Source organism: Chaetodon auriga, chromosome 13, assembly GCF_051107435.1.
Source record: "Chaetodon auriga isolate fChaAug3 chromosome 13, fChaAug3.hap1, whole genome shotgun sequence".
NCBI lineage: Eukaryota > Metazoa > Chordata > Actinopteri > Chaetodontiformes > Chaetodontidae > Chaetodon > Chaetodon auriga.
In genome coordinates this window covers 9,639,010-9,783,188 of record NC_135086.1, presented here as the reverse complement: position 1 = coordinate 9,783,188, position 144,179 = coordinate 9,639,010, and the positions used below count along the sequence as shown (strand labels likewise).

Below are 144,179 nucleotides of genomic sequence, written 5' to 3'. Positions count from 1 at the left end.
TGCAAACATCAGCAGATCCACAAACGCTCGCCGAACACACGCGCGCACACACAGGCTGTCTGGCAGTTATTCAGTGCACTATTGATTCACTTTCCATCTATAATTCATGATACAACACACACCTCAGGTGAAGTGGAGACACACACACACACACACAGACTGGCAGTTTCTGAGAAGTAGGAGGACGAGTAACATAACACCACTCACTGTGTATAAACTTAGACACACACACAAATACACACATGCACAAGTCTAGCCGGCAGCTAGCAGGAGTTCATTCATCTCAACCTTGTCTTCACCTCTCCATCACTCCCTCGTTCCTCCTCCTCTGTGTCTCCTCTTTTTCTTCACTCTCTCTGCACATCGCTAAAACTTAGCCGAGGTGTCACACTTCCCGACTCTCCTCTCGCTCGGAGAGCTCATGGAGTGTCCCCAGCGAAAGCAGGTTCGCTCTCCGCGAAGGCACTCCACTGAGATACCACAGAAATCTGCCGATTAGATGATGATATTCGAGGAAAGATTAAACCAAATGTTAGAACAGTTTGTCCAGTCGTTGTCAAGATTCCTCTGGAGCAAACTGACGCTAACAGGCGCAAAGTATCACAGGAGGGAAGAGGCAGAGGGAAAGGCAGACAATTAAAAACTAACTGACTGAAATGATACATAAATTCACTCCTAGTTATGGATATTATTGTTAATTTCTCCTGATGAAACAAAGTGAAACCTGCAGGGATTACGTTCTTCTTCAGAGCCTCAGTGAGAGCCAAGAACAACCCCCCCCCCACACACACACATATACATATGTACACGGTGTCTCACTGGCAATATAATGTGATACTTCCTCTTGTGATACTTCACTGATAGAGGGCTGGATATCAACACTCAATACTCTCTGATCTGTTCCCAAACAGTTGAGTACTGCATTATATTTTACTCCACACACACAGACACACACACACAGATCATCATTGTGTGTAGACCTACAGTGAAGTGTGCACGCAGACAAAGACCCCAGAGAGACCCCTGACCTACAGACTGAAACACAGTTTATCACTGTGCATTCTAATATTTCTAATGATAATGTTCTTTGTATAAATCAACAAATTAACCCATGATCTTTATATAAACATGCTAAGATCATCATCCTACTGGGGAGTGAGAATAACCTTTCAGGTGTGACCAATTAACAGGTGTTTAAGACGCCTCGCGTTCATTACTGCGCGCAGTAATGCCCTCCTTGGCCTCACGCTTGAAATCACATCACTCTTTATTATCTCCTCCAGGGTCCATTGCTTCAGAGCTAACGGCGTTCAAGGCTTCAATTGCTTTCTGCCATGCAAACTGTTTCATGTTGTTGGTAATGACAGAGCTCAGGCTTCCAAATAATACCTGTTTTCTTCTGCCAGGTTGAGGTGTTTGAAGGCATTTGTAGTGAGTGAAATGATTGAGACGCATCAGAGAAAACGCGCTAACAAACGTGCGTACACAGATATCTACAACTAAATATACAAAAAGATTTATGCATTTGGCCCTTCAGCCTCCAATGGTACATGCAAGTACTGACCAATACTACTTAGTAATCAGTAATAATTACAACACTAATCATATCAATATGCCCCCCCCCCCCCCCCCAAAAAAAAAAAACGTGGCGCAACATGTTTTCCCACATGCCTATACTCCGACACATCACAGCCCACTAAGCTGCACAGTAACACTCCTATATCATATATGAGCGCGCAGCCGTGTGCATCCAATTCTACTCAACCAAAATCCTTTTCACACATACACACATATTACACATTACAGATCGCGTTACATAATAGGGGTATGCTTTGAATTATGAATACGCGCGTATGATCCTACAAAGGATTCAGAAGTAAAACAGAATAACTTCTACACCCTTCCAGAGCTGAGACAGGCTGTCAGACTGAATTCTAATTGTTGCCGCGCATGCACACACACACGCAAACACACAGTTATCTTTAATCTGTCCTTAGACTTTTGTACAATGTCATATAAACTTTCATCTTCACGTTGAATCTTCTTTGTGAATATCATTCATGACTTAATGTCAGGCTCCCGGTATCGAGGGTATTTGACTGAGTGAGCGACCGAGAAAGAGGCAATGACAGAAAAAGAGACGCTCGGCACAAGATTGGAAGGAGTAGCGACAGCGAGCTTTAGTACAGAAAGCTCGGGGATCGCATGCATATTCATAAGACTCATTTCCATCTGAGCTGTGAGAGAAAGCGTGGAGATGTAAAAAAGAAAACAAAAAAAACAAAAAACAAAAACACATCCACATACAGCAGAGCTTGTTAAATATGCAAGCTGTTCGGTGCCAGTGGAGTTGTGAAAGAGATGGATGTCTTACCTGATCGAGCATCCAAAGTGTTGAGGCAGGAGATATCAAGGGAGGCAGACAGGGGGACCAGAAGAGAAGAGGAGAATTAGTATCAGTAGTTACTGGCAAAATGAATCTTTAATAAGTCCTAAAATTGAATGAAAGTTACAATGCATTAACAAGTGGACTGATTCTTACTGCGCACATAATGTAGGAACTGCACATAACATAACATATACATTAAGCTGTGCACTTGAAGAGCTCTTACAGGCAATTACAAAGATAATCTTCATCACGTGAAGCTATACTGAAGCTATTACATCATTAAACAACCCCTGCAGCTAATCAATGATGCAACCACAACATAAAACATGACATGCCACCTGATGATTATCAGGGGTCTGTCTGCATTAGCAACATGCATTTCTGTCTTATGTGCAGCTGCGACAATGCGATGCATGTTCACTCATTTCATCGCGGAGGCATTTTAGGTGGAGCGGGGCTCGGAAATTCAGAATTTCCCATTTTGATCAATGTTTTCGCTCCGACGTCTGACACAGAGCCCACCTGATTCAATATGTTGACTGGAAAAGATGCATAATGATGAAACAGATGAAATAATGACATTACAAACGGGCTTCCAGTGACACACTCATACATACTGAGACAAGTGTCAACACAAGTTAAAAATGTTGCCGCGACCACGACTGCCAAATCTGTATACAGCCAGAGTATCGCAGCATTATGGACATATTTTTTTTCCATTAGTCATATTTCCCTGTGTAGTATTTATGTTTTCAATGAAGCGTTTTGGCAGCCAGGCTGACGGTCTCTCAGTCCAACATTCTGGTCTTCAGTGAAATATCTTGACAACTATTTGATGAAGTTCATGGTCCTAATAGGATGAAATTAAGCTCCTATTAGCGCCTGCTGATGCTGGAAGTTGTCAGAAATCATCTGCACTGCTTCATTTTTTCGATTCAAATTCTCCTCCTCCTACATATTATGTAAAAATGGACAAAAGAGTATTTAGAACACAATATTTGCACCTAAATAAATAATAAAGTATGATTTGGATGTGAAGACCCTGACTTTGAGAAGTTACTAAGGTTTAACCAAGGTGAAAAAAACAGGATTCTGCTCGTATTATTGGTTCATGTCTGAATAATTCATTCACACTCACTTAAATCCCTGCTGACTCCTGACACATTTGTCATTTTAAACGTGTTATTTTACAGGTCGCTGTGTTGCTGACTTGTGCTGATTTGAATTTGAGAATCGTGTAGCTGGTGCATATTCAACGGACGACCCCCTCGGATGTCCTCTCACATCCAAAAGCTGCTGTTTTCCGATGCCAGGCGACTCTCTTTATTGCTGTTTACAGTAATGTGGTCCTCTTATGACAAGAAGAAGAGAAAAAAGGGATGAAAAAAAGCTGCAGGTTACGAGTCCCTCAAAGTAATAACATAAAAAACACGTGAAGAGGTAAAAGCCTTTTTCAGTCTCCAGCCACCTCTTGTCTCTGACATGTCACCTTGTCCTCTCTGTTGCTGGAAGCTCTTTCTGACATTTGACATTTGATTTCAGTCCTCGGGGTCAGGGGTGCGGCAGGAAGAGGTGCTGAACAAACCTTGTTAGCCTCCTCTGTCATTAGCACCCAGGGCTCCTGCTACGCTTTCATAATGAAGCTGCTCTTTGCAGCAGGCTCTCGCCGTGATTCAAGTCACTGCCCGCATACTGGCATTACTCGAGAAGTGACTCAATTATTCACAGCCAGAAAGTTTAATGTGTGAGTTTCTCAAGGCCAACAGAATATCATTATTGGATATGGGACTTGCGGCTTGTGCAAAATTTCTAACAGCCTAAATCTGGTCCTCGTGAAAGCGCGATAGACGAAAATTAGCTGCGATGAGAGAAAGAGATGCAGGGAGCAGGTGAGGTTGCTATGGTTGACAGGCTGTCATGGATGTGCCCTTTCTATTGGTCCCCTCCCCTCTCCAGACCCCTGTTACTGTGGCGACAGGGGGCCTTGAGTGACAGATGGTTGCTGAGGCGTGTCGGCGGTTGTTAAGAGTACTAAATGTGTCAATCACAGTCACAGATATAAAGAGCTTAGAGGATGTACGCATGGCCCAAAGAAACACAAACCTCATCGAGCTCGAGAGTCCAACTCAGACACAAATGTAAAGTACGGAAGAATTCACATGTTCTGCAAAAGGGATTCATTAGAAGATGTTTATATTACTTGTAAGATAAAAGGTTTCTTTCATGTCCGACCTTTTTCACCCAATGCATGCTGGGATAGACTCGAGCAGCCTGCAACCCTGAACATGATGAGTAGTTATCTAAGTGGATGGACAGATGTGCATCGGTAATGAATAATTTAGCGATTGAGCATGAATTCCACTTTGATTGAACTCTTCCTTGTCAAGAGATGAACTCTTCATTCTTAAGACAGAAGACGTGAGCTCGGTGGCTCGTTTTTACAGAGTTTGTAATATATTTTTTCTATATTTGGCTGTTGTTACGCTGTTAGAAGATGCGGTCAACAGCGCATTTACAAACTAAGACACCATTACAGCTTAAGTAAATCATTTTGTGTGAATCAAAATTAAGCGTATCATAGGGCACAATTTTAAAACCCGGTCTCCTTAAAGCATGTTTATGTACAACCAATTAGCATTAGCACATGATAACATGGATAGGCTAAAGAGTAAATGTTCACATAGAATAAATTTGCAAACTACTGTGCGATGTGGTTTCAATTGTTTTTAGCATTTAGCATTTCACTGCTATAAAACTGCTACAGAACATGTCTGACATCGTCTGATATTATTTATCCTTGTCAAAACCTGGCGCCTGCGTTACCCACAATCCAGCTGTGCAGCTGATGTGCAAAATCTGTGGAATTTCCCTTTAATAGATATTAAGGATATTTTCAGTACTGATATATTTCACCATATGGCAAATCCTCAGAATAGATAGATAAATAGACTGAATGTATCAGTGAAATGTTCGGTGTCAACGTATTTAACTGGATTGATGGATCTGCCATATCTCTCTTTCTCTTCCTGTTTTTCCCAGGAATCCCTCGCTGGGCTGGAGAGGGAGTGAGACATGAGCGATAGTGACAAATCTGACCATTCAGATAAGGCGGATTGGACTCTCTGTCCGTTGAGCTGTCTGGACATCTGACAGAGACGGGTTGAAATGAGCGTACGCACACACACACATAACAGATGAGCGTGGCCTGATCCAGAATACTGAACTCTACGGTCTAACGCAAACAGCCCTCTGTAGTGCTGCGTGAGTGAAAGACTGACCAAGACTCTCACACTGCAGTGTCAACACAGGCGGAGAACACAGTGCTGCACACACGCACACACACACACACACACACACACACACACACACACACACGCACACCCCTCCACAGACCACAAAAGCATGTGCACACATGCATGGGCGCTGAAGTCAAAGGGAACACAAACTGAGGTTCTTCCCTGAGGCTCTCCACCGAGTACTTGTTGAAAAGGAGATTCCTCCACCATGATGTCAGTCCTTCGCACAGTACACCAGTGTACACACACACACCCACACACACAGCTGCATCGACAACAAAGATGATTGGAGGAGGAGCTGTTGGCGATGACCAATCAGCTTACACTAACACGTGATGATGACAGCAGCGTCTGTCTCTTATGTCTTCATTTCTCCTGCCAGTGTGTCTCTATCTTTACATCCACCACCTCCTTCCAGCTCCACCTGGCATGTCCCTCTCTCTATCACATGTCACATCTCTCCCTCTTCCTCTCTCCCTCATCTCCCTCTGCCTATCTTCCTTCCTTCCTGCTCTGTGTCATCCTGTTGCTCCGGGGTGTTGTGTTTTTTTTTTTTTTTTTGTATGTGTGTTTTGTCTGTTTCTCAATTTTCAGTTTTGTTTCAGAAAACAAAATGTCCACCGTGGAGGATTTAGGTGGATGTATGGGCGGAAATGGAATATCATATTCACAGCTATGTTTTCATTATGTCTTCATATCCACAGAGGGAGCGCGTCCTCTTCCACGCTGGACCTTTCATAAGAAAGCAAAGAATCAACAGCGACGACACTGCAATGCCGGATGATCTGATCTGACCATGTTAGTGTGTTTCACCTTAAACATGATGGATATGATGCATTTTATTTTACTCAAATCACCCTCAGGCTGCGTTTTCTCATCAAACAAATACATGAAGTATACATTTTTTTCCTAGTTGTCTTAATCTTGGTTTTCACTGCTGTGCCGTCTGCTCCCTCGTCTTGACAAATTAGACACCAAAGCAGCTGCGCTAAAATAAATGATCAATTACTGAACCTGAAGCGAAACTAAAGTTTGTTTTCGTTTCCTTTTAATCTCTGTAACATGCCTGATTAGTTGCAGTGAGGTGCTTTAAGGCTGCTTAGGCATTATATCGACTGAAAGGCCATGCAGGGTGGGGAGAGGTAAATTTGCCCCAGCAGCACAGAGGCAGACATTTACCGAGATTTAACTGTAGACATGGGAGTCTTCCATCAGCGGGAACACGGCAAAGAGAGGGGGAGAGAGAGAGAGAGAGAGGGGGGAGAGAGAGGGAGAGAAAATACTCTTGACACTGACTAACAATTTGTTTCATTTCTCCCCCGGTGTCATTACTGTACACAGCTCCTCTTCCTCTACTGTACCATCACCTCGGTTTCGTCACATTTGTTTTCCAGAGCTCTTTGAACGTCAAACCTATAATTACCTCACTAACTTATTTAACTGTGTGAGTTAAGCAGGCGTCGCTGTGGTTCGGGAAAACCGCACTGATGTAGCCATAAGCACTCGGGCAGAGTTCATTTTATGCAAATGCATGCAACAGCACAACCTCGCACGGCGCCGCTGCACAGAACCACGTGCCTCTGATAGAGCCCTCTTGATTGATATGCGCTAGGACAGCCTGAAGGTGTGGGCAAAATGGAATCAAACAACTCAAGAGTGTGTGATGTTAGAACAGGTAAATGTGGCTGACAATCAAAATCCCACTTCATGCATCACACTTTCTTAAATCTAGAAATTAGAGAGGACTCTCAGGAACACCCCCAAACCAACCACTGTTTTCACAGACGCATGCAATGCACAAATCTGATAATCACATACCCACCTCGCTTGATGGATACGATACCACCTCTGAAAATAACACTTCGTTTCCTTTCCCATTTGTTTGGGTGTTCCTCTAAATTAAACATATTTGATCTGCCAAAATGTCCATTTTTATACTGGAGCGTTAAGGCTTTCACAAACGCTTAAGGCGCTGAGTGAAGATGCAGCGCATGGTCGGCAGCACATCAGGTGTTTAATGTGGAGCAGAAGAAAGCTGATGTGGCTTAGACTGATGTATTCTGAAAGCAATCCAGCTAAAGAGACTTCTTCATGCCATTAGCTACTCTTAGTCAGCTGGATCTTCGGTTGTAAGCTGCCAAGCTACATTACCGAGTTAATGAAGCCTGAATTGTTCAGTTTTTGTGAACAAGAGGACGATTTTTTATCAAATGATAAACCTCTAACTGATTTTCTTCCACTTTCCACCACTGGACAGGTTTTCTTTTTTTTTTTTTTTTAAGTAACAGCAGGTGTCATCTGTGCCAGTACACCATGCTGGCTTCTACAGCCTGTTTGATGTGCGTCTCCAATAAATTTCCAGCAGACTAGATGCTGCAAGATACATTTCTGCTTCCCGGGTCGATGCTACACATCAAATTTTTAATGGAACTCTGGGATATGCGTTATGAAAATGAATGTGACCGCGCGTTGCCGCCACAGATTTCGCAGAAGCATCACAAACTGCTGGATTAATAGTTTTCACTGAGGAAATGAGCCAAGTGTGATTCAGTGAAGTGCAGCTTACTGCACATACAAAACCTTCATCATTCAAATTACTGAAGTACACCGCTACACGCTTTCATACAGAGAAAGGCATCAGAACAAAAGCCTTCTGACATGACTTTTTTTGTGTCAGCTGCCCTCATTTCACCTCTACACACCAGTTTGATTTGATGAGTGCTTGAATGAATGAATGCAGGTTAACTAAGAAAATTAATAATGGCTGCATTTGATTGAGGTCACACAGGGGAATAACATGATTAATGTCATTAGTGACACCTGTGCTTTTCCTACCAGGACCAGTTAAAACACCTGCTCTGAAAAGGGGCTTTTGCAGGGTCCTGTTTGTGCACTTCCTCCAAGTCAAAATGTCTCCTGCCTATTTCTCACCGTCTCACGCACCTCTTACGTGGTGTATGTGTGATTAATTGATAGCATGAACTGTATAGTTTGCCTGCAGTCGTTAATTTAACACTTCATTACAGCTCGTTAGAACTTCAGGGAAAAACTCTCAGCTGAGAGAATCTGGTAATTAATGCAGACAATGGGGATGTTTTATCCAGCAGAGGTTACTCTTTAAGTGTCTTACAAAGCACAACTTCATGTATGGAAATACATCTGTTTTTTTTCTGTTTCGCTCGTAATAATCTCATTTTTTGATAGATGACTATGAAACATGGTCTTTTTAAATGGTTTTGGGATATGTTCACAATTCCTGGAGAGCAAAAGAGTGAATAGTGAGGCTGTGATAGAGCACAGAAAAAGCAATTCACTGACAGCAATTATACTAGAATGGACTTTTTCTCTTCTCTGGTGTGTGTGTGTGTGTGTGTGTGTGTGTGTGTGTGTGTGTGTGTGTGTGTGTGTGTGCCCTCTTTTATTTCTGTCTTTTTTAGGAGCATTTTGAGTTCAGACTATGAGAATTATTAAAAGACTCAGGCGAGAAGTGATCCGTGGCTGTCTGAGACTTGGACCACTAGTCTACAACTGCATGAAGTCACCAAAGAAAACAGATGCAGCTGCAAAGGTAAAGACAAAATCAGCCAGCATCTGTTAAAGTAAAACCACGAGCAAAACTGTCGTAAAATGAGCAAACAAAATGAGCCTAACACCAAACATTAATATGATTCGATCTACTCCTGCGACGTTGTCAGTCAGACAGCGAGCGAGCGAACGACGAGCGAGCGAGCGAGCGTGTCGTCATTGATGATACAGTGGAAATAATCTGGACCATTTCAAATCCTCTCTTTGGGAAAAGTAAACAGTATTTTTCCAGTCTTTAAGCAAATCTCCATTTCAAAGTGCACAAAATGCATAATTTTGTGCCCCCTTGCACCTTGTTACTTTGAAATGCTAATGATGGTTCTTGCTTGCTGGGTGTGTGTGTGTGTGCGTGTGTGTGTGTGTGTGTGTGTGTGTGTGTGTGAGTATGTGTGGTACAGTGTGTATGGTCTGTACTGTATAGCCTTGCTCTTGACTGAATGACGTCTTCAGTTCTCATTTGTCCCATTTGCTCTCATTTGTCACACACACACACCTACAAGCAAAACTCAAAATCACACGGTTTCTCACACACACACACAACACAAGCACTCGCACACACACTCACACACACACACACACAGTCATGCAATGCTCCATATCTATCTTGATGTACTAGGAAGGTGAGCCATTACTCCTCATACATCAAGTCATGGACTCTGCCGCCTCCCCGGCTATTACACCAATACATCTCACACCCACACTGCTTATCTCTGCAGTTATTTAGGAAAAGGTCATGACCTATGTAGGGTTCATTAATCACGCGGCAAGAACTACTCTGATTGGTGCGTTCACATTTAACAAGGGGCGGAGACTGACCTTTGAGAAGCGAGGGCGCTTGTTAGGGCTTGCAATATAACGTGGTGATAAGCATGACAAGAGCTCTTATGCTCTTAATGTGAAGCTCTAGAAAGACAAAATGAAAGGATGAATAAAAAAGAGGGGGCAGAGGGCAGGAAATAACAACAGGAAACACGCCCTTCAGAATGTGGCTTCAGGTAGTTTGACCGCTTTAAGGCCAGATTAATCTTCTGGTTTGCCCCACAGCGGAAAGTCTGATGGTTTTGAAGCAACATCTCTGTTTCCACACCTCTTCTCTCACTATGACTGACACTCTTTCCTCAGTGTGTAAAGGATGAATTCTCCATATTAACACATACACTTCTGGTTTCCAGTCCTTTTCAGGCCTGCGTGTGCGTGTGTGTATATAAATGTGTGTGTTCGGGATCTCTCTTGGCAGCTGGATGAAGAGACAGCGCTACAGGAGATGACAGTGAATAGTAAAAGAGGGGCGGAAGGATAGATGTAGTAGTTGGGAAAACATGGCTGTTTAGCTACAGAATGTGCGTCCTTGGGGGAAGAAATAGTAAGAATGCCAAAATGAAATCTGATTGCCGAGCGATCTCCAGGAAATGCAGTGCAATAGCACCAAAGTAAGGAGCCTAAATGTAGGCACAAAACGAGGAGAATGGCGACATTATACAATGCACATCTGGGGGAGCTCATTTACAAACACTGCATATGCACAAAAAAAGGGGGCTTTGAAAGATGTATACACCACCTCCTATGCAGAGGTTGGGGTTTGACAGGAGCAGCTCTGAGTGACACCAACAATGAAGTAGTGAAATAAAGTCGAATGTTTTAATGAGCCCTCTGACACACTTCTCTCCAAATCAAATCAAATTACTCAATAATTACAGCCTGTCATGGGAGGCATCTAAGGCTAATCAGTGTTTGCTTGTTTTTGTTTCAGTAACTAGATGTGAAATGACAAGCAGCTAATGAAGTGCTCTTATTCACTTGATTTTTTTTCCCCCCTCTGTGTGTAAAAGTCAGATCAGCCTCACAGAATATCAAGGCTAGACACCTCATACAACATGATTATTTCCACAAACACGCCATGTCTGGTAATTTATAGTGTAAATTTCACAGAGAAGGCGAAAGAAATGGAGGAAAAGCACCAAGTTTTAACGAGGTGGCGCACAGCCAGACGTAGGCACGACTGCGAACGCTGCGAAGAGAGCTGACAGTTGAGGGTGTGAACTTTGGAAAAGTGAGGTGAACTTCAGGTGAGCTGTGGCCGTGCTCTGAACCCTGGTGAACTGGATTATAGATGAATTTTCGCGCACGGCAAGCTGCGCTGTTGCTGGACGGCTTTTAAAAGTATTTTCTGCGGCGATGAGATGCTGCCGGTCCAATTCTCGTACTAAAAATCACGGAATCTGCATTGCACACAAAAACAACATAAAACTCGGGGAAAACTTTCTTGGTTCGTGTGTGTGTGTGCGTGCTAGGTGTCTCACACGTGTCTGAGACCCCAGAGGGCTGACTGGGAGACGTGGAGGGACTGGCTAGCAGCGTGTGATGGCTTTAGGGGCTGAGGGGTGGGCTGGATCAGGTGACACATTAGGTGGGTGGACCACTGCTGTGAGCGCACACACGCGCCAACATGCAACCCCCGCCTCTCTCTCACACACACACACACACACGTGCACAGGAATAACACAAGCAATATCCACACATATAAAGTAATGTATACCAACTGACAGGGGCAGGAAGACACACAAACACACAAACACACACACTGCCTGCTCAGACAGTCTTGCATAAGAAAAATGCGCTTTCGTCCCTGACCTTCTCCTGACTCATCTTGACCTGGTAATAACCCCGAACCATTAGCAGACTGTACCCGCGTGTGTGTGTGTGTGTGTGTGTGTGTGTGTGTGTGTGTTTGTGTGTCTGCGCACGCACACTCGCATCCTCAGCTGTTCAGCTCATTCAGTCCTCCCCAGCGTTCAGCTGCTTCACTGAGCCGATTTCTCGACAGTGTCTTCACAGCTCTATCGGAGCCTCTGTCACTTCAGATCTCTACAGGGTATTTTCTCTCTTGCTGCCTTGCGTTTTCACACAGCTGGTAATTAACCAGCCTCACTGAATGCTGCTATTTCTGAGAGAAAAGCACAAAGCGTCATGACAGACATAAAAGCTGTGCAGGCCATTACCTTTGCCATCACCTGCAGTTAATAACAGGCTCAAACTAAAGTCGTCATCTGTAAGTTGACGTTGTTTTCCTTTGTTTTCAGCACTATCTTCACTATCTTCTGTAGTCAAACGACCAGAACATTAGACCTCAATGTGTTTGAGTTCTGACGGACATCCTGATTTTAGGAGAAAAAATAGCTGGTTTGGGAAATAAAACACAAACTTCTTAATTAGAAGTGTTTCCGCTTCTTATTGTAGCGTACAAATTGCCGCTCCAGGGAGTCATAAGTAATCCTATTACTTTTTGAAATGAGTACTGAGATCTTACATTCATATATTCTGTCTGTATCTTGATGTTTATCATTTCCTTCCGCACACACACACACACACACACACACATGCACACACACACAGGACGTTGCTCAGTGGCTGAATATGAGAGGGAGCGCTATCAGTAACAAAGACAAATATTCATCAAATCCCACCAGACAATGCATAATTCATCACATATGGATTTGAATTATATATATCGATCATCAAATATTTACAGTATTTGCGTTTTTTTCAAGAAGGGGCTCTGGATGGAGTCTTGTCTGGATTGGCTCGATGCGACAGAGGGGAAAAAGACAAGATGTAACGGGATTTGGTTTCGCAGGGCTACAGAACACGATGATGAAAAACAGAGATCAAGTCTGATCTCTTCTCCTCGTGAGTTCATTTTTAAGTTGTTATTATAATGACTTTCGCTGAGATTAATTAGTAGGTAAAAAGAGGATTGAGGGAGCCACTGACTGGGATTAAACCACTGTAATCTGTGATATACACACAAAAACACATATGCACAGGCTTGTCATCCAAGCCCACCTCGTGTCAGACAAGCTGATCTGCTTGATCTCTTTGGTTTCCAGCCAAGAATCACCGGTGGGTGAAATAAAGGGAACATACAGCGACACAGTGTTTTTCAATCCAACCCGACAGACCTAAAGCAAATGTAACCTTTCGATAAGATGTTCATGTTTTTTTGTCCACCCCTGTTAAAATTGCCCCAATGAATGGTGGATTTTCCCCTCTAAAATAGATGGATTTGGTGAAGATAAGAAGCAGATTAACTGTGTGTCTATGTGTGCGTGTGTGTGTGTGTGTGTGTGTGTGTGTGGGTTATAATTCTTTTTAAAGGAGATTAAACCTTTATTTTGGCAAACATCTTCCTCAGAAATGATCCTTTTTTACATATGCACACACGCTCTCACACACACACACGCACGCACACACACACACACACACACACACACACACACTCATGCACTGCAGGGGAGTGTGATTTGGGAATGGGCCAAATGAGAGGGATGGAGGGAAGTCACGAGAAAATGAAAGAGAGACGCTGAACATAGATAGAAAGACATAGAGGCAAGTGGGACAGATGTACCAGGCCACAGTGGGTCAGATAACGCCTCACTGATGGAGAGAGAGACAGAAAGAAATCTGATCCTCTGATACTCTTTCTCTCCTTGTCTCACTCTCTCTCTCTCTCTCTCTCTCTCTCTCTGTTCCTATGTATGTGTCTAGCTCTCTCTCTCACGGAGACACCGAGTCTTGCAGTCAAGCATGCAGCTGTCAGCAGCTCTCCCTCAATCTATGGCAGCTCAGCAACACACAACTCCTTCATCAGAAATGAATCGTACTGTGTATTAGAGATGTAATGGTACACAAAAGTCACGGTTTGGTACGTTTTGGGGGCAGCTGAAAAAAAAAAGAAAAAAAAAAAGAGCCGTTTCAGCAGCTCTGTGAGGCTTGTATTTACACACAGCAGTGTTTTGAGCTAAATGCTAACATCAGCATGCTAACATACCCACAGCTGCAAAGCAAACAAGTCAGGTATAATGTTTACCACCTTAACTTTTATTGTTTTAGTTTGCTAAGATTTGCTATCTAACGCTCACATGCTTGTCCCTGCAGCGTGACTGCTTTCATTCATAACACGTTCACATTTCCCTGAAATATTACAGAGTCTTTAAGAGGGAAACCGGCAGTAAAGACTTCCTTGAATATTGATCCCTGCTCCCACTCACACACGAGGGCAGGCAGGAAAAGTTCCCGAACATTTCAGGGACGGACTGCATGTGTGAAAGGGGCTTATGAAGACAAGTTCTGTGCATTAAAATGAACTTAAGTCGATAATTAGGGCCAGCGGTGCCGTTCAAGCTTTCAGTTCAGCAGGTTCATACTCAGTCAAGACTCACTCTATTTTCAAATTTTACACCGTGGAGTAGCTGCTGCAGCCCTGGAGGTCCGACTATCACTGGCGGTGCAGTGGATAATTCCCGCTCAGCTGCAGCTTGTGCTCTTTCACACAGAGCAGGCACAACAGACTGACTGATGCGCACATAAGGAACATTATAGCAGGGCTCAAGCTTCCAGGGCTCAAGGCTGCAGATCTGTGATACACACTGTATCTTTCAATTTTCTTGGAAGCAGCCCACTAGACTTGGAACTAGATAAGAGTCACGGTTAATGAAAAAACTTGATAAGGGCTCATAATAAAGGAACTTGATTAGTTATAAAGGAGAAAAAATTAATTTGAGAGGAGTCACAATTTAAAGGGAGCTAGATAAGAGGCATTCATGAGTGATAAAGGGAGAAGAGGATTAAAGCAGTGATACTGGGATACTGTTAGACAGGGCATCTGCCACATGACAGTGACCACCAAAACAAACTAAAACATCTGCCAATTTAATACTGCTTTCTTTATTGGCAAATGTATATACAGTACATTAGGGAGGTCACGTTTCTGACCGACTGTTGTTGGTATACAAATGATCCATCAAACTATTAATGTATGTAATTAAAGATGAAGACAAGATTATACTTCTCTCTTGCCTAAAATCCAGCATGATTCTAACTCTAACCCTCCTAAACCAATAAACCCATTTAAATTAAGGTAAAATCAACAAAATTTGAGCATGTTTATTTTCTTTAAATTAAAGACAGACGACAGAAGTGTACTTTCAGAGCTTGCAGCCGGCTTTAATGTAGAATATGTACTAATTAATTCAGATTTTGTAATGATCCTAACACATCCAAGAGCTGATATTTTATGGAGATGCAGGCCGCTTGGAAGATAACGCATATACAGGATTCAGTGGTTTCAGAAAAAGTCTTAATCGCCTGATATAAAAGCCACATTAGAGCAACAGTAACTTTGATGGAGGTTAGTGTGGATGGAGTTTATCTACTGAACCATTGCACACAAGGGAGTGTGCACTGGGGTTCAGGACCTCGTTCATTCTCCATTGCCTCAGTAATGGTCAAAATGGTGCTAATGAGAAAATGTTGTTCTTTTCCTTTGCGGGAAACTGAGCACAAGTTCATCAGGAATGGAAGGCAAATTACACACAACAGTCTAATATACTGCATTTCAATAGCAGGATAATGTGCAGACATCCTATGGAGAACAATGCAGGAGCAATTGAGATGGAAGATTTCATGATGTGAGAGTGAGGGGGTGCGGAGTGAGATACACAAGAGAGGAATAAAGTGTGTAAAAAAGGAAAGGGAAGGGAAGGAGCAGGCTGTGGTGTCAGATGGAGCGGGCAGATGGTTGGAGGATGCGTTTCCAATCAGCCTGGTGATGGGAGTGAATCCTCAAACACTAAATCCAGAGAAATCCTTACAATCAAAACACACACATACCCTCTCTAGGCTAGCCTGAAGGTTACAGTGCGCCCTATTCTTGCCAAAAAAAACCCCATCATGGTAAATAACATCATATGGCCCACTAACAGCCAAATGAGTGAGTGAGTACTTCTTTCCACTCTTGCATTTTTACTCTGTGTGTAAGAGCACTATCTGAATTACTGACACCGTGAATGTGCGGTGATAGTAGCCAACACTTCATTGAGAACCTGACAGCAAATCCACACATAATAATCATGCAAAGGTGGAGAAAACAATGCATGAAAGCATGAGCCACCCGTAAAACCCCCTGCATGTGTCGGGATGGCTTGGTCTTACTCGTGGGGGGGGGTTGCAAAAACTTTTCTGCAGTTGCGGCACCATTAAGCGACTTGTTAAGCCCAAAGGTTCAGTTTGTGTGGCCTGACAGTTGTCAACATGCTTTTCAGCAGAATTGTGTTTTTCCTCCCCCTCTTTTCCTCTTTCTTCTCTCGCAGATGCTCCTGGTTGTGGTGATGACCGCGTGGCCTCCTTTTTTTTTTTTTAGTTCTTTGTTTGCTAAAGCAGATTCCATGCATGACAAAGTAACCCTCAGGTACGCCGTTCTCCTTATGTTCACATCACAAGGTTGAGCCAATTCGCTTCTTGTGGCCGTAACAAGACCCACAGATTGAAAGCTGCATCGTTTGTGTCTTTCTGTAGTCGTTTTGTGCCTTCTGTTTCTCAACAAGAGGTCACTTTGCATCACTTTGTGGTCGCTTGCATCTCTCGGAGTGTTCAGGAAGTGGTTGAAGTTAGCACAGGATTTTTTTTTGTTACATGTTTACTCTGAAAACAAGCAGCTGCTGTATGATTTTTTTTAACCCTCAACTATCAATATAAGACTCAAAAACAGTAACTATCTATGGGCTCCATCTTTTATAGCGAGATGGTGCATATCCCGTTAGCATCAAGGAAATTAGAACGAGATGCGAAGCTGCGGTGTCAGAAGTCCGAATAATACTACCGGCTTCAGCCAAAACTGACCTGCAATACAGTTAAAAAAACTGGCAGAACAGGTAGACACTAGTTCATGTGAGGGAGTCGGTACAGTGTGTGTGTTTCTGTCAGGGACGGGTGGGTTGTCAGTGTCATCGCTGGGCTGCAGCTGCTTGTTGACATCATTACCACAAGACAGCTGAGAGCAGCTGCAAGGCCCCAGAGTGAGAGAGGAGAGAGAGAGGGGAGTTCAGGTCATTGAACCAAACCTTCAGTATCTCCACCTTCCTCCGTCTCTTGTGTTTCTCTCTCTCTTTCCATCCCTGTCTGTCTCTCTGGAGCAACCACAACCTTTTCCTTGACAAACAGACTGAAACACAAACTTTGCAGAGTTTAACTTTAGGGCCTCACACGCATGCTGCCAAAAATACAGCACGGAGAGTAGATTGTAGCCATAATTGTGGTTCAGTCAGTCTGAGGTGCACTCAGCCAACAAGGATTACTTTTTATTCTTTCTCTCACGCACGCACATCGTACAGCACGCTGTATATTTACCGTACACGCACACGTGCGCAGGGCGTCTGTGACTGACTGACTGCGGCCGGACACAGTAGCTAGGAAAACTGTACGTGTGTTCATGTGTCAGAATAGTCTGGCCAAAAACACAAAGGCAGGGGAAGCGACTGCTGGTGCAGACGGACACATGCAGACACACACACACCTTCCTCCATCTGTCTACTTAGCGGGTCAATCATAAGCTCATTCACGCAGAGAAACAGAGAGAGACTGAGAGGCTCTGCGTCCCGCTGGGACCGAGAACACATTCACATCCTCACTATGTGAACCGAGCTGGTCTGAACCAGATTATACTGGAGTGAAATGGGATTATATTAAACTGAACTGAATCATGTGGTTCTAAAACTGATTATACTGAATTAGTGGATTATACAGAACTGGATTATACTAGACAGATAAGACTAGTGGAGCGAGTAGGAATAGATGGCAGTGAATTAAAGTCGAATGAATCAGATTATACTGAACTGAACCCGGTTTTACTTCACTGGCAACAATTTTAGTGGAATTACTGGTAATAGAATTTTAATGGGTTGAAATGGATTAGTTTAATATAACAGAGGTGTATCAGCACAAGCATATGTCCGACCTTTCTCGATGAAACATTTCAGCCATTTTTAATTCCAGTTTGTCATATATGATGCTTTGCTGCTTTTCTCTGGAAAATAACTGGCAGATTAATCGATAACAAAAAGAATCCTTGGTTGCGGCCCTTCAATATACAGATTAAATGATATTTAATTGAAAAAAACAAAAAAGAAAAAAAAGAAAAAAGAGGGAAAAATCAAGTAAAAGTTTGGTGAGATCAGTTTTCTTCTTGTCACTGAATCCAATGAAAAAGACCAAAACCAGTAATTATTTTCACTGCCTGTGTAGCCAAAGCCTGCCATGGCTTATTCCTCTGTGCCGTAGAGTGACTGGGTTCAAACACAAACAATGGTGTCCTGCCTGCTGAAGTGGCCTGGAGCAGGACAGTAAATCCCAGGGGGCTGTTCACTGCCTGACCTTCAGAAAACTCCAAAGCTCCCCACAGGGATCAATAGAGGAGTTCATCATTATCTGACATTAAATTGGTTCAGTTCATTGTATTTCACCGTGCGCTTTCTGGTACTGTGCTGTGAAATACCTCACTCAGATGGCAGGTCAAACAGTCGGGGCCAAGGAGACACACACACACGCACACACACACACACACACACACACACACACACACACACACACACACACATGCACACACACATGGGCAGCTCTGATACCACATACAGGGAAGCCTCAGCCCTGTGAGCACAGACTGGCTCCAAATGTCTCTCTCTCTCTCTCTCTCTCTCTCTCTCTCTCTCTCTCTCTCTCTCTCTCACACACACACACACACACACACACACACACACACACACACACACACAGATGTCTGTAGACCACCAGTGGGATACCAGACTAGCCCACCTGTCCGCTTACGGACCACCAGCGGCTAATGGATCAGTGTCAGTCGGTGAGTGCCGAGGCAAAAAAAAAAAAAGACACTATTAGAAAACCAAAACAATGCTAATCTGCATGTGTGTGTACATGTGTGTGTGTGTGTGTGCCTCATGAGCCACAAGCCAGTCATAAGATTCAATTATGAAAAACAAGAGATCTTTATTCACGATTGACGACAGCAACACACAAACATCTGCAGGGTTCAGAGCCATCTGTTGTTACAGACTGCTCAATCAGCCCCGGTGTGTGTGTGAGTGTGTGTGAATGCCACGTATCTTCCTGTTCGACATAAACCATTGTCTTCTGAATGCGTGTGTGTGTGAGAGAGAGAGAGAGGGTGAGTGTGTGGTTTCTGAGAGCATGCTCAGCTTGTGGCTGGGAATGTAGCCTGTCTGCGAATAGGAATGTCAGTCAGCAGAAATTCTTTGCTTTATCATAGTAAGAATATGCAGAACTATACTTACACACAGTCAAACTGATTACTGCCTCCACCATATGGAAAAAACTATGAAGAAAGAGGGAAACGCTAACCCATGAGATGTCTAAAATACAGATGCACGGTGGCAGTTATGGGACACTTCAGGATTTCAACTCTAGAAGGAGTAAAGCCCTGCTTCAGTCATGATGGACGACACTTACTTCAATGTGTCTTATTTTCTGTGACTGATTTAACAACGCAGACCAAATGCGTGTCCTGATAGTCTTCATCTGCACAAAAGGGCCGGTAGTGTTACGTCCAGTAATCTGCCTCCTTCATGCTGTCACCATCACACGTTCATCCCGGCTGCTGATGTATTCAGTATTGTATTCTCTTTGAGGAACTTGACGGCCGGTGACACATTTTTTCACACGCTCCTCGTCAAGATTATGTAAGAACTTTATGTAGTGGCACGGCTCAATGCTGGAGGCACAGCGGAGTCGAGCTGTACTACAGACATCATTCACAATTCGGCTGGTTTAAGCAGGGTAGGAAGTCATTCATTCAACTCCGACGGATGCGATGCAGATTGATCACACACAACAGAACTGGGACCCCGACTAACAGCTATTATCGATGAATGTATCGATTAGGGCTGCAATACTCTCAATTATCTTCTCGATTAATTGTTTTAGTGATCAAATGTCAGAGAGTAGTGAAAAATGATGATTATCATTTCCCATAGCCCAAGGTGACATTCAAATGGCACATTTTATTTTACTAACAGTCCTTAAAATTTACTGTCATGAAGCAAGTTGGAACCAGAGAAGTTTTACTTGAAAAATAACTGAAACAATTAACACTTTGCACCATTAACTAGTGACTTATTAGCATGCATATTAGTAGCATATTGGCTCTTTATTAGTCATTATAAAGTCCTTAATAATAGTTTTCCCTCAAAAACCTCCTACTTGTCAGTAAAGAAGTTGTTGTGCATCAATTATGATCTTGATAGCATAACCTTAACACCATAACCCCCAGAACAAGGCATTAATAAGTGCTTTATAATGACTGATGAAGAGCCAATATGCTACTAATGTGCATGCTAATAAGCAACTAGTTAATGGTGAATGGATCCACCTTGATATAAACTGTGCACAATTCCCGAGAGCTCAAAATGATGTTCTGAATTTATTTATTTTGTCTGTAAGTCAATTTTACATGAAAAAGAAGCTGGAAAAAGTGAATGTTTGGCATTTTTGCTTGGTAAATGACTAAAAAGGTCAGCAAAGACGTTATTTTTTATTACTATCTGTCTCCCAGCTGGTTTGCGTGGGAAGACCTTAACTTAAAATTTGTTCAAATTTGTGTGCAAATGTATTTGTAAGTGTACTACTGCTAGCTTCTGGCAAGGAAACAGACAATCTGGAAGACGTTAAATACCAGAAGAAATACCAGCTACATTATTAGCAACTGTCAGCAAAACAATAGCGTTGGCCTTAAAGAGCCCACATCAGCTGGGTACAACTGTGTGTATGCGTGCGCATAAGTGTGTGTGTGTGTGTGTGTGTGTATGCATGCACCGAGGGACATGAGTGACTTATCTGGGACGGGGACATCACATGGAACAACAGCGGTAGAAATTCAATTTTCTGGTGGCGATAGAAGAAGGAGCAAGAGCGTGACTGAATAGGTGTGACTGCAGAGGTTTTCCTTTAATACAGCCAAGATCATACAATACACAGAAGAACAGGCGGCTGGGAGAAGCCTTCCTGCTGACATTGTTTTATGTCTTAAAAAGTGTAAGAGCGTGTGTGTGTGTGTGTGTGTGTGTGCGCGTGTGTGTGTGCGCGCATCTAAAGCTGCAGCAGCTGAATTCAGCAGATATAAAGGAGCACTGTAGTGTCACTCAAAACCAGAGGGAGAGAAAAGAGTGCAGAGAACAAAGAGGAAATAAAACAACGAGGGAACAGCCGAACTGGAGAGAGGACATTAGTCAATTGAAGAGGAGAGCTGCTATTGTACAGTGTTTACCCTTGTTTGTTTTATCACTTATAGGGTATATTTTAATTTAGTTTCCTCCTAGCTGTCATCCTGAAGTGTGCCTCAACTCCTGCGGGACTGCACTGAATTATAAATGGCAACAAAATGGCTGCTGGACTTTCCTCTAATGGGTGAAACTTTCAAGCATGTTGCACTTCTGAACTCCCAGCAAGTGATGTCACAGCAGGTGCCGCCCATCAGCTGTCCAAGGCAAAACACCTGGTGTGGCAGCGCCGTTTGGAACGCAGTCACAAGTACTACATCGACACCATACGGTCCATTTACAGCTTCCACTCAGGATGGGGCATCAGTATGGGCCACTGGCTAATTGCTGGTATGTTTTATGAGTAGCAGTGAGGCTGTTAAAGCTACAGGCCACTGTGGGCGGTAAGAATATTTCCCATACGTACTTTAAAGTTTGATGCTGTGCTGCATCACAACTCAAATTTAGACCACCACAGTAAAACCTTGTGTACTGAAAATAAAAAAAAAAAAAAAAGCCTTGGAGAGACAACGCAGCATCTCTTCCTGTGACTGCGAGACACTAAAAACTTGCCAGCTTCACAAAGACATGCAAACACAGTGAGAGTTGCGAGAATCCGAGACTGGTGCTATTGTTAAATCCCCCTAAAATATTGTCATTTTTCTTTGTCCCAGTAGTCACCCTTCAAAGTGCATGCTGAGAATATCTATTAAGGGTGTTTGGAAAAGGCAGAAAAATGCAGATTTTCTGGCAAGACGTTTGTGTGGGCATAGCAGCGCTAACAAACACTATTTCATGCTTTTGCAGGCGCTTGCAGCATCACAGGGGCCACGGTTTCAAAGCAAAACAGTGCATTACTGCCAATTCAGCAAGGGTCACATCTGGGTTTATTTCTGTCAAAGTTATGGTGTGGTAATACAGCTGAAACACACGTCTGCTTTCAAAAGTTTGCTCATGCGGCGCTGCCTTTTTGGTAAGAAGCTGTGACATCTCAGGAAGCTAATTTTGAAAACCAAAGGGGCACGGCGGTGATGTCGGACTGCTTTTGGTATCTTCGCGGCTGCACGTGCGCGGGGTGATAAAAACAGGGCGGCACTGTCACATGCTCTCAGTGTGCATGTTAGGGGCTGCTGTTTGGTAATTATGGTAACAGCCACATGGGCTGTCCTCAGCTCCTGTCAAAGCAGCGCTCTCCCACCACGCTGTACTGACTGACTGGTAATGGAGAGCAGAGAGGAGCTTCTCTTGGGAAGTGCAGTGTTGCAAGAGGAAATATATAGAACAGCGCAAATATTTCTATTGCAAAGGACTTTGTGCCAAACAAATAACTGAACAATATATTCAGCCCCATTGCTTCACATTGTATCAAATAACATGATACATACAGGCTCCAGTGCTTCACTTTCTTTCAAATAACTGCGAGTCTTTCATCCTTTGTGGTCGCCCCAAGCACCGGTACTGTAACGGCGCAAGTTGACACCCATGAAAATCCAAGCAGCGGCTGGCTTGACCGGGTTTTCGCATGACGGCTCACGTGACCGCAAGCTAGGCTCCTTATGTGGTGCTAATTACTTATAGAAGAGTTGGGTCTTTGGGCGTTTCAGAGTGTAGATTTAACAGATTTAACTTAATTGCATCAGTTATGGACAAATTTGTGAAGAGGTGTTTATGATACTATCTGTTAACTCCAATGATGACTTCAATTATGTTAGATCTGACCGTAGACGACTGACTCTGGATGCATTATTATGTCAGTACAGCCAAAATGGGAACAAAACAATAGTCTCTTTATGCATTTGCATGGTTGCATAAACTGAATTGCCCCTAAAATGATAATGAAATCAAGTAATTCTTGCTGTTATGCACGTGATGCTTCAGGCACTACCCTTGTCAGACTTTGCTTCAATAACCCGATGGTGCTGGATGAAAAGACAGAAACGGAGTATACTGAGTGATTCCAACGGTTCTGATGATTTTTGTTGCATAAAGTGGCAGACGTTGTCGAACACTGAGCTATAACCAACCACTTTGATTTGCCCAAGAACACAGAAGTTTGTGTAGCTATTTTTCAACAGTCTGGTGCTGCACGGTTTAATCAAAGGAGCCGCAGCGGAAGGGAAAGCCTTGAAGCTGTTGTTTGTGACAATCGCTGGAAAGCATCACACGCTGATCTAAACTCTTGCCTTCCTTGCAAATTATAATAATAAACCTGTGATAAAACTATACAATTTGTCTGTACAATTGCATGTTTCAGGTGGGTGCTTCCGCTGCTACTTTGTTGTATGAGTCACCAGAACACTGAACAGTCACAGGTGAAGACATAACCCCATTTTTTCAGTGTGTCAGCCTTCTAAAAAATACAAAGACGATTATTTGCATAATCACAAACGCGACGACTGTGGCTGGCTGGCCAAAAAGTTCTTTTCCTCACATCAAACTTGCAACACGTAATGCCGGGTTCAGGATGCAGACATGTCAGGTGGCTCTGACCAAATATTTTGGAATAGTGTTAAGAGTTCACTGTGTGCATATATTTAGTTTTGTATTTGATTTTTGCATATTTATTTATATGTTTTTGGTATCTCCTGGTGTAAAATCATCCAGCTAGTAGCTTGGTTTCAATGTTTTCTAAGCAACTACTGTCCAATGTCAGTTTCCTTCCTATCATGGCAATGGCGTTGATTTTTAATTGATTCCTAGGGAATGTGTTAATATACTGTAATTATACAACACACTTATCTTTCTCGTCACGACCAAGAAGCACAATGGAAGTGAACCGAGGTGGGATACTGGGAAGGGGGAGTGCAAAAGAGAAAGAGGACGTGTTAAGGAGGTTGAGATGGGAAGGCGGAGTGTGTTGATGAAGGGAGAAATGGGGTTAATGTATGAAAGAATGTGTTTTCAGAGAGGAAAAGGGAAAGCCATGGCTGCAGGGTCTGACACTGTCCCAGTTTTACTACAGTGCCAGTATCTCCTGTGGCTCTCCAGCACATTTCCACCCAGTTGATTAATGCTGCCATCACAACCATTGCCAGCGTCTTTGAAGACGGGGAAAAAAAAAGGACTATGATGATCCACATAAAAATTTCTGTTCAACGCTGCACTCAGTTTTAGCCTAGTTTTAGTCTTGATTGCTTGAGACAAACAGTTCTGGGACGTGATGGCATGATGGTGGAAGTAGGCCATGACAGCACACTACAGCTCAGGTTGGTCTGTAACAAATGAAATTTATGGTGGAAGCTACTGTGGAGAACAAAATGGTTCTCTAAAAGCTGAAGCTGCTATATTTTCTATCAGTCATTTCTTCAGAGTGACAGTTTTATGTTATCAAAGGTGTTTTTCCGTTCTTACTTTTTATTTCTGCCTCTTTTGCAGCTCTTTGTGCGTCTGACTGATAAGGCAGGATATGATTACATAAAAATCTTTAGCCGCTTCAAAAAGAGCCAATATTAGCAGCATCTGCTAAACTTTAATGGGAGCCAATCTATCTCAGCACACAACAGTTTGTCTGAAAGAAACCTGTGGAAGAGGAACAATGCACACACTGTTGATTGATTACTGTGTAAAAGCAGCAATTTCAGTTTGCTTTTTAAACCCCTTAATTTCCTCTTTCGAACAGATGAAGATTTTGGATAATTGCACATTTATCTGAAAAGCCTACAGCCCAAGATTCCTTCCTACAAAGCTATAAGACTGGAAATTGGAGGTGTAAGTATTGCTATTATTGCCACTGTATGAGATGAAAGAAATATTTCCAACCTGTACGACAACAAAGTCATGCAGATGTTAAAAAAAGGAAGAGGATCCATTGTGGTCCTTTTTCAGCAATGTGACTGAGATAGGTATAGATGCACGCACACACACACACACACACACACACACACACACACACACACAGTTGCTGATCTTCAATGTCTGCCTTTTATCTGTGCCTGTATAGGGATTTGATACTAATTGATTCTTCTTATCAGTCACAGATAACCTTTGCTTGTCTAGAGTATCACATGAAAAAAAGACACCACAGCAGGTTATAATGATAGGAAATGCCATTACATAACAAAGAATAATCACAAAAAAAAAAATCACTTTGGTTTATATGCAAACTGGTTTTTACCTGAACGCAATTCTGCAATATTTGCATGAGCAAGAGATGCCAACAAAGCACTAATTTCTCTGGAAGCTGCATTAACAAACCGCAAGACTGTGTCAAACCACATGACAAACTGTGCACAGGCAGAGGGGGATGACGGAAAAACACATTTTCCATGCGAGAGAGCGAGATCGTGGAGCGAAACAGCAAAATAACAAAAATGAGAACAATATGAGTCATGAGTTAGAATGATGGTCTCACACCAAAACACCCTTCCATGGCCTTAAAAAAACACATGATGGTCAAGCTGCAAGGCTGCTTTTCCCAGTTTTAACAAAAAGACATATTGGGCATACTATGAGGCAGCGATATGCAGCTTGTGCCAGACAACAACATGATGACCTATGGTGTTTTAATAGAGCTGGCAGGACCGGGCGAAGGAAGCCTGAGATGAGCCTGGACCTCGGCCAGCTGTCTGAGAACAGATGAAGAGAATGAATGGAGAGCTGAGCAGAGAAGTGGCTGCATTCATTCCCTAGAAGTCTCTCTCTGAGCTGACAAACATCAGTCAAAGACAGAGATGAGAGTAAAGAAAGAGAGGGAGCAGAGAAAGCAGAAAATGAAACATGAAAGAGATGACAGTGATGCACAGCGGCAGAGCAAGATGTGGAGGGCTTTAGTATTCAGGGAGCGATACCAACTTCTGCTCTGAAGACTGCCAGCGTTTGTGCCAGTTAAAAAAAATGACACATTATCAATACACCGGCTGCGCTGCTCAAACACCATCTATTGTTAGGTGTTCCACAGATTTTGATTAATCAATCGATGATAGATTTGACATCATTTGCAATGTTTTGTACTGACATGAAATGCAGGTTCCAGTGTTTTGGGGGTTTGACTTGTACTTGCATCTCGTTTGGAAAGCTCTGCCTCTAATGCTTCTATTGCAACCATTCTTTTTTTTTTTTATTATTCTCTCTCACAAGTCCATCAACTTAATGGAAGTGCACTAAATTGCTGCAATGCCTCATTAATAGTATTTTGGAAAATGTGAAAAGTGAAAGTGCAGTGTTCAGATACTTTTTCATTGTCATGCTTTCCTCTCTGGTTACACAGATGTCACCATGTGTCATAGATATCATCGTTTTGCGCCGGTATGGTGTCGTTTATATATATGATATTCTCTCTATATATAACAAACAGTATATTGAGGATATTGATAAGGAAAGCCCTGAGAGCAGTATGCCATTGTTGTTGTCAGCTGTGAGACAAAAGAAGAAAAAGAGCAGAAAGATAGATGATGGAGCGCGTGAGATTGAATGCAGCTGGGATTTACGACAGAATAATAACTGTGACATCTCTATCTGTCTCTCTGGAAATGAGGTGTGGAGTGGAGATGATGGACCTGAAGTTTACCAACGTGCACACGCTCGCACAACAACACAGAGCACATGACTCACGCAGGATAGAGGATTGAGCCACCTACACACACGTTCCCAAATACCCACACATTCACATTAACAGGTGAACCCTCCTCAACACAAGGACAGTTATTTTCTGTGGTTTGGTCATTTTAGACCAACCTGAGCGTGACTGCACGCGAAAAAAGCCCCTTAAAGCAAAGACTATCAGACAGAAGCTCCTGAACGACTTCTTTAAGTGTGCGTTTCATTTCCATCAGTAGACTTTATGCAAACTTTAAATTAGTTACTGGCATTAATTTAATTAAATGTAGCGCGGAGAGAAAAGTGATAACATTTTCTCAGGTTAAATGACTAAACAACAAAGTGAGGCGAGTCCCATTTAGGATGTAAATTCTGTGTTTACCCAAACACAGTCTGTCGTCAGGTTCGGACATTTTTTCCACCCACGAAAAGTCACAAACTGAACTTTAAAAGAACAAACTGTTGATATTAGTCATGCGGCAGCACACTTCTAATGTCCAGAATGCCTGCAGGTGCTGTTTTTTACCAAGTTTAAATGACAAATGCTTAAACTATAAATGATATTGATGTATATTGATGAATTACACAACATGGCATACTTACAATGCAAAATGCTTGATGTGAATGCAACCCGCTGTGTTTAGCTCTTACGTGCTACAGCAGATAATCACATATATAAAACAAAAAACCTTTTAATTAGAAATTGCTTGGAATAATTCACTGAACAACACAGCTTGATATGAGCATTAGAATATAAGCTCACCAAAGGTTAGTTTACAATAATGAACGTAAACAGTCTTTGTTATATCTGAGTCCACACTGGGTGACATTAGACGTTCAGCTTGATGAAAACGGAGTCACCAGCAGCCAGCAGTGTTAAATGTAGCTGCTTCAGCTTGGCACTGGTGCACGTACTGCCTGCACGTGGTGTTGTTGACGATGAAGTGTCATCAGCAGGTGGATGTGATAAGCGTCCTACAGGAACAGCCAGGTAAACACACAGGGCTTCTTTTCAGTTTCCCATTGAGACGCTTACACATTGACTCTCTCGCATACTGGAACATGAAGCACTTACGGGCTCCACGAGGAAGTGCGCCAAGCTGCCTCTGAACATGAATGGCCCTGAAATAAATTCACTGGACTACAGAGACGCCGTGGATGTTTACACGGCACGTGTGGATTTGCTCTTCAAGAGAAACACGCTGTCTTTGTGTACTGCTGTGTATTAGTTCTGACTTGTGTCTCTGCGGCTCAAATTGGCGACCAGTTATCTCTAACTACTGTAATTTTGTGTCATGCAGCGTAACACCTACAAATCATTACCACATTTGGTGTGATTTTAGATTGCAATTACTGTAAACAAACAAGACCATCGCCAAGGACACTGGCAGCCTGCACCAGCCTTTACAGTGCACTTTATACAAATGACCCTACATCACTTAAAGATTTTTTGTAAAAGTTACCTCTTGAACCTTCAGAGAAATCCTACAAAATGTATTATCTGTAGGACAGGATGTCAGGAAACCTTCACTACTACAAGCACAAACATCCACACATCCACAAAGAGTCGATTTACAGCATGTAAAAACATCGAGCGCTGCTGCATTTAAGAGCAGAGGGTTCTGATTGAACCAGTGTTACCATTGTTCCCAGTCTAAACAGAACGCAGCCGGATGGAGGGTGGTATTTGACCTCACTTTTCTCTGCTTACATAATCCCTGTCCTGGACGGAGAAAACTGCCAGATCCCTCTTATATACACAGACACACACACTTATACACACACCAGACCCCAAGCCAAAAATTCACTACATAACTGCCACTCGGCTTTTTGCGTTTTCCTTCCAACTTTCCCTGCACACTCCCTTCCCTTCTAACATATGAGCATGACAGGCTACACACCCCTTAAACACACACACACACACACACACACCGCCCTCAATCCCCAACCTCAAGTCCAGGACTATAAAAGGTTGAGAAATTCTGCTTAAAAACAGCCAAACAGCACACACATGCACGTTCTGATTTATATGACACGAAACAAAACTCCTATCGTTTCTAAGTACACATAAAAACAACCAGCAAACACCACACTGACGTGCATATTAAACACATGTACACACACACACACACACACACACACACACACACACACAGCCAGGAGTGGATGTTTGGACACAGACGTCAGAGTGGAAAGCTGATCACAGTTGTACTGCAGCCATGAGCAGTGTGGATCAGAGTGTGTCCCGAAATAACCTGAAATGTTCTAATCTGACCCCCAAAAATTCATATGCATGCAGCACACATTCGGAAGAATATCACAATTATCCTCGGCGGGAAGAAAACATTGTAATTACGATACCGCAACAATATCCCTGTAGTCACAATTTGTTATGCATAACGCTCATTAGTGAGTTTATTGTGGCCATATGGTCGTCCACTAGTACTGCAATAATATTCCTTTAATGCTCATGCTCCCTTAAATAATGAATTTATGGTGACCTAAAAGCAGTTTGCTGTACTTACCCTGTTACAGATGTTATATATGCTTGGCATTTTTGTGTTGGCATCATATTTTAACAGCTAGACTATTAGAAAATGTAATTTATTACATGATTCAAAACTAGCCTACTCTGTTAATGCTTTCAAGATTTAGCTTCAATGACTCAATACTTGCTTTATTTTGGGGTTTCATTTATTTATAGTAATATTTTATGAACGTAGCTCAGTCCAAAACATTCAAACTGCTGCAAAGTCTAGTTAACACATTCCAGAGAGCATCTTATTGTTAAGTCGAGAGAGAAAAAACTCCTTTAGAAGGGACTGAACTAACTCAGAAAGTTCAACCGGTCCTATGGGCAAAGTAAAAAAGAGGGGAAAAGAATGATTTCACAAAGATCCATAAACACTGCTGGTGATGAATTGAAGTTGAGAGCTGTGAGAATGAACAGCAGGTCGATGAAGAGGAGGACCTGTATTTGCTGCCATGTTTCCAAATTCTCTTCAGATGTGTGTGCGTGTATCTGTGAGTGTGTGTGTGTATGTACACTGATCTCTCTTCTCTACTCCAGCCAAGACTCTGTTTCCTGCCAAATCTAAAGTGGGTGGTGGGTGAATTTCAACATCTCTCCATTACAGAGAAAGCTGAGCAGGGGGAGGAGGAGGCGGGGGGATGGAGGAGTCATTTTTGCAACAAGACAGGAAGGAACCTAAATGTATTAACGCACAGGCAGACACACACACCTGCGCCGTCTGACACCTGGAGAAACCGCAGTGTGTTTCCATGAATCTCTTACCCCGAGAGAAGCGTTCCACTTCTTCAAGCACATCACCAGTGGAACCTCATCTGTTATTACAACAGACACACACATTATGTCACATGCTGCTGGAGGAGTCAGCTCGAGTCAGTCAGAATCCAAACACCAAAGTAAAACTACCTGGAGTCACAAACTATGACTCCTAACACTTTTCCTACATTGTAGAAGCTGCTTGGGGCAATTTTACACTTGGACGGTCCCAGCTGGCAGCAGGAGGTAACTCGGGTTTGGTCTGAAGGTTGCCGGTTTCATTAATCAGAAACCGTGTAATGTGATGCCAGCACAGAAGCTGTGACTTTCCCACCAGGAAGTAGCACGTAAACGCCCACCCACATTGGACAGCGTTCTAGATGGAGCACTAATTATGAAGTTGTTGCTTTACACAACACGCCACGCTTCTTTGCTTTCTCTGCTCTATAAAAGACTGCTTGCTTAACATTCATTTTAGATGGTAACACTGGTAACCTGAAGCTAATAATGGTTGCACCTCATCTGTGGCAATAACCTCATGATCACAGTGTGTGACATGAAGTTTGATAAACACAATTATCACTGTTGAGTTATTGTTACTGACAATCCATCCTATGTTCAAGGGCTCCTAGAGAAAGAAAAAAATCAGTTTCTTGTCACTTCAGATTTGCAGGTGATGGATGGACAGACAGACTCTACAAGGCAGCAAACAGCAGACATTAAAAGGGGAAGGGACAGTCCATTAAACATATGGGGGATTTCTTTTGTGTGTCCAATTACTATTAATTATTTATAGACCTGAGTAGTCGTGATATCTACAGATTCAAATGAATATATAATACACAGACATAAAAGGCAGAAGCATAAAACCTCTGGAGTTAGATTAGACTGGCAGGTGCTTACAGTGAGCACACTCTCTAATGTGGTGACGCTCATACGGTTGATGCTAACGCTAGCTGCTTCACATTACTCAATTCCCCTGTGTTGCCCTTTGCGTCGATAAATCTTTTCGTAACTACGGCAAAGACTAGAATGCCAGAATTTTTTTCTCTTGAGTTTGTTGATTGTTGAGCTGTGGCAACAGTACCCCCGCCTACTCAACGTTTCCTTGAGGAGGACATGTTGACGAGAAATAGCGGAAGCTCTTCATCAGCCCGACGATTAGCTGACTGTGCTGTCTTAACATTATCCCCGGTCTTAACTGCGGACATATGCTTATCACTACTAATTCAATATCTAAACTTAAAGTAGCCGGTTTGATGCGGCCACCACAGCCATGTCAGCTTGTTTGTGCTGTTTGTATGTCACCAGAAAGTGGAAGCTGGTTAGCCTAGCTGCTAACGTTAGCACTGATCCCTCTGACTTTTCATTTTTGTTATTTCAAAAGCTGCTAAATCAATGTTTTATGTATATTTATTAGTGCCCACTCAAATTCCCAGTAAAGACATGGTCAGTTGTAGTTACAATTTCGATGATATATATTCTGATTTCTTAACAAAAATACATTTTTTGGACTTTAAACATCTAAAATGTGATGCATTAGACATTCGCTGTCCAGTTATTGTTCATGGTGCCATGTTTTCATCTCAGCCTTAAAATATGCCACCCTTCCCCTGTCTGAAATGTATTAGCTTGACCAGTGGCCAGTGACATCTCACCCTCATCTCCATAGTAACAATAGGACCAGGAGTGAGGGGGTTAACCCTTAACCTAATGTGTGTGTGTGCGGATGTGTGTGTTTGTGCGACTGGGGGATGGGATTGATGGGATTCCACCCGTGCACCCGTGGGAATGGCAGTCAAGCTCCAAAGCTTGTTTAGGCTTTAACGCCCATTATGCATCCACCCCCCCAAAACTAAACAACACGCACCATCTCATTACACCATCACCTGAGCTATAAGCTGCGCTGAACTGCCATCCTGCCTCCATCCATCAATGCAACATCTGACCCCCCCTCCTCCCATCTCCATATCTGCATGAGCAGGACGATAGCAGGGCCAAGGCTGACGCTGATGTGAGAGGACATCACCCAGATTCAACGTGGACACAAACACTTAAGGCATCTTATGTACATACTGGGCACATACTGTGCTAGCTGGTCAGATGACAGCATGAGTGGACGGGATTGATCCAGTTAAAGCAAAGTGGAGGAGGTTCACTCATTTTGTCCGTCCTGGTTCTTCACATTATATTAGTACCAGCACGATAGCCAAAGCTCTTTGACTGTGATTCAAGACCAACGTGGACACAAGCAAGTCATTTGATGTTTCATGATATGTTCAAATTCTATCATTTACAGGTTTACCACAAGCTGATGTTACCAGTCTTTAAATGAGAAAAAGAAGCAGAGGACCTTTTACTGGTAATTATATTTGGCCCAGCTGTTTAACCTTGTCATCCTCTGTTTACTGCTTGAAACAGTAGCTGCCAGTGAATCTACTGAAAGTTTGATTTCATTATCCCTGTTTATTCAGTATTTTTAGTACCACCCTGTATTTCAAAGGAGGGCAAGAAATAAACGCAGTTTCACAGGCTTTTCCTGGCGGACAAGAGTGAAATTCTGCAAGAAACACTGGCACGGCAATTTCTGGCATGAAAACGGTTTAAACAACAAAATGTTGAATACTGGCTGTGGGCAGCCTCATTGCAAACCATTCAAAATCCAATTGTGCCTCGTGTTTACGAGGGAAAAAATATAACTGGTAAACAAACACACAAGCATGGAAACAGACGAATGCATGCTATATGTTGACTTACACGCATTTGTGCAAACCCATGCAAACACACAAACACACACACACACAAAGAACAAAACAGCATAATTCCCAAGAGATCCCAGGAGGCACAGAGCGCAGTCATATAGTTTTAACTACTCCTTAAATGGCAGCGACTGTGTGTGTGTGTGTGTGTGTGCGTGCGTGCGTGTGTGCGTATGTGTGTGTGTGTGCGTATGTGCGCCTGTGTGTGTGGAGGGAGGCTTCATTATGTGGTAACACTGAAATTAATTAAGTTCTCTTCACACGGACATCAGAGGAAAAGCAAGCGGAAGATGACAAAGAATTAGTAAAGAGAGACTGAGGATAAAAGATGTTTGTGTGCAAGTGTGTTCGCTGAACAATCTGGGTTGAGAAAGGTGGAGAAGGCAGAGAGAGATCATTCACACACATACACACACACACACATACTTCTATCCTTGTGAGGACACTCATTGATGATGCATTCCTCAGCCCCTCTAACCTTAACCATCACCACTAACTGTCTAACAATAACCCTAACCCTAACCTAAACCTTATTCTGACCCAACCCTTAAAACCAAGCCTGAACCCTCAAACGGGCCTTTGAAGGTCTGTCCCAAAACCCTGTTCCAGTTCCACACACACAAGCAAAGAGAAAGAAATGTGTCCAGAGAGATATTCAGGTTTGGGAAGATGAATTGTGTGTGTCTGTCTGGTTGAGTGTGTGTGTGCTCATACAGTGTCAAACCTTCGTTCAGTATTCATGAAGTGAGGGGGTAATGTGGAGGTAATGACTGAGAGCCTGTTGTTTACTGCAGAGATCGTCAGTTTCTAACAGTAACGAATGTGAATACATGTCTGTGTGTGTGTGTTTGTGTGGGAGAATAAACAGAAAAATGAGGCTTTCTCACACTGTGTTATTGTAAAGGTGAGGGAGACATCAAGATTAACTATGAATGGAGCTGCAGAGCAGGAAATGTAGTGAGAGGGTGCCTGTGTGCTTTTGTATTTCTATGTTTGTGAGGACCAGATTGGAAAGTGAGGATATTTTGGTCAATGGTTCTTCCTCAAAGGGTCACTGTTCTTAAAAGACTTGGTTTTTTGGGTTGAGTTAACTTTAGGTTAAGGGTAGGCCTTGTGTGTGTGTGTGTGTGTGTGTGTGTGTGTGTGTGTGTGAGCGTGCACGCGCATGTGTGTACAATAGAACACAAAAGACACAGGTTTAAAGGATCATTACAGGGATTGGTAACAGACTATTTCCTTTTTGGAACCCCCACCTAATCCTCTTACACACTCACACACGCACTCATGCACACACAGTCACACACATGGGAATGACAGGGCAAAGCAACGAGCAATGTCTCACTCCAGAGATGAAAGAAGGTGGCGTCGTTGTTGCGGTGCGTTGCTGTGGTAACCGCAGGCGTCACTGTGGCAACCCCAGGTAAATACAGGTGAGGGAGAAGATCAAGGGATGGGACCGTTAAGAGACGCTGCTTTGATGGGAGCTGGACAGGCCGAGCGCAAACAGCAAACGGCGACGGGCTCTCTGGCAGCTGAGGCGATGTTTTTTGTTGATCGGAGCATTTTTTGATGCCCATCGCATCATCGCCCTCTGATACGACCGATATGCTTCAGATGGGTTGATTTGATCATCGAGCAGCGCAACACTGTGTGTCTAACATGAATTGATTTTCATGTGACATTTTCATTGTCAGAGCTCCGGTGTCCCCTCACAGTCATCTGTACCTGCCAGGAACATAATCCTGGGGAGCATATTGGATTCTTGTTCCTGTTTGAACATTAAAATGATCAAAATACGCTGTGAGATGTTTAATGCTTTCGGCACAGCACGAAATGAATCCCCTCCCGGTCTCTTGTAAAAACCTATCCTCGGCAGATGGGCGAATAGACAAATAGGAAAAGAAGAAAAAACAGCTTTATGAACACCAAACAGGAACCTGGGTTAGTCACTTAGTGTGAAAGACAGACCACATTCAGAAGGCCCCCACTCTTAAAGCACAATAACTCCAAGAGGACATACACCTGCCAAGGCCCACCAGCCAAGGCCGGAAAAATTAATGAATCAGTGAGAGTCATCTGCCAGTGTCGTTGCTAGGTAGGGATTTAATCAAATTTTAATGCCTCAGGTATACGCGGTCTGTTTTCAAGCTTTTCACCTTTCTGCCAACTAAAACCTTCATGATCACATCAAGGCTGATCAATGCAAAGGGCTCAGTAAACGCTTTGCAAGTTGGCTGCACGTTGTGCTGATATTAAGCTGTCAGATAGCTTCTCTTTTCTCTGGAGGTTCAGTTATTCTACACTTAGTTGAGTCCCTAAGTGCAGGATATTTATCCCAAAACATCACTGCAAAATAAGCGCTGACGCATGCTGTGCTGTGGAAAAACTGAGACCGTTAACAGCACAAAGTCATTCCACAAATGTATGGCTCTGTATGTGTTCCATGTGTCCAAGCCATGATTTGGCAGGAAAAGCGCAGGATGACATATGGCCAAAACTTCTTCCAGTAAGCACAGACACAAATTCACAAACTAGCAAACACTGAGTGCGTCCATATCTCCACGGGGCTGAATAATTCTTCACATTTGTTGCTTCAGTAATGAAAAAATGTTTGTAAAATCTGTTGACTGAATCACCGGATTGATTTCTGCCTTTCAAACTGGTGTAGAACTTAACAAGAAAACAGAGAACATGCTTAAAAATGCTTCGTCTGACAACACTAAGAAATACTTTTGCAACTAATAACTGTATATGTGGACCCTCGACGAACTTTCCACCAAATGTAATTGATAATGACAGATTTTGGGATATCCAGCTAACGAACAAACAAACAGATCAACAGACTAAGAACCGAACCTCCTTGGCTGTGGTAACAAGAACGGTCCCTGTAGCTCCAGGAGGTGTGTAGTATCCACTGTGGTGATGTTACTAAAGAGGGAAAACCTTGATGGTAGTGGAAAAATTTACCAGTGTATTGTCTGGAATTTGAGATTCGCTCTCCTGTACCACAGAGCACTAATCTGTCAAACGGCAGGGGAAAAAAGCTGGTCTTTAAGTGAGGCATCGACGACTTCATCGACTTGAGGTAATTAATTACGTAGCTGGATGAGCTGTTGTTGGAGATAACTGTCTTCAATATCTTGGTTACCGTTAGCTTAGCATTTTTACAAGCGTTAGCAACACTCAGCCGTGTTTTTAGCATGTCCGAAACCTCAGTATGAAACCACCAGTGACAATAACAACAAGAACAAACTAACTGACACTTCTTCTTGTTAAAGAGAGTAAAACACCGAAAAAAACAGCACCCAACCCTTGCCATGACTGAGTCTCATTGAAGCAGCAACATTTGGTTGACAGACTAAACTGAGACTGGTTCCTGATGAGCATCTTGTCTTTTTTTTGGAAAAAGAACCCACAAATTGTCACACGAATGTATTACAGTCCCATTATTCAGTTTACATGACACTGTTACGTTGTTAAAACACCTCCTCTGTTTGCATACAGTGTGTGTCCACACGCTGCTGTCTGTGAACGGGGGAACAAGCGGCGAGTCATCTCTCCAACAGCTGATGCACAACACTGCAACTGAGGGACTAGTTAAGGGGTTGCCACAGTCATCAACTGCTAACAGGCTCGACATTTCTCCTCTGGGGTAAAAGAGCGAAAACCAAGTGACTAAACATTTGAACGCTTGAGCCAGCACCTGCTTCAGCACACTAAATAGGTACGGGGAAACATTCCTACGATAAATACGAGCTAATTATCTGTGTTAACATTGTTCTAGGTGGGTGTTTTATTTTTTCCTTCTGTTGGCAAATTGCGTGTTTCTGAGAAGTTCATTTCACACAGAGGCCGGAGGAAAAGAAATGATCAGCCTTGATAAACTCTTACCGGTCAAAGCGCAAAGTCAGTAACAGCGGCTCAAAGAGCACAAACGGCGAGGGAAAAAGCTGGTCTTGCTGCTGACTCAGCATGTCTGCCTCTTCTTCTATTTCCATAGCAACACATTCATCCTCATCTTCAACCCTTAGTACCTGATGAAGAGTGCTCTGTTTGACCCGTGCGACTCCTTCAATTACTGCGTGTGTGTGGTGGTACTGCATTAGAGTGTCATTCAAAGACAGATTTAACTCCCTTTGCAAGACCCCTGCTCTTTGTGTGCACATCCAAATGCACACACACGCACACACGCACACGCACACACGCACACACACACACACACACACACACAGACACACACACACACACACAACTGTTAGAGGAGATTAATTCACACTTTCATCACCAAGCCGTGGTCCCAAGAGAGCCTGGAGGAGACTTGGGCAAAGTGACTGCAGGGGATTGCAGAGGGTAATGGGTTATAGGTGTGTGTGTGTGTGTGTGTGCGTGTGTGTGCGTGTGTGTGCATGTGTGTGTTCACTGGCAATAAAGGCTCCATCCACAGTGGAGTGCTCTCCCCATGGGGTCCTAAAACAAACACAGACTGGCCACCACTAAGAGGTGAGTGTACACTGTGTGTATTGTGTGTTTTCGTGTGTATGTGTGTGACTGTGCATCGCACACACACGCTCCCTCTCCGGTAGCTTAACACTCTTTTACACAGCCTCTGAAATTTCTCTAATTTTTCATCATGTCCTCACAAATGAAACATTTTCTGGTTCCAGCTCCTCCAGGCTGAGGACCAGCTGCTTTTCTCTCATTCATGACACTCTGAAGTGAGTCCCTTTGGATTTTAAACCATCGGCCACACTAAATTAATTCAAGACTTTCCTGAGGCTCTGAAGGAAGTTATGATAAGCGCTTGTCTAAACATAGAAAAAAGGTGAGTGATAGGTGCACTCCAACACACGACTGTGGCTTTTCTGCCGTTTCAATCTTGTGTGTTCGTCTTTTTTTTTTTTTTTTTTTCCTCTCATGTACCGGGCATTAAAAAAAATTGGCCTGTAGGGACCGGTAAAGTTTATTGAGTGAACTGAAATGGAGTGTTAAGTGTTAGTGGAAACGTCACTGAGGATTTGGATTCCTGTTCATCTCCATGAATGAGTGACTGCCCAGTGCTGCGGCACTTCATCACACCACAGCGCTCCACTGCTTCAATCAATGGTGAGCTGATGCCTGGTAAGCCTTGCTGTATTGAGTACTGTACGAGGGTGTGAAAGCCGATGACAACACTTTTGTTAGCCTGATAATTCACTGCATCCCTCTTGTAGGGAACGTCACGACCCTCAGGGAGAAAGATGCTGAAGCCGAACATGAACACACCTGCCCGCGACCACCCTCATGCTCTCCAACTCTGAGAAATCCCATTGCGTTTATCAGTAAGCACACAACACAAGCTCAGCTTAGAGAAATACAGCATATCCGTCTGAACAAGCCATAACATGAAGTTTTGGGGTCGGGAAATCTGGTCTTTAAGGAAAAACGAGTACATTGTGACTATTTTTTCTTCTGATAGAAGTGTCTCCTAGAAGTCTTTAAAGACTTGCGCAGAAGATTTTAGATTCCAACCAAGGCCAAATGACAGCCAACAACTTTTTCAGCACAGTGCTGAAGATATTGCATTTTCTGTCCAATTGCCACATTACAGCCACATTCTTCAGCACATCTCTCATGACAGCCATGAGATAATGCAATGGATGCACTGCATAGCAAGTAATCAAGGCTCTCCGTTCCTCTCCCAAGGAGCCTGGCTTATGAAACCTCACACGGATGCAGCCTGTGGGCAACTGTGCTTATGGAGAACAGTATCACAGACAGGTGACCCTCTCAGTCTACAGCCTGTCTCAGCTCCTCAGTTTAATTATACCTCAGTGGCATCACAGGAAACACACCCTTATTATGACACCCAAGTCACATCAGGGAGTATCACAGAAACAACTGGTGACAATTCAGCAAGACAATCAATAGACAACAGAATACATCAGTCAATAGATATCGGTGTCATCAGCAAATATGACAAAAGCACAGTCATGCATTTCTCTCTTTGCATGTTCCATAACTTGGAGTCCGCAACCAAGTTTATTCCTCATCATTGTTAGCAATCTATGCTCCAATCAGTCTCTCTGCGTGAATATTCAGAGCACAGTCTGTACATTTGCATCTATATAAGCATACAGCAGCTGGATATCTGTGCAGGCAGCACGCTGCACACACTGTTCCCCATTTCCAGCAAACATCAGAGATAAACAGTGGGGAATTCATTCGTACAATGCTCCTCCAAATCTTCTCCCATCGCATTCCGCTGCTGTACTGGGCAGAAGCTTGCGATGGGAGCCAATCTTGAAGTTGTTATCGTGTTTTGCGTGTGCCGAATCGAAAAGGGGCTCCAGAGTATTCGCCAAATCTTGAAGTCGTATCTTCGGAAGTGCGTGTTTTTGTGAATAAACGCGGGTTCATAAAACGTGGAAACATTTAAACAGAGTTTGGTTGTGCACAGCTCCACACAGACAAGCACTGACACACTCTGTAGATGGTGGGAAAGTAACTAACCTTAACAGGAGAGCTCCTGATAGCTACGGGCAGCTCTCTGATAGCAGTGCCCGGGGGAGAAGCGGATATCCCGGCTGCGTACCCCTGCAGCGAGCCCCCGGCCAGGGACTGCCTGCCGCCTGCTCCCACTCCTCCTCCGCTCCCTCGCTGGGGCCGCTGCTTGATACCGTCCAGGAGGCGAACCAGGAGGATGTTAGCCGGCAGGTCGTCCACCCCGCAGTCCACCAGGATGCGGCACTCCGGGCAGCGGAGCTCATTCCGGGAGCTGACAATGTTTTCCAGGCAGCGGCGGCAGAACGTGTGCTGGCACGGCAGCACCTTGGCCGTGGTGTCCAGGCGCTCCAGGCACACCGAGCACTCCAGCAGATCCAGCAGCGACGAAGACTCGTCCATGTCGGCGGAGAGGGTGAGCATCTGGGCTTCAGTGTCCGTGTGGACGCCGCGCAGACTGGTTCGTGTAGCGGATAAATGAACCGGGGGCACAGAACATTCTGGGAGGCAGCCAACGGACGCCCCACGACCGAGTCCCCGCGCGCCGAGCAGTTCCCCCGCTGTTGCGAACGCTCTCCGCTGTTCCGTTCCTCTCTCCGTCCCCCGCAACGTGTTTCTGTTTCTCGCTTTCTCCGTGTGTGTCTCCCCCTCTCTCCGGCAGCTGTGCAGAAAGCAGTGAGGTCACGTTCTCATCACCACCATCATCCGCGCGCCGATCAGAATTGCGGCGCGCGCTCGCGCACAGAGACAAATTGATCCAGACCGGGAGGAAGAGAGCGCGAGCGAGCGAGAGAGAGAGAGAGAGAGAGAGAGAGAGAGAGAGAGAGAGAGAGAGAGAGAGAGAGACCCCTCAGCCACCAGGGACACGCGGCTCCTCCAGCTCCAGTTATTACCAGTCAGGCTTCTGCGTCCTCACACCTCCGCCGGCTGGTGTCACACCTTTCTAACAAGCCTGAGAGGCTGTTGAAAGCCTTGCCGTCACCTCACCTGCTCACAAAGACAAGCTAATGCAGTCTGCCAGCCGGTGCGTTCAGGTTCGATTCACAAACCCCTCCGATGTGATGTGCGGTGTTTTCACCCAAGTTGGAGCAAGACGGAACCTAAATGTTTGTGCTGTTTTTGGGCAGAGCTTCGGAACAGATTTCAGGCCGTTTGTTTTAGGTGTAGCCTGCAGACCAAACAGCAAATCAAAGTTTAACTGACTTGCTGTCAGTTTATGTGGTTTCGCACACATGACGGGCGAAGACATCACTTTCATTACCTCATTAACTACATCCAGCTGACAAACGGGCCAATTTGGAAAAATTGGTTTCTGGCGACGCCTCGTGGCTGATCATCAGCTGATTTTTCTTGCTTTTCGCTTGTTTGCACAACTGATATCTCCAAAAAGTTATCAGCTAATTTTTAACAACCTGAGACAATATAGTCATATTAAAAAACAACAATGATCCTATGCTTGCACCTGAGGGATTTATATGGGATTATTATAGTCATGTGAAACCATGTAAAACAAAATATACCATGACAAAGTATGATCAGGCACAGCATGTCAGAGGAGTATTACTGGATAATTCCTCAGTATTTCCAGTGGGGGCTGCATAAACTGTGCACAGCATGTTGTAACTCACATGCAATATTAACAGCCTTGAGGTAAAGGTAACAACCAGCAGCATTTCCACTGAGTTACACCTTGAAGATAAATGCTGTCACGTGCTGCATGATGGACACAACACAGGACGAGGAAGTATACGTGTGTGTGTGTGCGTGCATGTGTGCGTGTGTGTTGTTTCTCAGCCGTGACTGCAGGCTTGCTTTGCCTGTCCACCTGTTCAGACCTGCTCTTCTCTCACATACAGCCCTAGAGGGGTAGGGAGTGATTGAGCCAACAGTGTGTGTATGTTTGTCCCTGTGTGGTGTGTGTGTGTGTGTGTGTGTGGTGTGTGTGTGTGTATATGTGTCACACAGTGACGCCTTCCTGGATGAGGGGTGGGCCTACTATTTACCACCCACGACGAAAAGCAGAGGGTGGACTGCTTTGGCACACAATGAGAAAGAGGGTGTGTGTGTTTGTGTGTGCGTGTGTGTGTGTGCGTGTGTGTGTGTGTGTGTGTGTGTGCAACCCATTGAATTTACATCGATTAGTCAGATACTAAAAATGTTGTGCGCTGTAATTCATCTCACAACAAAGGTCATAAGTCACAGTATTTCAAAGGTCTTGTTATTTTATAATGACAATATTGTGCTATTAACACACACAGACACACACACAGACAGACAGACAGACAGACAGACACACACACACACACACACACACACACACGTTTTGAGACTGAATGATGGTTCAGAGAGGGCATACTTCAAGCACAATTAACATAATGAAATTTGGCCTGTGACTGACCTGAATATAGACTTATGTGTTCATTACTTACTGCTTGTGCACAGTCATATGTGCTCCACGTTTACACAAATCAAATCAAAGCAGCACAAACTGAATACTGTGTAGTGGATAGAAATGCAAAATAAGAGGTCAAAGTAGGCCCCAAAATCCAAAGAAAACAGGATGTTGACAGAGAAAGAGCTCTAGCATAACTGGGAGAAAGAAACCCTTCTAGAATCAAGTCAAGGTCGAGTCTTTTGCACCAATAATGGGGAAACTTGGATACTTTTTGCTCTTTTTCAGCTCAGCGGTGAGACGAAGCTCCCCTTGCATTTAATCTACAGAGACCTCGGTCTGTTTGTGTCCCCATGGCTGCAGAACATTGCGATGCTACAGTAATTCAGCCACTAAAAACGTGTGTTGTTGTTGTTGTCAAGCCCTGATTTTGTACGCCTCACTAGCGCAGCGGCCCACAACTGCTGGCAACAAGCCCAAACTCATGGTGTCTCTCGCTCTCTTTATCATAGCCACTCATGTCTCATGCCCAGTGCGTTTCATCTGCTTAATACAATTCTCCACAGCCAATGATTCAGAATTAGAAGGGGAACTACAGGGAGAAGCGAACAAAAATGATTATTGGGTGAAAATCCCCTCAATCCATTTAGGCAGAATGGTCGGGGCTCCCTGTAGGACGCAGCGCTGTCAATAACAGACAAAAGGTGGATGCTGCTTAAATAGTACATGTGTCAATTAGGGAAGGTAGCTAGCATTTCGGAGCGACAAGGGTTAAACAGCTCTGTGACGCATCACTAAGACTGACATTTGTCCATTGATGACACATGCTGTAATGAAGCAAATGTTCCGGACATGTTGTGTTCATGCTGTAATGTCGGACATGTAAAGGCTGTGATTGAGTGTTGTAGTGATGTGCTCATAGATTATGCATTTGTGCACCAAGTTGTATAATTTTTTCTTTACATATTAAATCAAAATGTTGGAGTGATCCGTTTTATTAAATTTAAAGCAGCATGTCCAGGTTTTGTGGATGAAAGCACCACCTGGCGCAGTATGGCATGCTGAGGAGTCCCCGTGAGGGAAGTTTTCAGTCATTTTTACCCCTGAAAATGTTCATATTTTCCCCCTTTTTGTGATGTCTAGTTTGCTTAAAGCTTGGCAAGTTACGTTCGTTAGCCCTCTCAACTGTTTCCGATGGGTTTTTAGTGTTTTATGCATTTCATTTTGCTGCATACTGCAATGTTTAGTCTTACCATTGCAATACACACACACACACACACACACACACACACACACACACACACACAAACATTGCTTTAAGTACTTATTTTTGTAATTGAATTCTGCCCTTTGGGAAATTCTCATGGTGATAACCAATGAAAATAAACTTGACCTGACAGTGTATTCATATTCTATTTTTAATGGCTATTTTATTCGACATCAAAGTTTCATAGGCTCCTTTATTATCCTCATTTTTATCAATAACATCAAAAAGAATTCTCACTCTTTCCAGATTAAAGATTAAATCGTGTTTTCCTGAGACGATCAAATACAATGAATATCTAGTTCGGGTTTACATGTGTGTGTGTGTGTGTGTGTGTGTGTGTGTGTGTGTGTGTGTAGACCTTCTCCATCTACCTATACTTACCATACACCTCTCTCACCATCCACCAATGTCCTTCGTTCATGCAAAAGTAGGTTAGCTGACACGGCAGTTACCATGGCAACCGGCTCTCTGCTTCCTCGCTGAAGAGTAGTTAGAGGATGTGAGCGTGTTAACACAGACGATGTCCATGGGGGGATACTAACAGAGGCACCGACAAGGTCACAGACTGTGCAGTGGGTTCACTTGTAGAACATGTGTGTGTTCTCCGAGAACACTTCAGGTTTATTTTTAACATAAAAAAAAAGTTTCAGTGATATTTGAAACCTGGGTTGAAATATTTGCTCTTTGGTTCCAAACAAGTGAATCAAACAAGATTCTACATAACGGAAGTCATGCACAAATATGTTGATATTATCACTATGATCCTGGAATTCAGTGGAGAGTTTTAATGCCCTGTAGGTTAAATTTCCTTTTCCGTGGAGGATCACTTGGTAAATAGTGAAAATCAGGAGAAAAACATCAGCTATTGCATTTTTTTCCCTCTTTTTTCTGTCTTGTATCGGTTTCATCTTTGAAAAGTGGAAAACGGTTAGTCCATATTTTCAGCTTCTCCTCTCAGAGTTCAAGCCTCCTTGGGGCACATAAAAAGCATGAGGAAGTTTGTTTTTAATGATTTTGCTGCAAAGTTAGCCTAACTTCATTATACCAAGCTGCAAATTAGGCCTCCACTGACTGCTATCTTCTCTGAGCTACAGTACTTTGATGTGGTGCTGAAGGGGGGGTGTGTGGGGGGGGTTAAAACCGGATAACCAGTCTGTGACAGCTGCTGCGCTACACCGAATCTTTAAAACTCACATCTCCAACATTAATGCATGTTGACCCTAAGACTTTGCAGAGACTCAAAATATATTCCGCCAATGATTACATTTGTTCAGGGCGACAAAGAAAGCAGGCTCTTAAGATAAACAGGCAGCACATGAAGATAATATATTGGGTAAACAAGAAAGGTGCTCTTTATGTGTTGTAGGAACTCGATATGCATCAATATGGCCATTAATAGATGATTTATGAAATTAATAATCTTAAAAATGTAATTTTTGGTGCCTTTTCCCATCATAAATGCTGTTTTTCATACCTCATATGTTGAGTTTTCATGATCATTATTTGTACTTGTTATATACAGTGTTTGTTTCTTTCCCAGCCTGCTGTTTAATGCTGCAAGAACTGAATCATATGCAATCCTATAACGTTTTATGTTGTGTTGCCTTATCAAGCAGTCCCTTATCTCATCGTATCTGATCGTGTCTCATCTGCTTTTGTCCCATTATGCTGCAGCTTGTCTCATTGTATTATACATGTCACGTTATCTCAACATATCCTTTCTTGTTATACCCCATTTCACCTTATGCAGAGAGAGTTGCGTGTGTTTTTGTGTTACACCATCCATCATAGTAAATACAGGTTTTGCTTAATATGTGTTTTTGTCCGGTCTGTGACAGAGCAGCCATCATTCTCTCAGCAGAACTCATCACTCTTCTCGTTATCCTCTCCTCATCCTCCCTTTATCCTCTCTTCTCATCTAATCTCTTCTCCTCTCATCCTGCTTTTCAGTCAGGAAGCCCCTGGATCGACATCAATGAGCCTCTAGAAGAAGGAGGGAGACAGAGCGACAGACAGAGGAGACAGAAAAGACAGAGGAGGACTTAGAAGGAGAGAGGGAAACAGAGTGAGAGAGGGACAGAGAAAGTGAAAGAGGAAAAAAGAGAGAATGGCCAAGAAGGAGAAAGTAGATGGAGGTAAACAGAAAAAGAAAAATAGGGACAGGGGGAAAGAGAGAGAGACAGAGAGGGGGAGAGTAAGTAATTACAGGACTCCCAGTGTTTTCAAGCCCCTCTTTTATCTCACCCTTCCTGTGGCTGAGAAAAAGAGAAGCAGCGGAAGAGGGGGGAGGAGGAGGAGGAGGAGGAGGAGGAGAGGAAGACTAAAGTCCAAGCTTTAGTCCAACTCAGACAACAGGCACCAGTCATCCACATCACACACACACACACACACACACACACACACACACACACACACTCAAACTAATTTATAGCTTCTGTTTCAAAGACATTTTATCATCTGAAACAAGATGCTCGTGTGCGCGTGTGTGTGTGTGTGTGTGTGTGTGTGTGTGCGTGGTGTGGCCTTCATGTTAAGTACTTGGATGTCTTGTGTTCTCAATAGCAGTATTATGCAACTTTTATCTGCCTTTGAGCATTGTGATTGTTATTTTTATATATTTGATGTGTGTGTATATGTTGTTGTACCACTGACTGCATTAACTATATAAATATACTACAGTGTTAACAAACTGAAGTAGTATTAACACTAGAAGTTGAGATTGTGGTGTTAGTTGGTAGAAACAGAAGTAGTTAGTGGCAGCAGCAGTGTCCATATCGGTAGTGTCATGTAAATGATGACAATAGCAATAATAGCAGCTGTAATGGTAATAAATAGCAATTCTGAAGATGTCAATTTGGACTTGTGATACACATTTTTCGCTCTTCTCCAACTATCAGCTAACTTGCAGATTAATTGTCTAATAGTTGCATTGCTAATATGCAAGGCTGCATGTTTTTATACACACGTACATCTTCAGAGAGAGCAGTGAAAACAACAAGCACAGCAGTAGCTCTACAGTGTATCTGTGTTAAACTGTATCAGAGTGCATGTCCGAGAAATACTCGTGCAACAACCCTTCAATACTTAACGTTTGGCATTTATTAACTAATTCATTAAGTTTGTATATTTTTTCCTATATGATTGTCAAGGTAGACAGTCAGTGCAGACTGTAACTGATGCACATTAATCGGAGGTCTTTTCCTCATGGTCACTGACTTGATTCGTCATGATGAGCCTGCGACCACTAGATGGCGCAGTTGAGTTGTAGCCTGCAGCTTGTTAATTGCCCCCGCCGAGAGTCTACCTGAGACACGTTAATCTGTTTCTCATTCAGGGCGGAGAAAACTTCTCACTTTTTTTTCTTTCCCCATCAAGGAGGAGCCTACGGACACGCCGACATGCACCAAAGTGGAGGCTGAGACGCAACTTGGAGTGTGTGGAGTAAAAAGTCGCAGCCAGACAGTCCCTCGGCGATGCTTACCCGACGCCACGCGAGAGATTGATCACCGATCACCAGGACTGATCAGCCGCCCGCAGATCCAGCAGTGCAGCGGAGAACCCAGACCAGTGTGCCCCCCTCTCTGAGCTCCAGGTAAGACGTGAGAGCAGCTCCGCTCTCAGGAATGCAAGGACGGATTGCTGCAAGACTTCGGGGAAATTCCTGAGCAACACTTATTATGCCAAACAAACATGTGGTTTAATGTAATTTTACTTCAAAGAAAAATAAGTCAGCTATGAGTTGTTGTGCTATTTTGCTGTAGGAAATGCAGGATTTAGGACAGAAATACTGCTGATGCATGTCAAAAGTAAAATAAAGGTGCATCATAAAGTTTACAGTTTTGTGTCAAGCTACGGAAACTCTGCTTTTCTACATTTAGATGACATCTCATTTCCTGACTGGCCGATTCTGAACGGCCAAAGTTTACATCTGAGGCTTTAAAGGCAGATGCACTATGTTTGTTGTCAAGTGAATACAACTGGAGGAATATTATTTCTCATGCTGTTATTTGCATGAATGATACCTACATGAAACAACAAACTTTTGAGTACAGTCTGCCTGTAGAAAGCATACCCCCAAATACCTCCTGAAGAATGGGAAAGGTACATGTTGGTGCAGAAGTTGTAGCCCAAGGTGGAAGACAAATGAGATGTCTTTCACATCACTAGCTTCACAGTTTAGGCCTGAGCTGCTTTTTGACAAGGCTGTGATTTTTCAATCCCAAACATGCAGATGCGAACACAGGCTTTATTCTCTTGTGCCGATTTGATCAGCATGAATAGAACAGAAAGTGAAAGGGTTTGGGCAAATAATTTCTTAATGGTGCAAAATAAGACATATTGCTACCTTAATAAATGATGCGTCGGGGAGTTTGCACATGACGCTGCATTTTTTTTTTCTGTGCATTTGAGCGAGTGTGCGGCGGTGACCTTGCACACCTTTCTCCTCTGTCTGCATAATTGTTTTTTTGGTGCCGCCTGACTGTCCCGGGCCCCGGGGCCCCCGGGGGAAGTCCTGCCCGCAGACAGGCAGCTCGGCCCGGCTGGGGACATGCCGGGTCCTGCCGAGCCTCTGAAGTCTTCTGGCTGGCTTTGAACTATAGCTGCTGGAGGTGGAAATCAATCCGTCTCTAACCCCACTCCCCCACCTCTCCCCCTCTCTCTCTCTCCTTCTTTCTATCTCTCTATCTGTGTCTCTCTCTCCCCCTGCAGCCCCCAGCACAGCGCGTCTCCGCTGCCATTGAATCTTTCATGTTCACAGGTAGAAAGGCGAAGGAGACACAGAGAAGAAACAGGGGAGGGAGCGTAACTCATCTTCAAAAGAAATTCATATGGTTTCAGAGGATTAAAGGGATGAAGGCAAAAAAAACTAACAAAGCCTGCGTCTGTAGTCATGATCATCCTATACTAGAGTGAAGTGAATAGATAATTTGTTTACTTACTGGTGGCTCTGTCGCTTAATGATGCTCAATACTAGAATTCACACAATGACCCTATTTATTTTGGAGTGATGTCATAGAGAGGAAAGGGAGTCTTGTGAAAGTTATTGTTGAGATTTATGTCACAGCTGATTCCAATCCACACAGCATATCCATTTCCCCCCGTTGGGAAATTTATAGAGCTCAGGAGGCCTGTTGAGGCTGAATGTTTCATAATGCTTCACACATCTAAGACAAAATCCTCCTAAACACGTCAGAAAGAGTTTACATATGGAAGTGAAGTTATTTCAGCTCATTAGGTTACTACATTTAATTTATGGCACGACTGTTTGTTGCAGGCTTTTATCCAAACTGCTTTAACAGAACAAGGACCATGTGCAGGACCGACAGCGATCCTTTTTGTTTAATGTATGGGTTTGCAATAACTGTCCATGAGAATGTGAGAGCGGTAGATATATGGGGATAATCTGGCAATGCAGAATAAGATAAATCAAAAGAATACAAGTTTTATTGTCAACTTCAATGCTGACATTTGTTTTTCGGGTTTTTATTATATCTGGAAAAAGGACAAAAAGGCTCTCAAATACTTGTTCCTCAGTACCCAAGTAAGCATAAAAGCCATACTAGTAAAACAAAATGAGTAGCTCACAGAATAAGTGCATAATTATTTTCAATAGAAAAACATAAAAAGTTCTCGTATTAAAGTCCAAAGTAATAATGTAGTCATATTTAAGAATAATGAGGTCTATGTTGAGATTACTAACAGCAGGGGAAACGAAGTGTGAATGTATGTTAATGTGGAGGGCTTGACCGCATTTCAGAAATAATCTGCATCAGTTTGACGAGCATCTGCACGATCGGCACTGACAGCGTACAAACCAGAGCACGCTGTTCTTAAAAGAGGAAACAAAAGGCTTCTTGCGACAATAACATCGCGTCCTAAATCATTCGCCTGCGTCACTCATTTTGCAGCAGAACTCACAGTCACCAGGACACACAAGGTCATTTCGAATAAAGCAGTGGGTCTTCATGACTCCCTGAGGGGCTTCCAGGAGGTCCCCGGCAAAACAGGCAGTAGCTGCATTTCATTATATTTTAATTTACATGCAATAATCCCAACAAAGCAACATGAATGGAAAAAAAAAAAAACTTTTCTAATCATAGGTTGCACTCTCACTGCTGTTATTTCCCCATGCATAGTGCAGACAGTTCAACAAACCAATACTAAATGAACAGTTGAAACATCGCCACGTCGGCCCCAGGGAGCAACTTTAATCAAATTGGGGTTTGTGGTCTAATTTGTGTCTACTTAAGAGTCCTCCACATGGGGAACCTTCTTCAGTTAGTCATCAATTTCCAGTATACGGAGTCTGAAACTTAATATCTTACAGTGTGGAAAAACAGAAATACTCACTGAGTTGTTGAAAATCCTATTTTATAAAACACACAAAAATACTTGTGCCTTAAGATGAAGCTAAAACTGGTTGTTGCGTGCTGGCGGCTGCTTTAAGGAACAACTTTTACACTCCGTGCCAGGTTTAATTGCATGATATGGTGTTTCTGGCTCGGTTGATGAGACAGTTGGCAGGTGGGAAGCAGGTGAGGGATCATGTTGTTGGTCGGGGCACCTGTGCAGATGGGTGTCAGATCAGGGGTGACTGTGTGATCCTTATTATGCCTGCCTGGTGTTTCTCATAGTTGCTGATGAGAATACGCGTTACTCGAGGTAGGCATGAACGCTTCTGTGGCCTTGCACCTTTCAACCCGCTGAGTAAGTACTTAAACTGTTAAACTCTTTGCTTTTTCTGTGGGCTGACGAGGATTTGCGCTCCTCCGACCCCTCAGCCACATCCATCCATCATGACTTAGCTGCTGCTCAGACTAGAATTATCCACCTGCAAGAAACACACCAAGAGCCCGCAGATCTGTTGTAAGAAATCTCCACAAACACACACCTCCAGCTTATTATTGCAATGCTGACATCTGGAAACAAACAGAAATGAACAATGCACATGCGCCGCTGACAGTAAGTCTCCGAGTGAGGTCATTTATATTAGAGCTGCTGTGGTGTTCTTGTGTGGTGCACTCTTCAGTGCTTTGTTAACTGTACGCCGTTGTCTACAAAGAAGGGAATCATCTCACACCATGAGACGTACCCTCCTCCAAAAAAACACATATATCCTAATATATGGAACTTTTTAGCTGAGAAGATGGGATTGTTCTGCAATCCCTTTATTGTAGGTTGGCTGGAGGGAAGCAGTAATACATACAGATGATGGCTGGTTGCAGATTAGGCTTCCCACCTACAGCCACTGCAAAATAAACAGAGACAGAGACAGGGAGAGAGAGATGTTCTGCCCCAGCAGAGCTAAAGAAGGGAACAAGGGATCAGGGAGAGGAGACGATGAAAGACAGATCACCGGCAGGCAGAGAATCAAAGAGCCTACTGACTGACTGGAGCTGGGATAGGTGTGTGCTATAAGTGTGTGTGCGTATGTGTGTGTGTGTGTGTGCATGTGTGAGTTCTTTTCATGTGCCCTAAGAGTTTGTTTTTCCTGCGCACCGAGTGGGAAGCTGACAGTAAGTCTGTAATTAAAGCAATCAAAAGATGAAGAAAGATGAAGAAACATCACACAGAAGCGCACATATGTGAACGAACAGAAGCACACGCTCCGGCCGTACGTGTAACTCAATGCTAATGTTACGAAGGGTGTGTTTCTCTGCCGCTCCGAAAGCCTGCACATTATTTAAGGAATTAAGTCTTTGCATGAAGTCTCTCTGCTGTAGAGCCATCGACTCTTTGTGCGTCCCAGTTAGTGCAGCTTCCTTGTCTGATTTGTTGGTGGCAAAGCGTGTTTTGACACCCCCGTGACAATACAGTTCACACTGATAAATAACGATGCTGCAGTTGGATGAGATTGGAGTTAATGGATCTTTGGTCAGCAGATGAGAGCCAGCTGCTGTCTGAGGTCTGCGTCTGTCTCCAAAGTTGGAAATCACTTTGATCATGGGTTTATTTTCACATCAAACTTAGACGGTAATCATGTTGCAAATTAGACTTATCTACAGTGTTTCTGGCTCATTTAGTTCACGATAGCTGAGCTTTGATGGCTACTTTGGTCAGTGAGTTTGACTTCCTTTAGCACTGATAAAGACGTTTCGTGTGCTGCAGGGATGACGTGTTTTTGTAGGTCAAACCGGGAGTTAGCATCGCCCTGCCTCCTTCCACATAAAAAAAAAGGATAAATCTACAAGTTGGCAAGTTTGAGTTACATTGCAAGAGCGCAAATATAAACACAACAAGGCTGTAAAGGCGGACTAGGGAGTAGATGATTGTCCGTCTTCAACGTGATGATGTTTAATGTCTCTGACAACCTCTGTCGTCTCATTTAGTAATATGTTAGCAACCGCCTTTCTGAAGACACGTCAAAGCTTAAGTGGGGTTTTTACTGATGTATTTTGTGCTATAAGATAAGGTAAGATAAGATCACACTCTTGTTACAACAGCAAGAATAAAAAGGAGAGGTAGAAAAAAGAACAAGTAGAACAAAAAGGCAATAAAGAGATCCAAAGTCAAATCAATTACAGAGGACATGTACATTGTACACAAAAGAGTATAAAGATATTAGCTTGTGAAGAATGGCTCAGTTGCATAGCTGAAAATCTTCAGAGAAGAGTAAAATCACGAGTTTCCCCAGTTGTACGTCCATAGGTGCACACGTTCGACTGAGGCTAGTGATGACAGAAACACACAGAAACTCACACATAGAGCAAAATGTGAAAATCTCTTAAGCTTGTGTTAACTTTGAGATGAGGGAGCCGTAAGTGCTACAGTGCTAACTCATCTGTGGGCTTTAGGACTCATTCATAGAAAAGTGATGTGATTTTATTGCAAGTGTACTGCTGTTCTTTTGAGATCTCTTTTCCAAGCAGCGAGTTCTGTTAGAGAAGTTCTGAGACACACTCGTGGTCTGATTCAGCTGAATGTGAAAGCGGTTGGTCTAATTTGACTGACAGGCCCACCACCACCCCTCTATTTACTCTCCAACTACCTCCAAATCATAGAAAGGAGACAAAATGCCAGCAGCACATTCCTCCTTCATAATTCACTTCTGAAGGGAAAAAAAGACAGGCAGGAGCACTTATAATTACTTAAAAATGGATTGACAGTGGAATGGCCAATTTCTTGAACACACACTTTGAATCTTTATTAAAAGTCAGAGCAGAACTTTCAGAAATACTTAAACTGAGGCGTGTTTTGATGCTTTTTAGGTAAATTATTAGAGGCTGAGCAATGATTATGACTACAGTGCAATAATGACATGGCATTACACTGAATGAAATGGTCTGATTTCTTTTCCTGATGATTATAGTCTATTGTAGGACAAGTTTCTCTGATTATAATATCCACACAATTAAGAATTCACAATTACAGTGTTCACGTTTACTCTGGGCTTTGCTTTGTTTTTGTGTAAGTCCTTTATCACAGACCTACTTGAGTGGAAAACCTGATATGAAACATAACAAAGTAGATAGAATCAGAGCCACAATCATCCCGGGTAAAGATAAACAAATATATGATAGAATTAGTTTTGTTGGAGAGAGTTTATCACCAGAGCTGGTGGAGGTTTAGATGACAGACTGCAGGGACTCGATGGAGGGGAAATCCACAGTGTTCGTCGTTTTCTGCTTCAGGTTTTATCTACAAACCCAACAGGCTGAAGTTTCATTCATTATTTCATTGAGAATTCAGATCATTGATGATTTACATTTCTTTTATTTTCATTGTGGCACTTTTTGCTGGTTCTCTTTATGACCCACTTGCTAGCTAGCTAGATTAGCAACAGTTCAAGCTAGTTTTTGGTCGGTTTAGGCCTAATGAAGTGGGAAGTTGCTCAAAATAAACAGTGTTTATGTTCACAGAAATTCAGTAATAGTTGGAGAATGTTCTTTAGACAGACATCTGCATCATGTGAAGTGAAGCTAATGATGACCACCTCTCTGTCAGGGGGCTCGGAGATGCAGGATTTGGGGTGTTGTGTGTCAGAACATGTGTTTGAGATCTTGCTTGGATTTGGCAGGTTGAGAACTTGGTCTGTAAAAGGATGAAATAATTGGCTATTCAGCACAGCGTTGATTAACTTTGAAAGTTGGTTATGGCCTGGAAGCAGTATGTGTGCGAGTGTGTTTATGGCCGGGTTAAGTGGAGGTCGTGGTTTGCTGATGCATGGGGCCCATATGATGTTTCACTTAGAGTTAGACATTAGACTGATGCGCGTCTTTGATAGCCAATCTGCAAAATCAATTATGAGCTACCAGCAGCTTCAGCCAAGCAGTATGCAGTCCAGTCCAAACACGGACAATTTTATTTGTATAACAAGCACTTTCTTTACATTTAAAATATATCAAATAAAAAGACAGTAGAGCACTTTGCTTGAAATAAAAAATAAATAAAAGAAGAAAAAGATGGATTTTAATGGAAAACAGATTTTCCTTTTAGAAATACCAAAACCAGGTCGACAGAGACCCCTGGAACCGCATGCTGCTGATTTAATTGTCATCAGAAATTAAGCGCAATGGAAGAAAGCATCCTCTAACCACTTTCTTCATCTTCTTCATTGGTTTGCCTCTTGGCCGAGTTCCCTCGCCACTGATTGGCCTATTACTTAATGGGGCACGAAGTCATAACCGGTGTAATGAATATCCTGTACAGGGTTAAACACAGATGGTAAAAGTAGTTTTCCAACAATCTGCCGGTAATGGTACCAAGTGGTACCGATTAAGCTAGAAAGACACTTGTTTAGAATATTTCCCAATGACATTAATGAATGGAATTAAATCAGCGAATCACGTACATGAAGTATATATGAAGCAGGCCAAGAGATTTAACCCCTAAATAAGAGGATAAATGTGGCATCTGTTTTAAAAATACATACCAATACATTCAAATCAAAGGTTGAAGAAACTGCATTTAATTCTGTTAGATGATATTTATGTATGGGTTTTTTTTTGGCTCAATGACTGGTTCAATAGTAAGTTGTTGACTTATTGTCAGTAGTGGCACTTGTGGCTTGGTTGTGCAATCCATTGTACTCGTTGCTGTATTTGGGGACGTTATGAATCTCCCAAATGTTACGCTGCAGCGGAGGCCAAAGGCAGAGTTACAACCCTGATTCAAAAAAGGTTGGGCAGTGTGTAAAACATAAATAAAACAGAATCTCATAACTTGCTAATCCTTTTTGACATGTACTCAATTGAAAACAAACACTTTAAGATTTAATGTCTGACCTTGTCAACTTCATTGATTTTTGTAAATATCTGCTTATTCTGAATTAGACGTAGCAACGTGTTTCAAACAAATTGGGACAGGAGTAACTAAAGACTGGGAAAGATGTGGAATGCTCCAAAAACACCTGTTTGGAACATTCCACAGGTAAACAGGCTCATTAGTAACAGGTGATAGTATCATTATTGGGTATGAAAGGGGCATCCTGGAAAGACTCAGTCGTTCACGAGCGAGGATGGAGCGAGGTTCACCACTTTGTGAACACATGATTCTATAAAGGATGTTACTACATGGGCTCGGAAACACTTCGTAAAACCTTTGCCAGTAAACACAGTTTGTCTGCAAATGATTGCACTCTGTTTTCATTTATGTCTTCAACAGCTCCTCAACTTTTTGGGAATTGGGATTGTAGTAATGATAAAGACTGCAGGGGACTGGGCATTCCACTCTGGGCAGAACAGGGGGAGAAGCTAACCTACCACAGACTAATCAGGCAGTAAAAATCTATTAAAGACCAAAGCATATTTGTCAGGATGATTGCCGTGCCGGTGACGTTGCTATTATTTTTAAGCAATGGCCAATAACTTTCCCATTTCCCATTAAAAACAACTAATCACCTAAAATGTTTTGAGTCCACCAAGACCCCATCACTTGATTAGTGGAGTCGGGCCAATCCTCGTTTTACTTTTGTTTAACGGTCTTTTTATAGAAATCGAGACACAGTGTGCTCCAAAGCATTACCACAAAGTATACAAACTCAAGGATGAATACTGAGAGACTGACTGGCAGTTATAGGAGGACGTCCGCTCAGACTGCCAAAAGAATGAGTGTAGAGAATGAACAGGAGTCCTTGTGTATTTAACATATGTGTGTTTGCATGAGCTGATCTTTGGGAATTTCCATATGGAAACCCCTCCTTTCACCTACAGGGTCCTCACGTCCCCGTAATGACTTTCAGCTTAGTCTATCACATTTGCCTGTCATATTTAGCTGCAGTCCATATCAATACAGACTTAATACCGCTTTGAAGTTTTGTGCAGGATTTTTAACGATATTAAAGCATTATACTTGTCACTGTAGGCCAGGGAACGTCGATGAAAGATGTCTTCTTTTGGGGCCCATTGAATTGCTTTATATGAATTTTTGAGGTTATTTGGTTTGTTATTGTGCATTTTTTTAATGAAGCAGAGTGAATTGTCTCCCCATAGTTATGCGGAATTTCATATTGGATTTCCTGTGCTGACAAAAAGAGCAATCAAACGCAAGCAAATGAGAAACAGAGATGAAGACAGACCTAATGAAGGGAGGGAGAGAGGGAGGTTGCAACAAAATGTTATTCCGTCTCCGTCAAACATTGCAAAATAAGAAGGCTTTAAAAAACTTTTATTTGTCCAGAAAAAAACTCAGTGGTTTTCCTCAGCTTTAAATTCACACGTTCGCACTGGGAGCTGCCCAGTACGGTCGCCGCGTTGTACTGGTGCCACAGAGAAGTGCACAGACTCTACCTGGTAATGACACAGCTAAAGACAGAAGGGTTATTTATCAGAGATTATGTGGTCGTTAGAAGATTTATACCCTCGGGGGGCAAAAGACTTGAGCTGACTTTCATCTCAGACCTGCCCCGACAGAGAGAGCGAGGGTTAGACAGAGAGAGGGTAGAAAGAGGTAGAGCGGAGTGTCAGGAGACACAGGAGTCTTCAAACGCAGCGGCGTTGGTGTGAGTGTGTCTGTCTGTACATCACTTTAACCCCATAATGAGTAGCCTTGAGGGGGTCCACAGCCATTTGGCAGCTCTTCATTTCCTGATTTAAAAAAAAGTGCTATACCCTTTCATCTCCTTGGCTGCAACACACAAGTCCCCACACACACACACACACACACACACGCACAGGCACGCGCACACACACCGGTTGTGGTCTTACCACAATGACTTGTGCAATTAAGCCTATTTTGTGTCAGAAGCCAACTCATATGTGTGCGCATTTGTAGGGTATCTATCTACTGTATGTCTTAATGTGCGTGTGTATCTGTGTATATGCGTGTGTGTGTGTGTGTGAGAGAGCTGTAATTAAGCAAGATCAAACCCTCAGGGTTGGGGAATTAGCCATCACTGAAGATCAGAAGGTTTTTCACTGAAGTCTGCGACATGGAAGAGCGAAATCAGAGGTTCGGAGCCAGACAGACAGATTTTGACCTGCGATAGCAGATAGAATGGCGGCTTCCTCCTCTCCCTCTCTCTCTCTCTCTCGCTCTCTCACACACACACACACAAACACACACACACACACACACACACACACACACACACACACACACACACACACACACACACACACACACACACACTTTGATGCTTCCGACAGCTTCAGGTGGATTTAAAGTTCAGCTGTTAATGTGTTGAACTGAACTGTTCCGACCTCAGGGCACATCAATCAAAACAATAACACGCTTTTATGCCAAGACGACGCTGTTGGTACATTTGTTTTCTTGTCTGCCACTCCTGTGGTGGAAGCATGGTCAAGTTTAGGCAGCTAGAGCTACTTGGTAAAGGTTAAGGAGGGATTTCCTTCATTGTTAATGGAAACCAGCGCTGTCTGCTGTCTGCTGTTGCAAAAAGGTCAAACACCAAATATCTGCCACTTCGACCTGCACAGACATACTTTTGGTTGTGCTGCAAGAACATGACACGTCAAAGCATAAAATTAAAAAAAACAAAACAAAAACAAAAACAGATCACTACTATGGATCTGTGGAACAAGAGAGAGATCCTGATCAGGTCACACACTTCTCTGTGCAATATCCCTAATTATCACTGCAGGTTCTATACACAGGATTCACACCAGGATTGGAAATTTTTAGATTCCTCTGACAGAATCATTATTTTATCCTCATATAAATTGTTGAAACTTAAACAAAAAGTAACTGAACAAAGCAAAATCAGCCGACGGTCGAGCCACAGTCTGTCTGCTGTTTGCTGTTGCGCTTGTCTTCAGATGACAGGTGTCCCTGTGCAGGATGCAGCGTCTCATGCATCCATTCACTTTAGTGTGTTATACCCAATTTAATTTCATAACTTGTTGCATAAATCCAGCGAACACTTTCTTGGGAACGTTATGGTCTTTTAATAAAACATGGCAGCAAATTACGGCCTTAAACGTTTCCTGTCTCTGTCCTCCTGTGGGGGGTCTGGCTGTGGTATGAGCAGGGTTTAGGGTGTCACTGGGCCCCCTTTAAAACCAGGAAATCAGACATGATTGTTTTCCAATGCATGTGTGGAAGCCCTAGATCCAAGAAAAGTATCTATATACACATTTATACATCCACCTGCATCTTTCCTTCATATCTAGTAATTAACACTCAAGGAGGCTCCATGAGAAATGAAGCCAATAACAGTAATTAAAGGTGTGTCTGTGTATAGCTACAGTTTGTGTGTGTGTGAGGGCACGCTTTAACTCCACCGCTGACAGTGTTTGGGCTTGTCGTCTTTACTAATCCAGTGTACATAAATATGATTTAAAATCTTATTTAGCTGTGAAAATAAGTGTTACCTCAGCAGACGGGAAAAAGTGGATTTGTAACACTGGCCCGTATGGGTTTGTTTGATAGTATCCTTTATTCTTAATTCTTTATTGGATCCCATTAGCTTCCGCAAAGTAGCCGCTAGTCTTCCTGCGGTCCTCATTAACACAACAATAACGACAAATTAAAACCGTGCTGTAGCAATAAGACCAGGAAAATGCAGCGTAAGAGAAACACAATGATCAGAAAACATATAAAATGACTCGTCTCACAGAGCAGGGACACATCGTAGACAAAAACTAAATTATCCAAAACACATGGCACCGAAAATAATGAAAAAACAAACAAAAAACAAAGTATCCAGCTCTCGTTTCCACGTCTCATTTTCATTATTAGAAAACTGGCTGCAACAGTGACTTTCAGTTTTCTGTTTGATCTTAATGGCCAGAAAATCCATTGAACCGCTTGCTCAGCTGATCAAAGGATGGCGCGTTTGATTCTTTAGGCCGTACTGACGCTGATAACGCAGGAGTTTGTTAATTCGAAATATTAAACGCAACCTTGTAATTACTTGTAGATTAGAAACAAATTATAATTGGAGAGAGTAATTTAACACCCAGCTGCTCCGCCGCATTTGTGGAAGCATTCAGCCAACGTGCTCTTATCTGCACTCCCACTCTGTCAGAGACCACACACACATGCACGCACGCACGCACGCACACGCATGCAGTTTTTTAGGGAAAACGTGCTTGAAAAAAAACAAAACAAAAACCCAACATCTTGAGATAATGTGACTTGTAGTGAGAATTACATAATTTATAGCGTGGCCCTTTAAATGAAGCTGTTTAATCAAGCGTGCAGGCTGGTTGTTTTCTGCCGCTTTCGTTTTTTATAGACATTAAAAGGAAAACAGAGCAGGACGCTGAGCGAAGCGGCTTCAAGTGAAGAGAGGTTCCCTGCACATCTCCCAGTGATGATTTAAAGAGGCAAAGAGCAGAGCACACCCATCGAGTTGCTATTTCTCACTAATAAACGCTGCAAACCAATCATCTCGCTCCACTTTTTTCCCCTTCTGAGGGCGGTGATTTACACCAGAGGACTCTGTTTCCTGATTATATAAATTTTCGTAAGTTGTTTGTGATTCTGGGCTCATCTACTCAAACACAGTCTAAGGGGTGAATCTTTGCTGAGGACCCGGGCCAACACATATCCTTTCAATTACAACGATGACATTATTTAGACACACACAAATGCTCCATGCTCAGTACACACCAGAGCAGGACAAACACACATTAAATATAATCCCAGGCTTGATCTTGCACACACATGTACAAGGAAATAAACAAGCAATGACACATTACCACACAGGCGCTCGGACTCACACGAACACAGAGGTGTACGTTAATTTGGGCCCTGCAGAGATAAATACACACAGGCCGCATGAAGCGTTGCCATCAGCGGCGTTAGCAGTCCGGCCAACCACCCGCCATCACTTGACAGCTAACAAACTGAGCAGAGCACAGTTTCCCTTCCCACTTGGTGCTTTTACACCTTTGCAACCTGCTGGTTTTCTCGCCAAAGTCGTTCTGACAGTTTTCAGCAGCGGGATGGAAAATATTTCAGCTCGGTTGTTAAAACAAACGCTCAATCTCCTAATGACTGTTTACCCAGCGTCCACTTCACCATCACAGCCACCGTGTGTGTGTGGAACAGCATCTCAGCATTTGGGTGGAGCTGTGGAGCTCTTATTACTCTGAGGAAGTCAGAAATGCCATCTTAACTTTTACACCCTCGCGCAGTACAAAGCGCAAACAGTAGTTGTACAAGTGCTAGCGACAGCGCTCGCAGGTGTGAAAGCAGACTTGAGAGCTGTTTTTACTGGCATTTCAATTAAGTTTGGCAAAAACTTTAGCCCGAGAGACATAACAACGAGATAGGCAGATAATTAAATGTTATTAAGTGATATCACCGTCCTTTATTGAGGCAGAGGTAAGCCAATGGTGATGTGTTCTCGCAGTTATGAGCCAGAGGAATGCCGAGAGCTGTTCAGTTGCTATTACATGTTTATGGGCGATGACGTGATGGCAACGGGACAGTGAACTCATCTGGGCCACACACACGCACACACAGCGTGCCCGCTGACAGCTCTACTGTTGGCAGGAATGGTTGGATCCATGACTTTGCTGTTTTGTGAGTGAAGTCTGGTGCAGAAGCGTGACTGCATCACAGCCAATGACATGTTTCTCTTTGTCTTTCTCTCTGGTCTCCAGGAAGAAGACGCAAAAATGTCAGAGAGGAGAGGTCAGAAGAAGTCCATCTTTCTGTCCTTAATATTGGTAAGTTTTTTATTCTTTCTGTTTATTTCCTCCTCAGTTTCCTTGCCTCCTCCTTCCTTCTCCTTGCCCTTTGTAAAATATCGTCAAGCAGTAGCTTAACTCATAAAAAACCATCATCATATTTCTGGTATCCTAAGAAACTCTTATTGGTCCGTCACGATGGATCACAGCCACGGTCGACTCCACTCTTGGCACTGCATCATCCAGACTTTAGCTGTTATGTGCCAGCTGCTTGCACAACTCTGCAGCACTTGTAGCAATTAGTCAACCTCCCAGTTTTTCAGAGAGCAGATATCTTTATAATCTGACCGGGAATCTCAAGATTCTCTGCTTGTTTTGATGTTGAAACCCACTGGCTGAGTTCCCAAACAAGCTCCCCCACCTTACCCTCTGTCCCGACTCTGTTTGCCTCTGATCAGTCACCGTGTGTACACGCAGGCTGACACAAGAGCGCTTCATCAAGAAGAAAGAGATATCTGGACTAAGCCAGTGGTGTCAAATGAATTGACACTAATTCTGAAACCACCTACATAAACGACATTTGGGGAAAGTGAAAAAGAGAAGTTCACTGCTGGGGTATATAATATTACATACAGAGACGACACTGAGAGAGAGGCATTGATGAGCACCAGTCAGTGATGGAAAGCAAGTCAATTTACTCAAGTACTGTGTTTACATACAAACTTAATGTACTTGCTTTGTACTTGTACTTTACTTACATTTCATGACATTTTATACTTCTACTCCATCACATTTTAGAGGGAAATATTCTACTTTTTACTGCATTACATTCAATGACTTGCAACTACAGCTGTCAGACAAAGGATTAGAAAAACAGTATTTACTTCTGAACTGCAGTGGAGTGAAGTATGATAAAATTTAAATACTCAAATAAAGTAAAAGTACCTCAAAATTGTGCTTAAGTACAGCACTTGATTTCAACCATTGAGTATGGCGCATTGTAAAATATGAAGCGACCAAACAGTATGTAACATTTCAGCTTCACTGATTAATTAAAAGTCAGTTTTTGGAAAATGAGTTGTCGACGTTCTGATGGCTGACTCATTTTGAGGTTTTGACTGTGGATGTCACTTTGAGCTCTGGGTAATTGTTATGGACACTCTTCTTGATCAAACAATTAATGGACTGATCAAGAAAATAATATAATAATCTAATGAAAAACTACACAACAGTCACAGGGCCCATTTCTCTGCTCCTGAGTACTTTTACTTTTGATACTTTAAGTATGTTTGTACACTATGTTCTTAAGACTTAACTAAATATCCTCCCAAAGCATTATGGGATAGCTGGTTGTGTATTACTGACCCGTGGAGAATGTTGGTGTGACAAGAAGTTTGTTTTTGCAGCTGTTGAACGCTGATAAACGCTGCCAATCGATGCGTGACACACTGACAAAGATGAGCGGCTTTGCTTCCAGTGGGTCATCACCGGCCACAATTTAAATATAGATGAAAAGGAACAGTGAAAGGGGCATTCCACCATGAATCACATGAAGCTCCATTTACTTATCGCAAGTTTAGTCCACACAAGAAAACAGAGTCCTGCATCACAACCTGGAGGGGTGGGGTTTGAAATAAGTGTGCGTTTAGGAGGTGAGAGGGCTCTAATTAAAGATACTACTGAGCTGCATTATGGGAAATGTAGGATTCAGGAGCTTGGTGGTAAAAGTCGGGATAATTTTGTCCTCTACTGCTTTGATTTTGACCCCACTTTTGTTGCTGTGTAAGCAATTTCTTTTAAGAGAAACAAAGAGGAAACACCGGTCCAGAATGTCTCTTATTAATTTCTTGTCTTCATTCGATCATTTTTTTAATGAATCTTGATTATCAGAGAGTGTATTAGAGAGAGGATTAAATCATTGTTCATTAAACTGTATTTGCACTCCAGTAAGTGTATGTCAGCTTTTTGAGGTAAAGGTCAGTTCACTCTGAATCTGGTTTAAATTACAAACAAATTACTCGGACTGGGATGATTGGGCTCCATACAAGCACTTGACACACACACACAGGCAGTATACATCTGTATATTTACTCAAACAGCGTCTTGTGTCTGCTGCCATCACATGGTTGTGAGGACGGGGAGAAAGAGGAGATGTTATTAAAACAATAGAGAGGAGATGGAGAGAGTTAGTCATGCACTCATTTTCTTTGCCTCCATCATTTTCTGGACTGCAGATGATTTTTAAAAGTCAGTTAGTTTGTTTGGAAAAGAACAAAGTGTGCTGGTAAAGCTATAAATACCAGCTGCTACTTATTACAGTGAGCCACAATGCCACACACACACACACACACACACAAACACAGAGATACAATACATAGACACATAAGCAAATCCGGCTATTGTACAAACTCTCCCATACACACTCACACACACGCAAACACACTCACGCGTACACACATCTAACAATGATCTCCGCTAATCTGAGTATCACAGACAAAGAAGTCGGGATGTGATGTTTGTTTTCTTTGCTGTTTGGTTTTTGCCAATTAAACTGATGTTGATTCTCAGCCAGTTGGTTTTACTGAATAAATCAGCCGTCATCCACTGCAGTCATTTATCTCCGCTGCTGCTGCAGATGTTGAGTGCGACTCATAATGGACTTTTAAATGTCTTAAACAGAAACAAGCAAATGCACAAGACGGTGTGTGTGCTCGTGGTTTTAGAGGGAAAAATGTATTAAAGTGGGACAAATCAGCAAGCTAAGTCCACCTGTGACATGTTGGATATGATGCAGTTCCTTTGAGAGTTAACTTATCTGTGGTAACCTTACCTTAATATCATGTGCAAATCAGTATGTAACTGTAATGTTGTGTAATGTAAATTCAAGTTTTTGGGTCCCTCGTGTTGTAAATAAATTCTTTTGGCAGATGTATGTCTAATTACAAAAAAAAAATAATTGGAGGTACTAGTAATTTTGTGTACATCGTGTATGCAAGAAGGTTAATTCAGAGTATTAATGATGTCAAATCCTAGTGCAAAATACTTAAATACTGAAAAAATTGAATCTTCTGGATTTGGCCTCTGCAAGGAAAGTTTAAGTGAAGTCATTAAGACAAATTAAATGTTGTTTGAGTTTACACACAATTTTTCAATCTTATGGACAGAATACCAAGTTACATATTAAAATAAATGCAAGAATAAATCAGTATCTACCATAATTTATTCACTGAGGATACAAAATCATCAAAACAATGAATGCATGATAAATGCATTTTTCATCATTTCTTTTTGCTTTATTTATAATTTTTACTCCTGTGGATCTTATCCCTCCTTCCTGAGATGCCCCCGAGCAGCAGCATTTAACCCCTAATTCCATGATTTGATGGAGCATGTTTGTCATTTATATGTCATGACTCACTTCCTATGTCTGTCCCTCTTCCCCTGTCTGTCCTTCTCTGTCTCTCCGTCCCTCCAGGTGTGTTGTATGTTTGCTAGTGCGGAGTATTCCAGCTGTGGAGAGTACGAATTCTTTAACCAGACCAGTAACACTTGCCAGGCCTGCCCTCAGTGCCAGCCGGGACAAGAGCCGCATATGGTGAGACACACAAACTATTAATTGAAGCCGTAATCTTGTTTGTCGAGATAATTATTGCTGTGTAGCTTTTTCCTGTGCTAGTAGTTGGATAAAGCTGCCAATTCAACGTCAACATGTAAGCATCCAAATCGATAAATAGCATGAAGGCTGAGCTTCTGAACCTTTGTGACTTCCTGATTCAGACCACACACACACACACACACACACACACACACACACACACACACACACACACACACGTAGCTGCACAGTGAAGAGTGCCTAAATTCAAATGAACAATTTCTTCTGCTTTATTGCTCTTGTTGAGATCGGTGTGAAGGCATGCATTACAGTGAATGACTTGCAGTAGTCACATAGTGATTTCGCCTCCCTCAGTCAGCCTGCCGACAGCCAAAGCAAACAGAGCCAAGGTAAACGCTTCGCTTGGCACCCCGGGGGGGGGCACACCCTCTTATGAGAGACAGCCGCACTCAAAGGTGAAAAGAATGAATTATAGCCGCTGCAATTTATTTGGGTGCTGCAAACATTTTATGCTTTGAGTCGTCTTTTCATTTCAGTAGTTTTACTTTTATATGGTCGTGTTAAGTATGATGCTGCAGAGTACAGATTTTGGGTAGATTAGAGCTGGATCAGCCTGTGCAAACATGGAGAAATTCTTACTACAAAGGATCCAATATATCAAACCAGTTTACAAGGGTTATGATTGCTGAAAGTTAAATCTGGAAAGCTGAATAAGATCAACAGCTCAAACATGAGTGAACTAAGGATGTTAAATTATGTTATGATTAGAGTTTTTCCTACCAGAATGAATAATCGCATGAATTTCAGATTTTATGAAACCTCAGTAAACAAGAATGCAGTCATGCTAGTACCTCTGTAAGACTGTACTGACTGCTAACATCAGCGTGCTAACATGCTCACAATGACAGGTATGACGTTTATTATGGTCACCATGTTGGTCCAGCATGCTAACCTTTGCTAAACAGCACTAAGCACAATGCACAGCTGAGACTAATGGGAAAACAAAACAAAGTATTGGTCGAATTGAAAATTTGACTCGATGACTATACTAAATGAAAAGATCAATTTCATGGCAATCCATGCTATAGTTAGCATACTAAAACTAAACACAAAATGCTAACCTCATCAGTAGGATTCATCCTCTGGGGAGCATGAATATCTGTACTTTAATGTACTTTAATTTAATTGCAATCCACCCAGTAGCTGTTGAAGTCCAGCTGACCAGCGTTGCCATTCTTAGAACCAAGCTTTGAGCAGAGCAATAAACTAAACTCTTTCATCTCATATTAAACTGGGAATAATCACAACACTCTAAGCCTTGCTTCTTCCTTCCTTCCATCCTCTCTGTCCTTGTCTCTTTTAGCCTCATAAGCTCGCATAAAAACCTCATGATCGCGCCAACCTTCCTTTCCTGCTTCCCTCCTTCCTGCCTTGTGTTCGCTAAGCTACCATGTGCTTCTAGTAAGTCTCCAACAATGTGCTGTGTTTGAACTTGTAAAATCAAGCGATCCACTGTCCAAGACAGAGACAGCAGCGAGACGTTCAGTCTGATAAGCACGGGGCTCTGTCATAAAGAGTCATTTGGCCATCCGTGAGCGATAGAAACATGAGAGAAGAAAGACGTTTAATCAGTGAGATGAGAGCCCCCTTTGCACTTTCTCCCGCCTGTCTGATCCTCGGTGCCACAGTCTGTAATTCATGTGTTATTTTGTTCCCCTGAGCTTTCCCTGCATGTATGTGTGTGTGTGTGTGTTTCTTGACACCCTTTTAATCATGGGATAACCATAGGGTTCCTCCTCCCAACAGACACTTCAGAAAGTAAGTGCTCAGACACACACTTACACACATAGACACTGCGTGACACATCACACAACGATAAAGACAACCAAGGACGCTTTTAAAGTGCATCTTGTATCCAGATTGTGTGTGATGTAGCTTTAGCTGTGGATGTAACACTGAAGTCGGACTTATATTTCTGATTTTCTAACTTTTACTGAGGGATGAAAACGATGGCGAGGTGGGGGAAATATTGAAGAGTCGGGAGTTGAAGTTTCAAAGCAGCTTGAATTGGGAATATGCTCCACGGGGGTCCGCATTCACCCTCTTTGCCTTGACAGCTTTCAAAATAAAGGCCAAAAAATGCCAGAAAACTCCTCATTTGCTGTCAATTCTATCTTATTCTCCACCTCCCTTACCTCTTAGATTTATGACATGCAAGATTCAAAGGTGACAAATTTGCTTTGAAAAGAAAGACGCTTTCAATCGGAACAGCTTTGCGTGAACAAACAGAAGCAGAGCCACGATGATCCTGTGTACAAAAGATCCAAAGCGGGCTTTAACCCAAAGCGACAAGATGTTGCCGATAGCTGAGCCCAGTTTTATATCAAACAATCACACCGAGACTTTCGGACGTCAAACAGAAGGGAAGAAATATCAGATTTCTCTGCTGTAGCCCAAAGCTAAGAGGCACTGGCTTCTTTTAATAGACAGATGAAAGGGAGAGGGAAATGAAAGATGAAAGAGAGGGGGCAAAAAAGACAGAGAGAGTATGTTTGTGTGTGTGCATGTGTGGCCTGTTGTTCAGCCTCCCCACTGTGGGGAATTAACATGCGGAGAAAGGAGGAGATCGATGGTAGAAGACAGAATGATGAGTTGGTCATCCTTAAATACTAACAGGCACGGAAAGCTGCACACACACACACCCACCAACATGTATATGTCTATCCTTGTGAGGACACTCTGTGGCATTAGCATTCCTGAGCCCCTTACCCTAATCTTAACCATCACAACTGAACTCCTACCCCTAATCTAAACCTAATTCAAACCTAACCCTTAAAACCAATCTCAACCCTCAAACAGGCATTTGGAGGTCGGTCCAAAAGTGAGGATTGGTGAAAATGTGCTGTCTTTCCGAGAATGTCCTCACTCTGAAACTGGTTCTGACAAACATAGCTGTACAAGTACACACACAAACACACACACACAAACCATCGTGTTTCCATCACTTTTGAGGACATTGCATTTCCTGGAGACTTACCATAACCTCTACTTGATTGACCCTAACCATGACATAAACCTAAACCTAAAACTTATCCTAACCTTAACCCCTAAAATTTAATGATTTACATTGCCGGGACTTGCATGTTGTCCCCATAAGGACTCTACATGCGTGTTGTCCCCATAAGGACTACATGCAAGGAGAGTCCCTGCAATGTGACTATGTAAACACATTTATGTCCCCACAATGTAAGTAATACATGACAACACAGACACAGACACACAGACACATACACACACACAGGGACCTCTGTGACCAATCAGATTACTCTTTTGTCATCTCTAAACAGTAATGCCAGATTTGCTAAGGACATGGATAGAAACAGATGTGTGTTCACGAGTGTGTGTGTGGTGCGCTGTTTATGAAAGTGTGTGTCCACAGCACAGTTGAAAATCATCTAATTGGCCTAAAGGGTGTCGAGTTCATTTAGAATTCTATGATGTCAACTGTACTGCAGGAGAGAAATATTAACCAAAATGTGTCTGTATGTTTATGTGTGTGTCCTGCAGAACTGCGGCTACGGTGTGAAGGATGAGGACTTCGCCTGCGTGCCATGCCCGCAGGGGAAATATTCCAAAGGGAAGTATGAGATCTGCAGACGGCATAAAGACTGTGACGCCCTCTACAAAGCCACCGTTCGCATAGCGGGAACTCCAGAAAGCGACGCGGAGTGTGGACCCTGCTTGCCGGGGTAAACGTCACAAAACCCATTTTCTAAACAGCTTAAAAACAAAAAGGCAGTGGACACTGAACATCCTTGTAATACTACTAGCACACAAAGAAGTGCCACTGAAGCAGCTTACAGGTGCAGTGCTTTGCACAAAAGGTGCAAAGAGCCCTAAAGCTTGTTGCTGTTTAAATCTGTTACCAAAATACCACTGAAGATAGTGTTCGTATGGATGATAATGCTGAGGTGAAGGCAGCTAAATGCCCATTTATAAGTCCTCTGTCACGCTAATAGTTAAAGGCACACTTAAATTATCTCTAGTTACATGAAACTAAACCGATTGTTGATTTCCACAAAAGCGTTTGTGTGAGCGTTACCCAAAATAACCACAGAAGGTGTCCTGGTTACACGCCTCACAGGAAGCATTGAGGCAGATGCGTTCTGACATGCACACCAACAACAACAACAGCGTTTTGGAAAAGTTATGGCACCTTGACTTGAAAGTAAACCTTCAGGAATACTCGTGGTTCAGTGGGAGAGGACGCTTGTAAAAGACAACAAATGGAAACAAAATCATCCGTCAGCACGACTCTGCTGCGTTAGATTAGGAATAGACTGAAGAAAAGACGGCACGTCGTCTTCAGCTTTTGATGTACAGAGGATTATATGCTGAATATACATGTCCATCAGTCAGTGCAACACTTCCTTTAGCGTAGCCTGAGTTGACATGGACGGACCACCCCGTTGTCTTCATTTCAGTACACTGACTTGCTTTGTGTGCAAACAGGCACTAAATCCTAAACTTCTCCATTTACACATGACAGCTGTGGATGCCCCCTCCCCCGTCAATTGAAAATATTAAGTCAATAAGGGCCGTTTAAACGTTACCAGACCTTCCTCTCCTCCTCTTCCTCACTCGTCCTCCCCATCATCCATCACTCCCCCTCCTCTTGCCTCTCTGGAGGAACTGACTGATTGGTTGTGATGTCAACACCAAACTTTTGGGTCTCGCCGCGTTCAGCATGTTAAATATTTGGATCTCCTGCTGTGCGATGGATATTTTACTCATCGATGTTTGCGCGATTACTTTTCTGAATCGTATTTCATCTGATATCTATGATTGAATGTAGGCAGCTTATAATTAAATAAGTCTTGAAGGAATTGGCATAAATATGAGAGATTCATGATTTGGGGCTATTGGATAACCCTCCCACTTCGACAGAGAGAGCTTAATGTTGAAATCTCCTCCTCTTGTCATCAATCTGGATGCTGCTCTTCCGCCTTCTACTTTTCTTGGCTCTCTCTTTCACAGGATGTTTTTGCTTTTGATTAGTGTGATTGTGGCAGGAACGAGTGCGCTCAGGAACCCTGAGTTTGGTCATGTCTGCGTCTGTATCTGCGCTGTAGATGCCGTATGTATGGGTCTCGGTCCACACATGTTTGACGCAGAGCAGAACAGGCCTGTTAAAGCCTGCATCTAAAGACCTGGAGGAACATGAGGATGAATCTGTCGTGACAGATGTGTTTATCCGCTGGTTTCCCTGTGACCAACTTCAGTAGCACTTGAAAATAATTAATGTTTATAAGCCATTATTAAGCAGTTAGTTCACATGGACTCAATTAATTTGTCATCATTATGATATGATGATATAACAGTTCTTTCTTAATAATAAGCAAAAGTGCATCACAGGTGGTGATAATAATTGTAATGTATTATCTTCCATATTGGATATGAAATATTTTTAAGAGCTCTGGAAGATCATTTGTTACTGATTAGTGAATATTTTATGCTTTTTATCTGAATGTGCAACAAAGTATGACCTCAGCTCTTATTGTTTTGTAATTGTTTTGCTTTAACGACTTGATAGAGGGTGAGATTTTTGTGTCTGTCCACCTTCTAAACAGTTTGCTACATTTTTCTAAGGATTTAATGCAACTTGCAAAACATCTGCAAATGTGAAACAGACTTTCTGTACGTGATCGTATGAAACAGTTTAGAATACTCTCAGTGGAGCATTTACATAACGTGTCGTACATCATCGTGAATGAGTCAGACGATGTTTGCTCGTCGTCATGAAGTGTTCGGATCTGTTCAACATTTGTAATTGTGTTTGTGCAGTGACTAATGTCGAATGGCAGAAATCCAAAATCAATCAAGTCCATCCATAAATGAATTAATACACGTATGAAAAGCACCAATTCATAACCTGCATGCTGCATATATTATGTGTTCATAATGGTCATGTTCTCAACACTAAATGATTTAATACCTCACCCAGTCATTCACCGCCTGGCCCTCTCCCTTCCTCTCATAAACACCTCATGACTCAGGGCGATAATATGAACCAAGCCATGTTTTGCGCCTTTAGGGCATCAATTATGCACATTTCTTCTCTAATTCAAACTTTTCACCTCAGCTGCTTCTTCATGTCTAAACGATGGGGACGCCACGTAGCATATGCTCACCTGCCATGCCTGCAGATTACTTGCCAATGTTGAATAAAGCAGTTTTTATCTAAATCCTTCCAATCCTATCCTTTACAGCTGATTTCTCCGAAACAAGTTACCAGTAGGCCTAACCAGGTCTGGTGTAATCTAATTATATAGTCTAACATGTATTTGCTGTCCTCCAGGTATTACATGCTGGAAAACAGACCCAGGAACCTCTATGGGATGGTCTGCCACTCCTGCCAGAACGCACCGCGGAACACCAAAGAATGTAAGACCTCCAATGAGTTTCATTTTCTCCCTCCCCTCACTTCCGCTTGTTTCCTCGGAGCCTCTCTTTTTATTCTCCTTTCAACTATGAATTCCCTTTCAACATTTATCTTCACAGCTTTCTCTGTCCAAACACTGACCTGGTTTCCGCTGGATTAAAAACGAGCAAACGTTAAAGTTTTCTGTGTAAATGAAAGGAAATAGAGGACAGGCTGGGCAGATGTTGAAAGCCTGGATTTAGTTTGAGGGAACACTCGGAGGTCGGAGGTTGTGTGGAGTTCTCCCAGACCCTCTGGTCACTGTCCTCCCCTGTCAGCGGGCCTCGCTGATAGACACAGAGGAGGCGAACCTCCCCTCCCCGCATCTCTGCTTTTCTGGCTCCAGGGGGGTATTTGGCAGCTCATCCATAACCTCACTACCTCACTGATTACCCTGCATACCTGACACTGTGTGTGGATGCATGTGTGTGTGAGTGTGTGTGCATGCACGGCGCCAACTGTTGCTGCGACCACATCTCTGGACAATAATATTTACCAGAGGTTGTCTCCATTTTTCCATTTCCCATCCACTATCAGCCTCCGCACTTCATAAACCTTTCTTCACACTTCCGACACAAAGCGGGAATGTTTGATTCCTGGTCTGATTTATTTTCTCACGTCGATCTATGAATCAATGAATTTTGTCTACAGTTTGTACAACCCAGAGTTTTTCCAAAGTGAGTCATTGTAGTAACATCCTTTGACAATCATGTGTTCAAAGTGGTGAACCTCACTCCGTCCTTGCTTGTGAACGACTGAGCCTTTCCAGGACGCCCCTTTCATACCCAATCATGATACTATCCCCTGTTACCAATGAGCCTGTTTACCTGTGGAATGTTCCAAACAGGTGTTTTTGGAGCATTCCACAACTTTCCCAGTCTTTAGTTGCTCCTGTCCCAACCCCTTTGAAATGTGTTGCTACGTCAAGTTCAGAAGAAGCAGATATTTACAAAAATCAATGAAGTTGATGAGATAAAACATTAAATATATATATTGTACTGTTTTCAGTTGAAGGATTAGCACATTATCACATCCCAACTTTTTTGGAATCAGGCCTTCGATCAAAACCCCAGCAGATGGCAGTCGAGCAAAAAATACATTTCTGATATTTTGCAGATTTTAGATTTGCATTAGACAGTAGTGATAATGCACACAGTTTGTGCTGTACCCATAAAGCTGCATAAAGTTGGAACTCAGCCTCTGTGATTTCAGAATACATTATTGACATCATGGTTCAAGGATTAAACTTAACTCTACAGTATTTTTCATTTCCTTGTGGTTGGATTTGAATTATTTCTCAATCATCACAGCGTCTCCTTTGGGGCATCTTGCTGCTTCTAACTTGCTGTTAATAACGTTTAACTTACATTCATCAGTTTTAAAATGAATTATCACCTCTTTCTCTTTGTATTCATCATGCACAGCACAGTTTCATTTATTTCTATTAACCTCCTGCTGCCTACTTTCCTTTTGCCCTGCCTCTGCTTCCTTCTTATATTGTCTTTGAACAGGGCTCCACTGACTAAATGCTCCACTTTTTCAGTGACAGTCTGGAAAAGAGAAAGATAAATATCTAAAATGTGAAATATAATGAATTGTCATCTTGTGTTCTCTTTCATATAAAAGAAGCTTCAGATAATGAAAATGAGAAGACGATTAGACTTCATCCATTAAAATATCATTAAATGCTGGAGATGGCTGCCTGCGCTGCCAAAAAAACGTCCATGCTATCAAACCTTTCGTTTGAAAACCTGTCTGAAAATGTCATCTCCGTCACAGTAATTTAAATAATCTTTCATTGGCGATGAGATTAATAGACTTCCAAGATAATTTCACATTGTGAGTAATTTTCTGGAAGGTGGCAAATTTAAAACAAGTCAGAAAAAGGAAAGCAAAACTGTCAGTGAGTATTTATTACAGAGCTGGAGCTGGATATTTTCACCATCCTGCGGTGCCCTCTGTGGGTTTGTCCAGATGTGACAAATAGATCCCACTGATCAAAAAATGAGAGAACGTCAACGGGATCTGAATCTGAGTGCTTTTGATCCTCACTGATACATACCGCTATGGGAATGATATTTATGGGCACATAATTGCTCAAAACCCCCTTTGAGTGTAATTGCAGAGCCCGGAAATGAATGTTATTGTCATTGTGTCATATTTAATGAGTGTGTTTTGAAAGATGAAAACCCCAAAAAGCCGCCCGGGCTGCAGAGGAGAGGGTGTGAAGTGGGAGCAGGAATATGAGTGTGTGTGTATGAATAAACACTTGCTTTTCAACAGGACCCTAATTGTTTCTCCCAGGCATGAAAATAAATGATTGAATGATGCTGTGAAGAAGAGCAAATAAGATGATATAACAGGGCAAAAAAATCCCCAGCGTGGCAGGTCATTTAATCCTGTATTCAGATTTATTGAGCTTATTTGGGAAGTGCAATTAAATTATTATTATTATTATTATTATTATTATTATTATTATTATTATTATTATACAGCACATATGTTAACTAGTGAGCTTCAGGTGTGCTGGTAGGTGGATTCAGGTTAGACGTTTTCCCTTCTTTTCAGTCTTTATGCTAAGCTAACTTAACCTGCTGCTGACTATAGCTTCATATTTAGTGTTAGCGTTCAGAAATGAGAGCGGCATCAATCCTCTTATTTAATTCTCACCAAGAAAGAAAATAATCACATTTCCCAACAGCCCAGCTTTAGGATTTGAACCATTTATTGACATACTTTTTGGCAAAAAATTTTAAAGGCACAACATCTGTCAGAGGATTACTGACAAGAATAAGAATTATTAGCTTTTGATGAAGTGGATTTAGTGGTAATTAATGTGGAATATCAATGATAGGGACAATAAGGAATATGAAAACCTTTCCAATTAGAAGCTAAGATTCATCAAAGCGAGCTCTTAAGGCCGTATGGTTTTCTAAAATAAGCTTGATTAGTCTGGAGAGTTCTCTCTCTCTCTCTATTTGTTAAGTCAGGTTGCGGTGCGCTTTAATTAAACCCTCTTTTGATCAGAACTTATAAATAATGTACCCTCAACAGTAAATAAGAAAAGGAGCTGGAAGCTGGGAGTTCTCCTCGCTCAGGGTGAAGGCAGGCTGACACTCGCCATGTAATCTGTAAATTACCATGGCTCCTGCCTCGCTCTGTGTGTGTGATAATTAAAACTTCAGTGGGTATGAGAAAGAAAGATGATTAGCGTGTTAGTGCTTGCGCCGATGCTACTCTTTGGCAGGCAGACGTTATGTAGGCATCGCTCCGTTTCCACTGTCGCTTTTTGGCTTTTAGTGACTTTTGCTGCTATTTTCCAAGCAAGCACCAAAACACCTAAATGCTGAAAAAGATGGCCTCTTCATTATCAACACAGATCATAAATTGTGCCAACTGTAAGGTGCGTTTTGAGTCTCATTTGTCCTCTACGTACCTACTGAGGCGCCGGGCACATGCGGCTTGATATCCCAATTTCACACAGGCGTATTTATCAGAAGTTCCCTTCATCCCTGCTTTCAGAGGTATCACAATTCTTACCTCAAACAAAAAACGCTTTGATTTTTTTTTATTTATCTCCTGCTCTGTAATTCTGCTCCTCTCAGTTTGTTTGGACCTGAGTGTGCGGATTGCCCTGCAGAATTATCATTTTGCAGTGTGTGTTCAGCCTGCGAGACATGATTAAGACATGAAACCGCAAGACGCTAAACAGAAATCCAGTTCAGGCTCATATCCTTATCCAGAGAGTGTAAACACATACCCCGAGTTAATGTCTGCAGCCACAGGGCACTGATGTGTGTGTGTGTGTGCGTGGGTGTGTGTGTGTGATGACATGAGCCTCTAAGACCATGGGAAGCGGCAGGGCACATGCCAAAGAGGTCTACAGCATATCAGCTTGGTGAAATAAAAGACTGATTAAAAGAGCTGATTTATGAGCTGCCAGGAGTTTACAGCTCCATTAGGAAAGAGGAAAAACAGTTGATGAATAATCCAGACACAGAGACAGAGGAGAAGAGGGAGGGCGGGTGATTGGAAGAGAAAGAAAGAAATGTGGACAGAGAGCTGCCTCCCTGTATCCACAATACCCAGCGCAACAGTTTGTTTACTGTGGTGGGAGACGGCCCGACAGAAGTAAGAGTTAGGACATTTAGACTGCTGTTAGTGCATATAATTTGCTTTTGTGAAAATTTACTGCTTGCAGAGTGATGTCATGCAACAGTGTTGGGGGGAGACGATAAAATCCAAGGCCAAAGCTAGAATGTCCAAGCCAGACAGTGTTTCTGTGTAATCTCTGGAGGAACGTGGTGCATCGTTCATCTGGCTTTAAAGAGACAACGGTTTGGGAAATGTGCTTCACTACCTACTTGCAGAGATTTAAATGAGAAGATTGATACTGCTGTCACGTGTGAACGGTAAATATGTATTTATAGCCAGCAGCCGCTTAGCTTAGCTTAGCACAAAGACTGGAAATCTGGGGAAACAGCTAGCCTGGCTCTGTCCTCAGGACAAAATTGACAGCACAGCACAGTAATTTACATTTTCTATCTTGTTTGTTGAATCATGACTTTGGACAGTTGTAGCTATTTTGCCTTTCCAGTCTTTGTGCTAAGCTAAGCTAACCGGCTGCTGGCGGTAGCTTCATATTAACTGTGCAGGCGCGAGAGCGGTGTCAATCTTCTCATCTTACTCTCAGCAAGAACGCAAATAAGAATACTTCCCAGCACAATTTTGCCAGCTTGTTTGTTGAAATTTGTATGTTTAACCCAAATACATGCACGTGAAGTGAACTAGAATCTCTAATCTGAACACAAGGTTGAAAACGTGTACCAACCATGTGATCGTGGCCAAGGTTTTACTCGTAATCAGGGTTCTAAATTAACACCCGCCAACCCGCCAAATGCGGGTTAAAATTCATATTGGCGGGTGTAAATAAAAACTTACTAGCCAATTTGGCCGGTAATGCATTAGGCAATCATTTCAGAGCCGCTCTACAGTTCTCGATCATTTGTCCCCCTGACAGTCCGTCCTACATTTCCCATGAACACTGTGGTAATGCTACGTGATGACGTACAAGACGCCCATTGGCTGAAACCACGGAAACGCAAACACAAAGAAGAAGAAGAAGAATGAACGGCGGCGTATAAACTGTAAAAAAGGAGACTGAGCTAGCTAAAAGTAAAAAGTAAGGTTAAACTAAATGCGTGGTTGGGACAGACGTCTGGGGGCGAGAAGAGGAAGGAGGCAGGGGATGAGAATGTCGACAAAGCGTGCGAAACGAAGAAAAGAAAGTTTAACGCTAAATGTCTGACAGGTCGTGAATGGCTTGTGTTTGATCACGAAAATGCCGTCATGTTTTGTAAAGATTGCCGCATGTACACGAAAGAAATAAACAAGACGAATAATTTTGTGGTGGGGACTAATACTTTTAAAGTCGAGGCAGTAAAGGACCATGAGTGCCCGAAGTCATCAGGAGAGCCTAAGGAGTCTGCAATACTGACTGCTGCACTATTTGTGTTTTCTAGTTGTACATACATAATTCAATTTATTACCAATGCAATTTTTTGCAAGTGTTTAAGTCATGGCTGTTACTTATATATATTTCTTATTAAAGAAGGAAAGCAGAAACACTTTAAGTTGAAAGGAAAAATACATTTTATTAGGAATGTAATGATACTAAATATTTACTGGAAAAATGTCTTCTATAAAATAATTAATCTGACAGCATTTTTTGTTTATATAAATTAAATGTTTGCACTTTCTGAGTATATTTTGTTTCATGTGTTGTACTTTCTGTGCATTTTTCATGCCAACAATGTAAATAAAATGATCACATGTATTCAGTGGCACTCATAATCTCTTACTTTCACCGGGAAAAAATTTGGCTAGTGGAAATTCTGATTGGCTGGTAACTTTAGAAGGTCACCAGCCACACTGGCTGGTGATCAAAAAAGTTAATTTAGAACCCTGCTCGTAATGGATGTATTTTAATTTAGATGAACACAGTTTATTAACTAAGATTGAACGAATGTGTCTGTGTATGTGTTTCACAGGTAGCAGCGGGCCAAAAGAAAAACCTCTAATTGACCCCGGCAGCACTACTGTGTTCCCCCACCCACATAAAGGTATGCAAAGAATACACACCGCCATAAATATACAGGCAAGCCTCATCTAGCTCCTGTTCCATCCATTCTTTATATGTTGTCTTTGTTCTTTCTCTCTCACACACACAAACACAAACACACACACACAAATCATTAACGCTCCTTTACATCATCGCCCCCATGTTTCAGATTCCACAGGACAAGGTCACCTCGCCACGGCTCTCATTATTGCCATGTCAACCATTTTCATCATGGCCATCGCCATCGTCCTCATCATCATGTTTTACATCCTGAAGGCCAAACCGAGTGGCCAGGGTGAGAGACACACACACGCACATACATACATACATACACACACACACACACACACACACACACACACACACACACACACACACACACACACGCTGATGATTTATGACGTTCCTCTTCTGTGTGCGTTTGCAGCATGTTGTTCTGGACAAGTTGTGAAAGCAGTGGAAGCCCAGACCAACAAACAGGAAGACAAGAAAGATGTCCCTGGTGAGACATGACACACACACACACACACACACACACACACACACACACACACACACACACACTGAATAATTAATGAGCTCACACAGCATTCATCTTACTGGCTTCCTGTTTTGTGTCTCTCACAAATTGACTTAACTCCAGTCTGTATTCTGGCCTCATAATTGGGGGTCTCTAGCATGAAAAACAATGAGTTTGTTTACACACACACAAACACACACACTGGTGTCCTGGTTAAGAGCCTTATCCTGGTTTTGATTATGTTCCGGATATGGTGTTTACATGAAACATTTGTAATCTTGTTATTTATACCCTGATTCTAACATGTCCGTTTTCGGCCATATGGGTGCAGGCCCTCGCAGGCCTTTGACTCCATCAGGCATATTCAGGTTTCCAAAACCCAGGATGAAGCAGCTTTCTGTAAACAAGTTGATGATATTTAAATGAAAAAAACACATAAATGTAATTCTACAAAAATCAGGTAAAGGCTTGCAAGTAGGTGAGGAACCCACTGAGCTCCAGGCTAAGTGAAACAATAGTGTTTATTTATTCTTAAATTAAAGGTGGACAATAAAAGATGCTGCGCTGTATACAAGGACAGAGGACAAGGAGAGAGGAGAGGATAGAAGGTGTGCTGAAACAGTTTCTTACAACCTGGAAAAATAACAAAAATAAACTGCAGAAACAAAGTAAAGCATGAGCATAGGATCATTTTGTGACATTAGAGACCATCTGCCCTTATTCTCTGACATTCTCAGTGTTTTAATATCAGTCAAAATAAACAGGCCAGCATTCACCAACAGATCGTTACCACTGTCCCTAAAAAAGGGCTGACAAAATCTATACCCAATAACAGACACAGTTTCATACCTAAACTACTTAAAAATACACCCTGAACAGTACAAAATCACACCGGGCTCCATAATTATAGTAACAAGACAAACTGTAATTAGTTGTTTTTCCATCGTTAGCTTTAACGACTGTAAAATGACTCTAAAATAGTCACAGTGACACAGCACAGTTTGCTTTACAGTCAGCAGAGGCACAAACAGCTACCACCCAGCAGTGATTAGACCAGCTCTGTGTGTAATTCTACTCAATCCTGCTGCAAAATCCTCTCCAGCCTCCATTCAGGTAACTGAATGTGTGGTTTACTTGTTAAACCCAATCGCCGTGTGTTATCTGCGGTGCCCTGCGCTCAGCTGATAATGCTTTTTTCATACTGAAGCTGCAAATTTCAGATGTATTTGTAATGATTTCACGCTAAAAAAGTGATTCCCTTCAAACTGAACTCAGGGCAGAAGAGTCTACTGCAGCATGTGTGTATGAATTATGTGACACTTGAACTCTTAGTTCATGTTAGGATCTGCCCTCCAACAACCAGCGCCACGCTGATTAAATCTATATTAAATGTGTAACCAAACAAACCGAATCATCTCATCAAATCAGACTGACTCACATCTCAAAGCTAAAAACAGCGTCGGCTCAGTGTGTCAGTCCAGTTTGTATGTGCATATGTATGATTTGTAACATAATGTATGCAAATGCAAGTGTGTGCTTGTGGAGAGTGAGTGTGTTTGTGTGTGTGTGTGTGTGTGTGTGTGTGTGTGTGTGTGTAGGCTGACAGACCTGCAGCATGATGAGGACATCATGGTGGAATGTGAAGCTTCCAAAGCTAAAGCCATACATCGCTTTAGGCGCCATTTCTCCTGACAATGATGCTCTGTTCAATTTCACTCCCAGACTGACTGACTAACCGCTTACACGTGGTGTGAATGAGAGCACACACACATACACACACACACACACCTACTGCAGCTGTGGCCAGAGACACATTATGTGGTGCCACAAAGGTCGCTAACTTCATAACAGCTAAAAAAATAAACACAATAAAGTACTTCTAGTACGATTAGAAAGTAAATGTCTGCATTGTTACTCAATGCTCAGAGTGTGTGTGTGTCTGTGCGCGTGTGTGTGTGTGTGTGTGTGTGTGTGTGTGTGTGTGTGTGTGTGTGTGTGTGTGTGTGGGAGAGAAGCCCATTGCTCGGAGCTCTACCGGAGCTAGCTGTCACTCATGCAGACACTGACTTAATAAGGTTGAGAGATGAAAGACACAGACACTTAAATACGCGCGTGCACACACACATACACACATACACACACACACAGAATTTGTTCCACCAGGTATTCACTCATTACACTGTCTATCCCTATCAGTATCCATGATGTAAGTGTAATTTCACATAATAGTCGCTGTAATCATTTTATACATCACTCCGGCTGCAGCTCTTCTCTTCGAGGTGTAAATCCCTTTAGCCTCAGGAATCTGTTTTCTTTTGTGTGCTCCAGCTCCAGTGCCAACAGCTATTAAAACAAGTAGGTTTGATCCGGTTTTGCTTCGCGATAAACGATCAGAGCCCACGTAATCATCGGTGTTTTCTTCATTTACATCTACAAGTTTGCATTACTCAACTGTAACCCGCCGTGCTGCGCTCGCATTCTGATAAGTTTTCATTAGACTTTCAAAGTGAGACTGAGGATGCACGTTCAATAACAATTAAAGTGAGAATATGGAAGAAGAAAAACACTCGAGATTCAAAGAGGAATCTCAGGAAATGAAGCTGTCATTGCCTCTTGTTGCCACAGTGGCCACCATTCAGCAAAGGTGTAAGTCTTTAAATCAAAACTAGTCCCTGCAGACATTTGGAGAAGTTGAGAATATTTTGGTTTTTCTAACATGAAATAATCACATGTGGCGTGAATACATATACATGTGTTTGAATATATATATTTGCAGTGTTATTATTACTGACTTTTCTCTGTGTTTTCTGCCTCTGTGAGGGAAAAAAAGCAGCTCTAAACCTGTACATCCTTTCTTTTTCTCTCTTAGACAACGTGGTGATCTACTCAGAGAAAGAGGAGTTTGACAAACTAAAAGCTCCTCCTCAGAAGACGGTGAAAAGGTGAGAGACGCGTCTGATTCCCAGACACCTTCAGCACAGTGCTGAGCGCATGTTATCAGCTTAGCAGTGCAGAAAACATCAAGGACACAGAATAAGATTCTCAATGGAGGTTAAGAGCCTTTGAGGGCACGCTGCTAAAGGTGGCGGGTAATGTGAGAGAAGTACGAAGCCTTAAAATGATGGAGTTTGACAAAAGGGTAAACAAATCAGAATGTTTTCTTCTTTAGCTCGCCGTGTTTTAGTTCATCCGCTGAGGTTTGAAAGCAATTTATAAGTTTTCTCTTATCACAGAACTCCAGATTAAACCACCATTTTGTCCTCTTAAAACCTGCACGAGCATCCAGCAGCATTTTAACATTCAAATTCTCAATTGAGCGTGTATGTAATTACATTATTAATGCATCATTTTGTGCTTATTGTTCAGTGAAATGTATTTGTGCACTTATCTTTGAGCGTGTGCGTGTGTGTGTTTGTATTTGTACGTGGCGTCACAGAGACTTTGCACAACAGAAAGAAGCTTTTGTAATTTTTTTCAGCATCTGCCCATAATTAAGCCACCACAGAACAAGTCACTGCAGTAGTCGCAGCATTGCTGCTGGCCTTTTTTCACTGTATCTGAGTGTGTGTGTGTCTCTGTGTGTGAGGCATGTAAAAAGCAAGTTTAGTTGAGGTTTTTTTTTCTTTGCCTTTAATGAAGCACAGAGCCATTATGTGGCTTTGGAGCAGGCAGAGAGGTGGGTTGAGGGGGTGTGAGATAGCACTGATGAGCCCTGAAGCCTGGCAAACCCTGAGAGAATGACAGAGGGGGTAGCTGTCGACGTGGATAGGGGTATTTATTCCAGGCTTCGCCTAAAACCACCGCCAGGTGAAAACACGTCCTGGCAGACAACAAAAGACCGACAGTTTTCTCACCTTCACTGCTCTGCATACATCTCATCCCCCACGTGCAGACAATGCTGCTTTATGGGCACTAGTGGCTAATGTGCAGAGAGAAGTGTGGGAATACTTCAAAGCATACAGTATTGCACACAAACCTACAGTGAGCCATTGTGCTCGAGCGTTACAGTGCCCGTGGTGAACATGGTTAGATTGATATGGTGTTCCAATATATAGGAGGGGATGTAAATGAGAGAATGGATGAGATACACATGCACATACGCACGCTCCTCAGCATCAATAGCAGTAAACAGTGTGGTATAGCAGCATGCCAGAGGATGTGCTAACTCACTGCTTTAGCTGCCAGAGTGGGTGTTAGATGTCCGGGAAACAATGCCATTTTGTGTGTGCGTTGAGGAGAAGAGCATGGGACTGTGAAACAATGGCATTCTGTGAGCATTTCTGTCAACAAGGTGCTTTTGGGAGAAAATCCAGAGCAGGCATAGGGAAGAAGAGGACGGGTAATAAAATGATATTACATGGTATCATGTGGTAAAACGCAGGGCTATTTCAGTCAATCACAGGAACAGCTTAGAAACATCAGCAGCTATGGCAACAACAACAGCATTCTTCTCCTGCTCATTTTTAATTCGTCAAAGTTCATGTTTGCAAAGACACGAGTCTTAGCAGTCACTGACTGCACTACAGTGTGAAGTACAGCAGCACAACCATGTATACTGCAGCTATTTTGATTCCTAGAACCAGAATTAGTGCATATGTATGGCTGTATAGCTTAGCATAAAGAGTAGAAACAGGATGAAACAGCTTGCTTGGCTCCATCCAAAGGTATAAACCCACCACCACCGGCACCTCTAAAAGCTCCTGATAGTCAATGCACCCGTCCATGAAATAATCCACCACACAACATCCCATAAAAACACAGTTTCTTGTTTTCATACGTTAGTCTTTGTAGGGATTAAATAAAAAAGACATAGCATGTTAAATAGTGAGCTTTTGAGGTACTCAAGGAGTGTAGAATTTGGATAAGCACATTTTCCAAAATGTCCAACTTCTAAATCAATTTTGAGTGCAGTCTATTAAAATATGGTTCTGAAAGCATTAATGTTCTTGTGTGCAGCATTACAACACCATCACAGCGCAGTACACCATCTATAATACTTATCATGCACATGTAATAGGTAGTAAGAGCTGAGCGACTGGAAGCCGGATACATTTGAAGTGTTTTATGGAGTACCAATGAGTATGAGCACATGTACAACACAGGATGTTCAAATTTGTGAATTTCCTTTGTGTGCAGCGAAAATGACGCATCATCAGAGAACGAGCAGCTGTTGAGCCGCAGCATTGACAGCGACGAGGAGGCGGCGTCGGAGAAGCAAGGATCAGCCGAGACCAACAACCCCAACCTGTGCCTCGTCAACCTGGGAAACAAGCCCGACCTCTGCCTGCTCTCTCTGGGCCTCTTGGACCGCGAGCGAGCCTGTGACGGGACGCCCACCATTGCAGCCGCTGAGGCCAATAACATCCCGAGTCCCAACCACATTGGCAATGTCAACCACATCGCCAGCACCAACCACATCAGTAGTGTGAATGCAATCAACAACAACAATAAAACCCCAGGGGTAGGAAGATGAAGCTTTTAAAATGTTACTGGAGGAAAGAATATGATCATGAACAGATCCTCAGCTCAGCTTCATCTGGAAATCGCATATTTATTACTGCTGTTATTTATTTTTTACCACACAGATGCTGCAGAGTCGAAGGAAAAAGATCTTGGATCTGTACGCCAGAGCCTGCAATGTGACGGAGGGTGAGTTTCTCTTCCATGCATGACAACATCCATCTTACAAAGCCGCCTTCTTCTTTCTTTCTGACAACACTGTGGGGGCGTTTTACTTGTTTCTAGTGAAGATGAGCTCATTTTATGAAGCGTTATGTCTGCGTTGAAGTGAGAAATATAATTTTCAAGAAAATTGCTTCAGAAAGTGAAACTGCATCGGAAAGAAGTCATTACCTCACTCCATGGGAATATTTTCCCACAAGCACACAAAATTCAGACTTGATCAAAAACTAAGCTGGTAAAGAAGTAAAGGTGTGCATGCATGTACTGGATGTTAAAGAAATATCGTGTAAAGAAACAACAACAGTGCAGGGAAACTGGATGATGGCAGCAGCAAAGGAGAGTAAAATCAAACAAAGACCAACATCTAAACAAGAAAACAGCAGCTGGATGGAAATACTAACCATAACTATACCAACTAAATACTTGTGCGCAAAGGACAAACGAGCACTGCTACAGTGATCTAAATGCTAATGTCAGCTTGCTAATACGCTCACAATGGCAATGCTAACATGTTGATGTTGAGCTGGTATGTTTACCATGTCACAGGATCCCAAAAGTCTTTAGGATATCCTCTGGGAACCTTAAAATCTGAGCTGAATTTCACCACAGTCCATCTAATACCAAAGTGGTGGACCAACCAACCGAACGCCATGGATGTCCCCTATGGCCAAGAGATTAGCATGGCTACAAATTTTATATAAGTCTTGATGTATTCCACTGTATTTGTGTAATAGTGAGTTGGAACACTCCTGTCTCTCTCCAGGCCTGAGTCCCACAGAGCTTCCCTTCGACTGCCTGGAGAAGGCCAGCCGCATGCTGAGCTCCTCCTACAGCAGCGAGGCGGCCGTGGTGAAGACGTGGAGGCACCTGGCCGAGAGCTTCGGGCTGAAGCGCGACGAGATCGGCGGCATGAGCGATGGCCTGCAGCTCTTCGAGAGAGTGAGCACGGCGGGCTACAGCATCCCCGACCTCCTGACCCGCCTGGTACAGATCGAGAGGCTGGACGCCGTGGAGTCGCTCTGCTCGGACGTTCTGGGCACCAGTGAGATGGCGGCGGCTGCTGGACGGCAGGGCATCAGCAGCTTTCACAGCCAGCTGGTCTGTCCGTCCCCGTGCTCATCCCCGTCCCAGCGCTGCGCCAGCGTCTAAATATGTGGTAGAGCAGAGACTTGGATGCCTTACAGTATACATGTATGTAGGGACAGATACTGCTCTGAGAACAGCACATACACAGTATACACCTTATCCCATCACATGAAGAATGTCAGTGGACCTCCCTGTGCACAATCCTTTTTTTTTCTACTACAGGTCTTCTCTGTCAAGAAGCTCATAATCTGAAATACTTTGCGTGGCCTTCATCTTCAGCCTTTCTAAACCACTACAGAGTTTGAGAAAGACAAGAATCAGAGACCAAAGATTAAGATCATTCTCTAGTTTACCAGTTCACATAATTTCTCCTCTGCACGAATAACCAGAATTAATTCCTGTCCTTTCTCAAATGCTAAGGAACTTCAGCCAAAAATAGCTCGATTTACTGTGCGCAGGACGCACCACAGTAACAGCTTTTAGTCTGCAGCAGCACCAACAATGTGCCTTTCTTGTGGGCACACCGGTGTAACACTGCATTGTAAGTGGGAGGAATGAGGATGTCCTCTTAGTTGTCCTCTCACTGAACCTTCTGATCCGGTCCAAAGCCTTCTGCTTCATCCCACAGCTGACACAAGAAGATGTTTGTGTCCGTATAGAGGAAGCGATCCGGTTTGACCGCAGCATCAGTTAAGATTCATAACTTTGCCTGTGCTGTTATCGCACAGAAAGAGAGCAGATATGAGCTTCCTATTTTTAAAAAGCAACCATCATGCCCAGCTGGAAATGCTAAAACTTGGAGACAACCCCCATTTGTCTCGTGTTGTCACCAGCTTTCACACAACTGCAGTCAACATGACAGAACTTTCCGTTTTTAAGAGTTACCGAAAGACATCATGTTGGTATTTTAAAACTAAATGCTTAAAAATTCTTTTTTTTTTTAAGGCAATCCCGGGTTGATTCAGCGATGTTTGCTTTAAAACACTGACTCAGCTCTATTAAGTGATCACCATATGTGTGTTGAATATGGAAACACTGATCACAAACAGATAAAGTTTACAGAAAAGTTCAGCCAGTCATTTATATTAAAAAGCCCCAAAGCACATTGAAGCGTTTTAGCTGGTGTGTTTAGTGTTATCCCATACGATACATGACTGCAGCAGTCCTCTGCTGCTTATGGTCTGCCTAAACACACATGTAAATCCACTTTCCTCATCTTTAACACACAGACAGACCAACACACACTCTTACTGCAACTACTCCCTCAGCAGTGACCCAGTCTATGACCCACCCGCCTTATAACTCTTCCTCTCCCCGTTTTTTCCCCTTTTACCCCAATGCTGCGGTCTAGCACTGCCGCCAGCCCTAATTATTTGGCGTGTGGCTCCCCGGGCCCCTAATAGGCTGAAGTGTTGCGGTTTACAGAGCGGGTGCAAAGTGCCTGTGATTTCCAGCACCCAATTAAGCATTTAGGGCCACTTAACCGCTGAAAGCCCAGTGGAAAAGCTGTAAAACCATGCATTAAAAAAGAGAGATGCCACGGTAGAGGCATGACTAACTGCCTCCGGGGTTGCTGCACTGTGAACGCTGCGAGAATGCAGCCGGTCGCGGTGGAAGCAGCGCTACGGTTGTCCTGTAACGTCTGACCTTACTCAGCTTTTGTGGTCGGCTCAGTCATGCTCAGACAGGATTTAAGCTCCCCTCTCCCCTATGGGACCAATATGGCAAATGAGAAAAATATGTAGTTGTGTGGGTTGCCCTCTCCTGACAAGCAGCTGAAGCTGGTTAAGTGCTGTACGTGCAGACTGAGGGTGGCTCTGATAAGCATCAAGTTAAAATGTGTGACAAGCCTCACGTTAATGCTCATCTTTAATGGATGACGTTAACAGATGAGGAAGATGCTGTGGGTTAACATCCAGCAGTGAGCGCCAAAGGCCAAGAAACAAACAATGCCAAAGCTTACTTTGATCTCATTTCTTGAGAATAGGACTGGTCTGATACCTGATGCTGTCGGCACACTGTCCTGTCACTGCTCTGCACAACATCAAACACATCACCCTCTGCTGAGTCCTTTATCTTATGGTTTTGTTCATATTTTACGCTGCAAACTCTGGGGCTGGACTCCAGTGTTTTAACTAAAAAGCTGACATTTACATATGCTGCCTTTTAAAGCAGGGTCGTCTTCATCCAATCCGATTCAAAACAGGCTTTGCTCGTTGTTCTTACGATGTTTCATGCTGTTGAACTTTTGTACATAATGTAACTGGTGGACTGAACTGAAATGAAATGGACTCGAGCCCTGTTTTCAGACAGGCACAATCTTGTCTGACATATATGATGCTGATAGGATGATACACAGAAGCCAAACATGAATTACTTACCTCAGGAGCACACGCAGTATAGCAGAACATGTAGAAACACACACACTCATCACCGAACCAAAGTATAACTGTATATATAACTTATTATTGTACATAATGTATACATTAATAAAGATGTACGGCAAAAACGGCTTGTTTGAATTTTATGCGATGACTGACTGATAAAGGATTAGATCTTTGTTTTTACAGTTTATCTTGGCTGTTATCTGATTAAGGGAATGACTGTGGATTGGACCATCAGAGTATAGAACAAACTGCCTGAAGGGCTTGAAATAGCTCAAGTATTAATGTAATACCTTTCACATTACTTATATCTTAAGTTCACGATGATAGACTTACTTTGATGCCATTATTTTGTATATTTTGCGCAAGTTAAAGAGACTAAGAGTCTCCAGCCACAATAATGGCTCTCAGCAGTACTTTGGGCTAAATGCTAAAGTCAGCACACTTACATGCTCACAATGACATTGCTAACATGCTGATGTTTAGCAGGCATAATGTTCACCCTGTTTACCATCTTAGTTTAGCCTGTTAGCATGATAGAGTTTTTACAATTCATTCAAGGGTGAAATCAATGTCTGGGTCAAACTTCATGGCCCTCTGCCAAAGCCACAGACGTCAACCTCATGGTGGCGCTAGAGGAAAAGTCAAGGACTTGCAAATCATCCCCAGAAGATGAATGTCTATGAACCATATCATGCCAATCTATCGATTAGATATTTTGGTAATGGACAAAAGTGGTGGACCGACTGACATCCATAGAGCCACACCGCCAACGTGTATGAACATGTATCTTCATTATACCAATGAATTAAAACATACACACACGAAAAATAGACTGGGTTAACACCTGACCCCGTGTGAGGTCAGTGTAGCAATGACGCAATACTGGTTAACTTTACTAAGTACCAGTTGGGTGTTTGACCCATGTGTCAGCATTATGACGTTAATTCTACATGGGTAGAAACACTGGCAAAGGGTAACTGCTTACTGCTTCAACGCTGTGATGACCCAACATGGGTCAACTTTTCACCCAGTGTTTTTTAGCATGCAGTTCAGGTTAAAGCCAGTGTAGCAAAAAAAAAAAAAAAATCATCAGACCTACAGCATGAACAAGAAGTCAAACTCATTTAAAATCAATTCAAAATTCACATTTGCGTTGACAAATCTATATATACGCCCCCGCCTTCCAGCCATTACAGCAGACATTGGGTCTGTTAATGGTTTAGAGACACCAAATGGAAAATGGCTAATCACAACATTTTCCAGCTCATTCAAAACTCCCAACAGTTAATTACAGATCATTAAATCTGACATATTAACTACATGGTTCATGAAATGAGGAATGATTTCACTGGAAAAACACTGTAGGACAAGATTAGTCGACCTCAACATAATTCAGACATTAGTTCTCGCCCTCGTGCACTTTCATCTCTTCCACCAACTTGCTACTGCAAGTTGAGAGGCCACTCCGCTCATTCAAAGACAACTTATTTACTGTTACCAAACAATGAAGGACACATTTGATGAAGGACATGTCGTGAGCTACATTTTCTACATACTTGATTTCTGCATCATATTTCTAATTTCACAGGATTAGTCAATGATGCAACCTGGCCTGCACCAACACAAAACAATTTTCTCAACCTGGAGGAATTCTGTTTTGGACAGCACTTAAATAAATCCCTGTGCTGCACCCACTTGTCTTTTTTAAAACTAAAGACCTTTTCTCCACCAGCAAGACATTAGCCACTACACTGGAAGCTGCCACCTCTGCACACCACTCTGTCATCAGGCTTTCACTGTGTGTGGGTGTGTGTGTTTGTGCCAAGATTCCCAAGGCCTGAGCTAAACGATTAGGTGTGTATGTGCTGGCTGGGGATCTTAAGTCAGGTTCATAGAAGGTCTGCCTGGCAGTGGAAACGCCAGCGATGCTGCTGTGGGGCATCAGGGCAGCATCAAGGTCTTTCTCTTATCATGTTTCAAGCACTTGAAGATGCCCACGAAAAATCCAGAGAGCCTTTTAGTCTGATAACACACACAGGGGGTAAACACACACACAAGTGTGTGAGTCTCCGGGGTCTGTTTTGCGTCTGAGGCTTGGCTTGACTTTCAATGAGGACGATGAAGCCATAGAGAGCCACTTCAGGGCAAGGAGTGCCAACCGTGAGACTAATTAAACCTCTGCCAGTCAGCAACACCTTCAGCCTCCACACAACAACTACATGCACACACTCATCCCTGTCAGTCACCTGCAAACACATCAAACAGAAGGAGTACGAGTACTGTCCACACCTCAGTCAGGTGCATTTTCAATGAACTGCGTTGGCTTTCAACAGCAATAACTGCTCTACAATTTTATAATGAAATGTCCACTGGCACATTGTCCTGCTTGTTATAATATGCAGTATCTGTTAGCAATGCATCATGCTTTTACAGATCAGATCAGCAGTCAGCCATGAAAAAAACAAGGAACAGCTACTTTCTATAGCTGCCCTTCTGCACCGATTTTCAAAAATCATAAGGAGGAAAATCCTTTGTGGAAGAGGAATAAAGACTGAATATTCTCCAAAAAATGGAGGAGCAGGAGGCAGGCAGTGTAATTAGCCACATTTTGCTGAAAATGAAAGTGTTTAGAACTACAGCGACACACTGACAAGACAGCAAAGAAGTCAAGTACGCTGCAGCAGGACTGAACTGACTGAACTTCCTACCAGCGCTTAACCTCCAAGCTGATTCTGCCTTTTTCACTGCTCTCCCTGAAGCTGCAAACGTTTAAGTCTGAGGTGGGTGAGTATTTGATGTTTTGGGTAAAGCATCTGTTTGAACCCCTCAAAGAAAAGTTTGACATTTTGGGAAATACACTCTTTTGCTTTCTTGTGTGAGATGAGAAGTTTGATACCAGTGTCATGTCTGTGCATGAAGTACAAAGCTGGACAGGACAGGATTAGCGTAAAGCATAGCTTAGCATAAAGACCTGAAGCAGGGGAAAGAGCTAGCCTATGCTAGGCACAGGGATGCACATTTGTTATCACAAGTGACTGGCCACCTGCAGTTTGTTAAAAAAACCAAAAAAAAGGAAGAAAGAAAGAAACTACACTGATAAAATGTGGCGAAACTATTTACTGCAAAGTTTGTAGAGATAAGGAAAACAGACAAATTTGGAGACACCAAGCTTGTCTTGTCTCCATGTCTGGAAACCCTGAATGGGGACTGACACTCCATTTTTAACAGATACAGTCGCTGTCAGAGGCGAGCCAAAGCAGAATAAAAGAAGTAAAAACAAACACGGCTCTGACAAACCGGCGTGATCTCCGCCCGTCGACCATAAATAACAAGTGACAGCTGCTTCCACTCACAGCTCCTTCACACTCTGCCTCATTTACAGGCAGGTATATTACCAGAACCTCCATGTGCTTATTGCATTACTCCAGCAGCATATTTATGCATATTGTGGCTGGTGGAAATAATATACATTTGGTGGTCTGCCATGTCAAATCACTGATTGACTTGACTTTATGGTTGTGCTGAAGTGGAACTGCTAATGTTTCCCCCCGGCAAGCCCCCCCCCCCCCCCCAAGCCTACTAAATAACATTTTAATGAGGCTTACCAGCCAGACCAGAGCAGGGTGACGCTTTAAGGTAATTTTCTGAATTTTGGGCCCACTGCAAAAACACAAACATAAATCAGGATCAGTGTATAAAGTCGTGTGGGTGATGCTGCACAGGGCAGATTGGCAGAGTTAAGCGCGTTAGGTAACACGGACCAGACACTGCTGTTCCGACTGCAGTGCAGACCAGACTTAGCTGAAGTCATGAAAGTAAATAAATCAGCCGCAGACTGATCCTGGAGTAGGCATGTAGGCAATAAGGCCACATTTAAGTGATACTCTACCCAAAATCTATTTGATCCATCAAACACCCACAAGGGTTAGGCCTGAGCAGCAGCTGTAAGACATTTGGCCATTCCCTCGGCTTGAATTCATGTCACTTACAATAAATTCCTAAAAAAAATCCATAAAAAACTGTAATCTCCATTTCCACTGTCCATGCTTATTCTGAGTGTGTCCCAGTCATATTTCTGCATATTCCTTACACACACACACAGTGGCAGCTCCACTGTATTGGGTGCATTTGTACAATGAAATTCAGTCCGACAGCTCTGCCATCAACAAAGCTTATCATGTTATATCATGTTAACGCGTTAATTCAGTCATATGTCGATTCAAACTTACAGGCAGAAAAGAACGGCAACTTCGGATGAAAATTCTCAATTTCTACAATATCTGTGCATGGCAAGTATGGTATGGTCAAGGCTGGGAAAAGGCTGTGGTGAAGGTTAATGAAAAGGTGACAATCGAAGGTGGAGACTCATCTAACATAAACAACATTCAAAGACGAACTGGACTGGAGGATCAGTCTCGACCTTGTGGATAAAAATGTGTGATAACATAAAGTAAACTCAAAGTTTCCTGCAGTGATGAATTAGTGGCTGATCACCACAATATTGAGACGGACGGCCAGAAATTGATCTTCTATTTATTTATATGTGTTACTATTTAAAATTGGTAAAATCTAGGTAAAATTTCATTGTAGACCTGCATTGATTTGCCCATCCTTGCCCCCTCTCTCTTACAAACACACCGACCATGCAGCCTCTCCTCTCCGTGCACACACTGAATCACGATCATACGCGGGAGAAAAGATTGTTTTTCGGGTTTCCCGCAGAGAAGAAGGCAGGCCGAATTCCTGAGTGGAGTCAATCCAGAGTGCATACATGGCTATCATCAAGAACACAAGTCAGCCCGAAACTGATGCATTCAAGTTAACTCTGAGAAGTCAGTCCATCTATGTCTGGGGTCCTCGACTACAAAGACACTGTTGGGACCAGACCTCCAAAAAAAAAAAAAAAAACATTTCACATTACAGCTTACTGTTTAATATTTTCACCTTCTTACAAAATTAATGTTATTTTTGTAGCCATATATCAGAGCTTTCAAGTGTATCCTGCAGAAAAGGCCATTTGATGAAGCAGGCCAGCGGATATGCTCAAAAACTCTGAATACAAATCCTGTAAGAGAGTGAGTTTTCAATATTTTATCACAAATGTTTATTCCAGAGGTGTTGCTAATGTTTTGTCAGAGCTGCTGTTTTGGATTATATTGTTCATGTGTACATAATAAAGTGGCCACTTGCACAGTCTAGTATAGAGTGTGTATCCACATTCTCATCACAGAGTGTATTGAGTATATATGAAAGTGAAGTGGATTACTCTGCAGCAGTGGTTTGAAGTGTTTTGTTTCTCCTTTTCATCTGTGAAATCACTGCTGAAATCTCTGTAACTCACACACACTCAAATTGACTGCAGCTTTCCCAAAATGAGGCAAACTACAAACTTTCTTTCAAAGCCATATTTCAAGCCTGCAGAGGGTGAACAGGCAGCGTCGCAGTGAGGTCATCTTTAATCAGTGCCGGGCTGGCATTGATCTGAAAGGGAAAGCGTGGACAAAATCGAGATTAGGATGATTTTATTTGCCAGGTCTGCCAAACAGGGACGAGCCCTCAAGTCTTAAGCGCTCTGTACGTCCTGACTAACGAGTGATCACAACAAGACGGCTTGATGGGCCATCCAATATTATTACATTCATTTGTTACTCCAGCAACCAGTGCAGCTCTGATCGGCTGTCATGTGTTACCACTCTGCTCAATAGCTCCGAACTCGAGCCAAAGAAAAAGTCGAGTTGACGGAGAAAGAAAAGTGATGATCGGTCCCGCAGCGAGCTCCAGTTTTCAATCAATTTGTACTCAATACAGAGAGTGGACGTGCTCCGAGGCAGAAGAGCTGGAGGCAGAGTGATTTTATTAACCGCATTGCATCCATCTCGACATGGCAGGAGACAAACAGGACTGAGGGTCGGACCTGCACATGTGGCCTGAGCGGCTTGGAGAACGGTGGTCACAGCATTGGTGTTTACGTGGCTGCCCTGCACAGACTGTGTCCCGCTGCCGATCATACAGCCCCATGCTTCCATTTGATACCATCCAGATGCAACAAAATTCACAACAGCCACAAAGGGAAAGCAGCGTGAATGCTCTCCTCCTCTGTAATACTGCCAGCAAAACATGACCTCTTTTATCTATAACATAATCTCCTCTGCTTATGGCTGTTGACAGTTGGTGAAGTAGTAAAAAATGCAAGTAAGAGGAATTTAAGGAAGGATAAGACTTAATCAGGGCGATTTGCTCAGGAGGATCGAGCCAGATTTCCCCTTTCTGGTCTCTGTATCGGTGCCCTGGCTATTTATTTTCACCCCCGGTGGAGATTAAAATTACAGTACTTATTTACAACAACGCAAGAATTTTTAAAAGGCCAATAAAAAGAAGTCGTTTTCCAGTCATTCTGTGTATAAGCAGAACATTAAACATTGTTCTTGCTTGTGCTCTGGTGCCAGCCACGTAATAACAGAAGTGGTTAGGAACCAAAACCATTTGAGGTAATAACATTCCATATCATTAAATGGGCTAAACTATAAGCTACAGCTCACTCCTGAACCTTTATCACAGCTGAACATAGGAGGTATGATCCAGAAGCTTCCAAGCAGCTCAGAAAGAAAAACCTGGCTTTAAAATGCTTTGGAGTAAATACAGGGAATATATTGTTGTGGTTCAGCTTGTTTTCAGGATGCAAATCTGGTATTTTTTATTGTAATTTGACTGTACAATACAAATTTTTACATTTCACTCCAATACCTCCACGTGGCTCCTTTTCTACCGAGGGAGTTACTTTGAGTGTAATTCTCGGTGCAGACAGTTTCCGAGCGCCTGCAATCACTCAGGGCATTATTTTAAGTTGTATATTTAAAACAGCTTGCTTTTTTTTTTTTTTTTGGCAGAACATTTCATTTCCAACATCTTTGTTCTTGTACGTTTTCTGAAGCAGGTGATTCAGAGCCTCCGCTTTGACTGACACACTGCTGCCTCAAGTAAAGAACAAACAACAGAAACCTTGATTTGATGCTCGATACGACATTTTTTACACTATTTCCTGGAGTTTTCTACAAACCAACCTATTCAGTGATTAATCATAAAATGTTTTGACAGATCACTGGATCATGAAAGTCACTGGCTGCAGCATTTCACATTTGAGATGAAGTTTCAAGTGCAATACAACATATGACAATGGTAGTTTTCTCATAAGAATATTGGCAATAATATCTTTATGGGCATTAGTATTTTTATAGCATTTAGTATTTTTATAATCTTTACAAATGTTTTTTATTCCATATAACTTAATTTCTCCGGTGTGGGATCAATAGAGTCTTATCTTGTCTCATCTTTGAACCCTGACTTGAACACAGTTTCGCAGTATAACTGACATGCTGCTCATTTAGGAATCCTGATGCTGGAGGGGCTTTAAAAAACTAGATGCACCCCTTTTAAATTCAGACCAGCCAAGCGCTTCCAAGTGGTTTTCAACGAATCACCACCAGCACCAGTGTGTCCCATACTGAGACCATTACCCCCATCAACCCACCCATGCTCTGGAACAAACAAATAAGGCACGTTTATCCAAAACATATGGATTTCAGCACTTCATATGCAGTCAAATCTTAATGTCCTTCAGTTCTTTTTGTTTATTGTCATTAAAAAGCTTCACAGTCACAGCCTCTCTTCCTCTGAGCACATCAGACACACATTAGGGCCACTTGGCAAGCATGACACTCATTTGCAAAAACAAAAAAAAAAAGGGGATGGCGGGGGTTCATCACAGAAAGAAGCCAAGACAGCAAATTAACATAGTGGAACATAAAAACAGATGGGTCACAAAGTGCAAAACATACACAACACTAAAGAAGTACCTCTGACAGACAAACAAAAACATAGTACACTACATAAATAAAGATGTATGTCTGCATGAGCTATTTGAGGTAGGACGGAGCCTTGAAGTCGGTACAGTCGGGAATAACACTGAGCACACATGAAAGAAGAGGCAGCGTGCTGAAGCGCTGGAATAAAAGGCAATCTTTAAACGAACTGATTTTTTAAAGAGGCCATGAATCCAGCACAAGGCAGAGAAACACGTGTGTGTGTGTGTGTGTGTGTGTGTGTGTGTGTGTGTGTGCGTGCGTGTTATTTCAGGTTGTGCAGGATGGACCTGAGGTTGAGGCAGAGGAAGGTGTGTGTGTGGCTGGTTTTGTGATTGAGTTCTCGTATCTGGAGGTGGAGGGAGGATAGTTCAAACAGACGACGGTTCCTCCTGGACCAAAAAAAAAAAAAAGACCGGCTCATCAGTCCAAAGATATTCAAAGAATCATGCTGTGTTTCCACTGCGTGGTACCGCTCAGCTCCACTCAACCTGACATGCCTTCGGTACCAGACACTTTTCTCAGTTTTGTGCTCCACTGCAGCTGATACATCTTCAATGTGGGCAGGATTTTTAGCTGGTCGTCATAGCAATGCCAGGTGAAACAGCCATGACATCATCTTTATGGTGACACAAACACACAAGAACATCATCGTTTCCCTTTCAGGTGTTTTCACTGACAACCAAACAGAGGAACATCTGCACTCCGTCAGTTAACCACGCCGTGGTTTTGCGGGCTGGGTTGGTGCGTTTGGTGTGCAGGATGCCCGTTGTAGCACAAGCAATGATTCTCTCTGACCAATCAGTGGTCCGTAGTGTTTTTTTAAATTCCACTGCTTCTTAACCGCTCAGCTCATGTGGAACCTCAATTTAGGTGATGCCAAAAAAAAAGCACCAGGTATCAGGTCTATGAGTCATCTATGAGGTCGAGGAGTCGAGTCGAGGTGCACCATGTGGTGGAAACACAGCAGCAGTCAGTCACACTCCGTTACCTGAGCGGTGTTCTACAGCTGTGTAACTAGTTATCTTTTTCTGGATTTAAACTAGTTGGATGAACAAGCCACAAGAATGAAGTTTGTTAGTCAGACCCGACAAACAGAGTTCACAAACAGTTTTTCAGCCATGAAGAACCGAGCAATGGCAGGTCTGACGCATTTAAAAACAACTTAATGACAACTACACTCTGCAAGGAAGTGAGGGATGACCATTTCCATCCCCAGAGCTCATTTCAGGGATAAAAAGCATGAGTAGCGGTGAAGGTATGGATTTAATATGGATCTAATAAACACTTGACTACCATAATAACTTGATTTAGCCAAACTTTGGCTATAATAATAATTCTATGGTTCTCAAGCTCCGGCTCGAGACGCTCCCAAGGGGCCACAAGATAGTCGGAGACGAGAAAAACTTTTGCTCCACAAAATGATATTTTCAGACGTTCTTCTAATATTTTTATTCTTGTGTACTTGCTTAAATTTTCACTCAAATAAAGGAAATGATCAGAGCGCACATGGCTGCGTATGTCCGAGCATGCAGGGACTTTCTACGGATGATCAGAGGCACGTTAATCCTTGCTCAGTGTGTGATATTATCAGTGTGGAGATCACTGTGTCTACCTGATACTTGAGAGCTTCTGCAGGAGGATGGAGAGCTTCTCCAGCGACGGGAGCTCCAGGCGAGGGTTTTTCAGGAGCTGCGAGGCTGTTCGGAAAAACTCCTCGTGGCCACATGCATCCAGGAAGGGATTTAGGTAGCCTGCAAACGCACAAGCAGAACAAAGACACTGGGATATTATCAGAAGAATTAATGAACAATGAACAACGAACAACACGTTTTTTTTTAACATTCAAACTTTTGAAGAGATTATAGACTTCATTTTGCAATACTTTCCAGATTTGCATAGAGAGGAAACGTGGATGCACAAACACACCATGAAAACCCTTTTACGATCAAACCGGGGTAGACAGGGACACAGATGCTGGTCACAGTGACTCTATGATGATTGTTTTATATGGAAGTGCTTCCATATTGTCACTATTAACTCTAACCTTCCCTTCAACAAACCATAACTTCACACACACACACACAGATGAAACAGAAAAGGACAACAGAATCCATCCACACAGATGGGAGCTGTGCATTTTTTAAAATGAGTAAAAGCAAATGTGGACCTTATGAGGTCCTAAAATTAGTTGGATCCGAGTAAACAAACATTTGTTTCTGCTAAAGACACATTCCTGCTCTTTCAAAAGCTAACTCTCCACTGTCTTAGACCATGCACGGGGTGAGGGAATACGATCTGAGCCACAGAGGGACTTTTTTTGGCTGGTACAGAGGTTCTGCTGGCATCAAATCACAGAAGAAGATTGGACGGGGAAGAGTAGGATCAGATTCAGATAAGAAAGGATAAGACGGATAGAATCTGATAATATGAGAAGGATAAAGCCTGAGAGGACAGTATGGTCAGTCTTTTTCCAGCAGTAACATCAGCTCAAGGTTATAAAATGACTACATATGGTTCACGTTACTGACATGACCTTGAACAATTTCTATACATTCTTTTCTTGCACATTTTGCACGTGTCAAACACCAGCCTTTTTTTTTTTTTAAAACCAAATCTTCCCGACTAGCAAATATTTAGTGCAATGTCTGCTGATAATGGCTGGACAATACAGCTGTGAGGAGGGAAGGGGCGTATGGCTATTACTAAAGGTTATTTTGGATTAATCAATCATTTTTTCTGATTAACTGATACATCATTTAGACTACTGAATGTCAGAAAAATAGTGCAACAGGCCCATCAAGGTTATATCGCCCAGAGGGATGTTTTTAATTCGCTTGTAATGTTCTTAATTTGCTTGTTTTGTCTGACCAGCTGTCCGAAACTCAAAGACTTCCTGACAGTGATATAAAGCAGACAAAAGAAAGCAGGAAACATCTTAATGATTGTTACACTTTTGATTCGCTTTCTGTCAACTGACCAGTCACTTCAGCACTGAACAGATAACACAAACACGATGTTCATGTCCACATATTTACTACTAACATCACTTTCACATATTGCATTTTTGTACTTCATAAGCACTGCAGGACAGTAGTATTGTGTACTGTTTGTTGTGGGTGTTTTCCATGTGCACACTATGTTGTTGACTGTGTACTGATTGCAAAATAAACTTAATCAGTGAAAATACTTAACTTAAACAGTGACATATTGATGTGGTGAACTTGTGGTGAACATCCAGCTGTTAAGAAGCAGCATTTAGATTCATGTTTCTGGCCACCTGGTGAACAAGTCCAATATTCTGTATAGATGTTTTTGGTCTCAACCAACCAGCCAAAGGATATATCAGGATCTTTAGCTGCTGTATGCTCCACCATGTTTGTTGGTGTTGGTAACAGTGTCCGCCGTGGCTGAGCAGGTAGTGTACAGTGTTTTCAGGTATTTCAGTGAAAACAGCTGCCTGCTGTGGCCAAACAAAATGCTCTGAGAGCGGTAAAGGTGAACTAACACAGTAAACCAGGCTGGACAGTTATCAGTGAGTTGAAACTCTATAAAGCTCAGTGAAGTCGAGGGGAGCTGCAGACTCAGGTGAGTTTACTTCTGTAGGTTCATCACTACAATCGACCTTTCACATTGGCCTTGTTTCCATGCACTCGAAAAGGTTGATGGAAACGACAAAATTCAAAAAAATAAAAAACATCTTTTTCAGATGAGTTCTGATGTTGGGAACATTTAACTTTGATTACTGATCAGCTGTTTTCAGCAGATTGAAACGTCTCATCGCTCTACATAGATCGGATGTAACCTTCCTCAAATTAATATGCCAAACAAACAGAAATGTCATATTTCCATCATGTTTTCTACACTTTTTTCACCACATGAGGTTCGACTGGCACTCCTTTTATTCAATTTTTAATTATTTTAACGTAAGTTGTGGCGCCCTCATCTTCTGCAGTGGTTTAATGGCTTCCCAACTGCACCACCTACTGCTTATCTAAATGAGCCAAATCCTAATAACTGCATAACAACAGAGGATGTAAACAAGCATTCAGCTGCACTTTCTTTTACCAATTTTCTCAGACAATTGTGAAAATTTTGTGATACATTTGATGTGAAGCATCAAACTCATGAGATATCAGTCAGGTAGGTCCTTAGTTTATTGAAATCACATCTAAATTATCATTATGTTGTTTGTGACTGCCACTAATATCTCATTATCTGTTTCAGAGGCACCAGCGTTGCAGCTTATTGAGACCAGGAGTTCGACCAATGTGTGCAGCCTTTCTGCCCACGCTGCCCAATCCACTGATGGGTCTCTATGCTTTTAATGTGCGCTACATTCTGCACATGTGTGACTACTCGGACGCAGATGGAGGCACAGAAATATAGAGAAATTCCTCATGGGTTTGATGATTGACAACATAGATGCTGTGGGACGTACGAAAATAGTAAGTCCTTGTTTAAAGTAATTTCACCAGGTCAGAGTTTTTTTTTTTTTAAACAAATCAAAACACCATCAAAACATAGAGCAACAATTGAGTATGGAAAGAATGCAGAAACACACCCCAAGTAGGTCCATATGTGACCATGGAAGTTAAATATACTGTATGAAGCAGTTTGGTAGTTAATGCACCCACTGTTTAGCAGACATCAGTGAAAGCCAGTAAAACGCTGTGACTGAGTGGGTTTGTGTGTGCTGAGGTGGCCGACTGCATTTTTTTTGACCCATGAACGTGCTATTAACGAGACGTGTTGTGTAACTGGTGGAGTATGCGACTTCATAAAAGCAGTCAAGTTGTCGCAGCATGAGCACAAACGTCCCGTACGGGTGTGTTTTGTGTGCAACTTAGAGTTTTTTGTTTTGTTTTATTGGTAACCCTCAGGTGTAAACCTCTCTCCCCCTTTTCCTCATCCCTTTCCCTTCTCCTCTCATTACTGCTTGTAAAACACGATAATTAGCAAGTCTTGCTAGACTTACAGTCCCCTTGATACGCACGCGCTCACTCACGCACACACATCTCCGGCCCCGGTCGCCTCCAGCATATTGCACTGCAGTGTATTGAACTCGCCCTTCGATGGAAACACAATGCAGCTGTTCTCTCCTTCACGTCCACCTCTGTCAAGTCTTTTGTATATGTATAAAAAGAGCCAGGAGGAGGTGAAGGTCCAAGGTTTTATGACCGCAACTTCCATTGCATGACCAGTGCTGATGATTGATGTGAGCCCAGACAAGCCGTTACTTTTCACATGTGGTTTTTTTTTATGTGGGGATGATATGGAGTGATATCGCAAGAGGAGCTGGTATAAATCAAAGTAAATAGTGATAGTAAAGACAGTCTATAAATCTGCGCTAGAAGAGTGATCACAGCAGCTTTCAAGGCTACGTCAACCACAGATGGTTTCCTGGGCAAAGCGAATCCTATAAATTTAAACATTGTGGTCACCAGTGAGGTGCCGGGGAAGAAACTCTACCTACTACAGATTGCTGTGCTGCTCACTGATGCTCCAAATGTAAGAAAGTGTTAGCTAGTTGCTGAAGTACTGGAGTTCCTCACTCCAAGATGTGCTGCTTCGAGTGTTCTGAGACTTCATCTGGACTCCTTCGGGCAGTAATGTGCTTCATTCTACTTTTCTGAGACAGTTTCACTAAAAGCTATCGGAGTACATACAATTATTTCAACAATTGAAGAGTAAACAGTAAACAAACTAATGGACAAAGGCGTTGCAGTGGTTGTTTGTCTGCTACAGATAATCGTGCTTGTGCCCTGAAGTGGCAATTTCACTCTTTTGTTTCTTAAGATGAAACTTCCTCTGAAATAAATGTTAATGAACCAGCGTGCCTGGCTCCACAGTGTGCAGAGTGTCTAATAAAAACTGCAAGTTAACTACAGAAGAGCTACTTCTCTGTACCAAATTATAAAGGCTGGTTACTGCACAACCCTTAACATCAAACTACATTTCCGTCTGTTTAACACAAGCTAGAGCACAAATTCTTCTTCTAGAAAACATTTTTCTAGCATTTCACACATCAACTATGTGTCACTCTTATCTAAAATGCAACATTACATTTTACTTGCAAACTGAAGTTGAATATCAAATGATGTATATCATATATTTTCCATCTAAAACACAGACTTTGTGGAGGGAAACCTGCTGCTCGTCACGCTCGGTGCAGTCTCATCATTCAGCCATGTGACACGTTCCTACTTACGGGACTGTTCGGTTAGCTGCATCAGGATGTCCACAGGTGTGTGCAGACCTCCTCGGCCAGCACGAATCATCGCCAGCAGCACACACACTCCACTGTAGCGGATGAACAGGCCCCGGCTGTCCTCTGACATCAGCTCGGTGCGGAGACAGTCCAGAGCCTGGGCCAGCACATCAGCTGCAGACAGGACAGACAGAGACACATATACATACAGAGACACTTGGTTCGGGATTAAAGTGTTTAGTTTAAGCTTATAATGCTGTTATAAGAGTGCAAGCTCAATTATGTAATTTTATATTACAAACAATTTGAGAGACAAATCTCATCTGGAGCTACAACTAACAATTACTTTCTCGACTAAATAATTAATTACCTGATGTATAAAACATCAGAAATCGGTAACAAAATCGCTCATCACAGGATCCGGTAGCTCAAGGTCACATATGTCAAATGTCTTGTTTTGACCAACCACAAGCTGAAAACCCAAAACATTTAATTTACTATATTGTCAGATGGAGAAAAGTGGGGAATTCTCGCTGTTTAGCAGCTGGAATCACCAAAATATTTGGTATTTTGGGCTGAAAAACGACTTAAATGATTACCTGATTATCAAAATATCATAATACCAAAGCCGCTCTAATCTCATCTTTGCAGCTGTTCATTAAGAACAAACTTGTCTTGTCTACCCTCTCCCATCTGCTTCCCACTTTCCAAGCTGTTTCCTTTCTTTCTCACACTCCACCACCGTACTTTGGCCTTAATGCCTGCCATTCTTCTCCAGTCACGTTTCAAGACCAAAACCCATTTTGCCTGACAAATTGAAACATATGATCTGTGACCGTCTCAAACAGTTCTGAGAATTTCTAAAGTTCAGAGAAAATGCTGTTCAAATGTCAAAAAGCGCTGGATTTATACAACCTGACATGGGATAAAAGCTTTCTTTTTTATTTTGGACTGAGTTTGGTTAGTCTGTCTCAGAATGGTACCTATTATGTATAAATCCCAGCAAATATGAGGGGGAGGAAACATCTATCCATTATACCCAATCCGGTTTCATGTCAATCCAGAGTAGAGGAGAAAGCAAACCTGGTCAGCAGATTGACAGAAAATGCTCTGTATAGAGACATACTGAGGGAGCCCTCGAGCATTATGAGCAGATGGAAGGTCTGTTCAGAGGAGACTTTCATAAAATATGTCAGGATATGTCGGCTGTACCCTCTGAGTGCACAGGATTTATGGCGTGGAAGGCCAGGGAGCAAAATTTGGATGTAGCTAAAAGCTCCATGCCCTTTTCAAATATGTGTATCAAAACAAGACTGAGAGCCTAAAGCCACGCTGGCAGCTCTGTCAGGTTAATGCCCTTTGTAAAGATAACAAGTCTTCGACAGACCAAGTAGGGGTCTGATCTGCAGTGCAGCAGCTTTTTTCCTCACACATCAGATCCTGATTGTGGCCGATTGGGCTGTTTGCCTCTACTTTTCCCAACTTGTAAAAACATTTCTCTCTCTTCCTAGAATGTAAATTAGCTCTGAACACAAAGTACAGCTGGGGCAGATGGGGGTTTATAGATACTTGGTCACAACCTCATCCAAGAGTTGTTGAGATTTGTCCGTCTGGACTACAGTTGAGGACTAACCGGCACGTTAATGTCCGAACGCTTGACCAGCGGAGCTTCACCAGCTGTGACAGACAGGACAGTGCAATGAGTACATTTCAGCTCTGCTGTCTTTGTATTGCAATCAGACTGAAGTATGAACTCGTGTTAGCAGTGACATGGAAATTCTGATTAAAGCACGAAGCAAGAAGTTTGCACAGCGTGCTCAGTATGTGCCAGAACACAACACTGAGTTACATGTTTTAACACCCTGCTGTTTTTGTGGATTCACACCTACGTTCGTGGGGTGTTAGCGTGGTGGGAAGTGATAAGTAACAACAGATGTACCGCTCACATTTTCTAGGTCTGATTATGAGTCTGACCAACAGCTTAACTTTGGCAGCTTGCTCGCAGTAGGACAGGAAAATGGGTAAAAAAAAAAGAAAAAAAAAAGTGAATCATAAAAATTCCTGTTTTTAACTACATTTTTTCAAATGTTTCCTCAATATCCAGAATAACTCTTCTTTCCATTATCTTCTTCTTTTGTAAAGCCATTTGCCTTCGTGACAGACCGGGGAAGCACAAGCTCTCTCCCATCGATCGATAATGAAAATAACTGCAGCCCTGCTCGATTCATTATTCTAACCCTACTATCCTTCCAAACATAATCCTTTACCTACAGTGTGTATATGTGTGATCAGTATCATCACCTTGTGTGACAGTGCGGAGGATGATGAGGGTGGAGAGGAGGCGTGTGTGAGGGCAGGGGCTGCGGTAAAGGGGCCAGCTCCTGCAGGCTCCACCTGCAGCCCCACTGCAGGACCTGGGCAGGTCTGGATCTTCAGGCTGAGGCACCGTTAACTGCGCGGCGGGCTTTGACACTTCTTCTCCTATCCGTCGCAGAGTGGCAGAGAGTGCTACATGCTGTGCAAATACACACAAAGGCACAAAATTCATGACTGTGCCTGCTCTCAGTTACTTCTGTCATACAACTGTAAGAAATAGGAATGATATGCATACAATATCTCCATTAAATGCCAGTGTGGAAAATACATGGTCAGCCTGACGGGGACCCAGCAGGCCTTCTCTCTGACTTATCCAAATAATCAGTGCAGTAAACTACAGCTGCTATCCAAGACTTCCCGCAGCAGTGACGAGTTGGTGGTTTTCAAACTCACTTTACATCCCTCTCTCTGTCTTCTATTCTCTCTCGACAAAGTCTCCATCAGCCCCATAGGGACCCCAGATTTAAAGTTATCTCCCCTCTTTCATTCATGCATTGTGGCCCAACAGCGGTTGGTTTTTGGTCTTAAAAGTGAAGACATATTGCAGCAATAAGGCAGCATGTGATTCCAGTTGAGCATCAAGCATGTCACTGAGCACACATGACATGCCGTGACAAACATGCGGGCAGGGGGCTTGCACCCTGCGGCGGGACTGGGGAAGAGGACTGAAGCTTAGCGGTGGGAGGTTGTGGGTAGAGAATTTGGGGCCAGTGACTGTGGGTGAGGGCTGGAGAATAGCTCATGTTTTGAAATGGGTGGTTGGGCAATAAGCTAAAAGTAAGGGTTGGAGGGTAGAGGATGATATCTGGCCTTCACAATAAGATAAGCCTACAAAGTGGGATGCGGCAACACACCCGTCTCCAACGCAACCAGAAGACAGCTGATGTACAGTAGTTGTCATGGGGGGGCCCTCGGGGGGCTCGTGGCCATATGGCCGTGTAACAGAGCAGGACACACATACTTAGCAAAGCTACAATGACAGGGACAGCCGGTTTTAATGCCCAGCCTCTGCTCAACACACAGAGACAGGCAGGGGACTTCAGATAACCACGCTTCTCATCTGAACACAAGATGGAACTCGACAGGACCTCCAAACATTAAAGTCCGCCGTGCTGTGAGAGGAGATGTAGCGATAAAGTGGATATCCCCTGCTTGAAGTGGATGTGTACTTCTCTGATGTGTAGCTCTGAGGGAAAGCTGTGTGTCGTGTTTGATTTCTGCAGCATAGTGTTGTGGAAGCGACACAGCGGCTTTCTGTAGAATAACGCTCATCCCTCGCAGGGCTAAACACCAATAACTGAGGAAGGTCAGGCCCCAGAATTAACAGCATTTTGTCAGAGAATGATAATCTCACTCCCCTGGGCTGTTAGACAGCAGAGATGATCTATCATAGAAGGTGGATGGTGTTGGATGGGAACAGATAACTTTTATTAGGGATAACTTTGGTTTATTTTGACTGATGATAGACTGATGGCTCATTTATAGTGCAGCCTCGCTGAAGGGTTTTAGAAAATGGAACAGTGATGGACCGACAGTGCTGTCTGACCACAGACAGACCTGCCGACAAATGACTTCTTGGCACAGTCATACAAAAGAAATGGCTGTCAAGCTAACAGGGACATTTCCTGAACACCACACACACTGCCCTTTGAAAATGAAAACCATTTCAACCCTTAGCTCAGCGGTTTACCTGCGCACAGGCCCAGCTTACCTGTGTACTGCTGTCCATGAGTCTCAAAGCCCAGTGGATGAGGCGAAGGAGGTTGAGGAGGAGGTCAGGTTCTGACAGAGGAGTGTGATGAAGCTGATCTGCCAATAACGGCAACACCTGAGGAAGCAAAAGCACTTTATTCGCAAAGTTGATCGCAATAAAAACATGTCTTGATCTGCTGCTCTTTTGTTGAAATACAGCTTCAATAAAACCCAGAGATCGCAGTGAAGCAACAGTGAAAATGCCACCTTAAGGCATCTCTCGTGGAGTACGATCTGTGGAGGCAAACACTGGCCGCCGTCTTTCCATTTGTTTTCTGATGCTGATGAGAATGGCTGCCCATCGAGTATCCAGTCCAGGAGAAGGGCCAGGAGCTTGAGCGGAGCTGGACTGGAGCTGGCCTGAAGGAAGGAGGGTGAACAAATAAATTCTATTATATCAGCTGCAACTTGATTTGTCACAAAATGGTGACCACAGTTCACATCTGAATTCTATGAGTGATGCAGAGAAGTCAAGATTTAAAGAAACGGGACTGGAATTTATATCTTTATCTATTTGAAGTTTAGCCGTGGGACATACAGGCGCATTTAGAAAAGTGTGAAAATTACATCAACACTGTGATTTCAATGGGAAGCCTTGAGGTGTTAATTAAACTGTGAAAAAGTGTGATAACAAAACGAAAGTTTGGTGTCACTGTATATTTTTAAGGTACACATATGTAGCACTAACTAGTTTCTTGTGCATATTAGGAGCATACTGGCTCTTTATTAGTCATTTTAAAGCACTCATTAATGGCTTGTTCTGCATGACCATACTTTATAGCTACTAGCTACTAATTAACTTTTCCCATAGTAACCATCTAATTACTGCTTACTGATAGTAAGTAAAGAAGTTGTTGGACATGAATTACAACCTGAATACCCTTACCCATAATAACCCTAAACCCAAGAATAAGGCATGAACAAGTGCTAATGCAGAGCCGAAATGCTACTAAAATGCTTGCTAACAAAAAGCTAGTTAATGGCGGATATGTGTACCTGAAAAATACAAAGTGACACCAAACTTTCATATCACAATCATACATTTTCACAGATTAACTGACACCTTTAGGCTTCCCAGTGAAATGAGTTTTAATGTAAAGTTCACACTTTTCTTCATACGCCTGAATGTCCCACGGCTGATCTTCAAATAGATCCAGTTATAAATTCTGGTCCTGTCTCTTTACGTTTTGATTTCTCTGTGTCATTTAGGTGCTCGCTGTGACTCCAGTGCAGCTGTATCCACTGAGCTCAAAGCTCAACTGCATCCCCTGATAATTCATCATCATCAGCAGCAGCGATGATAACATAACAAAATCACAAACTATGATTTATCGTGTCAGCTGGCAGCACGAGTGTGGTTTGTGGAGCAGGACTGCCGCACTGGTTCCAGCTTGAATATGTGTAAATGAGTGTTAGTGTGTGTCTAACCATGCTGAATGATGTACAGTGGTTTTTCAATAAACACACGACAAAAAATTAAAGCAATGCAGCCAAAATTGGAATAGATCCTACTGATCGGTCAAACATTCAACTGTAAACCAAACACACACAAAAATATGCACGCACAGGGTTGGTAGAATACCTTGTCGCCGGGTTTTCCAGGAGGAGCAGTTTTCTCCTTTTTGGATGGTTTGATACACTCGGTGCTCTTAACGCTCACTTTTTGACAACCTCTTGATGCCATGCTGTGCTCATATTTCCTCTGAAACCAATCAATTAATAAGTCAATGGGTTAAGGTATGAAAGAACACTTGCTTTTTCAGGTGGAAAGGCCTGGTTGTCATTGAGCGTCAGTGCATGTAAAAGTACACTGACTGCATTTGTTAGTAGGTTCTTACCTGCAGGTTCTCGAGTCGAGCCTGCACCCTCTTGGACTGGCTCTCCAGCTTCTTATTCTGTTCACTGACCTCATTCAACTGTTGATTGAAAAGCAATGGATGTTAATCTGCTATGTCAGACCGCTGTCAAGAAAAAACAATCCTTAATTTGTTTAATTCCACAGAAACAAATCTGCCCAATTTTATCAAGCTGGATTTTTATTTGTGTGTTTTTGAGGCAAGGAGGGTTTCAACGGTAGGGAAACACTTAGAGTTCCCAACAGACGCTTATGCCAAGAAAACAAATGCAGATTCAATGATTTTACATCACTGCTGTATTATTCAACATCCAAATACGAGAGGGTTATGTCATAGCGCCCCCCTGTGGTCTAACTGTTTTATATGAGCCGTCTGCTCCTCCACCCTGCTCTTAATGTTCAGCCATGAAGCCTGCATATTTAAACACAACGATAAAATGAAGCCATTTAATCACGTTGAGCCTTTAATCAGATGAAAAATCTGTAGACTTGCTTCTCGAAATCAAATTATTCAAGAGCTGGACGACTTTTCCTCAACATTTCAGCCCTTTGTGTTCATATAACTTTAGGATGTTGCATGACTTTATCAAACTTTGCTGATGCGCACAAAATGCAAACAGACAATCACGGCTATTACGGGAACACTCCGAACCTGTTTCTTCATGTTGTCATTCAGCTCCTTGATGGTGTCAAAGCTGGACTTGAGCCTCCTGTTCTCCTTACTCTTGTCGAGAAGAAGATCCTGCAGCTGGCTCACCTCTTGCTGGTGTTTCTGGTGACACATACATGCACATTCACACACGAGGAACACTGCAACCATTTAAGTGGTTCAATACACTGACTGGAGTTTGCTTTTAAAATTCTGTAGTACAACCCTGATTCCGAAAAGGTCAGGATGATCTGTGAAACATAAATAAACACTGAATGCAATGATTTGCAAATCCTTTTCGACCTATATTCAATCGAATACAGTACAAAGATATTAAATGTTCAAACTTTTGTTTTTTTTTTGTAAATATACACTCTGAATTTGATGCCTGCAACATGCTCCAGAAACACTGGGTCAGGGACATGTTTATCATGTATTATATCACCAAACACTCAATAAGCATTTGGGGGACTGAGGACACTAATTCTTCAAGTTTAAAGTGAAGTTCTTTGCCATTCTTGCTTGACATTTGACTTTAGTTGCTCAGCAGTTCGGGGTCTCCTTCGTCATACTGTGCACTTCATAATGTGCCACATATTTTCAAAGGGAGACACGTCTGGACTGCAGGCCAGTCGAGTACCCACTCTCATTTACTATGAAGCCACGCTGTCATAACACGAACAGAATAAGGGTTCAGTCTTGCAGGAATAAGCAGGGTCGTCCCTGAAAAGACGTCGTCTGGATGGCAGCATATGTTGCTCTGAAACCTGTCTGTACCTTTCAGCATTAATGGTGCCTTCCCAGATGTGCAAGTTGTTCACGCCAAGGGCACTAACACACCGCCACACCATCACAGATGCTGGCTTTTGAACTTCACACTGGTAACAATCTGGATGTTTTTCCTCCTTAGCCCTGAGGACATGAGGTTCATGATTTACAAAAACAGTTTGAAAAGTGGACTTGTCAGACCACAGCACATTTTTCCACTTTGCGTCAGTCCGTCTCAGATGGAGATGTCAGCAATGTGTCTGGATGTTGTTAATATATGGCTTTGACTTTGCATATTAGAGTCTTAACTTATATTTGTAGATGCAGTGCTGAACTGTGTTTCCAGACAACGGTTTTCCAAAGTATTTCCGAGCCCATGTAGTAACATCCTTTATACAATCATGTTGATTTTCAATGTAGTGCTGCCTCAAGGATTGACTTGCTTGACACATTTTGCTGGCATCAGATTGAGAACAATAATATATGTACAAAAATCAATGAAGTTGATGAAGTCAAAAAAGGATTAGCAAATTATCACATTATTTTACACAGTATCCCAGCTTTTTTTAGAAATGGGTTGTTGTCAGTCCATTGCATCCCTCACTCGTGATCGGAAGTTTAAGTTTTTAATTAAGTTAAGCCAAATTACTTTCTGAAAGGAGGCCAGTGGCAGAGTGGAGGGAGCAAGAACGAGGTATGGTGAAGCAATACATAACACATCCCTTCTGCTGAAGGTGACTGGATGGTCTACGTGTGTCTGACCTCCTCTACAGCTGACATGCGAGTGTGTATCATCTCCTCCAGTCCAGCAAGCCTCCCAGAAGCCTCCTCCTGTTGCTTCAGCCTCCTCTCTCGCTCTTGCAGCTCCTTCTCCCACTGATGCTGGCTTTGTCGCTCTGCCTGTATACACATACACAAACACACATATGGATTGATCTTATTACTTGTTACGAGTATGGGGAAATGCCAACACAAATCAGAATATCATCTGCATTTAAGTTGGTGTTTAATACTGGACACACATCTGTGTCCTCTAATGGCTTCCTCACCTTCAGTTGTTTGTAGATGGTTATCATCTCCTGGTACACATTTGCGAGCAGTAAAGAGGAGGAACGGCAGGAGTCAGGGAGACGGCAAGCTCTCTCCAACCTCTCGTCCGTCTCAGTTTCCGGGGACCCGGGGCTGCCATCCAGACAAGAGGGCAAGGTCACATCTGGACAAACAGAGGAATAACAGAGCTCAGCCCAGGGATAGCTCTTTATCTCTTGACAATAGAGGCTGTTATGAAAAGCCAGAAATTTCAGCGATAACCGAGAATGAAGCAAAAAAAATGACATGAACTTATATTGTTCATAATCTTGTCAATTCATACATTTTAAAATTCCTCTCCTGGAACTGATTAAACCCCTAAAAACTAATCTCTGTTCATCAACATTACATATTTACAATTTTTTTTTCATAAGAAAAAACAAATCCTCATCAACAAGGGGATAGTGTGCAAGGATCTAAGCAGTCCCGGCCTCTATCTCCACCCGCCCCTCCACCACTCGCCTGCACCTTCGACTCTGCTTATCAAACACAAAAACCTCATTAGCAGCTGAGCTGTCTAACACTTGCTGTAAAATTCTTCATCAACACCCCCAAGCCATGTAAAATGTGCTGTCAGCATTTTACATGAATCATCGTGTAACTTGGCAGGCTAACGTTGACTAAAAGCATCTAGCACAGTCAACAGATGAAACACAAGAAAAATAAACTTACCAACACGTTGGCTTGTACTTGTGGCGTCCCCGGGATAAATAGATGGAACAGTCAGGCTTTAATGTAAGTTTCGTGTCAAAACAAATGCTCTGGAAAATGGCTACTCCAGGCTACAGTTTAGCTCTCAGATTTTCAGATCCTTTGAAAATACACAACAGCTTGCCATTTCTTCTTTTGCAGCTTTGCAACCGAAAACAGAGCGTGCCAACATTTTGAAAATTGTAATTCTTAGCTTGCAAATACCAATATGGGGTGGCTGTGGCTCAGGAGGTAGAGCAGTCCTCCACAGATCAGGAGGTTGGTGCCTCAGCAGTTCACATGCTGAAGTATCCTTGGGCGAGATACTGAATCCCAAAACTGCCCCCGATGCTATGCCATCAGTGTGTGAATTCATATGTGCATCGCTTTGGATAAAAGCGTCTGCCAAATGACTAATTGTAATTGTAAGTGTTATATGGCTTCTCCTCTGATACCCCTTGTTTCACTGTAGCCCAACCCCACGGGTTGATGGGACGTGTACCTAATGTATGTTACGTATGAAACCCTGTGTGTCTGAATCTGTGTTTCTGATACGGTGATTGTATATTTCTTATGGTATATTTTGTATGATATAAAAAACACCATACGGACATGTTAACAAATTAACAGCTTGATTTTCATTCGGAGGTGGATTAAAACTGCAACCATATCAACATTCCATGCTTCAAAGGATTTTCCTCAGGAAGTGGAAACGCTGAAATCGTCTCAGCACCTGCTACTTTGTCGCAGTCGTTGTCAGTTCATCTCCTTCAGAAAGCAGAAACACACGCTCACCTGTTTCTGTAAACAGCACCTGGGAGTCCTGAAGTGGAGCAGCTGTAGAATCCCCACTCAGGTCTTCATTGCTGCCATGTAGACTGTGATCGCTGGCAAACCTTAAAAAAAAAGATACCAACATGTTTTTATTGAGGCATAAGACTGATCACAAACATGGGGAAAATGATTTGTAAGAATAATGTCATTGGTCGTACTGGTCTGGATGGCTGGTCACTGCTTTAAAGAGCTCGTGTAAAGCTTTGCTGTAGCCTTTCAGCTCTTTGCTTGGCTGTTTCAGCCTGTTGGTCAAAATGAGCCTCTGTACTGCATCTGAAATAGTGACCATAAAGCAAAGTTAGACATACGAGTTCAACGGTTGTGGTTATCTGAGCATGTGGAGGTCCTCTCTGAAATGCTCTTACCATCACTGTTTGCTGGGGTAATGTCTTCTGACGGGGACCACTAAAAATCAGAACATAGTACGACAGGACATCGTTCAATTTGGCTTAAATTCAACTTTAAACTCACGTTTTGAAAAACAAACTTAACTAACGTGCTTAGCGTTAAGTGTCTCTTATCAAAAAGTTGGAACTGACGTATTGTAGCATTTGTTTTGTTCAAGTTTAACGTGAAGCTTTTCAGTTATGTTAGCTTAACTAAACGCTATAGGATAAAACAACTATTGGGGCATTAATAACGATAGAAACCGCGAGCGCTCTATTCGCTAACTTAACAGTGGAAGTAAGCTAACTTAGGCTAACATTATTTAGCCGACTTAGCATAGCAAAGACACCGTTGGACCACTGACAGGACAAACATGTAAGACCACGAAGTTATGAGACAAACAAGTTGTTTTGTCTGACAATAATGTCGTTAAACTCAAACCTGTTCCCTCCTCGCCAAATATTTGTTCTTTAGCTTCTCGACTGTATCGTCGGCGTCTTCAAACTGCAAGTTCATAACTGTAACTACTGTATCATATCAAGACACTGCAGGCTTGAGTCCTTTAGCTGCCACTAGCGTCAAGAGTCGCAAAATAAAAACAATTTCCGGTTAAACCTTTCGAAATAAGAACCATCACCACGAATATGGATGGGTTTTTGAAAATTGATATGAATTATTTTGAAATTCATGTCGCCACACTTCCGATACCGCTCTACTTAACTACATGAATTGACTTCACGCATCCTTGACTGTTGGCTGGCTGGAAACAAAACATGGGAACAAAACACAATCCAAACTTGGCGGATGAGCGGTCATGTGACTTCGAAGCTTTTTCTTCGCCGCGAGTAGCGCCCTCTAGCTGCGGAGGATAACACAGAACAACAGATTTCAAAAACATTTGGTTTGGAGATATTTATAAATAAAAAAAGCAATCAATAAAACCAAAATTGTTGCTGTCAGTGTATGTATTAAAACACTATCCTCAATCATCTTTGAATTGTAATATACTTAAATATACTTCATACTTTTTGTTCTGTTCTTGACTGTTTGTAATCTACACAAAATTAACAAAAAACAAAAGATGAAAAGGGCAATCAAGGTTTTCATTTGGTCTAAAACTTATTCTCTAAATAAACAAATTTCATCTGATTTATTTATTTTTTCCCCCCTGAGGCTGATGATCCTGGAGGCTGATCATCCTTCATCCTGCCACATTGTAGTTACACGAATAAGCCAGAGGATGTCAGTGCCTCACCACAGACATCAGGATCAGGCATAAAGTCTGTTTTGCTGGCGTGTTTTCTTGTAGCCAACTGGACCACCACTCAACAAAACATCTCACTTTCACTTACAACACTGACCTTCATGTGTTTGTATAAGCTTGTCCTGATTTATTCAATATTTTGTCATATAGGTCTACATATTACAACAAATCTGTAATATTAATAGCACTGTATGACATAATTATGTTGTAAATATACTGTAAAGTACAACATTTGTATACAGTATGTACAGAGTTAACAATATAAAAACATTGCAGGGCCCTTAAACTGCTGATATCCGTCCAAAGTAATAAACAACAATAACAATTTGGAAAAAAATTAAGAAATCATAACAATTCCTTAAAAATAAAATTGGCATATTCTAATAATGCTATTAATAATGTTCAAATACAGTCTCACTGTCAGTCACACAGACACATGCTGCAGTGCTAATGGGATAGTGTAAAGATGTTAAAGTGAGTCCTTGTTCATATCCACAGATTAACCTTGCTGCACCCTGGGCCCCTCTCTCGCCCACAGTTTAGCATTTAATACATTACGTTTGACAAGCGGTTCCAAGTTTGCTCTAGACTTGAATAGTCTACAACTGGGCTTTAAGATTAATGTCCTCTTTCTCTGTTTGGCTAATTAGCAGCTAATGCCATTAATACACATTCTCATGATTCAATCACTTTGTTGCTGCAGGCTTTTGCTGACGTTGGGAGAAATTAGCCGGCAAGCATAGTAACACTGATCTTCATTAGAGAGCTATTTGCTTTGTCCACTTTATATGGAAATTACTGTTCTGTTATGTTAATTGGTCATATAAGTTCTTCATTGAGAGCTTTGTACCAAAAGGAGACAGCGGTGGACCATCAGCTGTGTGTTTGGTGTGCGTCTGTGCTTGTGTGTACAGATTTCAGTCATTATAGGAAAAGGGTTAAATTTATGGTCAAGGTTAAGTTTAAAGGCCATGCAGTCAAGCTCTTGTTAGTGTAGTGATATGAATGTAGTGACACTCCTGTAAGACAAGATAAACCTTTAGTGATCCCTAAAGCAATAATAATAGTCACACATGCTTATGTCTTCTGCCCATTTTGGCAGCCTGGATTAAGATTTTCTCTTCAAGATGTTTTTTCTGGGACCATTATGGGCATAACCACACATTCTTTGGGAGGTTGTGTCCCCCCAATACAGAAAAAATATGGATTTGCCAGGGACATAACTGTTAAACACATTATCCGGTATAGAACAGCAACACAATATAGACTTTCAAATACATTACGGTATAGTATGGGTATAGTGAGGTATATAATCAGTGCGGCAGTCCAGCAGAGAGATGGTGGAGAGGGAGAGTAGTGTGAGTGTCTTGAGTGTAGCAGACACTGTGGAAATACAGCTGTGTGAGTTAAGTGAGCTGTACAAAGGAGCACCTGAAGTGCTCCATTTTGCACCTGGGTGGGATGATCCAGTGGCTGAATGAGATGTCCATTTGCCACAGCATGCCATGAAGAGGTGAAAGGGCTTACTGAGGACGGTTTTGATCTTGCACTTCATCCTCTTCTCTGCCACTGCCACGAAGCTTTCTATCAGTCCTCTCTATTCCTTGTTATCATTGTTGATGCATCCAGCAGTGGAGGAGTCATTTGGAAACTTCTGGACGTGACAGGAACAAGAGTTAGAGGAAGTCTGAGTGAAGAGGAGTGGCACCAGTACAGTTCCTTGAGGTACAGTCATCCACTCACTGACATGCTGTAGCCAGTCAGAGAGGTAGTGCAGTTCCAGGGTGCAGTTGCATCGCCAGAAGCTTGTTCTGTGGAAGGCAGGGCTGGATGGTGTTGAAAACACTGGAGAAGTATGCAATGCATGCAATGTATGCAATCTGCAGGGGCCCTGAAAAGCAGTTAGCAGGGATCCTCAGGTGGCACAGGACTTTCAAAGCTCTTTGTGACATGTGTATGTGTGAGGGTGTAATATCTATGCATATGACTGCGTGTGATCTCTATCCTGTCATATACTATAACTGAAACAGCGCTCAGGGACTGTAGACATGTAAAGAGCAGACGGGGCATTCTTTAACTCTAAAATGCAGCCGTGTCTGTGCTTGCCCACTTTGTAATTTGACAAAAGCAATCCACAGATAATGATAAGATAATTAGGGTTGGTTGTCACTGAACAGTGGGGGATTCATATCAAGGGGAAATCTCATCTTTATTGTAGCGAGTTTATCGACCCTGTTTTAGGATGCAGCTAAAATTATTTTGTTGTGTGTTTGTGTACTGTATCTTTGTGTGTGTGTGTGTGTGTGTGTGTGTGTGTGTGTGTGTGTGTGTGTGTGCGTGCGCGATGAAATTGGTACAGATACAGTGCAGACAGTCTAAAGGGATGTGGCCAGCAGTTATCGTCTGCACCTTCTGTTTTCTGACAAACATCACAAACACACGAGCCGGCCCAGGGGACACAACTAGACAAAAGCAATCAAGTCCTATCAGTGAATTAGCAACATATTGCTATGTTGTATTGCAAAAGCAATTATCCTCTGTCTCAAGATACAAAGCCATGCACATTCACATGCAAGCACTCTCACACTCAATTAAAGTGGTGATGGCAGTGCTCTGCTGTGAAAATGATTGCATTTCAATTGGCATGATTCTTTGAGTCCACAGAGCAGTATTATGTATGCTAATGCAAGCTGTAAAGACGGATCTGGGGTTCAGGGGGGGGCCCTCAGAGCAATTACACTGCCTCCGAGCCCGGACAAGACAGGGTGTCCCAAGGCAGGCGACGCACTTTTACGGGCTTTTCCATATTAAAAATATATTTTTGAAACATCGTAGGGATAAGCCCGTAAAAATGTGAAGCCCAAAAGATACCTTAGGGTTAGATCAATGTACAAGTATAATGGGGCGATATTACCCTTTGATGAAAAATGTTATGAATTAGGAATAGGGCTCTTGTTTAATTTCTGAGAGAGTTCTTAATATTCACATTTTCCCAAATGTCAAGGGTCAGTCAAGAATAGCAGCCGAGGAGGCTGGAAGTGGGACTGCAGGGCTCTGCTCAGAGGCAGGTTGGCAGAATCAGAGCAAGGCACATTATCGTAGCCTGTTTTTAATGACCCAGCTGATGATGATTCAAATGTAAAAAGTGTAGTTCCACCACAAATAAAGGGTTAATTCACCCAAATCAGAAAAACTTGTGTTATATGCCCATGTTCTGATCTGCTTGTGAAACCTGTGCTGCTACCTCACTACAGTGGTGGTGAAAAGGTGATGAAAAATGCTGAAATATTCTGGTTATTCAAGATAATGCAAGGATCTTGCAGTCAACATCCATACATCCATCCCTTTTTGTCCATTTATCAAGGTTTGGGTTGTGGTGGCAGCAGGCTAAGCAGGGTACAAGTCCCTTTTCCCAGCATAGCAAAAAGTAGTTCCAATGAAAGTCATGATTTGGGTGAACTGGCCCTTTAAAAAGACAGGAGTGGAAGCTGTAGCAGCTCTCAAATTGGCCTTAAAAAGACTAATACTACTGAATCAAAGTTATTATATATTGGAATACTTCAAAATGCTGTATTTAATGACATTCTTCAGTCATAAACATAGGTGTAGTTTACGTGGTCAAAAAAAACAAAAACAAAAACAAAAAAAACAACACTATACCATACTATTACTATACTGCAAGGCCTAAAACATGTGGTCCAACATTTTTATTTAATTTTATGGTGACGTCTTTACTGCTACCAGAGGCATTTCCAGTGATGCTCCAGATAAATGAAGGCATCATAAGGCTAATTAAAAGAGCACTTAGAGGTAATTATTGCAATCAAAACATGACATAATGAGTGAGGCTCAGTGCTGAATGATATACCTGTATACTGCACTAAATGACACGCCCAAACATGTTTGTGTAATACTTATGTTCTGTCAAATTTTGTCTCCAATCTGCTTGCCCTAAAATTCATCACAAAGAGATGCCGGTGCTCGTTCTCCAGTCCAGCTCCACAGTTTTCTCAGAACTACTCGTGCAATCAGCATTGCCACCAAAGCCCTGCAGGATTTATCCTCATAATAACTTCTCATGTTGAAGACCCTGTAATGGCTTTGTCAGGTTATATTTATTAGATTAATTTCTCCAGATTTAATTGATGCATGAATATTTTAATGTTTACCCCTTACATACTGTACAAGGCCTTTGGGGGCCCTGGAAAATGGGAGGAGGAGGAGGAGGAGTAAAGTAAATCCTGTTCCTGGGAAGCCCCTTGAAACCCACTTTTTCATAATAGAAATGTATGAACGTATGTTTTAATTATTCAATGGATTCATAGTTTAATCAGACTTTTAGATTAGTCTAATTGTTCTGGTGCTGAAATATAAATGGAATTAACTGATTATTGTAAAGTAGGTGAGAATAATACTTTGAGAGCTTTGAGAAGGAGTTCAGAGTGATTGCCTTGTGTTAGTTTCCTGGTAATACGCTATATAAAGGTACATGCTGTTGTATAAACGTCCATCAGATTTCTCACAGTCTCATCCTTTTGGTCTGTGTCTTTCTTTCACTCTCTGCCTCTGTTCCCTCTCTGGACACAAATACAGCACCAAGAAAAGACCACTTCAGCTTAGACACTCCAGACAAACTAATTAGACCACTTCATGTGCTGATTAACTTGTTTGGATTTGCTAAGCTATTAATATGAAAGACAAAAAACAGCTTTAATCAGGGTTAGTGGTAAATTGAAATCAATACTAACAGGACTGCTTGTGGAGCGGATTGTGTATTGGACAAGCACTGTGCTCTGTTCAAGGCAGTTTAACGGTACTTCATGTGAGATGTACACTTTGTGTTTATTTGAATAGCTTGTCTCGACGTGGTCTGTTTTCAATGATGCTAATGAACAAGTTAAGCATAATTAATAAATTTCTGTGTGGAGTTTGCATGTTCTCCCCGTGTTCACCTGGGGTATCCTCCGTAAAAATATACCCCCACTAAAAACATGCAAGAAGATCACCACCTGACCAATGGTGACGGCGAAGATGGGTCCCCGGGCGCCGGTCTGGCTGCCCACCGCTCCTGGTCTGCCGCGGAGGAAGGACGACCAGGATGGGTCAAAAGCGGAAGTCAAATTTCACCTCCGTGTGCTGTGTGCATGTGTGTGTGACAATAAAGGGGAATGTCTCCCCCTGATTCTTCTTCTTCTTCTTCTTAAATGAGAGTTTTTATCAGGCTCTCTTCTGCCTCTCTTTTTCTTTCAGATATGTTTGAACCAGGTTCATTTCTACTTTTCCTCTCTTTGTTTCTGTTCATTTTTCCCACTTGCTTGTCATTTAAATGCAGAGACTTCATAATATAACGACAGAAAAAAAAATCTCGAGCACATCAAGGAGCAAATCATATAAATGGACTCGTGAGCCTGTGTCGTTTTCATTTGCCTAAATCTCTAATTCACAAGGTATTTTGTGTCCTGACTTTTCTCACAGGTGGTAAAATATGCAGTAGGCCTGAATATGCGAAAAATATGCCAAGATTGGGCAAAACTATGTGCACATTATGACATTCATGCAAAATGTATGGTTCATGTATATAATATTATGGGCAGTTTTTCCTCTTTCTCATTTAGTTCAGTGATGGGATCAGTTCAGATCAAGGCCATTATGCCTTAAGAACTTTGCCTTGTTAAATCCAGACATAGAGAAAGATGTAGCCTAGATGAAGGGGAGCAGGTTTGTTGGACCCATGCAGCTCCAACCGATTGTCAAGAATACATACAATATCATGTATTGTGAACTGAAAGTCAGAAAATCAGAGGATAACCCTAATGATGTCATACGGGTTATGTGGCAATGTTATCCGGTTTTTCTTGGTTTGGGCATAAGAGACAGAAAGCTTTTATTTCATGCAGTGTGGAGCAGCTCAGCCTCTGCTGCAGATACACATTTTGACCATTCTGTTATTATTCTATCTCTTGGGAACTGTATGTGAATGCACCTTTAACACAAAGGGATGCTTCAGATAAGATGCTCATTTTTTATAGTTTCTGATGCTTTAATCAAAAGAATAACAAATGTTTTGACAAAAAGGGAAACTTTCTTTGACGTAACATGGCAGCCTTTATTTTGCTTTTATCTGCTTTTGTAGATCCTCATTTAATTAGTCACTTTGACTGTGAAACAATCACAACGGCCGAGTAAAGATAAAACCAGTCTCCTGCTTTTGTTATGACCAGATTCCTTCTTATCATGGTCCTTTTAATGAACCCTACCATTTAGTGATGTATGTGCAACCCCTCGAGAAAACACCGGACATGACTGGAAGTTGATCAACCCCTTTCAAACGTTGACACGGTCACTTCAGTTGCGTCAAAGCACCCATTTTTGATGCTCGCGGCCCCCCTTGCTCGCGGGATGAATTGACCCACTGTTAAACAGACAGCCTCATGAGTCAGCCTCTATAGGAGTTGAATGCATTAACACGGTCCCTGATAGTGATGTTTGACCTCAACTCCCACTCACAATACACACAACATTCCTCCCACTGTGTGTGCACTCTGATTTTTGAAGGCCGATACGAATGCCAATATTTCTCATATACCGATGTCACATATGTTTGATTTGTACCATTTTCGTGAAAGGAAATTGGACTAAAATTATTGAATTCCTTTACGAGAATTTTAGGGAGCATCTATGATAGATACATACTGTATAATCAACCATATTTCATCAGATCCACATATCAGAAGCAGACATCAGTGTAATGCAGTCGGTATGATATATGCAGGTCAGCTTTGCTCAATCATGTGTGCACATTTTTGCATGTGAATACTGTATATACAGTTAACTAGCATGGGGCAGCAGTGGCCTAAAGGTTAGGCTGCTCGAATAAATCTGGGTCGGGAGGTGAAAGAGCAATACTTGACCCTCCCTCATCGTTGCTGTTGAGGTGCCCTTGAAAAAGGCCCTAAAATCTTACATAATAAAAACAAAACAACAGATATTTCAGTTAAGAATGATCTAACGTGTGAGACAGCACGATGGCAGAGAAGCTGAAGGACAGAAATAGAGAGAGGAGAGAAGGCTCATAGAGAGACTATATCTATGAGAGGACCTTCATCGGCGACCCTCGCGGTGCTGTCATTCCTGCAGTGTTGAGTCATGTGGGATGTTTCTTGGTAGTCTCTGGGCCCAGCAGCCCTTTTTTGGGAATGTCATGTTTTAACAACTCCAATGCCTTTTAATTCCCGCTTCTGAAAGTCTGTCTGGAAGTATTGGAATGTGTGTGAGGCAGCAGGCCAGACGCTAGTGTTTGGAAATAAACTGTCTGTCCAATCTGATTGGCCTCGTTCTCAGGGACGTGGGAGCAGCAAGTCTATGAATACACAACACACTCACACATGCGTGCACAAACATGGACGGGCACGCTTCCAAACACACCTCTCAAAAACTTTTCACCGCATTCCGGTTGCTTTTACACCCCAAAACCTGCACATGCGGCCTGCTTACACACACGTGAACGCAGATAAAACATTCTGAATTATGTTAAAACGCAGACTGTACAAAGACAACCCAATCTTTGGCCACAGGGATACACACACACACAACACATGTACACTAGTTGTAAACAAGCACCCTACATGTCACACACTGAGTAGAGATTGTGTGTGTGTTGAGATAGAGGCCAATGGAAAGGCTAATTCTTTGTTGTTAATATTATTCCCACAGCAGTGCTGATGAGTCTGATGGAATGGCTGTGATTCAACTGCAGGAGGCTCCTGGGAGACTGGTGGAGTTAATGGACCATGTGTGTTCATATTATCATCTGTTTGTGTGTGTGCATGTGCGCGGGCATGTGTGTATTTCAGTCTTAAAAGGAGGACCAGTGGAGGAGTCTGATGAAATAAGCTACAACAACATAAAAGGAATCTAATTGTTCCCTAAAGGCACAGTGTTAGGAAAGTGACAAGAATAATTCAAACCTCCCACATCCCACTGAAAGACTGGCAACAACTTAGAACAACTCTGATTGAAGATTACTGTTTTTTTTGTTTGATAAAAACAATGGAAAATGTTGAAAAATGGCTTGAGGAAAAGGATGTTTGGGAGAGAGGAGCTTTTTCTTGTCTGCAAGCTTGAAAATCTTGTGATATTTGAAATTAACATTGTATGACGACAAACCTTGACTTGCTGTTGATTTCAGACTCAGATAAGAAATAGAAGGAATTCCTGGCATATTTCACGCCAAGATTACAATAACAGCAGTGAATACTGTTGTTATACTCTGATAGAGCTCTGAGTTTTCTTAATGGACTGCTGAGCTTAAATAAGAACCTATCTGCCAGAAACTGCTTGTCACCATTTTGTAAGCTTTGATATCCTTGTGTAATGCATCATCTGTTCAACTTGTTTATCTCTGCAGGTTACAGCCTCAGAATGTATGACTGACAGTCAGCTTCTTAATTAAAGCTATTGTGGAAAAGATGCATCCTCATGTAGGCTTTAGAGGCATTAAAATTCTTAATAATGAAGCTGTAATATACAAAAATGAAGGTAGAGATGTTTCATGACTGGTCTCTAAAGCCAACGTCCAGACCAAGTGGCCTCTTGCTTTTTATAATGCTGTCCTATTTTCAGTCTGCATGTCTGCGAACACGGAGGTGGACTTTCTGGCTCGCATCCTCCATTCTCCTCTTTGCCTCATGTCCATAGATCAAGTCAGTTGACATGATGAGTTTCTCAAAGTGCTCCTTCTTCTTCTTCACAACACCACTACACAAGGCCAGTGTTTCCCTTACAAAACAGCTTCTTAGAAGGAAAGCACTTCAGTAATCCCTCATTGGGGAAATAGAATTTTTACACTGTTACTGTTACCTGAAATACACACATGCACACACAGGACCTATAAACAGTCTGCGATGCTCTACCATATTATGCAGCATTCATACCATCCAAAATAGTATGAATGCTGCATAAATTAAAACAGAATGCAATCATTTGCAAACAAACTGTGTTTACCGACAACAATTTTACAAAGTGCACCTGAGCCCGTGTTGTGATATCCTTAGAACAATCATGTGTTCACAAAGTGCTGAGGATGCCCCTTTCATACCCAATCATGATACCATCACCTGTTACCAATGAACCTGTGGAATGTTCCAAACAGGTGTTTTTGGAGCATTCCACATCTTTCCCAGTCTTTTGTTGCTCCTGCCTCAACGTGTTTGAAACGTGTTGCTGCATCAAATTCAGAATAAGCAGATATTTACAAAAATCAATCCTCAAGGGCGTCTCAGCAGTGCAAGGAGGTGAACTGGAAGCTCTCAAGCTAACAGGCCACACTCTGTCCCATGGTTCTGGCTGGACTTGAACTGCTCATCCTCTGGCTCTCAAGCCAAGTCCATATGGACCGAGCTACCCCAGGCTTGGCTTGGATGAAGTCCTCCCATTTCCTTACGGCCCACCAATTGGTTTTCCAAAGCTTTTGCAAGTCAGAACCAAAACCCTTCCAAATGTCTGAGCTTGAGACTGTTCACCAGCCATCAGTTTCTGATTCCAAGTACTACATGTCCATAAGAAGTCTGAAGTCTTTCCAGAGTCCCCTGTAGCTATGTATTTCCAGCAAAGCCCTAACACATGTTTTGGGTATACCAAGCCTGTATGACAGCCTCCCTAAATCTGATCCATCTCACCACCAGATGGAGATAAACTGACATCCAAGCCCTACGCTTCAGTTATATGTCCATAAGAAATGGCATAAGTACCCCAAAATGTACCCTTTAGGTTTAGGAGCATCTTAGTGTTTAAACATGGTGTTTTAATGGATAGGCTATGACTGCTGTGGAATAACAAGTGGAATAACACAAACCACCGAAGGTCACATCTGGGAGGTCATTTCACACCCTTCCAGATATCAGTTATTATCAGTATCAGCAAGATGAAAAAAAAAAACGAAAAGAAAACACTGATTATGCCTTTAAAGGACAATGCTGAACAGACTAATATCAGCCTAATCCAACTGGGGTGTTGCTTCCAAACCTCTATGAGGCCCATCAGAGCTCATATAAACACGCCAAACACATAACAACATGTTGGCATTGAACACACACAGAAACAGCTGTGTGTAAGTGTGAGTTTATGTGTATTGAATTCCTAATTTTCTCACATGTGGGCACCATACCTACTTTAATTTGGGTATCAGGCCTCTTGGCAAATACAACGTTAGCGTGAAAGCTGCAAGGACCTCTCTGATTACTTAGCCCAGGGAGAAGAATGAGCTTTTCACCAACGTACTAGTTCACAATGTAAGTATGAGATAAACAGAATGATGAGAGAGGAGGATTAGAGAATGGAAAAAAGTATGAACTCTGGAACAACCTGCCTGAGGAGTTTAGGCTTGCACAATCAGTACCTTTTCTCCAATCATTGATCAGAAGGATGTCTCATAAACTTGCTTTCATGTGTTCTACTTGGTTATTGCTTTGGCTAAAAAACAGCAGCAGCCACAGCTGCCCACCAGCACAAGAGGTCAGCCTGTCCTGGATGTTAAACAGCACTGTTGATGGCAGGCATGCTGAATGGATGGGTACCAATAGTTCTCTGCAGTGTTCATATTGCATCATGACTTTCAGGGGATTTGTCGGGATGGGAGTGTACTGTACACATGCACCCACCTAGAGAACAGGAACATTATTAACCAATTCAATGTTTTTTTTTTAAGTGTTCCCACTGAGAAACAATAAAAATAGCAACAAACAGTGGACGCTAACACTGGATAGCCCGAGGATGTTCAGCTGAAAGACTCCTGCATGATTGGCCACAGCAGGAACAGACAGCATTGTGTTTATTAGATTCAAATTATCAGATATTGTTATGGACAAATGAACACACACATTGACACGCACTTTACTATTAGCCTGCTATTTATTGCAGGAACCTAAATATGAGGAAAATAATCATTTGTATGGAAAAAACAAACAAACAGTGGTATCAAAAGCTAACACATTTTCAAGCTCCCACTAAATTTCCCAGATGAGGCTTTCTGGGGACCTTTTGAATCCTGTTTCTCCAGGTGAAGAGACGAACTCAAGGTCCCTCTGAACCACATTCCAGTCTAGTTTAACCAGAGATGACCACGTCCGAACAACTCAGTATGCAAGGACGTATCTTCATAAGGCATGATTTCATACATCACAATGTAAGTCAAATGCGTTTAACCTTCACCTCAGTGTCTTAGTCGCCTAACCCTAATCAGAGCTTAACCATAATTATTAGCATGTATGTTTTGTACAGTTGCATGATAAGTTATTTCATTCAAAATCAAATCAAATTAAACCCATGCTCGCAACTTACGATTTTGTCAAAATGTGGCAGCCAAAGTGGTCCACTTGTGGAGAAATATGTAACCAAACAGAGGGTCTATTCTCCTCCAGGACTGATTTGCATTTCCCTTGGTGTTAGCAACTGTGCTTCACAAACTCTTTTCCTCACTTACACATACAGAGACACACACATAGTGAGGGGTGTGCGTGGGCAGATAGAAAGGAGAGGAATCCCTGATAAGCCAGTCGCCTGGCGGAGGGCATAGAGAGAGGAATGGCAGCTATGTCGGGCATTCACAACACTGTGTGGTGTCACCAAACAAAGCCTTCCCTTCTCCCGCCTGTCAAAGACACCATTGTGGCGTGAGGAGAGAGCCTTTATATCACACACACATTCCACGCATGCTGCCCCCCCAACTACACACATTCATAAGCACACACACACACACACACACACACACACACACACACACACACAAATTAAAAAACCTACCACGCAAACCTACATAAATAAATAAAGATGCAAACAAAAATAGCATTATAAGCGCTCTCAATGTTTACTTGCAATATTAATAATACATACAGTATACATGCATGCAGTTATAAATACAAAAACTGTAAAATGGGTACAAACACACACACACACACACACACACACACGCACACACACACACAAAGGCACAACTATTCCATTAACATGCGTACATTTACATGTAGTAATTTAACCATTTGTAACATACATATATATATAAATTATCTCTCTTTCACTTTCATTTTTCTGACCTCTGGCTGGCTGTGTTGACAGGATGGAGACCTCCAGCAGAGAGGCTGGCATTCCCAGCATTTAGCCCCCAGTGAGAGTCACCTGTGAGGGGGTGGGAGGGAGGGGAAGCTCCCCTGCTCACTGGAAGTCTGGGAAGTTAATGACAGCTGACACACTCACTGGGGGGTTGACAGCGAGAGTGTATGAGGGTTGTTCCTGTAAGAGAGAGGGAAGTTGTCTGTGTGTGTGTGTGTGTGAGGGAGAGTAAGTGACTGTGTAAGCCTCTTCCTGTTGCTCTGACAAGCTCCTGACTGCTCCTGCCACCTCCACCTCAGCCACAAAGGACTCATGGGAAGGCGGACATGACAGGAGGGTGGGACTCCCATATGTCTCGTGTCTGACTTTGCAGAGTGACTCTACAAACACTTGTCAATCACTGTCAGGGCAGGATGAGAGCTACTGTACAGCTGAAGTGTGTGTGTTTGCATGTTTGAGATCTAGGAGGAGCAAAAGGAATCAGAGCTAGCGGTGAATGTTGAAGACTTGGTGTCGCAGTGCATTAAAGTGTGTAATGTGGCGGTGAGGGAGGAAGGCCTGTATGTTTGTCAGCATCAAAAAGAGAAGAACATTTGGTTTTTGGTGCTGAAGAGATGCTGCACCTTTTATTTTCAGATTCAGAAGTTCTCTCATTATGCTGCGGAAAATCCCCTTTAATCTCTCCACTGAAAACCACTCTGACATTATTTCCATTAGGCAGAATATTCTTTAAGGGTGATGCATGAAGGAAGGATCATAGGTGACAACACCAACTTAATAAAGATACTGGGAAGTCAAACTGCCTGAACATAAATATGCACATTACTTTATGTAATTTGGGCAATGTCCGTGCATGTGTGGAAAGGGGTGGGTGGGCAGCAGATACTGACAGGTTGAGATAATTTGGGGCTGGCTCTCCTGTCAGCCTCGCAGAGAGATTCCCAGCATGGGGGGTCATACTCACAGAGGAAGCTCCCAACTTACTTCACTTCCCCAGGTTACAGTGACAGGGCCTAGCAGGACTCTCGGCCTGGACAAGAAGCCCTGCTGAGGGGCTTACTGGCTGCGGGGTGCCTGGTTAGTTTGGTGGATAAAGACCTGGACAGTAGGGGCTGAGTACAAGGACAATAGAGAGACAGTAGAGGGACAGTAGGGGAGAAGGGAATTACCTGCCAATTAGGCAAAGTTAATGTGAAGAATGATGGGTGTCAACCTGTCAGAACCCGGGGAGGTGGGGGGATCAGCTGGATAAGTACCACGTTATCCCTCAGATTACACTCTCAGATGACATGATCACACGCACACACACACGCACACACAAACACTTTCAGTTTGCACGCCAATAAATTGCAATGTTATTGCAAATCTAATTTCCATTTGTAATTCCATCCATTTAAAATGATCCATTTAATCTTGCAGTCTGAACTTTTTAATTTTATTGTTTGGCCAAAAGCATAGTTTTATTATTATTGTTATTAAATTAAGTTAGAGAGGGAGAACAAATATGAAAATTCTTATTTAAGTTGGTCATTTTGGTCTGAAATCATCAAATATGGATATACTACTTTTTGTTGGACTTGTTTGGTCTCTTCGAGATAATCTTTATTGATATTATCAAAAACCTCAACAGTCATCTCTGTTAAAGTTGACATTTGTTAGTCATAAAAAGGTTGTGGAAATGCACAGACTGGTGTCAGAGCAGATGAAGTTGCAGAAATGTAAAATGTCAGCTATTTATTCCAACGACGGTCCTGAACCTTGTGAATTTTTCCACTCGTTTTTTTCCTTTTTGACTTCATAGTCCATTTAGAAATCTTTCAATAGTGGCAGGAATACAGACACCACAATCAAAATGTTTGCTTTAAAACACCCCATCAGTCCAGGCCTTGTTTACACATAAGCACCCCACTCTTAATTATCTGTGAAGGTCTTAACTGCATTTGGTACTGGTGCACAACATGTGCCTCCACTTCTCTCTCTGGAAACCATCCTTAAGTTGTTTTAATCCTCAGTGGAAACCTGGTGTCGGTGACAGCTTTAAAGTAAAACAGCTGTCTGGATGAATGGTACAGGAATGCCCCTTTGTGGCTCCGGTATGTGTGGTATGGTCATTATGGGCTGTATGGGACAGCAGCAGCAGGTAGGGTCACGTAATGCAGGCCGGGATGATTGACGGGCAGGTGGCAGAGCAAGGGATTCCCCACTGCTGAGTAATGTGTGCTTTCACTTCCTTTTCAGCTGATCTGGCACTTAAAATAGTCACAATATACATTAAGGATTTATTGGAACATTCTTGGCATTTCACAGATTCTCAGTGAAATGGTATTACAGTAATTTAATGCAGAGAACTGTCATCTGCAAAGTCTCTTTTTCTTCTGATTTATTTGCATTTTTAGATATTTTACAGACGTCTGCCATAAATATCTGCATTGATGGTTGAGTGTTTTTTGGAATATTTGACACATTTTTCATTCGAGTCATTGTAAAAGCATCACAGTAGTCTAGTAAAATTAATATAGTACCATCCCTCTAAATAAAATCCCTAAAAAACAGACAACTGTCTTTGAATTGTCCTCATGAAATAAGATTTCTGTCTGATTTTTCTCAAATGGGCAGCAAGACAGGACAGTGGTAGATTATTTTCTCTATGAACACTCGGCCCAATTACTAGACGAAGCATATGTAAGACAGAGAGTGTGTGTTTCATCATCTTATCATCGTCTCAATTTGCACTGCTTCATAGTTTATTGTGGCCTCTGACCTCCCTGTGGGTTTAAGAGACAAGTTCATTTAAAGCACCACTTAACTATTATACAGCTGCCGTTTGGTCAGCACATCATCAATTATCATTATTCATTTTGAGGCCTAAATGTTAAACTAAAGGCAGAGAGTAAGATTCTGTACAACATTAACATGGAGGGTTTGTGTTTTTATTAGGCTGATATTAGTTTGTCTGACCAGCAGATTTCTCATCAGTGTGTAATGAAGGAATTTGCAAACTTTCTCAGCTTTCTTATCAATTTCAATGTGTTAATCAATTAGACCAGCCAACCTGTGAAAAGTTTTATGTAGAATTTCCCTGCTTCCAGATGAATTTGCTATTGATTTAAACCAGCAATTTTGCTAAAATTTACTATTTCCCTTTTCATTACACCTTTAAGCCCCACACAATAAAATTAAAAGTTATTGTTTCCTGATCTGTGCCTTTAAGGAGCTGCTAATCCACCTCTAAGAGTGCCATACAGCTTCCACAGGAACGTTTTAACATCCTATAAAGGCTGAAATGTTGATTTTGTTGTCCCAGCTTGGAGTGACTAACTACTACTGTAACTGTTGGCAGTAAAAATAGTCCATTAGCTGCATTCCAGAAATAGCAGCATTGGCGTATAAAAAGTCATAGGAGTTGAATGGCTGCTCCCCTCGATGCAGGCAGAGCTGTAGCAGAGCAGCACATAGTGGAGACTGAGCAGGGGAAACAGGTGTTGGTTGCTAAATGTGCTTTCAGTGAGCAGAGGAATGACAGCTATGTACTGGCCTCTGTGGTTACTGGCACATTACCCAGAGTGGAGCTGACAGAAACAACCTACTGCTGCTGCTGCTGCTGCGGCTACTCTGGCCTTTATGAATGGAGCACCTTTCCCTCTGATGGGAGCAGAAATCTGAGTTCAGCAAACGGCAGCAAACAAGAGCAAGGAAAAAATATGGTCTTTTTGTATGCTGCGTGTATTCACTCACCCCAGCTGAGTGACTCCCAGTTGACTCCGTGCTCTTTTCCTGCAGTTAAAGTTCATAATTTTACAATTGAATCTCACTCTGTGGTGATATTTGGAGCCAGACCTTCTCCTGACCCCAGCTCCGCCAAAGAGTTACCTACTCCTGGTGGAATTTGTTTTCTACTCCTCATTTCGAAAGACTCATTGATTAACTGAAAATCCAAAAATCCATCTCCTGAAATCTGGCGACGGGAGACATCATCGTGCACCCTGGCTGCTCTGTGTGTGGGCAGGCAGAGGAATGTGGCTGGCCTGTGTTATGGGTGGATGTTCTTGCTGTACATTGTAAACAGGCGTAAATGTTGATCTTTTCCCGTGGTGTAAGTGTGTATTGAATTTTGATTTAACAGCCTGCCCTCGGCTGTTGGAGCTCCAACAGACCTCATGCTTGCCACGCTCAGGATCATGGACCTGTGCAAATATTCCCTCCCTCTTGCCATATGGGACTACACATATAAACACCAGCCGTACTGAAACTCTTACAAATGCCTATTTTTTGCCTCCGGTTCTAATTAAACATCCTGAAGTGATAAAAGTGAAGCAATACTGAGGGAATTGTTCAGTGCATTCCTTTTTCTGTGAGAGAGCAACACAGTGAGCAGCGCTGATGTCTGATGAAGGGTCTGATCCAAACCAACGCTGTCGAATCCTTTTCAAACTGAGTTACCTTTGCTGCTGCAGCTGTAGAGAAATGCAAAGGTCAGGCAAGTAAGAAATAAAGGCAAGAAACCAAACAAATCAACAGATCAATTTGAAAAAAGATTCTATTAAAGCCGTTGGAGTGATTTAAAGTCGCTCTAATCCATAGTTTTATATTCACAGTGGATCAGATGGCTACAGGTGAAAGGCAGGAACTGATCATCAGACTCTACAGTTCACCTCGTTTTACCATCTTTCAGCAAATTGTTTTGATTTTCTGGCTCTGCTCTTGTGGTTCAGTCACTCAGCAGCAGCTGGCAGCTGTTTTCAGGGAAAAACTCAATAATACCCAAAGAAAAAAAAAATCTACAACAGCTTTCATGACCCAAACTAGAAGCTTAGTTTGCATAACTTGGCTGTTATGATTAGTGACACGGTCCAACAGCAGTGAGTGTTCTATGTGCTGTATGTGATCCTGAGGGGCAACGCTTCCTGAGAGTAGGGAATGGGTTTGGGGAAAAAAAAGCATATTACATTCTAATCACCATTAACATCACAAGTATAAACCTAATTAAGCATTTGCAAATAATCATCGTCCACTTTCTATGTGCAGTTTTACTGACAGACTGGATTCATTTCTATCTGATGGTCAGTGGATCCAAATGCTGCAAAGGAGCTCGTGTCCATCACAGCCATTGTAACAAATGACTTCATCCAAATTATTGTGACGTTGTGCAAATGCGTTTGGAACTTAGCAGCTAAAAAGCCAGATATCTCTCTCAGGATGTTTACAGCTTGATGTGGTGACCCTGCATGACCAAAACATAGATTATTACAGCTTTCACAAATCTAGGCAACTGATTAAGTAGCTTAGTTTATTGAGCGAGTTGATGGTAAGTTCTAAAAATAAGAACCTGAAGTGCATGTTCATCTGGACATTTAGCTCCAGCTACCACTTCCAGTCATATAAAGAGCAGATGTGGCATATTTCCACACTCATCACAGCTTTTAAATGTATCATATTTTTCCTGTTCTCCATCCTCTCGTGAACCGTGACCCATTTTTCTCCACGGCATCATTATAACTTCATCCAATTTGAGTTAAATGAAATTAAATTGTAATGATCAAATGTAATCTAAATTTGATTAGAAAGCTTATAGAGACTTAATGTTGGTCCTGTTTGAATTTCCATTACATGATTTGTTCATCGGACTTGCAACATTAGTCATTTAATTTGCAGCTGAGATAAGACAGAGGAAGCTATTGATGCAATAATCATTGCTGTACTAATTCAAATAACACTCGAGAACCTGAACGTGAGGAACATCTGCTGATCCACTGGCTTCTCCTCCTCGTGGGTGTTCCTGGTGGTTCAGTAACAAGTAATCAGGTATCACTTAAAACAAAGAAGACTTGGCGAATCAAGCATAATCAGAAGGACAAGTGTTCTGTGACACTCCCAGCGCGCCTCATTAGGCCGCCCTTGTCAACACAAACACAGTGGTGAAAGCTGAGCCTTTCACTAATACCCCTAATACCCCTAATTCTCGCACGAGGAGGGAAAATTAGCTCTGATTACCACAGTGATTTGTAGGCGTGGAGCCGGCTCGTGGAAGTGAGAAAAAGACGTTTGAAGGGAAAAGGGAGGAGAAGGAAACGAGGAGAGATCTCTGTGTGCCTCTTTTACTCACCTTTTCCTCTCCTCTCCTCTCCAGCCTGATCTCTGTGTTCATACAGTTCTCTGTTCAGACAGCTGGTGTTGTGTTGCTGATTGTGAGACTAATCATCCGCTCAATTACTCTGGAATGTGGCCGTGTTATGACTGATCAGCTTTCCCTCCTTCACTCGCTCTTTGTTTTCATCTGTTTTCGTGGACTCTCTCCAGTTTGCTGCTCTCTTTCAACATCTCTTGTCTGTCCACCTTCCTCGGCACTAAATCCAGCGGCTGGTTAAAGACACACTGAATTGAAGGCCCGTCTTCTGCGCTACTTCTGAATGAAGACTCATTTTGAAATAATTGTAAATTAAACAGATAAGCACCAGGTTGGGGTCCAGAGGGCAGCAATGACAGGAAGCTCAGTCTGAACTGGGATCATGAAGGGCTCAAACGAGGTTCTCCAGGTCAGAGGAAAATGTGAATTCCAAAAAAATAAAAGAGAAAATACAATTATTTGCTCTCATTTCTTGAACTTAATGCAATTCCATGTTACAAAGAGGAAATAGATGTTGGTTACAAAACAGGCAATCACGGCGATGAGGAGATGAAGATCCAAAAGTCGTGATTGGCTCTGAGTTCATCCTTTCCTCATCTGGGGTCTTTTGTGCTTGGAAACATATGTGTGTGTGTGTGTGTGTGTGTGTGTGTGTGTGTGTGTGTGTCTGTGTGTGCGTGTGTGCGTACACAGGGCTTATAACTGGGTTTGCCGAACGTACATATGTAAGTCTAAGCTTGAAATAAAAGAATGAAATGTGTCCATTTGGAAAGATATAGCACGCTAACAATGACTGCAGTCATGAACTGAACATTGCCTGCTTGCAAAAGCACAATGTCATCAGTTATTGCTTTGAATATTTTACATATCAGCGCAAAGCATTGGCTGTTTAAACTTTAATTAAATGCTACACATGCAACATTTCCTAAATCTCTGACTGCCCCATTTTTAATAATTGACATATTAATTCCCTTCTATACAGCTTCCAGCTCTGTATTACTGTATCTTAGTGCTCTTCCTGCAGTGGAAGTGCCTGTGGTGATTCTCCAAGGCTGCCAGTGGGATGCCTGTTAGCATATAAGTACACTACATGCTGATGCAGAAGCTACATGCTAATGCTAATTAGAAGCTCTGAAGGAGAGGAGAGGACACACTTTGCTGGAAAAGCTTCTTATATCTCTCCATCTTTTCCCATTTTTCCTCTCGTCTCGTCTTGTTTTACTCTCTTATTCTTCCTTTGTGAGCTGTGGAAATCTCAGAAGCCTGATGTGTTTAAATACCCTGACTGAGGATGTAACAGTGAATTCCACAATGCAAATTATTCATAATACCCAAAAACGTGTGTTTGCTGACACATTTTCTGAATTAATTAATTCAATTAAAATGTAAATTACAGTCTATTATCTCGCTGCTGAAATGAACCAAAACAGGGAAAGCATGGTCATATCTTCACACATCAGCTGCAGCAAGCACAAGAGATAAACCCACAAGGATTTTTAGGAAGGGGTGCAGTGCTTGCTAGCATTGTTGCACTCTGTGTGACTTCAGCCTATGATGTTCCCAGGGAAGAGTAAAAGAGCGAGCAAAAGCCTCCCTCTGATTTATCTTACAACCCTGATTCCAAAAATGAGAATGTAAAACAGAAATAAAAACAGAATGCCGTCATTTGCAGATGAACTGAACTGTTTTACAGAGTGTTCCTGAGTCCATGCAGTAATATCCTTTATCCAATCATGTGTTCACAAAGTGGTGAACCTCGCTCCATCCTTGCTTGTGAACGACTGAGCCTTTCCAGGATGTCCCTCATACCCAATCATGACCTGTTATCAATGAACCTGTTTACCTGTGAAATGTTCCAAACAGGTGTTTTTGGAACATTTCACATCTTTCCCAGTCTTTTGTTGCTCCTGTCCCAACTTGTTTGAAACAATGTTGCTGCATCAAATTCAGAATATGCAGATATTTACAAGCAACTTACATGACCTTTGCAGAAGGTTGTACTGATCAGAGATAAATCAGATAAAAGTTCCCTGCCTGTGTGGGTTGGATCACACTGTTGCTCGATTCCCAATCGCATTTCAGTAAAATCTTATAATCAAGTCAACCTCTTCAACTCAATCCACTGAGTGGATGAGACATATTTTTGTTGATAATGAACAAAGTATAATCAAAGCGGATCATTAAATTGGCCTTTTCCCCTCAGGTTTTTCATTTCCGTGCGTCATGATTTGTTGATTCTTTGGATGGAAATGCAGCTGCTGAGGTCCAGATTTGAAGTTCTGCCGTTTAGTGGAGATGGAGAACGAGAGACGTGGGAGAGGAGGCTGGAATGTTAGTGGGCTGCTACTGCTGATCATACCACCTGGTCAGACCACTCACTACACACACACACACATGCACACACACACACACACACACACATGCACACACAGCCATGCTTGCACAAGCTCTCAGCCAGCTGTTGGTTATGTCAGGATGGGTACAAATAATGCTGGTCCTGGCACGGGACCGAGTCTGAAATATGTATTTAAAGCAGCTTGAATTTTTAATGCAGATCGCTCTGGACCTTCATTCAAACACTGATCTCTGGCCTGTTGGAGTGAAATGATTTTTAAATTTTATTTCATGTATAAGATCTTGATTTTAAGTAACAAGACGATGCCAGACCAACTTTAACTGTGGTAAATATTTCTGCGTGTGTCTGAGCAGTCTGCCACTCTCTGACAAACTTCCTGTCCAGACAGGAAATCCATTCTTTGGTGTGTGTTTGTAAGTCTGGCAGTGTGTGTGTGTGTTTTTACGTGTGTGTTTGTGTGGACACAGACAACAGACATGTCATGGTATCTTACAATAACTGTCTGTGGAATGCAACCCACTTCCCTTAGTACTACAACAGGTCGTCTAGTCCATAATGTACAATATATTGTTTAGCAGTGTTTGTACCAGAAACAAGTTATTGAAGGCTGCAACAAACAATAATGTCTGCGTTGTTATTTTGGAGCAACAGCCCAGATCCAGGTTAGTGTTAATGAATATGGTGTTGTAAAGATAAGTCAGCAGTTGTTGGAGGATGTTTGTACTGTAAAGAATAGAGACAAATCACAGTTGTTTCTTCATTTATTAATATTCAGGTTTGGTCATCAAACCATCTGAATATGAGGAGGTTTTATGCCACATCACATCAATTGTTGTTGCTAATAGTTATTTCTATAAGCTCTTTCAGTTAGTCAGTTTGCTCTCACAATGCGTAAGCTTCGAGAACAGCAAGAAATATTCCACCATTTGGATTTTAGAAAGGCAAAGCTTAAATTTTCCTGATTCTGCATCCTTTCATGGGATGAGTTATGAGTTGCATAACAATTTCATGCTTCTTAGGAGCAGGATTTTGAATGACTAAGCTGTCAGTACTAAACAGATTTTTACTTAAAATTTGGATTATATCCTCAATACCCTCTAGAATAAAGATTTAGCCAGAAGTGAATATTTTGCTTGAATTCTGCATATTTGTGGGCGGAAACTAGTAAACTGATGAATGAAAAAGAACCTTCATTTGCAAATACAGCTCAGCAATTTATTACTTAAACATACAGTACCAATATTTACACTACACAACCCGCAAAAGGAAAAATAGTGAAGTAGCATTCAGGCAAACATTTTAGCAGAGTTCATCCAGCAAACAAGAACTTAGCATGGCAAAACTGTACACACGCAAAAAACATTAACAGACGTAAACATTTACTGTACAAAACAAAATGTGGATCAAAATCAAGCTCTTGAAACAGAACCACTTGGTCTCACATTGCATGAAAGAAAACATGGTGTTTCGTGCCAACAGAGAAGGAGAGGCCTCCCATTCTTAAAGCTAGTAGTCTGTATCGTTCTTCAAGGGCTTTGACCTGCAGCCAAAGCACTGGATCGCTGTCTTTCAAGTCCAAAGCCTGAGTTCATATCCATAATAAGTTGTGTGGACAGTGCGGGACTCATAGCCAGAGCTACAATAAGCCATCTATCTACATTGTAAATTACAGTGCTGGTGTTGCAGCCGTACATCTGTAGAGCCACAGAGTAGGTCCTTTTTGGTGTGAATTGATATTCCTTCTTGTTCTCAGTACATCAGTTAGAACCAAACTGACGTCTTCGCTTTGGCCTGATCAAGAGCTGCAGGAGAGAAAGAAACAAGGTGAAATTACTTTTGTACATTAAGTTAGAACACACGAAGAGTTTGACAAAAGCCTGCAATTCAGTGCATGTACTGTGCCGATTAAACAATTTCCCCTCAGGGATCAAGAAAGTATTTCTGATTCTGATTCTGATTCTGATTTTTCTGTGGTATCTACCTGAGTCGTACACCTCCAAGGATCCATGGAGGGCCGAGGGAGTCCAGGTAACAGTGGTAGCAGTGATGGGGCTGTTGCTGCCGGGGTCCATCTCTGTCTTCACTCCCTCACTGTGTGGAGAACTCCCCGCGCTGGCCGTCGGCTGGTTCTGGTTCCGAACACCGGGCAGCAGCAGAGGATTAAACCTGGGATCCAACGTTGGGCTGTGTGTCGGGTATGAATGGAGCATGGGGTGGTGGTGCCGGGTGTGGATGTGGGGGTGAGGATGGTAGACATTGTGGACATTGGGGTAGCCACTTGTGCTCTGTGGGTTCAGGCTGTAGGTCCAGCTATCGGGGAGGGTCGCCGGGGGTGGGAGGCTGGCCTGGGAGAGCACGTGGTCTGCCCACAGAGCTCCATCTGGGTGGTTGAAGGAAACAGGACTGGAGGAGAAGTCGGGGTGGACCGAGACAGACACTGATGGGAGGCAAGAACCGGCCTGGGTTGGGTAGGTGTTGCTCCACACTGAGCTGCTCTGACCCTCAGAGAGACACCCAGCATCTGAAACAAACGCAACACAGTGACTTTAACACAGTGCCACAACAACAAATTCAGTGTTTATTGATTAGGAAAAAAAAAGATCAGGAAGTTTAACCAAACAAAAAGATTCACTGGAGAAAATGAAATTTAAATCTTTCCATCGAATATCATTTAACCAAAGTTGCTCTAACCTTTCCACAAGCCAGCGGGGGCTGAGGCCGGCGGCTGAGTCACTCTGATCGGCTTGGTCTCGCTGTTGAAGGTGCTGGACTGACTGAGAGCCCGGGAGAAGTGCTCATCCACAACGTCGCTGATGTCGCCTTGGAAGTAGGTAAACAAAACACACCGGGAGCTCAAGTACTCCGCCTCTGCCGGATGAGTACCATCCTTCAGCTCTGAATCGGATGTGGACCTCCGGCCTGATCCGACCCCTGGCGCCGCAGGAGCCTGCCGGAGGCCCTGATCTCTGGAAAGCATCCCTCTCAATCCTCCTTGCTGCTGCTGCTGCTGCTGCTGGTGCTCCGTACACTCCTGCATCTTACTGTAGACGCTCAGCCTTCTCTGGAGGAAGAGACAGAAAGAGATTAACTGTTAGATTCAACCAGGAAGAAATAGATTTTAATAAAATTGATTAGAGTTAGCATTTTAATAGAGCCTAAATGTTGTTTCAGAGGTTTCTATGGGTTTATTTCATGTCAAAATGCAGTTAAAAAAGAAATATTTACACTCATAACAGTGATTCTTTTCTCTGGGAGCAGTTGGGAGTTGTGTGAAAATGACTTTCCTTTTTCCCATACTGCATTCCAGCTATCTGAAAAGCTCAATGCGCTTCATCCACATTCCTGAGTGACTGACTGGCTGTCATTACATCACCGTTTGACCGCAGGATTAATAGTTCCGTGTCATTACGCCTGACCTGAGGTGAATGCCGAGCCTCAGACTGGAATTTAATCATTCAAAACTGAAATTGAAGTTAAGAGGTGTGTGCGAGGCGTAAAGAAAGTTTGAGGCGGTGTCCTGAGCAGAAGTCAGGCGATGTGGAAAACCCTTCTGGTCACGAAAATATTCCTGCAGTAACTTTGATGGAGGGCAGGTGATATTCTCCAATTTTATGGTAAACTTTATCCGCGAAGGTAGAAAAAAAAAAAGTGAAAAGAAGAAGTATGATGAACATCTCACCTGTTGTTGCTGGTGATGGTGGTTATAGTACGTCGCCTTGTACGCAGGGAGGTAGTGCGCTCCATAGCTTTGGTGGTACATCACATCCAGGCAACTCATAGCGACGGACCAGAGCGCGGAAAGAGAGAGAGAAAGTCGGAGGAGAGAAGCGCGCACAACACAGCCGAAGGGCGACTCTCCACTCCTGACACTTCAGACGGGCTGTATCCTTCGAGCCATCGGTGCCTCCATATATGCCCAAACGCATACAATGGCCATGTCGTCCAGTTTGCATACGGACAATGCGCCTCCCGCTGTGCGCTCCACCAGCACCACCCGGGGCCACAAAATGGATCAAAAACGCTATGAGACAAACACACTGTATCCTAAAAAACAAAGAAAGAAATAAAAAAAGAAACGTCTTCTCTGACAAGTTTTCAGGCCACTTCTGATTGGGTGAGTTTTCCTCTCCCTCCTTCTCTCTCTTTCTGTTTTGGAGGGGAGTTATATTTAGAGAGGGCTGGGGCCATTTACTCACGCCCACCGGGGAAGGGCCAGCATGGAGCAGTGGAGTTTAGCAAGGCACCAACACCAAAGGCAGGAGTCTGAGGTTCTAATCCCAGTGACGGCACTCATTCATGGAAAGTTTAATGTACTAATACTCCTGTGTTTTTAGAGACCCCTGACCTCAGTGGCCAGGATTTTGGACTCGAGTTCAGACTCCCCCTATACAAGAACATGAACAGACTCTTAATGTTGTTAAGATATTTGTATTTGTATTTGTATTTGTATTTGTATTTGTATTTGTATTTTATTTATTTATTTATTTATTTTAACATTGTACATATTCAGTTTTCTGCTAAATTATATTGTCTGTATGTTTTCTATCTCATCATGAAGGTTCTGTTTCAAAGTTATCTCCTTACATGCAGGAACAATATGAATCCTTTATTCATTCATTTATTTGATGGCCTACAAGCAATCAATATTTGAAATGATGAGTCAAAAAGTACTGCAACCACCCTATAAAATATCCATTAAGTGTTGTCGGATACACACTCCAGATTTTAATGAATCAGTTTCAATTAAAAGCTCTCTGAAGGTCATCTCTGAGCAACAGGTGCTGCTCAAAGTCAGGTGAACTTTAGTCTGTCAAAATCACCTTTAAAAGAAGTATTTCAATGTTTATCCCTGAAGTAAAGGTTAAAGGTGACAGAGAAAAGCAACAGATCCAAAATGTCCTTCGTATTAAAAACTATTGTTTGTTTGTGTGTTGTCTTTTGTTTCTAACTTCACTGAATCAAAATTGAAGTTGCTCAAATCACTGAATTCTACCATATTTCTTCCTCTCAAGATTCTTTTTTCTAGCATTTTCGTCTTTATTGAATAGCACACAGTGTGGAGGCAGACAGAAAAAGAGGAGAGATAAGGGCTCTGACATGGAAGCTGAGATTGACCCATGGACGCTGTAACATGTCCTTTATCCATTCAGCTACCAGGACACTGATAACTGCTATGTAGGTACTGCTGATCATCAGTTTTCCCTCTTTGAATGAAGCTCCCTGGTGGACTGAGTTGAGCTGTCTGCTGCCACCTGTTGGCCTGGCCAGTGACATGACACGGCTGTCAGTTTGACCCCTCAGGAGACCCCTGTAAGATACAGACCTATCACATCCATAATCAAAGCAGATGAGCCAAAGTTGGAAATGCTGATCTTTAGTAATGCAAAGCAATTACACAGAAGTAATAAAAATCATGAGAATGCATTTTAATGTATTATAAGTTGTTCAAATAAATTCAAAATGTGTCCATCTTGCTTGAGATTAAATCCTTGGTCACATGGTTTAAAAAAAAAAAATCCTGGACAATGAACATCTGATGGCACAAATTCCAGACTTGCTGGTATAACAGATGTTTTAGAAGTGCATGTAGACACTGGACTTTTTAAATTCTTCCGTAAAAAATATGCAGATTATCCACCTTTTTTCATGTCTGAGAAGTGAGTCCCATGAACACGCATTGTTCAGTAAGATGCATACTTGATTTACTATAACCATCGCTGTGATTATACCTAAACTACATTATACAGTGTGTGATGTTTCAGTTTCAGCCGACTGTCTCCCCACTGAGCTACAGCAGGAGTGAAAATGCAGAATGTACACATGACATGAAAGTAACTTCCCTCACTCAGAGAAGAGGAACTAATCACTGAGATTTTTGGTTCCGTAGAAAACCTGAGGAAAAGCTTCTTAAATCTCTCCATCTTTTCCCATTTTTCCTCTCGTCTCGTCTTGTTTTACTCTCTTTGTGAGCTGTGGAAATCTCAGAAGCCTGATGTGTTTAAATACCCTGACTGAGGATGCAACAGTGAATTCCTGATTCCAAAAATGAGAACGTAAAACAGGAAAAAAAACAGAATGCCGTCATCTGCAGATGAACTGAACAGTTTTACAAAGTGTTCCTGAGTCCATGCAGCAATATCATTTATCCAATCATGTGTTCACAAAGTGGTGAACCTCTCTCCATCCTCGCTTGTGAACGACTGAGCCTTTCCAGGATGCCCCTTTCATACCCAATCATGACACTATCACCTTTTACCAATGAACCTGATTACCTGTGAAAGGTTCCAAACAGGTGTTTTGGAGCATTCCACATCTTTCCCAGTCTTTAGTCGCTCCTGTCCCGACTTGTTTGAAATGATGTTGCTGCATCAAATTCAGAATAAGCAGATATTTACAAGCAACTTACATGACCTTTGCAGAAGGTTGTACTGATCAGAGATAAATCAGATAAAAGTTCCCTGCCTGTGTGGGTTGGATCACACTGTTGCTCGATTCCCAATCGCATTTCAGTAAAATCTTATAATCAAGTCAACCTCTTCAACTCAATCCACTGAGTGGATGAGACATATTTTTGTTGATAATGAACAAATATGTATAATCAAAGCGGATCATTAAATTGGCCTTTTCCCCTCAGGTTTTTCATTTCCGTGCGTCATGATTTGTTGATTCTTTGGATGGAAATGCAGCTGCTGAGGTCCAGATTTGAAGTTCTGCTGTTTAGTGGAGATGGAGAACGAGAGACGTGGGAGAGGAGGCTGGAATGTTAGTGGGCTCCTACTGCTGATCATACCACCTGGTCAGACCACTCACTACATATGCACACATACACACACACATGCATACACAGTCGTTTTGCACTTCTGAGGACCTCACATAGACTTACATTTATTTCTTGAAGACTTACCCTCATCATAACCACGACTTGCCTAACCCTAACCTTAAGGAACAGACTGAACATACATTAACCAACATAATGGTAAACATCTTGTGCTTCGTGTTAATTGGCAAATGCTAAACTAAGATGATCTCATTATTCCTGCTAGCATTTAGCAGCACTGCGTCTATGTTCAGCTCACTGTGCTAGCATGGCCGGAGACTCTTGTGGTCTTGTTGACCAGCTTTTCCCATGGTTTCCATCAAGACGTATCTGGGTTATAAACATGTACAAAGAAGACAAAGAGGGCATTTTTAAAATGTACTCTAGAGTTCTTGAGCATCTTTCTGGGAATCCTCATTGCTTCCAGTCCTCACCTTTCTTCCCTGGTCAATGAGCATACATCAAAGCACTGCGTCTCCATAGCAAACCTCATTTTATCTGCAGATTTACCGGTGCCACTTACCATTCAGCTAAGTGCAGTGTTTACTAAGCAATAAGGACAAGAGTTCTTTGAAATTTAATTCTATATTTTGCACTGTGTAAGAGCTCTGCATTGACAATTAAAGTTTTTAGCCTGATTTCCACCCTTGAGCTCATGTGAGGATATCATTTTTGATTGCCAACAATACGTGGTGAGGAGCAACGTGCAGCTTCTTGTCATGGCTGGTGTTTCCTGCAGGTCTCCAGGACTTCAGTGCAGAGGTACTCCCTAACAGCCTTAAGGTGCTCTTCAGCACCAGTGCCACCTGTTCAACATAACTGCCCCTCCTCAACAGCTGATGGCCGCGGCCCTTTAAGGAGGTGCTCCCTCCACCTTGTTCAGTCTTGAGTTAGATTGAGTCAAGAGGGAAACTTCAAACCAGACTGCACAGCATGAGGAAAGAGTGATCCAGACATTTGCAGGATGATTCCAGTTAGGTGTAAAAAAAAACAAAACAGTTAAACCGATTCACATGCCAAGCCAAAGAAGAGCAGATCATTACAAGAGCTGTTGCATTTGACATAAAAACATGCAGAATCTGGCTTTTAAATATTTAAATATGAGCACTGACCCCCATCTTGTAACACACAATTTCACAATTATCAAATTACTCTCATCTCTGTCAAGTTAATATGCCTGTTACTGACACAGTTTGAAGTTTTCCCAGTTCAGATGGAGACAGCAGTGTGCTGCACAGGCAGGCAGTAATTAGATTGATGACACCTGGCTCCTTCGCTGCATGGAGCTGTTCACCAAAATCTGTCTGTCTGATATGCAGAGGAATGATCTTCAGCCTCACATTCAGGAAACTGTAATAAATCACACTGCAAGTGGAGAATTTTCTCTCTGCTGTCAGCGGCATTTTTAGGAGAGGTGTAAAATGTGTTTTTAGAAATGATAATGAGATCAAGTTGTGTATCATCTGGTGAAGATTGAGCCTCTGGGAGCAACAACCAGTGTTTTGGGGCCTCCAGTGTCACCAGTGGTCATTGTATGCAGTCAGATTAGCAAGAGACAACATTTCAGATCCTCTCATTCACATGCATATATCTGTTAATAGACATTAGATCATGTATGAACCCAGTGCTGTTGATCTTTTAACAGCTTGGTTCATGTCAAAGCCTCATGCCACACCTACACACCACACATCAATCAATCATGTAGTCTCACTGATAGGCCCTTTGACACTGGGAAAAACACAGGTGTTGATAATAACATTAACAACAGCTCTGCTCTATTCAAGTGTCCCAGTAAGTCATGACAGGGTGACAGCGAGACAGCAAACTGAAGCAGCTAAATGAACGTCAGCCATCGTTAAGTTCATTATTTCCACCTGTGCTTTTCTTGCTGTGTCAGAACGTCTTCTGTGAAACACTGACATGAGGTTGTGTGGGGCCTCTTAATATTGAAGCTTTTTACAGAAAATACAGGCATTTTAAAGAGAATTTAACGTCAAAACTTTGTTTTGGCTGCACATTCGTTCATGAAAGTTATTTCAGGAGTTGTTTAAGGAAATGCTTCACTGTCTGTAGTCTGTGTCAGAGATGTACTTTTCCTCTCGCATTTCATCTGTGAATCACCCCCACTGTGAGGTCTCCTGAAAGGTAAATGTTTAGGAAAGACAACAGGGAGATTTATTATTTATTTCCAGGACCTGCCCTGCATGCTGGTTGCCAGATCTGATGGGACCCCAGAGACTGTGGCAAGCGAGTCACCGTCTCATCATTTTCTCTCATGTTTCATTCACTTTGATTCCACAAAAGCGGCGTGAATTATTCAGTCGCAAGCTGATGATGCGATTAGGCACCGTGGAAGTGGGGCAGCGTTTTGAAAGAAAAGATCTTGGGAGTGACAAAAACATTTGGAATTTTGCTTATTTCAAGGGGCCTCAGCTGTGCACACCGAGGTCCATGATGAGAAACTGTTTCAGCTGAGTTTGCCAGATAATGAGAGTGGAAAGCTGAAAAAGGAAGCCGGAAGAGTGTATCTTTTTAATTTTGTTGAATTGCAATACTGGAATTGCCAAAAATGCAAGTGCATATTATAAATGATATGGTATTTAATGTGTGGCAATAGTAAAATCCAATGTGTGGTCAATTCACTGATCAATTTTACAATGAACAAGCTGTGAAAAACACATTAAATCTCACAGCAAAGTTGAAAAACTGTGAGTGGGGCAGACTTTAATAAAACAGTCAGTATCAGCCCCATAAATCATTCAAATCCTGCTGCCACCTGCATGTCTTGACCTGACAGATCGCTCACTGTGACACCAGCAGACAAAGAGACTGATGATGAAATTGTGCAGAGACGGCAGTTAGGCCGCATCTCCATCTAGTGTTCTCATAGAGGAAATCTGGTCCCTCGCTGACGGCGCCTGCTTTGGAAGTGGGGCAGTGGAACAGTTAGAGTGATGCCTAGAGACAGTGCAGGAAGTGTGAAAACGCACAGATTTATAGCACCATCGCATACGCACACACACACACACACACACACACACACACAAACTCACGCAATCACGCACACTTGATAGTGCGCATTACAAGAGACAGACACACACGAGTTCCCTGACACAGACGCTGGACCTCAGGGGTTTTCCAGCAAACATCTGGAGCAGCCTGTGCCTCAACTCCTCTGCTCCTTAATGAGGCACCGAGATGATTATTAGTGGATGTTTTACAGGGGAAAAGCGGAGGGAGGAGAAGGGAAGGGACAGAAATTAAAGCAGAGTTTGGAGAATTGTTTGCTTTTCCTGCTGTTATAAACCCTCAAAGAACGAGCGGCACCTCCAGTGTTTTAGATCTAAAGAAATTTCACATGCCTGATAAACTTCCACGACTTTAGATCACAGACACATTTCAGAGGAACATTATTGTCTGGGAGGGAGGGAGTTTTGGGGATACATCCCAAGAAACCGTAAAAAACAGGTCACGAGTGTTGTGGCCCAGATCTGAATCTCAGAGGTAAAAAAAAAATAAAAAAGTTCGACCCTCCAAGTTTGGAGAGACACTGACAACTAAAAACTGTTTTACCAACTGTATGGAAAATTGGAAAATGCTTTTGTCAAAATCCTTTTCAGCATTTTTTTTTTTGCCACATTAAAAGGTTAAATTCCCTTTTAACCTTACACTGCAGTCCTGATGAGGCAGGTGTGGGATAGCGCTGAGTGCTGTTGATGATGGTATCTCACATTAAGCAGACTGCAGCATCATGAGTTTTATAGTGCGCTTGCTGTCGTTCTTTTGCCCTGGAGACAGCCTATGGAAACACACACCTGCCTAAGCCGACTCTCTGGATGACGAGAAAATGATGATGATGATGACAATGATGATGCAGATGCAGATGCACAAGGTTCCCGTGAACAATAAGGCAAACGAATGAAGACTGCACGTGCAGGTTTCACTCATGCACATTTGGATACTCACTAACTACATAGGTTTCATTGAGCTACAAAGATTTGAGCAGTTTTATTGTTGGAGGATCCTTCAAAACAACTTTAACAATATTTAAGTGTTCTGGTGACAAGGCTTAAAAATGTAGATGAAAATGCGTCACAGTGGTTGCCATCACTCATTTCATATTTCATTGTCATAAACCTCTCAGAAAAGGAAAAAATATCCAAAGCGCCAGTGTCTGCTCAATGAAATAACATGAATATTGGTCAAACTTGCATCATTTCAAGCATACACACACACGTTATGTGTACCTTCAATGCAGTTGCTACTTGAGTATAACGTGTGTGAGAGATGGGGGAGGAGTGCAAACATTAAAGGCCAATTAAAGAACCATTAGTGCATCTTCAAGTACATGGAGTGATGCAATATGAGTGGATTTTTATTCACTTTAGTCATATTCAGAAAAAAAAGCTCTAATTTAAAACTAGAACAGTCTTGATGTATAATTCAGTTTAATTGAGACACAAAAACAACATAGTGGGATCATTTGTATTGTAGCACCAGTCTGTTTTCTAATGAGCAAAAGAGAGTCATTTGTAAGTTAATGGAAATGGAGTTTTCATGTTAAGGCGAAGGGGAAAAAAAAAAAACGGTTACAGGGCCTTTTTTGTCGAACAGAAGTGCCATGCTTTCACTGTTTCATTATCTCAGCGATCTCACACATTCAGTTTTAATTGTTCTAGCCATTATTGCACATTTTATAAATGGAAATTAGAGTTTTAATTGCAAATGCTAGACAAAGCAAGGAACTTCCTTCACAGTGTGCGTGCTTGTCTGTCCGTTAACAAAGTGACCAGTGGATATAGGGTTCCCTCACAGCTGACCTCGCTTAAAAAGCAGATAATTACTTACTCCATCTTGCAGTTTTAACTCATATTCTGCATGTATAAAGATAGAGGAAGCTGCCCCGGCTGCCTGGCAGGAGTTAATGAGATGATGGAGACTCAAAGACAGGGTCGTGTTGATGGAGGGGATGTTGATGTGTGTCCCCCTTGGAGGGTCAA

At 42.4% G+C, this 144,179-nt stretch overlaps 4 protein-coding genes across 8 annotated transcripts in view; 1 reads left to right on the top strand and 3 right to left on the bottom strand.

Moving 5' to 3' along the window:
- The window catches only part of LOC143330547 (E3 ubiquitin-protein ligase SH3RF3-like), an 87,029-nt gene extending 46,864 nt beyond the window's left edge, over positions 1 to 40,165 (bottom strand). For both annotated transcript variants that reach the window (XM_076747211.1, XM_076747212.1), the window contains exon 1: positions 39,462 to 40,165. In XM_076747211.1, coding sequence (XP_076603326.1) covers positions 39,462 to 39,875 — 414 coding nt within the window. In that variant the 5' untranslated portion in view covers positions 39,876 to 40,165. The remainder of the gene's footprint in view (positions 1 to 39,461) is intronic.
- A 6,336-nt stretch (positions 40,166 to 46,501) lies between these two features.
- Positions 46,502 to 86,160, top strand: edar (ectodysplasin A receptor). Of its 4 annotated transcripts, XM_076747727.1 has the most exons (12): positions 46,577 to 46,703; positions 60,124 to 60,189; positions 63,626 to 63,745; positions 67,334 to 67,515; positions 70,125 to 70,210; positions 76,298 to 76,369; positions 76,538 to 76,663; positions 76,796 to 76,870; positions 79,758 to 79,830; positions 82,025 to 82,349; positions 82,474 to 82,537; positions 83,334 to 83,831. In XM_076747727.1, exons 2-12 carry the CDS (start codon positions 60,139 to 60,141, stop codon positions 83,717 to 83,719), a joined length of 1,560 nt encoding a protein of 519 aa, XP_076603842.1. In that variant the 5' UTR covers positions 46,577 to 46,703; positions 60,124 to 60,138; the 3' UTR covers positions 83,720 to 83,831. The 4 variants fall into 4 exon arrangements, with proteins under 4 accessions (XP_076603844.1, XP_076603842.1, XP_076603841.1 ...); XM_076747729.1 differs by lacking the exon at positions 76,538 to 76,663 and having other exon boundaries at positions 46,502 to 46,703; positions 83,334 to 86,160; XM_076747726.1 differs by lacking the exon at positions 46,577 to 46,703 and having other exon boundaries at positions 60,091 to 60,189.
- Positions 86,161 to 93,682: 7,522 nt separating this feature from the next.
- Positions 93,683 to 111,029, bottom strand: ccdc138 (coiled-coil domain containing 138). Its single transcript, XM_076747223.1, has 15 exons — positions 110,955 to 111,029; positions 110,492 to 110,531; positions 110,285 to 110,399; positions 110,088 to 110,188; positions 108,563 to 108,726; positions 108,276 to 108,413; positions 106,749 to 106,868; positions 106,080 to 106,157; positions 105,824 to 105,943; positions 104,449 to 104,601; positions 104,201 to 104,317; positions 102,415 to 102,628; positions 100,114 to 100,287; positions 95,518 to 95,656; positions 93,683 to 94,294 (listed from the first exon to the last, which is right to left on the bottom strand). The coding sequence occupies exons 1-15, from the start codon at positions 111,027 to 111,029 to the stop codon at positions 94,168 to 94,170; spliced, it is 1,875 nt and encodes a 624-aa protein (XP_076603338.1). The 3' UTR covers positions 93,683 to 94,167.
- Positions 111,030 to 133,558: 22,529 nt separating this feature from the next.
- On the bottom strand, positions 133,559 to 136,381 carry vgll3 (vestigial-like family member 3). Its single transcript, XM_076747399.1, has 4 exons — positions 136,042 to 136,381; positions 135,054 to 135,423; positions 134,344 to 134,883; positions 133,559 to 134,164 (listed from the first exon to the last, which is right to left on the bottom strand). The coding sequence occupies exons 1-4, from the start codon at positions 136,138 to 136,140 to the stop codon at positions 134,124 to 134,126; spliced, it is 1,050 nt and encodes a 349-aa protein (XP_076603514.1). The 5' UTR covers positions 136,141 to 136,381; the 3' UTR covers positions 133,559 to 134,123.
- Between the last annotated feature and the right edge of the window lie 7,798 nt (positions 136,382 to 144,179).

Bases quoted from the DNA above. Each gene is read 5' to 3' on its own strand.
- vgll3 (XM_076747399.1), bottom strand. From the start codon at position 136,140: ATGAGTTGCCTGGATGTGATGTACCACCAAAGCTATGGAGCGCACTAC. The intron at 135,424-136,041 runs GTGAGATGTTCA...CTCTTCCTCCAG, and splicing joins ACCATCACCAGCAACAACAG to AGAAGGCTGAGCGTCTACAG. The intron at 134,884-135,053 runs GTTAGAGCAACT...CGTTTGTTTCAG, and splicing joins CCCCGCTGGCTTGTGGAAAG to ATGCTGGGTGTCTCTCTGAG.
- edar (XM_076747726.1), top strand. From the start codon at position 60,091: ATGTTTCTCTTTGTCTTTCTCTCTGGTCTCCAGGAAGAAGACGCAAAA. The intron at 76,370-76,537 runs GTATGCAAAGAA...CCCATGTTTCAG, and splicing joins GTTCCCCCACCCACATAAAG to ATTCCACAGGACAAGGTCAC. The intron at 76,664-76,795 runs GTGAGAGACACA...GTGCGTTTGCAG, and splicing joins GGCCAAACCGAGTGGCCAGG to CATGTTGTTCTGGACAAGTT.
- ccdc138 (XM_076747223.1), bottom strand. From the start codon at position 111,029: ATGAACTTGCAGTTTGAAGACGCCGACGATACAGTCGAGAAGCTAAAG. The intron at 110,189-110,284 runs GTACGACCAATG...TTTTTTTTTAAG, and splicing joins GTGACCAGCCATCCAGACCA to GTTTGCCAGCGATCACAGTC. The intron at 108,414-108,562 runs GTGAGGAAGCCA...ATGTGTATACAG, and splicing joins CCATCTACAAACAACTGAAG to GCAGAGCGACAAAGCCAGCA.